The sequence below is a fragment of the Vombatus ursinus genome, unplaced genomic scaffold, assembly GCF_900497805.2.
Source record: "Vombatus ursinus unplaced genomic scaffold, bare-nosed wombat genome assembly UNPS02011916.1, whole genome shotgun sequence".
In the NCBI taxonomy this organism is placed as follows: domain Eukaryota; kingdom Metazoa; phylum Chordata; class Mammalia; order Diprotodontia; family Vombatidae; genus Vombatus; species Vombatus ursinus.
The window spans coordinates 651,170-787,410 of record NW_020951694.1 but is presented as its reverse complement, the minus strand read 5'-3'; the positions used below and the strand labels follow the sequence as shown (position 1 = coordinate 787,410).

Genomic DNA, 136,241 nt, shown 5'->3' with positions numbered 1-136,241 from the left:
TTTTTTGTGGTGGCCAAGAATTGGAAGTTGAGAGGATGCCCATCAATTGGGGAATGGCTGAACAAATTGTGGTATATGAATGTTATGGAATACTGTTGTTCCATCAGAAATGATGAGCAGACAGACTTCAGAAAAACCTGGAAAGATTTACATGAACTGATGCAGAGTGAGGTGAGCAGAACCAAGAGAACACTGTACACAGTAACAGCAACATAGTGCAGTAACTAACTTTGACAGACTTAGTTCTTCTCAGTAATGCAAGGATCTAAGACAATACCAACAGACTCAAGATGGAAAATGCTATCCATATCCGGAAAAAGAACTGTGGAGTCTGAATGCAGATCAAAGCACACTATTTGCTCTCTTTTGTTGTTGTTTTTGTTGTTGTTTCTTCTTTTTCATGGTTCCTCCCATTGGTTCTAATTCTTCTTTACAACATGACTAATGTGAAAATATGTAGGTATGGTCTATATCAGATTGCACACAGTCTTAGGGAGGGGGAAGGGGAAGAAGGGGGAGAAAATTTAGAACTCAAAATCTTATGGAGGGGGCAGCTAGGTGGCGCAGTGTATAGAGCACTGGCCCTGAAGTCAGGAGGACCTGAGTTCAAATCCGGCCTCAGACCAAACACTTGACACTTATTAGCTGTGTGACCTTGGGTAAGTCACTTAACCCCGATTGCCTCACTAAAAAAAAAAAAATCTTATGGAAGTGAATGTTGAAAACTGAAAAAAACAAAGCAAAACCAAAAACAATTTTAAGGTACCACATCATATCCATCAGATTCGCTAAGTTGACAAAAAGGGGAAATGACAAATCCTTGAGGGGTTTTGGGAAAACAAATACTTTAACACACTATTGGTAGAGTTGTGAGCTAACCCAGCCATTCTGGAAAGCAATTTGAAACTATGACCAAAAAGTTATTAAACTGCATATCTTTTGACCCAGCGATACTGCTACTAGGTCTATGCCCCAAAGAGAGAAGAAAGAGGTAAAGGACACATATGTATAAAAATATTTATGACAGTTCTTTTTGAGGTTGCAGATAATTGGAAACTGGGAAGATGCCCATTAGTTGGGGAATGGCTGAACAAGTCATGGTGTATGAATTTGATGGAAGATATGCTATAATAGGGGCGGGGAACTTGTGGCCTCAAGGCCACATGTGGCCCTCTAGGTCCTTAAGTGTGGCCCTTTAACTGAATCCAAACTTCACAGAACAAATCTCCTTAATAAAAGGATTTGTTCTGTAAAACTTGGACTCAGTCAAAAGGCCACACCCACGGACCTAGAAGGTCACATGTGACCTCGAGGCCATAGGTTCCCCACTCCTGTGCTATAAAAAATAATAAAGAAAATGATTTCAGAAACACCTGGGGAAACTTGCATGGATTGATATAAACTGAAGTGAGCAGAACCAAGAGAACAATTTATGCAACATCAACATTATTGTAAAGATGATCAAATGTAAAAGACTTAGAAACTCTGATCAACACCAGGATTCCCAAGGACTTGTGATAAAATATGCTAGCATCTACAGATAAGAGTAAATGGACTAAGAATGTAGATTGAAGTATATTTTCTTTCCATTTTTCTTTTGACATAGCTAATATGGGAATTTGTTTTGCAAGACTCTACATGTTTTAGAGGGTTTATTTTTCTTACCTTCTTAATGGGCAAGGGAGAGAGAGGAAGGAGGAAGAGAGTTTGGAATTGAAAATAAAATAAAATTGAATTTGAAAAAATCTTTGTTATAAGGGTAGGCTCACTATGTAGAGGAGAGAGAAATGATATAAATATTCAGAAATGATGTAAAAATAAAAGATATCAATAAAATAAAACAAAGGAAAAATAAAGTGTTCTTGTATACGGGTAGTGGCAAGATCCTTATAAAGCATCAGGAAGACAGCAAAACTGAAATATTATGTTGGCCAGACAATAACTGGACCACTTTTTTCCTGCAATATTTAGAAATAAAACATTTTCATAGTATTTTCATCTAATGTCCTTGGTCTAATCTAAATGAAAGACCATATTAGTCTTTTTGAAAATTATCAGTGCAAAACAGACAATGTTTTACTCTGAAGTTTTTTTATTTCATGCTTATCAAAGGCCTAAAAATTCTTGGACTCAATCAAGGCCAGGAAGGCATTTTCTCTGCAATAGATCGGGGTGGGGATCAGATTAAGAGTGAAACTTTATTTTAAATTTTATTTTATTTTAATTCAGTTAAGAAAATTATCTCTTAAGTTTGAGGTTATATTCCTTTGTTAGTCCCTTCCATAGCATCCCTGATCACAGATTAACTCAAGGGAGGTGACCCTTCTATTATTTCTCGAACCTGACCTTAGTTTTTCTGGAAGACATCATCTGCAAAGGTAAGGCCAACACTGATATTTCTATAGTTCTGTTAGGTGTATCAACAATCCCAAGACTGAACTTTGTACTTGTTCTAATCTTTCTGTAGAATTTTGTCTGTCTTTCCCAGTCACTATAAAATATAAGAAGATATTGACTGTGATAGAATTCCATCAAAAAATAGGAACCTCTGCCCTTTGGTGTTCTCCATAAGCAGCAATTCTTGGAGATAATAAATTGTTTCTGACAGACAGAGAATACTGAGTTTTTCCTCCACGCCTCAAATAAAGTTGGTTCTTTTGGTCTCTTTCATCTCCAGTATGGGATGACCATCTACTTTAAGAAAAGACACCTGTTCTTTAAGACTGTCTCAACAGGGAGCACTTTCCTAGACTGTGATTATATAGTGCTGCTCTGAGAGGGGACCCCAAGACTACCCTGGAGGCATCTGTTACAACATAGAATGGCCTGCTTGGGCAAGAGCCATGGTATTCCAGTGTGGAAACAAGCTCCTTTCTGCTCCTTCCTTCCCGATCCCTCCCAGTGGTAAGCCACTACCTTCTTTGGCAGATAGATGAATCATTCTGCCAACTGGGAATACCAAGGTGAATTTTGCAGGGCCTTGAGTCCCTTGAGCCCTGCCTCTATTATCTGTGTGATTTTGGGCAAGTCACTTAACTTGTCTGGGGCTCAGCTTCCTGACCAGAAGAGGAAGGGTGCTAGTCTAGACCAGGGGTGTCAAACTCAAACAGAAACAGGGGGGCCACTAAACCATACATAAAGATCTCTGCAGGCTGCATGTTGACATATATGTGTGTGTATGTGTATGTATATGTACATATATACATATATATGTATATGTGTCTATATAAATGTATGCATTATGCATATTTATTAACACATCAATACATTAAAACCAGATAGGAGCTACATTTTAACTGGGTGCAGGTTGCACACCAGAGTGCTGCGGACAACATGTTTGACCCCTCCTGTCTAGATGACCTCTAAGGTCCCACTTCAGCTCTAAAATCTGTGATCCTGTGATCTTCAGCCCTTCTGGTATGGAGAAATATGCCACATGCATGAACTAGGATTGATGCTAGTTCATATTTTGTGAACTTGCAACATGAACCACTAACCAGAAGTTTGAACCCTTTGTATGTTTGTTAGCTATGATCCTGAGGGTGCTGGTAAAAGACCAAGATTTCATTTAAGTGTTCATTTCCATTTCACTGATTTAACAAGCGTGTGCTAATATTTTGTAAATAAAGGGCTGGAACGTGGACAGGGCATCAGTCTGCCCAAGCAGTGTTCCACAACATTCCACATACCTGGAATCGGTACAGAGGGAGACCTTCCATACTTCCCCTGTGCTGTTCCAGATTCTATTTGTTTTTTTGGGGTTTTTTTTTAGTTTGTTTGTTATTTTTAGGCAATTGGGGTTAAGTGACTTGCCCAGGGTCACACAGCTAGTAAGTGTCAAGTGTTTGTTCTGAGGCCGGATTTGAACTCAGGTCCTCCTTGACTTCAGGGCTGGTGTTCTATCCACTGTGCCACCTAGCTGCCCCTCCAGATTCTATTTGTGTGTGTCTCTGTTCCATGAATTGTTACCAAGATGTTATTGATCAGTGGTGATGGTTGTTAATTTTGTTTTTTTCATTTTATCAAGTCCTAGTCAATGCTCTTCTACCATTCTCCTCCTTTCTTGGGCGTGCATAACATACACACACACACACACACACACACACACATCCCAAAACAAAACTACAAACACACAGCACAGGGTCATTAGACCTAGAAGGCACTTTCAAGGTCATTTGGCTCGGCCAGCCCTCTCTGTCATAGGCCTCATTCAGATTGATTTGGTAGCTTAGGTTAGATGATGATGATAAAAATAATAACTAATATTTGTACAGCACCAGTACACGCCAGGCACTTAGTACAGTGTTTGGCACATTTGTTGTTCATTCATTTAGTTATGTCCAACTCTTACTGACCCAGTGGACCTTAGCATGCCAGTGCTCTTCATGAGGTTTTCTTGGCAAAGGTAATAGCCATTTCCTTCTCAAGGCAAACAGAAGTTAAGTGACTTGCCAGGGTCAGACATCTAGTAAGTGTTTGAGGCTGGATTTGAACTCAGGTCTTCCTGACTCCAGGCCCAGAGCTCTATCCACTGAGCTACCTAGCTGCTTCCACTTGGCATGCAGTAGATGCTTAATAAATTGCCTCGCTAAAAGAGGGGGAAGAAAAAAATAAAACAACAAACCTAAAACAGAAAGACATTCAAAAAAAGAAAAAAACAGAGACAAGTAATATAATGGTCCCCTGAAGGAGTGATCAAATATCATGTCAAATCTTGGCAGTTCACAGTGGATCTCCTGATGTAAAGAGGGGTAAAGAAGAACCTATAATATAAAAGAGGATTAGGAATATCAACAGGGACATCAGGGCTGTAGGGGCGGAAAATGTCGCTTCTGGCATAGTCACTGATACTCATCATGGGTCAGGGTCATCTGTAATCAGCAACTAAAAGGTCTTTACCCTGTTGCATATTGTCTGTTCTAGTGCCAAGGTCAACACTGCTCAGTACCACCGCCCACTCAGTGTTCCCAGCTCCACTCCTCCCCCTTCATGGAGTCACAAGGGACGAGAAAAGAGGAAGAATACCGAGTCTTTGCTCCTTTAGAAACCTCTGCTAAGCTCTCTTCTTCTGTGAGGGCTGGGTCCCCGCCATGCTCACTACCAGAAAGCAAGGTACCTTCAAAAGCCATCTTAGCTATCCAAGCCTTCCTTAGGAAGGAGTTGTTCGGTGACCTTGGCAGCAATGTGGAGGAATGGGATAGGACACTGAAGCAACTTCTTTCCTCCTACTCAAAACATGGGAAGCTTGCCTGAAGGAAGATAAAACTGCCCCTGGGATCTGATTGGCCCTGTCTTCCATGATGCGGCTACCTGGTCCCAGCTTCGTGAAGTCTGGGCCCCTCAGACTTGGTGGGTGCCTAACACCACTTAGTAACCATAATCTGTTAACCTCGTGCTTAGATGGGCTTCTAAATGGAGAGGAGGGGAAGCTAAATGCTGCTGTATCCTTATTACACGTCCTTGAAGTGTTAGAACAAAGTAAACCAATGTGTTAAATGCTTAGTGACTTCTCATTGCACTGTTTCATCCTAACATTGAACTTGAATGAAGAGGGGGCTGGTTTTAGAGCTTTGCCTCCAACAAAGTATGCTCCCAGTTCCAGCTTACAGTAAGCAGAAGACTATTCTGAGCCCACTCCACTGGGACTCCCATTGTGCTGTCTGCCTGGAATCCATATAATTGCCCACCCTGCTGCTGTTGCTGGCTTCTGCCTCTGCCCATTCTGCTGCCTGGTGCCATTGCTATACCCAACCTCGCCCCTAATCAACTGGGATAAAGCAGGAAGGCTACCCAGGGCACTGCCGCTGCTGAGTTGGCACATGCCCCTTTGTACTGGGGCCTACACATGCCCTCCTGTATCAGAATGAGTGCTGTCTCCCTAAGCTAGGGCCTGAGCACTGCTGTGCACTGTGCCAGGCACTACTACTACTACTACTAGTTTTTAAGTTCTGACCTCTATTCCAGAGCCCAAGTGCTTTCCCCCTCTTGTACTGGGCACTGCTCCACTATGCCAGAGCCTGAACACTACCAGGGCCATTGCTATTGACCTCCTGTGGTAGTCACTTCCACTGCTGGGATTCTGTGTAAGTGATTGCTTTGCATGTGGCAGCTAGACCACATTCTATCCTCCCTCCCTCTCCCCTCTAGTGATGCCGCCTTATCCCAGGACCTGAATACTGTTACCTTGTACCTGGCTGAATACTGCTTCCCTCTGCTAGGTTCTCAGTAATGCCAAAGGTGCTGGCACTGCCCCTTATCACTTGATGCTGTCATGACTGCAGCCTGAGCTCTTCTCCCCATCTGCATCCTGCACTGAGCATTGCCACAGGTACAGCCACTGAAACTAGGGTTTGAACTCTGCTCCCTTATGCTATCTCCTTGTGGCAGGCTAGGTGCCTCTCCCTTCCCCCACCCCACCTAGGGCTACAGGCGAGGATGTCACTGCCCTTAGCTGGTCCACCATGTTAATGAAGTCAGGAATGGCTGGCCACACACAGGAATCCCTCTGACCACTCCAAGACAGAGATTCTGGCCAGACCGACCACCATCAGTGGTCTTTCCTTCTCATGCAGGAAATTCATCCTATTGCCAGTCAGTTCTGACTAAGGGACTCGGGAACTCTTGACATCTAAAAATCAGTAGGCTGCTGTGCCCAAGGCCAGGAATCTCCAATTCAGGATAGATGACCTATAACCATAGAAATGTACAAAGCAAAAAGGGGTGGCCAGTGTTACGGAAGAATAAAGAAACTGAGTCAGTTACATCCAGACAGAGATTTATTTAGCAATGCATGTAGTTGCAGAAACAAACTGGGACTAAGGCTTATGGTAGCCAAGGACATTGGTCACTGGTTTCTACAATGTTAATATACAATTTGGAGGGAGTGAAACACAGGAAAAACAGGATTATAAGGATTGAGACACCTGGTTTTTTATTTGTGGAGAGGATGGGTAGACACTGAGGTGAGAGGAAAAGGGGTAGTCTTGTTACATTCATTAAGTTGAGTAACCTTTGGGAAGGGAAGTGATCTTGTGACTTCTCCAAAATCAGGTGACTTACAAAGAGGTGGAGCTTAACTTCACAAAATGGTGGATAAAGGGTTGAGCTTGAAGACCTGGAGGGCCCTATGCGGCCTTGAGGCAGCAGGTTCCCGGCCTCTTCAATTTAGGCCTCATCCCCAGAGCAGCTCTAAAGACTATCCTCCTGATAGATATGCTTCTCTGGTTCCAAGTCACTTGCAGAGATTACTAGGTAATTCTGCTAAAATCTGCCAGTAACAAGACTTGATACAATTCAGTACAATCACCAAAATTTGCTTTTCCAGTGATTTGTTCACGTGGTAAAAACCAGCTCAAACCATATGGATCTAACCTTACTAACCACAGAGCTATTAAAGGAACCCATAATTCACCCGAAACTTCAAAGAATTTCAGTTTTTAAATACTTCCCGGTATTTCTATCTTAACTTAAACCCTGTACCTGATATGAAAACTGCCATCAACAGAAGGAAGAATCTTAAAAAAAAAAAATCCATGAGGGCCAGGAAAAATGAGCCCTTATCTCTTCAAATTATCAGACAGAGACTGTAGAGAGACAGAGAAAATAATTTCACTTTCCTTACAATTATCAATGCAATTTTATATATAAAATCCTTAATCCAGTTTTGAGAACTTATTTCTTTTTCTTTTCTATTTTATTTATTTATTTATTTATTTTAATGGTAATTTTTGTTTTTTTTTTGTTTTCAACATTTACTTCCACAAGATTTTGAGTTCCAAATTTTCACTCATCTCGCCCCTCCCCCCCACCCCACGATGGCATGCATTCTGAATACCTCTTCCCCTAGTCTGCCTTCCCTTCTGTCTTTTCCCCCCTTCTCTTATCTCCTTCCCCTTCAATTTTCCTATAGGGCAGGATGGATTTCTGTACCCCATTTCCTGTATTTTTTATTTCCCAGTTGCATGTGAAAGCATTTTTTTTTAAAATATGTGTTTTTAAAACTTTGGGTTCCAAATTTTCTCCCTTCCTCCCTCCCCACCCACTCTCATTGATAAGGCAAGCAATTAAACATAGGTTATATATGTGCAGTTATGCAAAACACTTCCATAGTAGACATGCTGTGAAAAACTAACTCTATTTCCCTTAATCCTATCTAGCCCCCCCATTTATTCTATTCTTTCTTTTGACCCTGTCCCTCCTCAGAAGTATTTGCTTCTGATTACTCCCTTTCCCAATCTGCCCTCCTCTCTATCATTCCCCAACTCTCTTGTCCCCTTCCCGCCCATTTTCCTGTAGGGTAAGACAGATTTCCACACCCAATTGAGTGTGTATGTTATTCCCTCCTTAAGTCAAATCCTATGAGAATAAGATTCACTCATTCCCTCTCACCTTCCCCCATTTCCCCTCCACTGTAAGAGCCTTTTCTTTTCTGTTTTTTTTTTTTTTGTGGGATAATTTATCCCATTCTACCTCTCCCTTTCTCCTTCTCCTAGTATATTCCTCTCTCATCCCTTAATTTTATTCTCCAGATATGACCCCTTCATTTTCAACTCACCCTGTGCCCTCTATCTATCTATCTATATCAAAGTATATGTACATATAATTTTTTCCCCTCCAACTACCCTAATACTGACAAAGGTCTCATGAGTTACAAATATCATCTTTCCATGCAGGAACGTAAACAATTCAACCTTAACAAGTCTCTTATGATTTTCTCTTTCCTATTTACCTCTTCATGTTCCACTCGAGTCTTGTATCTAAAAATCAAATTTTCTATTCAACTCTGATCTTTTCATCAAGAACACTTGAAAGTGCTCTATTTCACTGAATGACCATTTTTTCCCCTGCAGGATTATACTCAGTTTTGCTGGGTAGGTGATTCTTGGTTGTAATCCTATCTCCTTTGCTCTCTGGAATATTATATTCCATGCCCTCTGGTCCCTTAATGGAAAAGCTGCTAAATCTTGTGTTATCCTGATTGTGTTTCCACAATACTTGAATTGTTTCTTTCTGGCTGCTTGCAATATTTTCTCCTTGACCTGGGAACTCTGGCATTTGGCTACAATATTCCTAGGAGTTTTCCTTTGGGGATCTCTTTCAGGAGGAGATCAGTGGATTCTTTCAATTTCTATTTTGCCCTCTGGTTCTAAAATATCAGGACAGTTTTCCTTGATAATTTCTTGAAAGATGATGTCTAGGCTCTTTTTTTGATCATGGCTTTCAGAGAGTCCAATAATTTTTAAATTCTCTCTCCTGGATCTATTTTCCAGGTCAGTTGTTTTTCCAATGAGGTATTTCACATTGTTTTCTAATTTTTCATTCTTTTGGGTTTGATTTACAGTGTCTTGATTTCTCATAAAGTCACTAGTTTCCAATTGCTCTATTCTAATTTTTAAGGAAGTATTTTCTTCAGTAAGCTTTTGGACTTCCTTTTCCATTTGGCCAATTTTGCTTTTTAGGGTATTCTTCTCCTCATTGGCTTTTTGGGCCTCTTTTGCCATTTGGGTTAGGCTATTTTTTAAGGTGTTATTTTCTTCAGTATTTTTTTGGGTCTCCTTCAGCAAGCTGTTGACTTGTTTTTCATGATTTTCTTGCATCACTCAGTTTTTCCTCTACTTCTCTTACTTGCTTCTCAAAATCCCTTTTGAGCTCTTCCAAGGCCTGGGACTGATTCTTATTTTTCTTGGAGGCTTTGGATGTAGGAGCTTTGGCTTTGTTGTCTTCTTCTGGTTATATGTTTTGATCTTCTTTGTCACCAAAGTAAGATAATATAGTCTGACTCTTTTTCGCTGCTTACTCATGATCCCGGCCAATTGCTTGAGTTTTAAACTTTTTGTTAAGGTAAGAGTCTGCTTCCAATGTGAAGAGTGTACTGTCCCAAGCTTCAGGGGTTTGTACGGCTGTTTTCAGAGATACTTCTAGGGACCTGTAAATTTTCAGTTCTTCCAAGGTGGTATGATAAGGGGCGAGGTGTTTCCTCTCCACTGCCACAACAAGTTCTACCAAGCCAGCGCTTCTCTTCACCCCAGGACCGCCCCTCAGAACTGTGACCCAGATCCAAGCACTGGTAAAGAAAGAGATTCCTGCCTTGGCACTGGCAAAGAGATCCCTGCAATCCCCCTCTGATCAGCCACTCAATTCCCCCTCAGTCTGTGGGCCGGAATCTCAGGAAAAAGTTATGGCCAGGCCGTGCTCAAAACTTGTGACTGAGACCTAGCCCCTCTCTCACCACAGTCATAGACTTTTCCCACTAACCATCTAAGTTGTCTTTGGCGTTCCTGGGTTGAGAAGTCTGGAAACCGCCACAGCTGCCCATGATTCAGTCCTCTGAGGCCTGCTCCAGGGTCGCTGCGGCCTGTGCTCCCATGCCAAACTGTGCTCTTCTCCCCACCCGGAGTGATATACCTTTCCCATCAACCATCCAGTCTGTCTTTGGCTGGAAATTTGTTTCACTCTGTCTTTTTGTGGGTTCTGCTGCTTTAGAATTTGTTTAGAGTCATTTTTTTAGGTATTTGGAGGGCTTTGGGAGAGAGCCATCTTGGCTCTGCTCTTAATAGCCTCTTTGAGAACTTATTTCTAAAACATATTCAGGGCCTGTATATCCAATTAGAAACCAATTACATACATACATATACATACACATAAAATCAAAGATATCCCACTAAATATTTAAGTTTTCAAACATTTTTAATACATTCTTTCAACAGTTTAATTCATAATCTAACAGCATCCATATTAAAAGAGAAGTTACTTTTCTAATAGTGTTTCTAATACAATGGTTTCTCAAATTTCACAATATAAAACAATTTTTAGAAACACAATAATAACATACATAGTGTCATGTATTTAAAATAGGAAACTACTTATTACCAGTCAGGTGACATAAATTCAGTTGAATATATTTCCAAGTTATCTTATGTAGAATCACTCTATCACTTTTAGCATCTATATTGTTTGCATTCAAGACTAATGTAGAATACTTACGTTTACTAGCATTTATATAGTGCTTTTGGTTCCTTTAAAATCACCAGTAAGCCAAATCAATTCCTTTATGTTCTAACCAACCTCTGGATTCTTTAAGAGGGCCTCACTTTTCCCTGAAACATCTACTATTCCCTGCAGTTTTAACCCCAGGGTGGGGAAGGGGCTCCACATAGATTCCTTCTTGCTTAAACTTTCTCTTTTCCCTTCTTTATTAAAGTTCTTCATTCTGTCCTTCATCCTCCCCTCTCTTCCTGTCCCCTCTCCTCCCTCTCCCTTCCCTTTCCCTTTCTTCCTCTTCCTTTCCTATCCACATAGGTTATAATACCTTACCTGAGGGTGCTCTGCCCAAAGGAATGTAAATTTTGATCCCTGCAACCTCACAAGATATCTTGGGGTTTAAGAACTAGATTTCTTTCTTAAGGACCACACATTAAATCCAAATCACTCCAGCTCTCACAGATTGGCCAACAACAGGTCCCAGGCTAAGCCCCACCTGGTCATTGTTGGGCCAGGATGGCTCAGAGTAAACGCAAATAGCAACTGTTTCTGTTTTGGCCAAAAATCCTGAGGGTCTTCCCCTCCCAGAATAAAATTTTTTTTTTTAACTAAGTAAAAGAGGCCATTTTTGGCCTCATTTCTTACCTAGCCTTAATCACAAAATGGGTACTGCCTCAGTCATACTGAGACCTAGGAAAGACCTTAGCTTAAAAAGGCCAAGGTCCCCCACTGCATCCAGGGCTATCTCCAGTTGTCCTAATCTATATCTTGCCACTGGACCCAGATGGCTCTGGAGGAGAGAGTGAGGCTGGTGACTTTGCACAGCCCTCCCTCAAATCCAATTCACTTGCAAGTCATGGCATCACCTTCCTGATGTCATGGTCCTCTTCAAACAACAGCAAACAACAATAACAACAAATATCAATAACAGCAACAATCTTGTGACTTCTCCAAAATCAGGTGACTTACAAGCAGCTGAAACTTAGCTTTACAAAATGGTGGCTAAAGGCAAAATGGAATCACTAATCCTATTTTTTTAATGTAACACCAGAGACTCCTCTAAAACCAGCACATTTGGTCTACCTGCCATGAGCAAGCAGTCACTATTTCTGCCAGACTTGGGGAGAGTGCCTGGGCTCCACAGGAATCACTGGAAGTCCTAGACATAGTTACAGTTCACACTTTTGGATCAAGAATGGAAACTGCCTCTTCTTTTTCACTTTTTAGATTGATGAAGCACACAGTTTCCTCTTTTTTTCCCCCCTCCCAAACAAATCAACCATATCCCCAATTGCTGAACTCCTGTGTGATCTTGAATTGTCCTTTCAAGTGCCTCCTCCAATGCCTTTCACCAAAGTCCATGGAGGGCGTTTCCCAATTACCACTTAAATGAGATATAAAAATTTCCAAACAATTCCTTCCCTCCTTCCCTCCCTCCCCTCCCCTCTTCCTAAAGTGGTAAGCAATTTGATATAGGTTATACATGTTCAATCATGCAATACATATTACTATATTAGTCATGTAAAAGACACAGACCCAAAGAAAAAGAAAACATTAAAAAAATACAGAAAGTGAAAAAACAGTATGTTTTGATTTGCATTCAGACTCCATCAGTTCTTTCTCTGGAGGTGGATACCATTTTTCATCATGAGTCCTTTAGAATTATCTTGGATCATTGTACTGCTGAAAATAGCTAAGTTATTCACAATTGATCATCATACAGTATTGTTGTTGATGTTGTATACACTGTTCTCCTGGTTCTGCTCACTTCACTTTGCATCAGTTCATATAAGTTTTTCTGAAATCTGTCTGTTCATCATTTCTTATAGCACAGTAATATTCCATTACGATCATATAACATAACTTGTTCAGTCATTTTCCAATTGATGGGCATCCCCTCAATTTCCAATTCTTTGACACTACAAAAAGAGCTGCTACATATATTTGTACACATAGGTCTTCCCCACCCCCCACCCCTTTTTCTTTATCTCTTTGGGATACAGACCTAGTAGTGGTATTTTTGGATCAAAGGGAATACACAGTTTTATAGCCTTTTGGGCATAGTTCCAAACTGTTCTCCATAATGGCTGGATCAGTTTACAACTCTACCAATAGTGCATTAGTGCCCCAATTTTCCCATATCCCCTCCAATATTTATTATTTTCCTTTTTTGTCAGACTAGCCAATCTGATAGGAGTGAGGTGGTACCTCAGAGTTGTTTTAATTTGCATTTCTCTAATCAATAGTGATTTAGAGCATTTTTTTCATATGGCTATAGATAACTTTGATTTTTTCAGTAAAAACTGCCTTTTCATATCCTTTGACTCCATTGGTCAACTGGGAAATGATCTGTATTCTTATAAATTTGAATCAGTTTTCTGTATATCTGAGAAATGAGGCCTTTATCAGAAACACTTGCTATAAAAATTGTTTCCTAGCTTTTTACTTTCTTTGGTTACATTGGTTTTGTTTGTGCAGAACCTTTTTAATTTAATATAATAAAATTGTCCATTTTACAACTAGTAATACTCTCTCTATCTCTTATTTGGTCACAAACTCATTCCTTCTGCATAGATCTGACAGGCAAACTATTCCTTGCTCTCTTAATTTGCTTACAGTAATACCCTTTATGTTTAAATCATGTACTCATTTTCATCATATATATATAGTGTAAGATGTTGACCTTGTGAGAAAGGATTAGGAGTTAGGTTTCCTCAACAGAACGAGTGGATTCTGAGAAGGACTTCCAAGATCTTGTGGATAGTCCCCCAACCAATCAGAAAGTGCCCCAAACATTCTGCAAACAACTAGTTCCTTAAGAAAGAGCCCTGGAGGCTTAACCAGCTGCAACCCCTCGGGGTCATGGACGAGGCAAAGGCTTATCTCCACTGCCCTTGCTTAATAAGTTTATTGAATATTAACTGACACACCCTGAGGGTGGACATAGCTGCCATTTTTGAACATTGGACACATGAACTAACATGACAAGGAGGAACATGGAGGAATATGGGACGGGCAATTCAGGAAGAGTATAACTCAGATGATCTGGTCCAATCTCGGGCTCAAGTGGGTGGAGTATGGATTTTACTAACCATTTAGAAGTTGATTCTACCTCTGTACCAGCACACACATGCTGCTAAGGTGTGATATGCCCGCTTCTCTCGAGAAGCATAATAAAGGCTTTCCTTCACTCACTCCTGTACTAGATTTTTTTTTCAGATTTTTCTAACAATTTGGTGCATTGGCCAGGAATCTGTGACAATACTGGACCAGGAAAAGAAGGAACCCAAAGGTGAGCGCTCTCACTCCATTTGAGTAGTCTCTGTCTTCCCTCCAAGCCTGTGTCCAGATCGACCAAGGAAGGACTCTGGAGCCTCCAATTGGAAAGGAGTGGGTGAATGACTGCCTGCCCTTGTAAGTCCACGTATCCCACCCCTCTAACCAGGCCAACCCTAGTTTGGGTTTTCAGAGTGAGGTTTCAGGGGTTCTAGGCGATACCAGTCCAAAGGGACCATTGGAGTATAAGTCCTAGATCTTAGGAGAGGCCAGTTCAAAGGGGGAAAGAGCTCTAGAATGAAGGTACCTAAAGGAGGTGAAGGATCACCCCCAGAGATTCCCCAAAACAGTCCAGTTAGGAGGATGTTAGTCTACCTGGCATAAGGATAAGAAGAAAATGCTAGAACCCCTATTAGCAGGGGGAGTCAGACTATACTTCCTGCTGGAAGGTAAAAAACTTTTCCTAGTGAAGGGAAAAGGGGAGGAAAAACCTCGAGACCCATTCAAAGGGGACCCTGGGACAAAATGAGTTTCTTTTGACCGGTAAAGGTTAGAATTAGAATTGTGCGCACGTTGTCTGTCTGTCTGTCTGTAAGTGTTTTATGTCTGCCAGAAAAAAATTTGAGTAATTTCTAAGGTCTGTAATTAGAGAAACAACAGTGGCAAAGAACTCACATCTCAGGCTTTCAGTGGGAGATTGAGATTAGAATCAAAGAGCAGGGAGGTACTGATTTGTAGATTTGGAGCATGCTGCCCAAGATGGCGAGGGCAGAGAGAGGAAAGGGGCTGAGAAGAAATTGAATTCAGGTTTAATCAGATCCCAAAGCTAGAGTTTGTACTTTATGTTTAAATTAAATTTAGAGAACCTTCTTTGCACCCCTCCCACCAATGTATCTGATATCATGGCAATATGTTTAAAACTGCAAAAATAAGGGGCTTTTTTTTCCTGTCTTTAAGCATTAACATTATAAAAGATGTTTGTGAAGGGTATAGGGGAAATACAGCTCTCTTGATTTGTAAATCATTAAGGGTTAACTCTGCAATTTCTAGCAGGTAAAGAAATGCAGGACCAAAAGTTGGGTGAGTATAATTTTTTTTAAAATTTGGAATGTTAACAAAGTGGAGGTAGTCTGAATAATGGTTTTGAAAGATTAGAAAAGAAGAATAAAGGTTTGAGCAAAAATATGACAATATGATGGGTAAAAAATTGGTTTGGGAATAGATGGAAGTGGAGAGGTCTGAGGTAAGCCATGTGCTCCTAAGTTCCCCATCCTTGGGTGTTTGTTCTGGGTGACTTTGTCAGCTTCAAGGGGTTTTAAAAATGCAAGGAAGTTTGATTCTGCTTTGGGTAGAAAAATAGAAAATAAAAATTTTGTAGCTTGACTTAACAACCAATGGAATTATAAAAGGCCCACCACCTCTCAGGATAAACCTGTAGGAGGGCTTTATTAAATCTGGCCAGAAAACTGACTATGGTTAACATTGATTCAAATTGCTGAAGCTCGAGATTTCCAGGAGGGTGGTTTTTATCTGATAAGCCTCTAAAAGGGAGAGGGAACTTTTTCTTTGCTCCCTTAAGGAAATAGGAAAGAAAAGGGGAGAGAATTATTTAGAGCAGGAATTATCACCATGTGTCTTTTTAAGGGAATACATAAATTTTTGGAGAATATTTCCTTTTAAAGGGCCAAGAATATTGAATTTAAAACAAAAATGTTTTTAAATGTTTATCATTAGCAATAATAAATTCAAATCTGATTGAATTTAAGTTTACTGTTCTATAAAGGAAAAAATAATAATAATGGTTATTATGGGACCAAAAAAAATGGTACTGGACCACTATTAGATTGTAAAATGCTTAATACAATGGCATATGTTAGATGTGGTATTATTTAATGTAATTGTTAAAAGTACCAAGAGTAATAAGATCAATAATCTCTATATGTGATAATCTGGAAATGTAATTGATGTTATTTGAAGTTTATTGTTTGTGTTACAAAAGTTATTACCGTATTTCTAAATTGTATTGTATTTGTAAAAACTCTTAGATTGTAAAATTTGAGGGACCATTGTGAGGTGGAAATTGTGTTAAAGTAACTGTTAAACTGGCATGGGTCTTTTAGTGACAAAAATGAGATAATTGAAACTATTAAATATCTAGTGAGATATATTTGGTTATAAGCAAGTAATAATAATATTGATATTTACTATAATAGCAGATTTTCATTTAAATAAATAATTTTATAATGCATGCCCTGTCGTACAAACATTTTATTGTGAACAACTTGATATGCACTATTTTGGAATTAATGAAGTGTTCTCCTATATATCAGGGCCTTGATTAGAAATTACAAAAAAAAATTTTTTTTCAACCAAGGCCTTCTTTAGCTAAAGACTGGGTTTGTTGGGGGATGGGCCATATGAGCTGGACTTTTAAGGCAGGGACTAGAGGGTGTGGGGATCATCCAAGTGTCTCAATTGGGACTGTCAGTGAGATTAAATAGGATGAGGAATCTAGATGTGGCCTGAGGCTATCAGACCAGTAAGAGGCAACGAAGGGCTAGACTTCCATTAGGTGAGCAAAGAATTGAGAAATTGGGCATAGAAAATAAAGAAAAGGCAGTCTATTGGGGTGGGAGTGGGCTCAGGTGGAGGGGTTCAGAGGGGTCTGTTTCAAGTTTTTAAATAAACTGCTTATATATTTCTGAATTTTCTTATATGATGTAATCTGGTAAACAATTGTATCAGCTATGTTGTTGGAAGGGTAATTTCTTTGATAATCTGGAATGTTGTTAGATTAAGAATTGTGCCATCAAAGAAAGGGAAAAAGGAATGGGTTGGGCTGTTGGGGCATTCTATATGATCCCATTTTGTAACAATTCCTTTTTTTTTTTTTTTTTTTTTTTTTTGTGAAGCAATTGGGATTAAGTGATTTGCCCAGGGTCATACATCTAGTAAGGGTCAAGTGTTTGGTCTGAGGCCAGATTTGAACTCAGGTCTTCCTGAATCCACTGTGCCACCTGGCTGCCCCAACATTTCCTTTTAAGTTCTGTAATTTAAGAACTTCCAAGTTTTGTCTATATTTAAAGGGAAGTTTTAGCTGGGATTATTTGGCTCTCACTTGTGAAGTTTAAAATTGTTAACTAAGCTGTTTGGAGTTATTATTTAAATCAGGTACTGATAAAAGTTTTTTTTTGGGGTGTGTGAAAAGAAACTTGGTAATTATGCAAAAAAAAAAAAAAGAGAGAGAGATTTTGTAAAATCTCATAATTCTTATCAACCCTGTGCAGGAGTTTTGTATTATAGAACTCTTACTGAATAAGTGGCTCATTACAGACATCTTTTTGACTAGAGAATTCAGGTAACTAGGAATTTTATGGTAATTAGGAAATTGTAAGCTGTTTTTAAGAAAGGGAGACACTTTTATGAAGAAATATTTAGATGAAATCTTTGATATCCTTTTATTGATTTTTAAAAAATCTTTTAAAAAATTTATTTGTTTTTAGTTTTCAATATTCACTTCCACAAGATTTTGAGTTCCAAATTTTCTCCCCATCTTGTCCCTCCTCCAACCCCAAGACAGCTTGCATTCTGAATACCCTTTCTCCTAATCTGCCCTCCCTTCTATCTTCCCCACCTTCTCTTATCCCCTTCCTCTTCTATTTTCCTGTAGGGCAAGATAGATTTCTATACCCCATTGCCTGTATATTTTGTTTCCCAGTTGCATGTGAAAACAATTTTTTAACATTTGTTTTTAAAACTTTAGGTTCCAAATTTTCTCCCTTCCTCCCTCATTGAGAAGGCAAGCAACTCAATACAGGTTATACTTGTGTAGTCATGCAAAACACTTCCATAGTAGTAACGCTGTGGAAAACTAACTATATTTCCCATCATCCTATCCCTCCCTCCCCCCATTTATTCTATTCTCTCTTTTGACCCTGTCCCTCCTCAGAAGTGTTTGCTTCTGATTACCCCCTCCCCCAATCTGCGCTCCCCTCTATCATCCCCCTGCTCTCTTGTCCCTTTCCCTCCCTATTTTCCTGTAGGGTAAGATAGATTTCCATACCCGATTGAGTGTGCATGTTATTCCCTCCTTAAACCAGATCCTATGAGAATAAGATTCACTCATTCTCTCTCACCTTTCCCCACTTCCCCTCCACTGTAAAAGCCTTTTCTTGTCTGTTTCATGTGAGATAATTTACCCCATTCTACCTCTCCCTTTCTTTCTCCCAATATAATCCTCTCTCACCCCTTAATTTTATTCTTCAGATAGCATCTCTTCATCTTCAACTCACCCTGTGCCCTCTATCTATCTATCTATCTATCTATCTATATACATGCATATAATTTTTTCCCTCCAACTTCCCTGACTAATACTGACAAAGGTCTCATGAGTTACAAATATTATCTTTCCATGTAGGAATGTAAACAGTTCAACCTTAAAATGTCTCTTATGATTTCTCTTTCCTGTTTACCTCTTCATGCTTCTCTTGAGTCTTGTATTTGAAAGTCAAATTTTCTATTCAGCTCTGGTCTTTTCATCAAGAATGTTTGAAAGTCCCCTATTTCACTGAATGTCCATATTTTCTCCTGAAGGGTTATACTCAGTTTTGCTGTGTGGGTGATTCTTGGTTGTAATCCTATCTCCTTTGCCCTTCAGAATATTATATTCATGCCCTCTGGTCCCTTAATGGAGAAGCTGCTAAATCTTGTGTTATCCTGATTATGTTTCCACAATACTTGAATTGTTTCTTTCTGGCTGCTTGCAATATTTTCTCCTTGACCTGGGAACTCTGGCATTTGGCTACAATATTCCTAGGAGTTTTCCTTTGGGGATCTCTTTCAGGAGGAGATCTGTGAACAATTAATTCCAATACAATATAAACTATTTGGTAAAATAGGTAAAGAAGGAATCTTACCAAATTCTTTTTTATGATACAAATATGGTACTGATACCTAAGCCAGGAAGAGTCAAAACAGAGAAAGAAAATTATAGACCAATTTCTCTAATGAATATAGATGCAAAAATTTTAAACAAAATACTAGCAAATAGATTACAGCAACTTATCACATGAATAATACACTATGACCAGGTAGGATTTATACCAGGATTGCAGGGCTGGTTCAATATAAGGAAAACTATCAGCATAATCCATCATATCAACACCAAAACTAAGAGAAACCACATGATCATCTCAATAGATGCAGAAAAAGCTTTTGACAAAATACAGCACCCATTCCTATTAAAAACACTAGAGAGCACAGGTATAAATGGAGTCTTCCTTAAAATAATAAATAGCATCTATCTAAAACTTTCAGCAAGCATAATATGTAATGGGGACAAGCTAGAAGCATTTCCAATAAGATCAGGGGTGAAACAAGGATGTCCATTATCACCACTGTTATTCAACATCGTACTGGAAATGTTAGCTTTAGCAATAAGAGAAGAAAAAGACATGGAAGGCATTAGAATAGGCAAAGAAGAAACAATGCTATCATTCTTTGCAGATGACATGATGTTATACTTAGAGAATCCCAGAGAATCAAGTAAAAAACTATTTGAAATAATAAACAACTTTAGCAAAATTGCAGGCTATAAAATAATCCCACATAAATCATTGGCATTTCTATGTATTACCAACAAAGCGCAACAGCAAGAGATAGAAAGAGAAATTCCATTTAAACTTACTATAGACATTATAAAATATTTAGGAGTCTACCTCCCAAAACAAACCCAGGAACTCTATGAACACAGTTACAAAACATTTTTCACACAAATAAAATCAGATCTAAATAATTGGAAAAACATCAATTGCTCATGGGTAGGCCGAGCTAATATAATAAAAATGACAATTCTACCTAAGCTAATTTACTTATTCAGTGCCATACCAATCAAACTACCAAAAAATTATTTTGTAGAGTTAGAAAAAATAATAACAAGATTCATTTGGAAGAACAAAAGGTCCAGAATATCAAGAGAACTAATTGAATTTGTTTAGAGCCATTTTTTTATAGGTATTTGGAGGGCTTTGGGGAAGAGCTCAAGCAAGTCACTGCTTTTACTCCGCCATCTTGGCTCCTGCCCAAACACTAGATTATTATGGTCATTTATTGCTGAGTCTTGTGTACCTAATATATTTCACTGATCCACTCCTCTATTTCTTAGCCAGTACCGGATAGTTTTGATGATTATGACTTAATAATACAGTTTGAGATCTACTATAGCTAGGCTACCTTCCTTCATATTTGTTTTCATTAATTCTCTTGATGTACTTGACCTTTTGTTCTTCCAGATGAATTTTATTGTGATTTTTTTCTAACTCTACAAAATAATTTGTAGTAGTTTGATTGGTATGGCACTGAATAAGTAGGTCAATTTAAGTAGAATTGTCATTTTTATTTTTTTATTTTTTTTGCTTAGGCAGTTGGGGTTAAGTGACTTGCCCAGGGTCACACAGCTAGTAAGTGTCAAGTGTTTGGTCTGAGGCTGGATTTGAACTCAGGTCCTCCTGACTTCAGGGCCAGTGCTCTGTCCACTGCGCCACCTAGCTGCCCCTATAGAATTGTCACTTTTATTGATTGTATTGGCTCAGCCTACGCATGAGCAATTAATAGTTTTCCAGTTGTTTAGATCTGACTTTATTTGTGTAAAAAGTACTTAGTAATTATATTCATGTAGTTCCTGGGTTTGTCTTGGCAGGTAGGTAGACTCCTAAATATTTTGTATTGTCTACAGTTATTTTAAATGGAATTTCTCTTTCTATCTCTTGCTGATGGGCTTGTTAATAATATATAGAAATGTTGATGATTTGTGTGGTTTTATTTTATATCCTGAAACTTTGCTAAAGTTGCTAATTATTTCAACAGTTTTTTTTAGTTGATTCTCTAGGATACCATCATATTATCTGCAAAGAGTGATAGTTTTGTTTCTTCTTTGCCTATTCTAATTTCTTTGATTTCTTTTTCTTCTCTAATTGCTATAGCTAACATTTCTAGTACAATATTGAATGATAGTGGTGATAATGGGCATCCTTGTCAGCAGACTTTCTTGAGATTATTTCCCCATTTATAGTGTAAACCCAGAGCCTTAACTAGGGCAAGGCAACTGGAGCTTTTCTCTAGGATGATAGCCAAGTCCTAGGAGCACGTGCAACTTGTTTAGTCTGATGCAATTCTCCATGAAGACTTCTTAGGAGCATTCCCAGGAATTCAATGACGATTTATGATGCAATTATTGGGTACTGAGGACGGGCTTTTTGATTGGCTTCTGAGTCAGAACCGCATGCATCCAAAAGGTCCCACTGTATACAAAACCTGGCAGGGACAAGGCAAGGAGTACTCTGAATGGCTTCCTGCAGCATCTGCCTCCTAAATGAGCCCTGGTGAAGGTAAATGAGGTAAATCAACAGCCGTACCAGGAGCCTCTGAGGTGGAGTGAATTAGTCACTCAAAGTAAAATTCGCATCGGCCACCAGGTGGTGATATGAGCTCAAGTTCAAGAATCTTTCAGGCGATCTTACCAGGAAAACCTAACATAGATCTCTCTCTGTTCATGAACCTGGAAGTACTTTGTCCATGGATTTAAAGTTAGAAGAGACTACCTAGTCAATTATTTTTACTTTACAGATGAGGAAAATAAATTCTAGGAAAGTGAAGTAAATCGTTGAAAGACATACAGGTTGGAATCAACAGAAGTGAGATTTGAACTGCATTCCAGAGCAGGGCAACTCTAGCATTTCTTTTTGTTGTTGTTCAGTCATTTTTTCAGTCATATCCCACTATTTGTGACCCCGTTTGCAGTTTTCTTGGTGAAGATACTGGGGTAGTTTGCCATTTCCTTTCCCAGATCATTTTATGGATGAGCAAACTGAGGCAAGTTAAGTGACTTGCTCAAGGTCACACAGCGAGTGAGCATCTGAGGTCAGCTTTGAACTCAGGAAGATGAGTCTTCCTGATTCCAGGTCCAGCACTCTATCCACTGCACCACCTAGTTGCCCCAGCTTTTCTCTAGGATGCCAAAATTTAAAGGGTGTTGATAGCATGATACCTTCAATGCCTACCATCATCGCAGGGCTTGCCTGGGTTCTCCTCTATCTGGTTGAGCATTCAATATATCAAATCATTAGCATATAACCCTAATTACCACCACTAATCCAGGCCCTTATCACCTTACACCTGAATTATTGCCTGCTGGCTGATCTCCCAGACCCAGTCTTTCCCTTCCATTCAGTTATCAGAGTGATCTTCCTAAATCACAGTTCTGACTCTATCACCTGTCACCCTCTCTCCCATTCAATAAATTCCAGTGGTTCCCTATTACAAAATCCCCCATTCTATTAAACATTCTATTAAAGTTCTTCACAACCTGACCCCTTCTTCCTAACTTTCCAGTGTTATACCTTCCTCCCCTCCCAATACTCTTTAAGATTCAGTGACACTGGCCTACTTTGCCATTCATCCCACAGACTGTCCATTTACAGACTCTGGGCATTTTCACTGGCTGTGCCCCATGCCTAGAATGCCCTCCCTCCCTGTCTCTGCCTCCTTGCTCCCTTCAAGTTTCAGCTAAAATCTCAACTTTTTTTTTTTTTTTTGGCTAGGCAGTGGGGTTAAATGACTTGCCCAGGGTCACACAGCTAGTAAGTGTTATGTGTCTGAGACCAGATTTGAACTCAGGTCCTCCTGAATCCAGGGCCAGTGCTCTGTCCACTGCACCACCTAGCTGCTAACCCTAAAATCCCAACTTCTACAAGAAGCATTTTCAAGACCCACTTAACCCTTTCCTCTGAGATTACCTCCAAGTTAGCCTGTATATATTTGCTTGTTGTTTTTGCATGTTGTCTACTCCATTAGATTGGGATTTTGCCTTTCTTTGTATCTCCAGCACTTAGCAGGGTAAATGGCACGTCGTAGTACTTAATAAATACTTGTTGACCAGAATATGCGACAAAATGTTTTTCGTTAAGTCCATCTGGTCCTGACTTGTTGCCCTCATGTGCCCCTCCCCCTTTAGGAGCTACTTTATGGCTTATTGGTTGTTGACATTTTTGTTGTTATTTTTCTGGTTTAGATTATCTAGTTCTTGTTTGGTTAACCAGGGTATTTCATATTTTTGTGACTATTCACTCACTTCATTTGTTATCAGTTTGTTGGCATATAATTGGGCAAAAATAATTTCTAAAAATGTCCTTTATTTCCTCTTCATTTATTGTGAATTTTCCTTTTCCATTTTTTTATTTTGGCAATTTGATTTTCCTCTCTCTTTTGAAAAAAATCAAATCAGCTAATATTTTGTTTACTTTATTATTGTTGTTATTGTGATTTTAAAACAGCTCCTAGTTTTATTTAGGCAGCTAAGTGGCACAGTGGAGTCCTGGGCTTGGAGTCAAATAGACCTGAATTCAAATCCAGCCTCCAACATTTACTAGCTGTGTGACCCTGGGCAAGTCACTTAACCTCCATTTTTTTCTGTTTCCTCAACTATAAAATGAGGATAATAATAGCACCAACCACTCAGGGTTGCTATGAGGATAGAATGAGATAATATTTGTAAGGTGCTTAACACAATGTCCAGCACATAGTAGATGCTACATAAATGCTAGTTATTATTATTGTATATTATAATTTTATCAAAATTGACTCATACCCTCACTTGCCTATTAAGATTCTTATCTCATTCCTAACTTCTCATGAGGCAAAAGAAAACAGACACATTATAAATTAAAAGTACAATGATCACATATACTAGGAACTAAAACCATAGAAAATTAAAACTCCCCAGGAACTATGTGAACACAATTACAAAACACTTTTCACACAAATAAAGTCAGCTCTAAATAATTGGAAAAACATCAGTTGCTCATGGGTAGGCCGAGCTAATACAATAAAAATGACAATTCTGCCTAAGCTAATTTACGTATCCAGTGCCATACCAAACAAACTACCAAAAAATTACTTTATAGAGACAGAAAAAATAATAACAAGATTCATTTGGAATAACAAAAGGTCCAGAATATCAAGGGAATTAATGAAAAGAAATGCAGGGGAAGGTGGCCTAGCCATTCCAGACCTTAAGTTGTATTATAAAGCAGCAATCATCAAAACTACTTGGTACTGGTTAAGAAATAGAGTGGTGGATCAATGGAATAAGTTAGGTATGCAAGACATAGTAGTCAATGACTATAGTAATCTACTATTTGATAAACCCAAAGACCCCAGCTTCTGGGATAAGAACTCACTCTTTGACAAAAACTGCTGGGAAAACTGCAAAAGAATATGGCAGAAACTAGCTATAAGCCAAAATCTTACACCACATACTAAAGTAAAGTCAAAATGGGTTCATGATTTAGATATAAAGGCTGATACTATAAGCTAAATGAGAGAGCAAGGAATAGTTCACCTGTCAGATTTATGGAAAACAGAAGAATTTATGACCAAACAGGAGATAGAGAACATTATGAAATGCAAAATGGATACTTTTAATTATTTAATTATATCAAATTGAAAAGTTTTTGCACAAAGCCAATGCAACCAAGATTAGGAGGGAAGCAGAAAACTAGGAAAGAATTTTTACAACCAGTATCTCTAATAAGGGCCTCATTTCTAAAATATATAGAGAACTAAGTCACATTAAAAAGAATACAAGTCATTCCCCAATTGATAAATGGCCAAAGGATATAAACAGGCAGTTTTCAGATGAAGAAATTAAAGCCATCTATAGTCATGTGAAAAAATGCTCTAAATCACTATTGATTAGAGAAATGCAAATCAAAACAACTCTAAAGTACCACATCACACCTAACAGATTGGCCAACATGACAAAACAGGAAAATGATAAATGTTGGAGAAGATGTGAGAAAATTGGAACACTAATGCATTGTTTGGTAGAGTTGTGAAATGATCCAACCATTCTAGAGAGCAATTTGGAACTATACCCAAAGGACTATAAAACTGTGCCTACCTTTTGACCCAGTAATTGCACTTCTAGGGCTATATCCAAAAGCGATCATAAAAATGGGAAAATGACTCACATATACAAAAATATTTATAGTAGCTCTCTTTGTGGTGGCAAGAATTGGAAATTAAGGGGATGCCCATCAATTGGGGAATGGTTGAACAAATTGTGGCATATGAATGTAATGGAATACTATTGTACTATAAGAAATGATTAGCAGGCAGACTTCAGAAAAACCTGGAAAGACTTGTATGGACTGATGCTGACTGAAATGAACAGAACCAAGAGAGCATTGTACACAATAACAGCCAATATTGATAAACTTAACCCTTCCCAGGAATACAAGAATCTAAGACATCTCCAAAGGCCTTGTGATAGAAAATGCTATCCACATCCAGAGAAAGAACTATGGAGTTAGAATGCAGATCAAAGCATACTATTTGCTCTTTTTTTCTCTTCTGTTTTGTTTTGTTTCCTCTTTCTTGTGGTTCCTCCTATTGGTTCTAATTCTTCCTTACAACATGACTAATGTGAAAATGTTTATTAGGAATGTATATGTAGAGCCTATATCAGATTGCACACCATCTTGGGGAGGGAGGTGGGAAGGGAGGGGTAGAAAAATCTAAAACTCAAAAGCATATGTAAGTGATTGTTGAAAACTAAAAATAAATTAATAAAAAAAATACATTAAAAAATAAAAATAAAAAAAAGAAAATTTAAACTCCAAGAAGCTGGTGATCCCTCACTTCTAGTGATGTTAGAACTCTCAACAACTCAGTTCACAATTTAACTTTCTTAAACTCTCCCACAGGCTGTTCACAGAAAAAAGTAATCGGGCATTCCTCACTTCAATATCACAAATGGGGAAATAGCACAAACACATGTTTGAGGGTATTGCCTATCTTAATTACTGAAGAGGTAGCTATCATTTCCAGAATGATGGCCAGATGGACCCTGGAGTCCAAAAGTCTTCAGATGTCTCTGACTTCTCCTTATACTACCCCCATAGTCCAGGGTCCATTGAACAAATGTTACAAGCTCACTGTCTTCACTATCACTGTAGCCACAAAAAACTCCGCTTCTGCTTTACTTCTGGAAAGTTTTTCCTCCAGTCACCTATGGCCTGTCCAGAAGTTGGAAGGCTGTCAACTCTGACAGATGACCAAGAAACAGAGAGAAAGAGTGCTCCACTTAACAGGCAGATTTCTACTCAGTGTGGTGCAAGTATCTTCTCCTCAGGGAGACTCTCTGGTATGTCTATCAGGCATGGTATCCTGACATGTTTCTCTTCAGGCAATTCAGTCCTTTAGTTTTACTTAATTTAATTTTTTTTTTGTTCTTGACAAACATCATCAAATACAAGCTTTTCCATATACACAGAAGTGAACATTGTAGATGAAATCATGAGTATATCATTATATCATATATTAGTATAAAGCTTGCATCTTTTGATAAATATACTTAATGTGTTAATTTCAAAGCTAGTCTGCTTTTCTGTGTCACCTTCTGAGCCTCCCTCTGAATATTTTTCAAATACTGCAATGACTCACTTTTCTTTCTTCTCTCTCTGTCTCTGCCTCTCTCTGTCTCTCTTTGCCATTCCTATCACTAATCTCCCCACCCCTGATCCAACCTCAATTTAGAAAACAAACCTCTCTTGTAAGAAATCAGCATAATCAATCAAAAGAAACCCACACATTGACCATGTCTAAAAATGTGTATCTCTTCCAGTGTCCCATCTGCCAGGAGGTTCCATCACCAGTGTTCTGGAGTTGTGGCTGGTCATTGCATTCATCAGTCCTTAAGTCTTTCACAGTTGTTTTCTTTTACAATATTGTAGTTATTGTATAAATGATTTGCAAGTTTCTATGACTTCCATGCCTGCAAGGAAATGGTAGGAACATGAGAGGAAGAGGTCTAATATGAACAATGGTAACTATGAATTGGTCTAATGATTCAGGAAATCAATCAGGAATTATGTTAAGAAAATGAATAAAATATCCATATGTACTGATTCGGCAACTCCATTGTTGAGGTGTAGATGCTAGGGGTGCTGGGATCCTGAAATCACAACACATGAGTCCTGCCCAAAAGAATTCAACCCAAGTCTTCTTTCAACCAAAGACAAGGTTTATTAAAGATGAGCCAGATAGGCCAGACTCTTAACGAATCTGACCATTTGTGACACTGGTAAGGACGAGCTGGCATGAGGAAGTCTCAGACCCTAAATGGCAGCCAGGATGGATCTTATATACCGAAAGATGATGGGAGGGATCTGGGAGTGGTCAAGTAGTTTTGGGGTGACTAGGGGAGGGAGGCTAGGAGAAGGGGTGTCATCTTGATGGGAGCAGCCAGAACTGGAAGAGGAGTTTAGGGAGGATCTTGAAGCTGGTGTGACTGGGGTGGGTCCTGGGAGAATCCTGATTGGAGTGTCTGGGAGGTTGAATGGGGTCATAGACAATGGAGGGCTAGGCTTTTTTAGGGTAACCAAGAACTGGAAGATAGGGCCTAGAATAAGGAAGTGGTTGAATGGGATCTGGTTCAAGGTTGGGAATTCAACCCCAGCTATTAGACCCATAATAGACAATAATAGACAATAGAAGGCTAGGCTTAAATTAGGGTAACAAGGAACTGGGAGACAGGGCCTAGGCGATAAGGAAGAGCCAGTTGATAGGAATAATAATCAGGAGACTGCTAGACTTCCTTGACCAGGTTAAGTGAGTTCAAGGAAAGTTTAAGGGTTTTCTGGAGCCTATAGACAAATGGGACCCAAATTCTTTTTGGGGTGAGGGGTAAAGGTCTTGGCTTAGTCCCATTCCCCAACACCATTGCTAGGCATTTTGACCTAAGGGGGTCAAATATAAAAATATGGGTCCAATATGCCCCAAAATACATCTAGCAGTATCAGAGAATTGGAAGCAAAGCAGATGTCCATCTAAGGAAGAATGGCTAAACAAATTTTGGTACATGATGGAATATCATCGAACTGTAAGAAACAATGAATATGAAAAACACAGAAAGGTATGGAGCAGACTTATATGCACTGACTAAAAGTAAGGAAAATTATGCAAAATTACAACAATGTAGTTGTTTCTTTTTGTAAACAGAAAGGAAAGGGAACAAAAAAGAAACTGAATTCTGTGTAATTTAATGACCAGGTCTGTCCCCAAAGAGATATAAGAAAGTACCTCCTGCCCAAGCACCACTTAATGGTCATTTTTGGGGCCTAGATGGCTCAGAGTTAATGTAAATAGTAATTGTTTCTTTTTTGGCCAGCAACCCTGAGGGTCTTCCCCTCCCAGTTTGATTCTTTTTTTTTTTTTTTATTAAAGGGGCTATCTCTTGACTCACTTCTTAAATAGGCCTAATCACTGAAATTCAAAGTGAGAACTAGGAAAGATCTTAGCTTAAAAAGGCCAAGGTCTCCCATTACATCTTGGACCATCTCCAGATGTCCTGATCTATATCTAGCCACTGGACCCAATTGACTCTGGTGGAAAAAGTGAGGCTGGTGACTTTGCACAACCCTTCCTCACTCAAATCCAATTCAATTGCAAGGCTTGGGTCAAATTCATTTGGGCAGGACCTGCATGTCATGATTTTGGGGTCCCAGCACCCCGAAACCTCTAAACCTCAACAGTAGGTGCTATTATGATAGGACCATCTCTATTTTACAGTTAAGGAAATAGAGGTAGATAGAAGTTAAATTAGTTGCCCAGAGTCACACAGCTGATAAGTGTCTGAGGCCAGATTTGAACTCAAATCTTCTGACTCCCTGCTCAACACTCCTAACTGCCTCTAAATTTCATTTTGAGGCTAGTGAAAATAAAGAAATAAATAAAGATATAATTTCTAAGACTGTAGATCCACAGATTTCTAAATCAAGAAATAAGGCAGTAGATTATCACGTCCTTTCTAGTAGCAATGATAATGCTGCTTTAATTATAATTCCCCAAGTAAGAAGTAGGAAGGGAGGGGTGGGTTGGTGATACACATGCAGCAGCAGAACAGATAAAACCCCTGCCTTGGCTAGGTCCTGCTGAGATATCTGGGACAGCTGGATATGATGAAGCTCAGTCTGATGTCAGGTAGATATAGAGTAATGGTATTCAAGATGGGGTCTCAAGTCTCCCTTTCACTTTTAAAAATTGAGGCCCCCAAAGAGCTTTCATTTATGTGAGTTATATACACTATACACTCATGAGAGAATGAGTGGAAAATGCAAATGATATCTTATTACTATTATGAAAATGGTTTTGATTTCAGGGACCCCCTGAAAACATCTTGGAGACTTCAAAAGGAACAAATATTTATTAATCACCTACCATGTGCCAGGCATTGTGCTAAACTATTACTGAGGGTTTAAAGTTTGACTTAGTTTCCAAACAATAGCCAGGGCAATTCTTCCCTAGTCTGAACCCCAAAACTGAGTGAAATTAACTTCTCCAAAGTGGGGATGGAGAGTAGTGTCTCTAGAAGTCCAAAGGGTCAGATTTCTGTTGTTACTGTGCTGTGTTCACGTTGGTGATTACCCTCATTTCAGACGGATCCTTTGTCCAGTTCAGGTATTTTTCTCTCTCCCCCCCTGCCCCCATGCCTGGTATTATGGGTTTGAAGGGTAGCAAGGGTGGTAGCAGGGCCTGGAAAACAGTGGCTGGTCTCTGGAGGCACATAAGAACAGGAATTGCTCCCACTCCCAACATAAACATCCTTTGGTATATTTTTGATACTTTAGGATACTTTTTGTTGAGGTTAAAGATGGGAGAGCTGGTTTAGGTGTGAAAGAATTCACTTAGACCTTCTCTGTAGCCATTGGTGATGAGTTCAGGGTGGACCCCAATAATGTTGGGGTGCTACCTGAAATGATGAGGAATAGATGTGCAGGTCCTAGTGTCCGGAAAGAATTCACTCAGTCTCCAAGTTAAAGAAAGGCATTTATTGGGGTGATGCTCCCAAGCTGGCCAGCTCCCTGTGAGGCAGAGCCCCAGTGGCCTGTACTCCACATGGGAGGCAGAGCATAGGCTCTGCATAGGAGCTGAGCGACCTCTGCTTCCCATAGCTAGGTCAAACATATGACTTAAGTACAATTTTATGGAACAGGGGAAGGGGACAAGAGAATGGGAGGAGCTAGCATGGCTCCAAAATGCCTGGGGTATCAGGTAGTCCTGAGGTGATAAGCAAAGAGAACAGAAAAGGGGAGGGGAAGAGATGTTCTGGAATTGAGTGTGCTTTGTGAAAGGGAACAGATAAGTCCTTGGTGGGTGCTTCCATGCATAGTCTTCTTTGATCACTTTTCTGGCTGGTGACACCCTGCCTCTTATCTCAAGTCCTGCTTGTTCCATCTGCCTCAAGCATTCTTTTCTACCTCATCACTTTTGAAATTGAGGATAATTTGAGATCATTTGAGCCCCCCAAAGAGGGCCAAAACCTGGGCTAACCAGTCAGAAAAGGCACCCTGTTTGGCATAACAGACATGCCTTGTATGTCTGAGTGAAACTTGCTGGATTTAGCTGACTGGGAACATCCTTCTGACAAGGATCAGGCATCACCAGACATTCCCCTTGTTTTATTGTTCTATGACTCTCCCTTGTTAAAGACACTATTTTCAAAAATGATGTTTCTCTTATGGACACTGTTATGTTTTATGCCTCTTGGAACTATAATTTCAATTGACACTATGTCACCTCCCTTATCTCATTGCTTTATGGACCCTATCCTATTTATTGTAGTATGTAAAAAAGGAACATCAAGCATTAGAAAGAACTTTAAGAGCTCTCTCTGGATTCTTCAAGAGAAATTGCATTTTGTTAATGTAAAGAGGTGGCCAGAGTATATTTTGAGGGAATTGAGAGGATAAAGGATGCTAATGATCCAGAGCCTGCTGCAGAGATAACCTGAGGATCATGGGTCTCCTGGAAGAACACAACAGGACAAAAAACCTTAATGTCATAATGAAGGAAATAATAGAAAAGAACTACCCAGAACTTCAAAACACAGAAAATAAAATTCCAATTGAAAGAATCCATGAATCACCTCTAGAAAAAAAAAAACAAAACTCAAGGCTGCAAACTCCAAGAGACATAGTGGTTAAATTTTACTATTCAGTTCCAAAACTACAAGTTCTACAAGGCATCAGGAGAAAGACCTTCAAATACAAAGGAAAGGACGTTTGGATAAAGCAAGACTATTCCTCACACACTAGGAAAATGAGAAAAGAATGGAATAATGTGTTTCAAAGAGCTCAGGTGAAACAGAATTTAGGATGTAACCCAGGGTGATCTATCCTGCAAATCTGAGCTTAACCACACAGGACAAAAGATGAACGTTCAATAATAAAGAAGAGTTTGAAACATTTCTAGAAAGAAAACCTGAACTGAAAAGATTATTTGCTTCTCAAACATCCCAAACAACAGAAATGCAGAAGGATTGAATAAATACTGCAGTTAAGGACAGTAACAGCAAAAGAGTGACACAGATAGACCAGTAAGAGACTTCTAAGTGTACACAAGGAGACAGGGGTGAAGGCAGAAATCTGGTAAAGGCAACAGTGAAGAGACAGGCAGGGAGCATTATGGAAAGAACCTGGCAACACCCTGCCTACAGGTGAATGCTTCTTTTCTGGGACTACATTACAATAGAGAACAGGGAGATAGAGAGGACTGATGTCTTGGAGTCAAATCAAGGGTTGGCCAATAAGAAAAAGGTGACCTCTGTGGTATCAGAAAGAGAAACATGAGAGTGGGTGAGGAAGAGGGAACGAATGAAAAATGGGAGGAAAGGAAAGAGGCCTTACTTTGGAGGTGGAGGGACTTCTATTAATGAATAATCACTGGGTCAAAGCATTCATGAATGGTTCAGAGAGATGAGGACCTTGCCCTAGATGGGGGGGGCAGGTAGAACCCTGGGGGTAACTGGAATCTAGAGAAGTGGGAGAACATGGACAGATGGAGTAGATTTTCAGGCAAATATAGAAAAAAAAAGTCAACAAGAGAAGGCATAGAGATCAGTGGTGTGCTGCACAATCAGGGACCTGGTGGGGGAAGTGGCTCTACCACGTGGCAGTGTCCTGTCTGACACTTGCAATGGTTACTGTTCTGAGAGTGAGACACAATGGAAAGGGGGAATCCATGGGGTAAGCCCTACAAGGCAGTGATAGAAAGCACCTAGAGGGGAGAGCCTAAAATGGATAGATACCTTGGAAGCTTTGATTTCCTGACAAATACTGAGAAAAGAGAGAGACCAGATAATTATAGGGGTCATGCATCAGAGAATGAGGGTCTAGAGTAAACAAAAAGAGTAAATAATAGAGTGAGAAAAATCCTTTTTGGAAAGGGGCACAAAAATGAAATTTCAAAACTAAGAAACTGGATTAGATGAAGGGGAAGAGAGGAAAAGGGAATCTACTTTTCTAACTGAGAGGGAAAAAGAAGGAAAAGAAATATATAACCAAATAAAAACAAGAGAGAAAAATGAACTAAATGAACTAAAACCCTAAAGGGAAAAGTGTATCAAATGAGAAGAAGAGATCAGGGATGAGAAGAAGGGAACCAGTGGGAACAGGGCCTCCTTAAAAATAAATTAAAGTCGCTGGAGGAACATAATACTGTGTTTACAGCAGAAGAGGAAACTTGAAACTGAAAAGCTTCTGCACAGACAACATTAATGCATCTAGGATAAGAAGGGAAGTGGTCAAATGGGAAAAAAAATCTTTATATCAAATTTCTCTGATAAAGGTTTGGTATCCAAGGTATCTGAACAATTAAAAAAGATATATAAGACTAATAGCCATTCTCCAGCAGATAAATGGTCAAAGGATATGAACAAACAATTCTCAAAAGAAGAATTGTAGAGTATTTACAACTACATGGGAAAAAATGCTCCAAATCACTAATAATAAGTGAAATGCAAATCAAAACAACTTTGAGGTCTCACCTCTTACCCAGCAAATTGGTTAAAATGACAAAAGATAGCAACAATAAGTGTTGGAGGGGTTGTGCAAAGACAGGCACACCAATACATTGTTAGTGGAGCTTTGAAATGGTACAACCATTTTTTAGAAGAAATTTGGATTTATGAAAATAGTGACAAAAATGCCCATATCTTTTGAACCAGAGACTCAGTTGCTGAACTTATACCCCAAGGAAGCCACTGAGAAGAAAAAAAATTCCCATATACTACAAAATATTTATAGCAGCCCTTTTTGTGATAGCTAAGAATTGGAAACAAAGTAGTCATTTGGGGAATGAATAAACAAATTGTGGTACACTAATGTAAAGGAATATTACTGTGCATTAAGAAACTATGTGTGTACATGACATCATGGAAAGATTTACATAAACTGATGCAAAGTGAAGTAAGGGCCAAGAAAACAAGAGTCAAGAAAATAATATACACAATGACTACAATAATGCAAATGGAAAAACAATGCAACAAAAAATCAAAAGTAAATGTAACAAAATTATAAAGATCAATCAGTACTCAAATAAAGAGATAAGAGAAGATACTTCCACCTCTTTGTGGAGATGGTAAGTCCACAGGTGTTACATATTGCTCACATTTTGGAACTTTTCTTATGTATTGATCTGTGCTGATTTTTTTTTTCCTCTCTAAAAAATACTATTTGTCACATAGGATAGTTCTTTGAGAGGAGGAGGAAAAGGGATACATTGGATGGATACTATGGCGGTGTAAGAAACAGAACATAAAAATAAAAACTTATTTAAAAAAAAATACGCAAGAGAGCTAAAAGAAGTTCCAAAGGGAAACTACTGACTTAATATACCCTTTTTAAAAAAAAAACAAGCTGTACATAATAGATATTTGGTCATATATTTCTATTTATCTGTTCATTGTTTAAAGAAAGTTCATGTTTGTTGATTTTTGTCAAGTTCATAATAATAAGAATTTTTTTTTAAAGAAAGGACTGATAGTTTCTGATGGAGAAAAGGAGGTGGTTTCCTGGAACTGTACAAGACACTTTCCCTCTGGGCTAAATTTCTTTATGTATAAACTGGACAAGGAATTTGGGAGGCAGGTTCTACTAGGTGATGCCTTACATCTCTGAATCTATGGTCCTATGGGGGTGGAGAGGTTTCGAGGGAGAGGAAATTGGAGAGTGGAGAGAAGGCTTCCTGTAAGAAGAGTAATGTAATAATGCTTTCTGCTGCTTTGCTCTCCAAGTGCATTTCCAGAATTGGAACTTTGAATACAATCAGTACCTTTGCCTTACTCATCTATGCCCACTTCATCATTCACACAGAATGTTCTGAGTGGAATAACTCAATAAAGTTTATTAATTTGCTGTTGATGCCTGGGCTTCGCCTACTACTGAGCTGAGCAGTAGATACCTAAAGACCTGATTTTTAGTTTTGGCCCTTAGAATGATAAGGTGATATGTCAAGTTGGCCTCAGTTTCCTCCTGCTTTAAATAAAGGTGTTAAATTACATTACACTTACCCCTAAGATCATTCTTAGCTATGCCTAATGTCTTAGCAATCCATGTCTGCTCCTGGACCAAAAGTGCATTCTGGGCTTTGTAAACCACTCTACTCTTCATTGCTAAGACAAAAGCAGGCAAGTGGTTGTACGAGAAACTGGAAGGGACTTCCCTCTCATACGTACAAGAGAAGTAATTCAATCCCCGTGGGATTCGACTCCTAGACTTAACTGTTCTCCTGTGATTGGTTGGCAGCCCTGGTCCACCCCCATTCTATTCTGCTGTACCTTCTCCTTCCTTCTCTTTGCCCAGGTGTCTTGGTCCCTCAGGGTAACTTCTGTTTACAGAGAGAACACCTGTCTAAACTCAGTTCTGTTGCTATTCTCGCTTTTCAGGCTTCTGACCTCCCACAAGTAGAAGTGGGAAGAGGATCATCCTTGCCCTCGCCCTCTAAACAGACAGAACAGTGAGGGTAAGTGAGGTAAGAAGGAAGGCTATTGATTAAAAAATGGAGTGTTTGGGGAGGGCTCCCCTGGCACCTCGGCCCCCACATCTCTCCCCCCTCACTCCTCATCCCTGTTCCTACAAAAAGGAGCTTCATGTTCGGCTCCCAGGCTCCAGCAGTCCCTCTTCATCCACCCCAGGCTTCTCTAACTCCTTTTCCTTATGACCACAGGGGTGTTCTGTCCATGGGAAGACTAGAGGGAGGCAAGTCCTAATACTTGGTCTTTAAGGAGGAGCCAGGATTGGGTGGGGGGAGAAGGGGGGGTTCCTCATGATCCTTCCTGTTCTTCCACTGCTGTTGTTTTCTCATTTCCATACTTCTACTTCAACAGGTGAAGATGCCTCCCTTGCTGGCCAGGCCCCCTGACGGTGGCTGGGGCTGGGTGGTGGCAGGGTCTGCATTTGTGGTGAACGGGCTCTCCTATGGGCTACTCCGATCTTTGGGCCTTGCCCTCCCTGCCTTTGCAGAGTACTTTGACCGAAGTACCCAGGACACTGCGTGGGTCAGCGCCATAGCTCTGGCTGTGCAGCAGGCTGCCAGTGAGGAGGGCCCTAAACAAGCCGTGATGGGGGGAGGGGAAACAGATGATTTTAAGGCTTCAGTAAGGACCAAATCATAGTCCAGAAGATACAGCAGAGGGCGTAGCTAAGAAGAGGGCCAAAGAACTAATCCAGCTACTAGCCTAGAGGACAAAAGTGGGTGGAAGCATAGCAGAAAGGTGGGTCCCATAGGGTTTTGGGGGGGGAGGGGGATGGTTGGGTCAGGGCACCTTGCAAGCAGAAACCAAACTGAGGTGGGATGTCCTAGAACTGACTCCAACCCCCATCTCTCCCAGGCCCAGTGGGCAGTGCTCTGAGTACCCGTTGGGGGGCACGTCCCGTGGTGATGGTGGGAGGTATCATCACTTCCCTTGGCTTCATTCTCTCTGCCTTTGCCAGCAGCCTCCTGCACCTCTACCTTGGCCTTGGCCTACTTGCAGGTGAGGTGGGAGATGGAGGGAAGTGGGGTGCCTGCATTCCTTGAAAGAGTTGGACTTTGGGGGAGGAGGAGGTCAGGGTAGTATGCCTGGGTCCTCAGAGGCAATAAGGGTTAGGTCATTGACTTCAGCTGTTTTCTTTTCTGTAGGCTCTGGCTGGGCTCTGGTGTTTGCCCCTGCCCTGGGCACGGTCTCTCGATACTTCTCCAGGCGCAGGGTCCTGGCAGTGGGGCTAGCTCTAACTGGCAACGGGGTGGCCTCTTTGCTCCTGGCCCCAGTTTTGCAGCTCCTCCTTGATGCCTTTGGCTGGCGGGGTGCCCTGCTCCTGCTTGGGGCTACCACCCTCCATCTCACCCCTTGTGGAGCCCTGCTCCGGCCTTTGGCTCTCTCTGGAGATCCTACTACCCCACCTCACAGTCCCCTTAATGCTCTTGGTCTCACCCTGTTCACCCACCCTGCCTTTGCTGTGTTCGCACTGGGGACAACCCTGGTAGGGGCGGGTTATTTCATTCCCTATGTGCACCTTGCACCCCATGCCCTGGACCTTGGGCTTGGAGGATATGGGGCAGCTCTGGTGGTTGCTGGGGCAGCAGTGGGGGATGCAGGAACCCGACTGGTCTCTGGGTGGCTGGCAGACGGTGGCTGGATCCCTCTTCCACGGTTGTTGGCCATGACTGGGGCACTGACAGGGCTGGGGCTGGTGGCAGTGGGGTTGGTACAGGAACAAGAAGAAGAGTGGGGGGGAACCCTACTGGCAGCAGCAGGAGCCTACGGGATGAGTGCAGGTGCATTTGCTCCACTGGTGTTTGGTGTCCTGCCTGGTCTTGTAGGGCTTGGGAGCATCTTGCAGGCCACGGGGCTAGTGATGATGCTGATGAGCCTAGGGGGACTCCTGGGCCCACCACTTTCAGGTAAGGGAGCCAGACACACAGGATGATCCAGTTCCCCTTTCCTGCTCTGAGTCTCTACTTTCCCTAGGGGAGAGAAGTTTTTAATCTCCCCATGCCTCTTTTCTCCTGTTCCACAGGTTTCCTCCGGGATGTGACAGGTGACTTTAAAGCTTCTTTCCTTTTCTGTGGCTCCTTCATCCTTTCTGGCAGCTTCATCTACCTGATGCTCCCTGGGGCCCTGCCCCGCTGTCACTCTGCTCCTCCTCCCCCAACACCTCCTCCTGAGCAAGGAGAGCTCCTTCCTTCACCTGAAAGTACCCTGGCCTCCCCAAACGATCCTCATTCCATCCCAAACACTACTTGTTGATTCCTTTTTCTTTCCCTCTTCCCTCCAAATAAAATTACTGCCAAGCCCTTTTGTCTATGTTCAAACCCATTAAACAACCCAGAAAGTTGAGGAAATTATAAGTGAGAGGGATAAGAGGGATGGGAGATTGTATATTATTAGGATTCAGGGAACCCCCAAATTGGGGGAGCCAAGTATGGGGGACAAGGCAGATTCCCTTTATTCTCCCTAACAGGTAGGAGGTTGGCCTTGGGTGGTACCAAGGGAAGGTATCTTGGTTTTGAGCAAGGAAAATGATAATATATGTCCCCACCCAGATCTCTGAGCAGGACCCGAAACATCATGGTCTCTTCTCCCTGCTCCCTCCCCTTCAGCATCTTTCCCCACTAGGACCCTATGACATTTTACCAATTTACTCTTTCTTTTGGTCTGGGGGACCCAGTAATCTTGTTGGCAGCTCTCAGTCCTCCCTGTCAAGTCTTGATTCCCTCCTCAGAAAAAGAGGTGGCAAATACAAAAAAGGACCTATAGTACAGAAAGCAAAGTCTGACCTGACTTCGTCCATGACAGCCCAGCTCTGGAGACAGGCTAAACAGGCATCCTAAGTTCTCAGGCCATGACCTTATCCATCTACCACCAACAGTCCTCATCCCTCTCCTGTTCTCAGAGATATACTCATCTTGATTTTCCTTGGTTCGGAAGTTGAAAAAGGCTAGGACACCTTGGGCCAATTAAAAAAGCATCAGACAGGTCCTTGCCATGGGTCTTTGATCCATAGCTTGAGGCTGGTAGTGGAAGTAAAGGGAAGAAAAACAGTAGAGGGCCTTGAACTCATGTGGTCTTTACAGCCTTGGAGACAACAAGAGGGTAAAGGGGAAGGAGGGAAGAGTTACAACAAAGCCACAAAAGAAGGCTTAAGAAAACACAACATATTGGGTGAGACCTAACCATCATCTGCTCCTAAGCAGGCATAGAGAGGTAGATATAAATAGCTAAGGTTCTCAGGGGAGATGAAGGCGAGGAGTTGCTGGAACCTTGTCTAAGTTAAGGGTCTTGGGCCCCTGGGCTTCCTTCTCCACACTCAGCCTTTCTAGGGGAGACTCTGACTTCCAATGACTTTGTCACAGAATATTGTTCTGTAGCAGAAGGTCTGAAGCAGCTGAAGAAGCCAGGAAGGATAAAGAGCATCATGCTCCCACTGAGAAGGAAGGCTCCAGTCACCACAAAGGAAACTGTGTAGCTGCCTGTCAAATCTCGGAGGTAGCCTAGGACAGAAGAGAGGGAGAAAGGGAACAGGTGAGTTAGAATCCATTCTCAACAACAGGTTAATTGGCAACATTCCAGTCGCTACTTTTCGGGCTTATTCGGTAGACAATTTAAAACCCTGGGTTAGCACCATCGCAGCCATCCCCCTGCCTCTGCATAGAATAATGCAAAAGGAAAATCCTAGGATGACTCCTTATTCAGAACCCAAAGGGGGCTTGGAATGAAGCAAGACTAAAACAATCCCACAGTCATATCTACTAGCCAAATTCTTCCCGTTCACGTTGCCCCCATTAACTATTTTTTTTTCGGGGGAGGCAATGAATCAATTAAGTGATCTGCCCAAAGTCACACAGCTAGTGAATGTTATGTGTCTAAGGACGGATTTGAACCCAGGTCCTGCTGACTCCAGGGCCGGTGCTCTGCTGCACCACTTGGCTGCCCCATCTCTCCCCCTGCCCCCATTAACTATTAACAGAGTCCAGGCTCTAGATGAACCTAAAAGCATCTAACTTCTCTTCCAATCCTAGGACTTTGATCAAATCTCAAGTCAGAGCCCAGTGGGACAAAAGCCAGAGAGGGAAAGTAGTTCAGGAGCACTTTAACCCTAACAGCTTGGGTAATCCCTTCAAAAAGCACAAGAGCTATCCCACTACCCTTTTTCTTCATTAGCCTACACTCTTTCCAGAAATTTAGCCATTCCCCAACTCCCTCTTTCCTCAGTGACCCTAGTATTGCCACCCCCCCCGCCCTCTTACCTGACAATGGTGCCCCCAACAGTCCCCCAATGCTCTCTACCATTTGTAACAGCCCTAGGCCGAAGTATACCCTTCCAACTCCAACAAGTTCAGGCAGAACTGAGAAAGCCACAGGGGTCAGGGCACCTGAAGAGAAGCCATAGGCTAGAGCCAGCACTGTGAGGACCAAGGATTGCTGTGCCACAGGGAGCAGGGCCAATGTCATCCCTGTCAGAAAAGACCATAGTGCCAGCAGCCGGGCCACAGGCCCTGGGCATACATCCCCCAGCCACCCTGAGAACACACGCCCTGCCAGGTCTGCCACAGCCACCAAAGACAGAAGAAAGGCAGCAGGCAGTGGATCCCATCCCAAGTCCTGGGTATGTGCCACAAGGTGGACATAGGGAACAAAGTAGCCAGCATTGATCAGGGTGAGGGCAACACAATAACATAGAAAGGGGCGGTGGTGGAACAGGGAGAGCAACTGAGCCATTGGGCTTCCAACAACAGGATCTTCTGCCAGTCTGAGAGGGCGAAGGAGCGCCCCACAGGCCACGAGGTGTAAGGAGAGAGCAGCTACTAACAGAAGGGCACCTCGCCATGCATAATAGGTGATAAGCCACTGGAAGAATGGGGCAAACACAAAGGAAGAGAGGCCTACGCCAGTCAATGCTAATCCTGTGGCCAGTGAACGACGTTTGGAGAAGTATCTGGAGAGGCAGGCCACGGTAGGGGTGAAGGACAGGGCCCAGCCGGTGCCTACCAGGAAAGAAAAAAAAATAAAAAGAGTCAAGGGCGTAGCTGACTTAGGCATATATACCCCTTTATGTTCTGTTCTCTCTGGGTCAAGGCATTCCAGACCCTTGATTCCTGATTCTCCTACTCCCCTTGGGGACTGAGGAGCCTTCCAGTTAGGTCCTGCAACCCTCCTTAGCTATCTTTTCCCAAGGGGTACAGAAGAGGAGAACATGGGATCCCAGAACCCAACAGAAGACCCAGGCAATCCTCCCTTGCCCAGCTTCCCCAGCCCCTATCACAAATAGTCACCAGATACGAGGCCGATGCTAAGGTAGAGGTGCATCAAGGAGGTCGCAAATGAAGCCAACATCATACCCAAAGCAGCCAAGATGCCCCCTGTGATCACCACAGGTCGAGGGCCAAACTGTGTACTCAGGGCACTGCCCACAGGGCCTGCAGATGTGGAGGGAGGGGAGCTGCAGGCAGGTTTTCTGGAGATGAGCCAGGGGTCTCAAACTCTCGCTCTGCCTCCCCTCAGAGAAGCAGGCATCCAGCCCCTTTCCCTCGGCATTGCCCCAGTCCTCCGTACTCCCAAACTGCTGCACGGCGATCCCAATGGAGGTGATCCAAGAGACCCGCGCCGCCGGCTCTTTGAACACTTCTACGAACTCCAAGAAGAAGACGCCGAAAGATCGCAGCACCCCAAACACCAGCGCGGACTGGAAAAAGGCTGAAAGGACCACAATCCACCCCCAGCCCCCATCGGGGGGCTCGACTCGGCTGGCCATCCCAAGAACAACAAGGAGGTGGCGCGGAAGGTGGACGCACAGCTCAGAAGGCTGTGATGCAAACGCGCACGAGCCGATGGTGCAAGCGCCCCACGCGGTTTACAGGGTAGGGGGGGGGCAGGGAACAGGGGTAAAAGGGAAAGCGGAAAAGGGGAAAGGGAAGGCAGCTCCAGCAATTCGTCCCCCACCCCCCAATAATGCGTTCTAGGCAGGTGCACACCTGAGGCAGTGGCCCTGCACTACTTACACTTTGCACTCCTCAACCCCCACCCCGCCACCACCACCACAACAGAGCGGGAATCCACTATAGTTGAGCAGGGAGCTGACCCAACCAGCTCCTAAAAAGGAAGTCTGGTTCCGCATAGTTGAGTTGTCTAGTCCCTAAGGAGGGTGAGGTCTAGGGACAAAGCACGCCCCTTTTCTTCCGTAACATCTGTAGCTTTTCTTTTACACCAATCAACAAGGGTCGGGTGATCTGTGGAAAGCCGCTGGGCGAGTGAATTGAGAAGGCCTGGGAAATCCTAGCATTCCCAGGTACAAACTAAAAGCTAGCACCCGACTGGAAAATCACTAGACCAGTGACTTCCAAGGATAGATACGAAGGTTCTTCATGTAACTGAAGGTAGCGGTACCCTAGTATGGTGTGCTAGTAAATATTTAACAATCGTCTCGGGTGGTGGTGGTGAATGAAGGCAGGACACTAAAATTTAATCTGCCTTATTAACATTTTTTCCATCATTTTCCTAAGTCTAGACAATAATGAAATAATAATCCAGGTCCTAATTTGTAACGTCTGCCAACTTCGGAGATGTAAATGCTCAAGTTGAAAATTTAACCATGGGATCTTAGGCTCAGTTAGGAACTGGCTCCAGCATGGTACAATCAATATCCAATCGAATCTAAAAGGCCTCAGGCTTCGATATTAATAATTATGCATTCCCAGTGCTTTTACCAAAATGGTTGAGATTATGGATGATGAGAAACTTGGGAAGAAGGGATGAATGAATCAACTCATATCAGTATGAACTGATATGGAATGAAGTAAGCAGAACCCTAGAACAATTTATACCACAACAACAATATTCTAAATATTGTCCAAAATAAGACATATTTTTGGATGTGTCAAATGTGCAGAAATTTGTGTTGCTTGACTATGCATATTTGTTACAAGGGTTTTACATTATTTTATTTTACATTAGAGAGGGAGAGAGGAGAAAGAAAAAATAGATTTTTGTTCATTAAAAGTATTTTTTAAAGTTACTTTCACATACTTAATCCCAATGAATCTCCACAACAATCCCTTGAACTAGACACTGCAAAGAGCTACCCCTATTTCAGAGGAGAAAACTGAGCCTCAGAAAGGTTGAATTGAAGTCATTACAGGTTTGTTGTGCCCAGTGTTTGCAAGGCAAATAGGGATTGTAGATTGTGCTTATTAATTTGTAAGGATGGGAAAGTAATATAATTTGGTAAATTGCTGATTTTTCTCAATCTTTTTTTAAAGCAATAGCTAACATTGATATTTTGAGGGATTTGGGGAGCACTGCCCTAGATATCTTGAGAAGTAATCTATCCCTCAACACCTTCAAAAATGTGCCCTCCAACAGGGAGGTGTGTACTTGGTCTATTCTAGATGCTTTTCCCATCTTTATTTTCTTTAGTGCCATTTTTACTTCCTAAGGTAGCACATTGGGGACTGTGATACTACAGTTCAAATGTGATATTTCCACTCTTATTGATAATACTGTTTATAATAGAAATCTTGAGAGATTGTTCCTTTTTTGTTGTTGTTGGCTTTCCTCCTTTTAGCTTCATCTTTAAATGCTCTTGGATAATCTGACTTATTTATATCCCTTACTAAGCTTTCTATAAAATTCTATAGAATTTCCATAAAATCTAAGAGTGGGAATACCAACATAAAGAGTTATTATGGTGGGAAGCTTAAGACACAAACCCAGAAGAGGAGAATGATTCCAAAACATCTACAAGCAAAGCTTCAGAGAAATACACACCTTGGGCACAAATTTTAATTCCTGAAAGAGATGAGTTGTTTTTTTTTTGAGTTAAAAATATTTTTATTAATGAAATGAGAACACTTGTGAAAAAAATTGGAAAAGATGAGAGCTATGGAACAAAGAACTGGAAAGGGAATTAATAGTTTGACACATAGGGTGCCTTATCTTTATGGGGAGGGAGGCACATGTAAAACCTTACCCAAGCCACAGACTCCTTTAAAATTAGAATTGACCAAATAAAAGCCAATGATTCCATGAGACAACAAGAAAAAAAGTAAAAGACTGAAAAAATAGAATAAAATGTAAAGTATCATAACAAAACAACTGAGCTGGAAAACAGATCAAGGAGAAAAACAATTAAAAATCATTAAACTATCTGAATGCCACAACCAAAAAAAAAAAAAAAAAAAGAGCCTAAACAGCACATTTCAAGAAATCTTAAAAGAAAAAAGAAAACTGCCCAGATATCTTGGAACCAGGGGGGAAAGTAAAAATAAAAGAAATCTACTGGTCACCTCCTAAAGAATGAAAATTCTCAGGAACATCATAGCCAAAAGCCAGAGCTTCCAGGTCAAACAAAAAATATTTTGAGTAGACCAAAACAAAGATTTTAAACACCAAGGACCCACAGCCAGGCTCATACATAATTTAACAACCACCATTGTAAAGGAGCAAAGTACTTGGAATACAACATTCTAGAAGGCAAAGGATATAGGCTTACAGCCAAGAATAACTTTCCCAGCAAAACTAAGTATAATACTACAGGGGAAAAAGTGAACCTTTAATGAAATGGAATATTTCCACGTGTTCTTGATGAAAAGATCAGAGATGGATAGAAACTTTGTAGTTCAAACACAGGAATTAAGAGAAACATAAAAAGGTAAACATCAATGAACAATGAATGACAAGAGATTAAACAAGGATAAAACTGCCTACATTCAAATATGTGTCCCCTCTATCATCATCAGGGGTCAAATTAGATCAGGCCTGGGAACGGTTCTGTTATGTCTTAATGACCTTAAGAAAAGAATGGAAAGAAGGGGGAAGAGGAATGCACTAGGGGGTAAAGAGAAAGAAAGGTTAGGGGAAATTATCTCATCTAATCAAAGTACGTAGAGATTTATCTATACAAACATGGAGGAAGGGGTGAGGAGACCAGCTAACAATTGAACCTCACCCTCATCTGATCCCCCCTCCTGGATAGTGGCAAAGAGGCTGTTAGCTTAATAAAACTATGAGCTATGCGGTGTAGGGCTACCCAAGACAGATGGATGATGGTGGAGAGTTCTGACAAAAGGTGATCCACTGAAGAAGAAAATGGCAAACCACTCCAATATCTTTGCCAAGAAAAACTCATGGACAGTACTAAAATGATAAAAGAGATAACATCAGAAGATGAGCCCCTCAGAAGAAAGAAAGAAAGAAAGAAAGAAAGAAAGAAAGAAAGAAAGAAAGAAAGAAAGAAAGAAAGAAAGAAAGAAAGAAAGAAAGAAAGAGAAAAGAAAAAGAAAAGAAGCTGGGTGGAAGCTTAACATAAAAAAAAACTAAGATCTTGGCAATTGGTTCCATCCTAGCAAATAGAGGGAGAAGAAATGGAAGCAGTGTCAGATTTTATATTCTTGGGCTCAAAGCTCACTACAGACAGCAACTACAGCTATGAAATAAAAAAACAAAACAAAAAAAAATACTTGCTCCTTGGAAGGAAAGTTATGGCAAATTTGGAGAGCATACTAAAAAACAAAGATATCACATTGCTGACAAAGGTCCATATAGTGAAAGAAATGGTTTTTCCAGTAGCAATGTATGGTTGTGAAAGCTGAGCACTGCAGAATTTATGCTTTTGAATTGAGGTGCTGGAGAAGACTTTTGAGAGTCCCTTAGACAGCAAGGAGATCAAAGCAGTCAATGCTTAAAAGAAATTAATTCAGACTATTCATTGGAAAGTCAAATACTGAAGCTGAAACTTAAATACTTTGGCCACATAATGAAAAGACAGGACTCATTGGAAAAAACCCTGATGTTGGGAAAGATTGAAGGTAAGAGGAAAAAGGGACAGCAGAGGATTAGATGGATAGATAGTATTATGGAAACAATGGACATGAATTTGGACAGACTTTGAGAGATAATTGAAGGACCTGGACATGACTGAAAGACTGAACAACAACTCATCTGATCTATCTAAAGGAAGGAAAAAATATACATACATGCACACACACAGAGCTGAGTACAGAAGTATAATTCAATCAATGGGGAAATAGGTAGGAAAAGGGACAAGGTGGGGAGGGAGAACTAGAGGAACAAACTAAGAATATACAAAAATATTTATGGCTTTTTTGAGGTGGCAAAGAATTGGATACTGAGGAGGTGCCCATCAGTTGAATAATGGATGAACAAAGTATGGTATATCAACGTGAAGGAATACTATAAAAAACAATGGAGCTGGTTTCAGAGAAACATGAGAAGATTTGTATTAACTGATGCAGAATCAAATGAATATAACCAGGAGAACAATTTATACAGTGACAGCAATATGGTAAAGGCAAACAATTTTGAAAGAATTAGGAACATTTATCAATATAATGAGCAACCACGAGTCCAGAGGACTAATTATGAAAGATGCCACCTACGTCCTGATAGAGAGGTGAAGGACTTAAAGTACAGAATGAGACAAATATTTTTTGTACATGGCCAATGTGGAAATTTGTTTTAATTGACATATTCATAACTAGTTTTATTTTTCTTTATTTTTCTTTTTTCTTTGATAATTAGTTTTTTAAAATTTATTTTTAGTTGGCAACATTCACTTCCATAAGATTTTGAGTTTTGAATTTTCTCCCTCACCCTCTCCCCCCCCCAAGATGGTGTGCAATTTGATATAGGCTCTATATAATGCATTCATATTAAACATATTTTCACATTAGTCATGATGTAAAGAAGAATTAAAACCAATGGGAGGAATAACGAGAAAGAAACAAAACAAAACAAAACAACAAAAGAAAAGGAGAGCAAATAGTACACTTCCATCTGCATTCAGACTCCAAAATTCTTTCTCTGGATGTGGATAGCATTTTCCATCATGAGTCATTTGGAGCTGTCTTAGAGAGCTGAGCTAAGTCTGAGAAGTGCCAAGTCTATAAAAATCAGTCATTGCACAATGTGGTTGTTTCTGTATACAATGTTCTCCTGGTTCTACTCATTTCACTCTGCATCAGTTCATGTAAGTCTTACCAGGTTTTTTTGAAGTCTGCCTGCTCATCATTTCTGATGGAACAATAGTATTCCATCTCATTCATATACCACAACTTGTTCAGCCATTCCCCAATTGATGGGCATCCCCTCAACTTCCAATTCTTGGCCACCACAAAAAGAGTTGCTATAAATATTTTTGTATGTGTGGGTCCTTTTCCCATTTTTATGATCTCTTTGGGATACAGACCCAGAAGTGGTATTGTTGGGTCAAAGGGTATGTGCAATTTTATAGCCCTTCAGGCATAGTTCCAAATTACTCTCCAAAATGGTTTCACAACTCCACCAACAATGCATTAGTGTTCCAATTTTCCCACATCCTCTCCAACATTTATCTTAGTCCTGTTTTGTCATGTTAGCCAATGTGTGTGGTGTTTGTGACCCCCAAAATAATCAAATCAGAGATTTTTCTTAAGAAATGCAAAAAGGAGTTTTATTGCTTTCTCATGAGAAAGGACACACCTAGCATTGGCTCAAGATGGCTCCAGCCAGGGTTCCAGGAAGTGTAACTCAAAGCCAGTTTATGTGGACCCTAAGGTGGAACCCCCACCCTCCCCCACCCTCCTCTTCCCATTGGCTGGTCTTTGGAGCTCACAGTCTAAGCGCAGAAACTTTTCCCCAGCAACAGGGTTTGCAAAAAGATGCAAACAAGAAACTGTTGGTTCAGCAGGAAAGTAAGAAAAAAGTAAGAAAAAAGGAACTGGAAAACCTGGACAAACAAGATACTTTTAAGGACATCCCCTGATGTACTCCCTTAACTTGTGTAATCAATAACCTAATCTCCCCCTGTCCTGTTTTCTTATCAATTCTGTGGGAACCAAACTGTTAGCATTCCTCACAGCCAGTCTGATAGTTGATGTGGTACCTCAGAGTCATTTTGATTTGCATTTCTCTGATCAATAGTGATTTAGAATGTTTTTTTTATATGACTATATATAACCTTATTTTCTTCCTCTGAAAACTGCCTGTTCGTATCCTTTGACCATTTATCAGTTGGGGAATGACTTGTATTCTCATAAATTTGACTCAGTTCTCTATATATTTTAGAAATGAGGCCTTTATCAGAGATACTGGTTGTAAAAATTCTTTCTCAATTTTCTGCTTCCCTCCTAATCTTGGATGCATTGGCTTTCTTTAGTTTTCAATTGGGGTTGGGGATGGGAAGGTAAGAAGGCAGATTTTTGCTGATTAAAAAAATAGACATAAAAATATCTATTTAGATATAAAAAAAGCACAAAAAAAAATCTAAAGAGGAAGAACTTGAGATGCAAAATAAACATTCCACACCTTAGAAAGCTTGAACAGGAAATTGCACGTATAGAAAGAACTTGCTCCTTAGCACAGACTACTTTGTGTCCCTAGCCAGTCATCTACTAGAAGGACCGAAAAGAAACCTGGGAAATGTAACTGACTCAACCGGCAAAAGCCAAGGCAGAGCACCTTACTAAGAAAACTGGCTTTAGACAAGGAAGGATTATGTAACAGAGAGCCTAGAGTCCAGATCTCTGAGGTTCTGAAGGAGTCTAAAGTCTGGCTCCTGCCACCCAGCTGAACCAGCATCTGAAGATGGTCAAAGACTGAGGCTTCTCATTAAGTCAAGGGAATCCAGTGAATCTGTCTAGCAGAGATGCCATACTCTGAGAAAATTACCCGGATTACTTGCTCAATTACCTGCTCAGACCAGTCAGGAGGCAGCAGCTGCCCAGTGACCACATGACCCGCTTGACCCAGTCTGGCGGGAAACCAGTGGCTGAACAATCTGCTTCGTGGAGGCTGACACCAGTGACCTCAGCTTAGCAGCTGAGCAACCTGCTTGACCCATAGCAGCGGAGTAGTAATAGTTACCTCTCTGGGACCTAACCTGCAGTGGTTTGGGGGAGGTGGTTTCCAGGCTATTTTTATCCTTTTCCTTGTAGTGACTGATTTACGTCAGCTAAACTTCCTGCTGAGAGGCCGGATAGCGTATTGAAGAGAGAACTGGCTTTGGAATCGGGAAGACCTCGGTTTACATCCCACCTCAGACACCTATGGGCTCTGTGATCCTGTATGAGTCACCTAATCTTTCAGTACCCTCAGGCAACTCTATAACACTATAAATTACAGAGAAGGTGCTCATCTGCATTGATAGAGGAATCTCTTCCTTTTAAAAAAAAAATCAATTTTATTTTATTTTCAGCTCCAAGTTGAGAAAGCAAGAAAAGCAAAACCATTACATATGTGTAAAGTCAAGCAAAATAATTGCCTGCATTAGTCTTCTCATATCCAGGGGTGTGTGTGTGTGTGTGTGTGTATGTGTGTATGTGTGTGCACACACACATACACACACACACTTAGAGAAGTCATGGACTCAGAGTTCAGATTGAGGCATATATATGTATATATATACACATGTAAATATCATATATATATATATATATACACACACACATAAGGGGAGAGGCTTGACATAAGAAATAAATATTCTACAACTTAGAAAGGGGCCTAAAGTTTGTGTGTGCATGTATATGTGTATATATGTATATACTATACACTAATATACAGATGTAATATAGATGTGTTGTATATGTATACATATAATGTATGTGTATACATACATTTATGTGTATATCTCCATAAATATATATACATACATACACATATATCTGTGTGTGTGTGTATGTATACCTCAATCTGAACTCTGAGCCCATGACCTCTCTGTATTGAGTTATGTTTCATCATGAGTCCTCTGGAATTGTGATTGGTCATTGTTTTGATAAGAGTTCCTAAGTCTTTCAAAGTTGTTTGTCTTTACAGTATTGTTGTCATAGTATAAATTGTTCCTCTGGTTCTGCTTTGTATCACTTTGTATCAGCTCATACAAATCTTCTCAGTTTCTCTGAAATCAGCCCATTCATCATTTCTTATGGTACAACAGTGTTTCATGACATGTGTTTCCCTAACTTGTTCATCTGTTTGCCAATTGATGGGCACCCTTTCAGATTGCAATTCTTTGCCCTGAAAAGAGCTGCTATAAATATTTTTGTACATATGGATCCTTTTCAGATAGAGGAAGTATCTTACCAGGAGCTCCCCACACTGCTGAAATCCCAATTATGACTTAAAACAGAACAAAAACCCTTCTTGAGACCTGAATAAAATTGCCTTGCCTACAGAGATGTTCTCATGGAGACTTGGTAGGCAACATATGTTACCCACCTAGAGTTCCCCATATTTCCAGGTCTTTTGATTTTGAAGGAAAACTTCTGCTAAGAAAGCATATAGTGGCTTGAAGGAAGGAGTACAGCCTCAGCACTCCATTCTGGGTGAGACCCAAAAGGGGGAAGCAGAGTAATGGTAGGTTGGCATTTCAGGGTGGGCATTGTGGCCAGCAGATATGGCGATAGGTTGTATCCAGGAGCAGAGGTATGAAATGCTGCCCAAGGACAGCATATGACCCACAACTCTCCCAAGTGGTGGGAACCAGATTAAAATGTAATTGGGAAATACTTAACATCAATAAAAATATAAAAAATATATTATTATGTGGTCTTCTAAGTCAATATAGGGATAATAAATAATAAATAAATAAATAATGAGTAAGCCCACAAGGCTCTTACTACGGAATTATTATTATTATTATGGTTTAGTGGCCCATTTCTATTTGAGTTTGATGCCACTGCCCTAGAGCACCACCTGGAGCACTACTTCTGCTCTCTTTTCCAACCCAAAAGGAAAAATTAAATCTTAGCTGCAATTTGTATGCCAGCCCATGTCTTCTGTAACATGGGTTGGATAGAGCAAAGTCAGATATTCTCTGCCTTTTTCCAGTGCACTGAATGGAAACTTGGGGGAGAGGTTCTTCCTGCCATATATATAGGATCTTGCCACTGTGCGATGATAAAAAGTCCTTTAATTGGCTCCTGAGCTTCAACAGGAGAAGTGATGACTTAGGGGCTTGCAAAGGGAGATGATTAAGTTCCTCAATTGACTGCTAAACCAGAACTCAATGGATATTTAAAACAAGAAACCCCACCCCACCCCATCCACCCACCCACTCCCACACACCTTACTCTTCCTTTTGACTTCAAAGCATGAAGATGGCTTTGAACTGCCTCATGAGGGCAAGTTGGGGCATGAGTAGCATATCTATCTCATTCTCCACACTGGCTTCTATTCAGTTGGAGCACAACTGTCTTACCTAGTGTAAGCTTAGAGCTCCCTGCGTGGAAAAGTGGGCCTACAAGTAGCAAGGGCTGTCTGTGTGTGGCTAGAAGGGAGTCAGACTAGATATCTCTAACTTCTCCCCCTACTCTTCTCTAAAGGAAACTTTAATTCTTGCCAGGAAGGGAAGCAGGAAGTCGGAGGCCAGAGGCTACTCTGCTCTCCTCAGAGAAGGTATATCAGATTAGAACTGCATCTGTCTCCTCCCTTAAATATTGTGAGTCTAGGGGTTGATTGAGTTCAGTCTAACTTCTAATCATTTCATCATTTTTGGGAGGGAGAAGGGCTCCAAGCTCCATAGCCAAGGCTTGACCCCTTTCTTACCCAATACCAGTTCCACAATGTAGATACATACTGAATAGTCAAGAAACACATTTATCCAAATCATAGCAAAACAGAAATCAGAGAAGATATATGTAGAAGAATAAAAACCAAGCAATATAGAGCGAAGGAACTCTTCCATTGGGATCAAGATAACTCAGCTCCACCAAGAGAGAGCGTCCTGGATCTCACCCAAGGGGAGACTTCCCCAAATCTCCAGTATAACAAGCTGAGGACAGAGACTTGATGGAGACTTCTGGCTCCTCTCATGTCTTTCAAGGGTCTTTTCCTTCAGCAACCTGAAGTGGAGTTGTCCTCTTTGAATTTCTCTCTGGAAGCCAGGAGTGGGGGGACTCCTTGAGAAATGAAGCTCTCTCACCTTTCACCAACTCTACCCTACCTCTCACAACAGGGTAGGGCATTCATCTACACCAATAAGGAGAGAGTCCCATACCCAATGGCCTCTGGGATAGGAGTTACATTGGGAAAACCTAAGCTCAAATTTGGGCTGCCTCTTTTGTATTTCCTTATTTGACTAAGTATACTCGATGGGGTACAACCCAAGCCGAGACTTTTGCCCCTTACCCCAAAAAGAATTTGGGTCTCATTTGTCTTTGGTTCCTAGGGCTTGGGCTCTCCTTGAACTCTCCCACTTGGTCAAGGAAGTCTGTAGTGTTCACCTGAGGCTATAATCCTATCAACTGGCCTTTCACTATCACCTAATCTATGCCCAATCTCCCAATCTCCCAATTCTCTGTTACCCTTAGTGTAGCTCAGCCCTCCATTGACTATTACCTCCCTAAGGCCCCCTGCTACTTCCCACCCTTGATCCTATCTAAACCCATTCTCAACCTCCCAATCACTCCCATCAAGATCCTTCTTAGATCCCTCCTCCAATCACCCCAAACCACTTGGCCACTCCTATATCTCTCCCACAGTCTTTCTGTATATAAGGTCCATCTTGTCTCCATTAAGATGCTGAGATTCTCAAAGTCTATCCAATGCACAGATTCCTTGAGAGTCTAGCCAATGGCTGAGACTTGCTAATACCTGCTTGTCAATATAAGTATCACAAATGTTTAGATTCCCTAAGAGTCTGGCCAATATGGCAGATCTTTAATTAACCTTGTCTTTGGCTGAAAGAAGGCTTGGGTCGAATTCATTCTGGCAGGACCCTGGCGTGTCGTGATTTTGGGGTCCCAGCACTCCTAAACCTCTAAACCTCAACATACTGAGATGGAAATGTTCAGTTGATCTTGTGAATTTTGAAAGGTCTGGGAGCAACGGCTTTTTAGGGTCCTTGGAATAGTAGTAGCAGAAAGTTAACAAAGAGACAAGACCAGAAGGAGAGTTCATCCAGCTGGGAACAGACAGACACACTGAGGACAGACGGATGTGAAGGGATAGGATAGTCATCTGAAGGAGCAAACAGCTTCAATAAACATGACCCCTTGAACTGAAGAATATCAGTTATGGATAGACTCAAGAAAGCAATTCATGGACACAATTGAAAGGGGGCGGTGTTGATGGGGCAGACAGAGAGATGATAGGTGGGAATCAGTATGATATCCAACCTACAGGTCTTGCTGGAAAATGTGTTAAATCCCCATTAAGATCAGAGGGATAAGGGAAGTAAGGCTGAGAACTATGAACTTGCTGTGCTAGTAAAAGAGCCTCAGGTTTACCTTATTACTATTCCTTATTTGACAATAGGATAGAAAAGCGGGTGGGCCTTCATTACAGAAACTTGAGGTGATGCAAGAGAAATTTAAACAACAACCTCATAAATTACTGGAAAATGGTTGATGAAGGCATCGTCCAATGGGGCCTAGTTGAAACTCTTCTGAGTTCCATTGGCTAGGGGACCTCATGATATATGTAGAACTTTTGCAAAGCCAGTTAAATAAGAAACTCCAGATAGAAATAATGTTTTGTCCCATTTGCAGGTGGCTAAAAGATGGAGTTGTGCACATATAGCTTTATAAAAATGAGTTCCTGTGGCAGTCAGTTCACTATAATGGTAGGGGTAGACTTAGTAAATCAATCAAATAATCCCCCACTCCATTAAAAGTGTCAAGAAGCTAAGCTCTGATACATTTATTTGGGAGAAGACATATTAATTGCTCACTAGATGTGAACATGACCTGGAGACCTGCTGACAGGAAGTGTGTTTAGATTGGCTGAGAGATTTAGTCATCCAAATTTAGCAAACTGTGAACCAGGAAAGTGAATATTACAGCTAATCCCTTGAGAAGGAATCCTTGGGCAAAGCCCTGGCTTCAGACTTGCTCTCCTGTTTCCTCCTTTCCCCATGTCTGTCTATCTGTTTGTCTATCTGTCTATCTGTTTGTCTATCTCTCTCTTTCTCTCTCCCTTCCCCCACCTCCCCCATTGACTAGAGGAGGACCTTATGAACTTTGGAGGACCAGAGGATTTTGGATTTCCCTTCTTCCCAATGGCATCCTAGCAATATCCCCAGAATAGCTGAAGGCAACGCCTATATCAGGAACCAAGGACAGACTGAATTCAAGACTCTTTACAGAGTTCAGGAGAAAAGCTATATAAGCATGCCTTGGAGATATTGCGGGTTTGGTTCCAGACCACCACAATAAAGCAAATATACCAATAAAGCAATAAAGCAAAAAAAAAAAAAGTAAGGCAATAAAGCAAGTCACATGAATTTTTTGGTTTCCCAGTGCATATAAAAGTTACTTTGCAATATACTATATTCTGTTAAGCATGCTAAAAAAATGTAGACACCTTAATTAAAAAATATTTTATCAATTAAAAAAATGCTAACCATTATCTGAGCCTTTATCTTTTTGCTGGTAAAGGGTCTTGCCTTGATGTTGATGTCTGCTGAGTGATCATGTGTTGGTTTCTGAAGGTTGGGGTAGCTTTTCCATAAAACAAGACAACAATGAAGTTTTCTGAATCAATGAACTCTTCCTTTTCCTTGAACACTTAAAAGCCATTACAGAGTTATTAACTGGCCTAATTCCAATATTGTTGAGTGTCAGGGAATAGGGAGTCTATAACAACCAATAACCATGATAAGAAGAACATCTGTCAGGGTTCTTGAGAAAACCCTCCTAACTCCTAGGGTTTAACCCTAGAGCCCTAGGTGAAACTGGTCTATATATTTCGACATTCTCTCAGGGGACCATTATATTGCTGGTTGTCTCTTGTGCTGTCCGTGTTTATTATTCTGTTACCTCCAATACTGCCAGACACAGGCTTATTGCCTCCCCAAAGTTAGAACTGTCCAGTAATATAGCCCTAAAGTCACCATGGCAAATGCAGAGGCAGAAAAGCTGCACCCAACTGTGTTTATTGTTATTCAGTCATGTCCAACCCTTTGTGACCCCCTATGGGGTTTTCTTGGCAAACATTCTGGAGTAGTTTGCCATTTCCTTCTCCAGTGGATTAAGGCAGAGGTTAAGTGACTTGCCCAGGGTCACACAGCTAGTGAGTGTCTCAGGCCGCATTTGAACTCAGGTCTTCCTGACTCCAGGCCCAGTGTTCTATCCAGTGATCTATCTAACTGTCTCAATTATATCTTTGCAAAATATCCTTTCCATATACGACTATGGAGATTGCCTTTTTTTAACTGCTAGATGTTCTACAAATATCTTATTCCATTCCAGGCTTGAACCTCAACCTTTGGACTGGCCCATATCAGGTCTGGCTCAGAATGTCTAGCATTCCTCACCAGGATTAGATTAGAATGGCCTTGTGACTTACCAAAGAGAATGGAAATGTGGACGGAGAGGAGTTTACATTCTCATAGGGAAGACAACCTGTACATTTAAAAGGATAACAACAAGTTGCTGCTCCATGAGCTTCCTATTCCAAGAAGAGGCTCCAGCTTTGTGCTTAAATGATGAGAATAATCCAGGGTTAGGGTTTATCAATGTGAATGGTGACAGGTCAAGTGAGAAAAGGACTCAAGAACAGAGGATGTTGTTGTTTAATTGTTTTTAGTCTTGTTCAACTCTTCACGATTCCATTTGGGGTTTTCTTGGCAAAGATACTGGAGTGGTTTGCCATTTCCTTCTCTGAAGAACAGAGTATAGTGTAGAGTAATTGGGATATATGCCTAGTAGTGGGAACTCTTGGCCCATCACTTTCATTTCTGAAATTTTCCCTCTCCTTTTCCCTTACCTAAAAGAGTCATCCCTTATTATAAAGAATAAAAAATAAAATAAGATGAAAAGGCATTTCAGAAAAACTAAAACAACAACTCATGGGAAGTACATTTCTTTAGCTCTTCTCCCAGGCCAAGTTGGGTAATTATTATACATCTTTCTTTTTGTTGTTGTTCTTTCTATGTATATTTTGCAGGCACTTCCTATATCCTTTTCTAGTTCTGCTTACTTCACTTTGTATCATTTCAAATAAGTCTTCCCATACTTCTCTTTACTTTTCATATTCATCATTTCTTATGGTACAGCAATATCCCATTACATTTATGCATAGCATTCCCCCTGGGGTACTCTCTCAACTGTCACTCACTGACCCTGGAGTAGAAGTGTCAAACTCACACAAAAAGACTAGATTAAAATGTAATTAGGAAATGTTTTAATAAAGTAAATAAAAATATGACAAAACTTGGTGATATTAATTTATTATTTTTTAAGTCAATATGTAGCAGGAAGAATCTGTTTCTCTTTGAGTCTGACACCATTGACCTAAAAGGTGGTTATGACTATCAGGTTCTAGAAGGTACACTATGAGTACTTATTCCTAATACAATGTAGCTCACAAGTGCCCACTGCTATGTATCCCATTAACATTCAGCTAATAGACACAATCAACTTTCAGCAAAGGCATTTGCTAGGATGGCAGAGTGAAAACAATAGCTATAAAACATTTCCCCCACAAACTCACAAATATACACATGTTCACAGTGACTGTTTCTCTTTTTCATCTAGCATTTATATCCCCACCAGTTTGTATAGCGCCTGGCACATAATAGCTACTTAATAAATGTTTATCGACTGACTGAACTCACAACTCCTGGCACTGCAGGATCTTGCAATTCTTTTTCTTTCTGTAGAGGTCTCATGAAGCCCCTTCTCTTTGGATGGGTTGCTTAGCTAGATTTCTAGGAACCCTGTCTGCAATTCAGCTGCAATGGTTACCTCTCTCAAGTCAATAGAAAACTCTCTTCTTTGTTGTCAGGGCTCCCAGGAGTTCTATGAACTCGAGTGACTCTCTGTACCCACATCTAGAATGATGCATGATGTTAAAGGAATAACCTCTTCTTGAAAATGGAAATTAGAAGTCAAATATCCTTTTTATTTCAAAGTAAAGTATTAACATTTTCATAATTTTCATTTAAATCTTATTAGAGCTAATAGTGTATTTATATTCCAATATACTGTTTAATATAGTGCTGAACACATGATAAACACATGGTCAATGGATGAGTTATTTCTTTATTCTTTAATAAGTTGAATAAACTATGGTATAGTTTCCCTGTTTGTCTTGGTTCATTTTTACTGTTTGCTTTGTCTGAGATCATGATTTTGATTCCTGGTTTTGTTTTGTTTTTTTAATTAGAGTGAAGCATAATAACTTTGTTCCAGCCACTTAAAAAATAAAGTTCCATAAACCAATAGAGAAAAAAAAGTAGGGAGTGGGGGAAAATATTTCAAAATACAGTCAGAAAGGGAGGTTGAAACCACAGAGTAGAGGGTCTCAAACGAAGGACTGAGGAGTTTGTATTTTATTCTAGAGGAAAATTCTGGAAGGTGTTTGAGCAGGGTGGTGACATGGACAAACCTGTGCCTTAGAGGTTTATTTTTTCAGCTGTGTTAAAGATAGACCAGTGTGAGGAGAGACTAGAAACCGGAAAGCTAATTAAGAAACTATTACAATATTCCATGAGAGAATTGGGAAGGACATGAACTTGGGTGGTGACTGAAAATGGAATGGAGACAAATTTAGAGATGTGGTGGGGGCAAAATGGACAGAGTTGGCAGCTGACTGGATGTCGGGAATGAGGGTTAAGAGAAGTCTTAACCCTGAGGTTTCTATAGGGTGACTGGGAGGCTGGTAGTGCCATTAGTAGAAATAGGGAAGTATGGAGGGACAGATTTAGGTAAACTCGTTTCCATTCACTAGGAAGTGTCCAGAAGTCTTTTTTTTTTTTTTTTTTTTTTTTTGTGAGGGGGCATGGTAGTGGAGGGGGAAGGGAGGGAACTATGAATGTTTCCTGAAAGGAAACAAGAGGTAGCAGGTCCCTCCCAAAGAATCAGGACAAAGACAGTTTTGATTCCTAAAGTTCACTTTCTGAGGGGAAGAGAGAAAGGCAGAGCTGTGGATTTGGGGGATAGAACCTCCAAATCCTATCTATGGCCCAGGATGCCTGGACCTATCACTTCTGTTCTAAGAACCAGGAAATCAGCAAAGGTAATAAAAACAATTGAGAAGGGCGGTGGTGACTGCACTCACAGGGCCACATCCCCCATCCCCAAGTACCCTGCCTTTTCCCTTTTTTTGACTCTTTCCTGTCTTCTCAGGAGTGAGAACCTTTCCCTCTGCTGCAGGGCAAGGGTCCTTTCATTAATTCTCTGTCTTTGAGTCTGTGATTCGTCATAGGTTGGAGAGAAAGATGGGCAATGAACCCAGATGTTGGACCCACAGATCCTCTTTCCTCAGGATCCTTAACAATTGAGTTCTAGATAATATTGGCTTACCTTCCCTCACAGCTCTTGTTCCCCTCCCCACCCAGACCCCTACTCTGCTTTAATCCCTCTTTAATTCCTTTTTCATCCCTCACCACTTTTGTTCTGCCATTGACTCCCCCATTTGGATTCTGAGCTCCTCAATGGCAAGGACAACGTATTCTTGGGATCTCCCCACCAGTGTTCAGCACAGGACTGTCCAAACTGAAAGATGTTCAAAATGAGGTTGAGGAGAGAAAGGTATAATGATCAGGACTTCATATCAGTTCTGATGGGAAAAGGGAAAGGATGTGTGCAGTACTTTTTGAGAATTCAAGAGACAGGGGAGGGTGGTCAACAAGGGCTTTATTTCATACTAATTTCCACCACCCTAGAGTCAGTCAATAAACAGTTATAAAGCATCTACTATGTGTTAAGTGCTGGGGATTCATAGAAAGGAAAAGGACAGTTCCTGCTTTCAAGGAAGTTCCTCCTCACAATCTAATAAGGATGATTACATGCAAACTATGTACAAACAAGATAGATACAGAATAAACTGGAAATAATCATTCCAGCCAAGTTTCCCTATTTGCCATCTGGTCCACACATCCTGAGATTTCCTGCTAGCATGCCTTTGTTCATTCAGTTCCCTATGCCTTGGAATTACCTCACCCACTTCCTCCAATTTTTTAATTTATTCTTTCAAGTTCAACTCAAAAGCCACCTCTTCCATGAGGCCTTCCCTGATTTCCCCAAGGAGAAATGACCTTTTCTCCCTTGGAACTCGAATAGCACTTATGACCTCTTTTATGCACTTGTAATTATTTTTGTATTTTAGCTCCCTTGTATCAAGGGTTCTTAGCCTGGAGTCCATGAATGTGGGGACCCTGGGCCCCAAAGCCATGGGAATAGCAATGCTTCCATTTCACTGTCCTCAGACATCATCCTGGGAAGCAAACCCTGTGGAGATGCCTCCTGGCAGGTGCTACAGCTACTGAAGCTCCAGAAAAAAAAAAAGTTCTTGGCACCAAAGTTTTTGGTACTGTCAAATGTTTCAACTTCAGAAACAGGTATCATTTTATTAGTGGAAATGACATTAAAGAAGAGGCATTAACATATACACCTAAGAACCATGGGACTTTTCCATCTAACTGCTGAAATCTTCCATATGTGTTGTTTTCCCCATTAGAAATGTGACTTCCCTGAGCAGGGGCTGTCTTACTTTTTTACTTGTATCTTTTGTGCTTTGTGTAGAGGACTTAATAAATGCTTTATTAAAAAAAAAGCCTTATCATTTATTATTCTGAGGAATCCAGGCTCCAACAGACTGCCAAAGGGGTTCATTTCAGAAAGAAAGTTAAGGTTCTCTGCCCTGTGTATATTCCTTTTAGTCTATGTGATCCATGAGGAGGGGCAGGGACCCTTCCTTATCTGTGCCCAGCACAGCACACTACAGGTAGACTCACAGAATCTCAGAGTTAGAAGGGAATTTAGAGACCATCTAGGTCAGCCCATACCAGAAAATGAATCCCTAGCCTCTGTGGGAAGACTTCCAGAAAATCCATGACTTCCTGAGGTTGTCCATTCTACTTGGGGATAGTTTTAATTAGAAAGGTTTATTTTGACATCAATCCTCTCTGTAATTTCCAGTCATCACTCCTAGTTCTGACTTCTGGAGCCAAACAGAATATCTGTATCCCCTCTTCTAAGCGATGGCAAATAAGTTAGCTGAGTTTGAGTGGAAGAACTCTCTTCTCCAAGTTGATCATCTCCAGTTCCTTCTTACATAGCATGAACTTATGGTCCTTCACCATCCTGGTTGCCCTCCTCTGGATATTCTCTATATGACCAACCCCCTTTCTAATGTGGTGCCCAAAACTGAACACAGTATTCCAGATGTTATCTGACCAAATGGAGTTCAACAGGGTTACCATCTCCCTACTCCTGGACACTGTGCCTCTCCCAAGAATGCATTAACTTCCTTAAGTGTTATCAAACTGTTCTCATATTAGGCCTGCAATTGACACAGCAGGCTCTTAATACATCAAACCGATTATTTGAATTGACCTATGCAATATACTTCGCTTTCCCTTTCAACACACATAAACATATATCCTGAAGTGACAACGTTGAGAAGGGATGCCTGGGTACTGGAGAAGAATAAGAATTTAAGAGGTGGGAAATAAGGGAAAGAAGACCCACAAATCAGGATGTTTAATAATATTCCAGGAAAGAGGTACTGCTACCCCTTGACAGAGGTAGCTTTTTGGTTTCCTCCTCTCCACCTCAACTCATACAGGAAGTTACCTCACATGGGACAGGATGCAGGTGGCTCCGGAGCTTTATGATATCACAAGCAATGAGCCGGAAGGGGCTACTGTTGTTAGTCCGGAGAGCGTAAGCTAAAATTCACCTAAGCACAGGCTCCCCACCCCAGATCTGATCAAGAAACCAACAAACACCAAATGACATCGATGTTTCTTTATTCCAAGGCTCAAACAATATGCCAGCTTAGATCTCCATTCATTGATGCATCTTCCATTCACTTTCCCTACTCCTTCATTCTCCCTCTAAATATCACTTCTGGTCTCTTGTCTCTCTCCTCTTTCTATTTTCACTTGGGTATAGAGGAAGAAGGGCCAGTGAACTTAAGCCCTAAACCCCACCACATTCAGTTGCCCAATTACAGTGGGTGTATCTCTCCCACACCACCACAAATAACCTATAGGGGAATATCAGTCTATCCATGGCACAGCTTTGCTGTAAGATGTGTAACTGTAATAGGCCTTCTCTACCTTGAAAGGAATTGATTTTATTCCAAACCCTTTTTTTCAACTAGCAGATCAAAGTACAGGTCTCATTTGGCCCCAGCTTCTGAAACCAACATCAGTTGTAAATGTCTTCTCTAATTCTGGGCCCAGATACACAGAAGTCTACTTTTCTGTCCAACAGTCACAGGCTGTCCTTGACAGACTGTCCTTTTGGAAGCCCTTAACCTCAACTCAGCAATTACAATCAGTCCCTTAAATGGTCAATCATAAGAAAAATCTTAAATTCCAAGAAGCCCAGAGTATCTCTCTCCTCTCCCCGCATCTTTTATTTATAGCCTCAGGTTCTGATGCCTTTTGTGGTTCATGACCAAAAGGAAAAAAAAAAATGACATTCCAGAACAGTTTCTAAGTTTAAAAGAAAAGCCCAACAACAACAAGAATGTTACACAGCACCCAAGACTTCTTGAGCAAAAGGAGAGTTTTCTAGTTACAGTAGGAGACCAATGAGGCAACATCCAGAATCAAGGCAAAATAAATGGTCATTCACTTCTCTGACAGAGAAAACACTAAGGCAAAGAGGTCATAGACCCAAACAGACTCTTAGGTGTTACCTCAAACACCCTTGAGTCCTTGTCATTCCAGAAGACAATAGAGAGAACTGGAAAATGTCACAGTTGGAGTTCCAGCAGCCCCGCAGATAAGCGGGCTGAACTCTAGGTAGCAAGGAATTCTAGATTCCTTTCTAGAGCCAACGTGAAGGTTTCCAGTTTTTGTACAACCAGAGCTAATTTTTAAAAAGTCAGGTTAGGTTCCAGACCCAACTCTACAGTGATAAGAAAAAACTTATAATTTTTTTATTCAAAATCACCATGAAGGATCCAGCCCCCCTCTTCTAGGTGATTAAGTATGGGTCAATGAGATTTCTGGAGGTTACCAGCCCCCATTTTGGAGTAATACAGGGCCCCAAAACTTCTTAAAGAGCCACAGTGAAGGGTTTATTTTCTCTACGTCTAGATTACCCAAAGGGTCAGACTGTTCTACAAGAACAGAGTGAAGCCTTCATCCAAGACCCATTACTTTCCAGAATGACTTGGTTTGGCTTCATTACCCCCACAGGGTTCCTAAACTACTCTAGAATAGAGGTTTCTACCTCTTGTAAAATAGTTTTTTTTTTTAAGTTTCTTTAAGTATAATGACTGCAATAAGAATTTATATGAAATATTCAAGCTTTGGTACAGAGGGGGTCCCCAGGCTTGACTCTGCCAGCAGAGCTGTGACCTCACCTTACTGTGGATCACTACTAGCCCCATAATTCCCTAATGGGGATAGGGGAGAAATGAGGAAATGGGGAATTCCCTGATGGAAAAGCCTCAACCTCACCCAGTAACTCCAATAAATTATATTTACAGAAGAACTGAAATTAGGTGCTAGGTGTTGAGTTCTGCTCCCTGTCAGACAACTTAACAATTCTTAGGAAACTAGGCAAAAAATCAGAAAGGGAAGAGATTTTGACCAGCAAAATGGAAACAGATCTAGTTGATCTACTACCCCTGCTCTCCCCAGGGTGAAAAGCTAGACTAATATCAGCTCTGGAACCAGAAAAGGGTAAGAGTAAGCTGGGCTGTGGCCTGACCCTCAACAAGGGGCCCTCAGAACATGGTAATGGACTTTGGTGTTGGTGGCAGCACCGTGTTTCTGTCGAAGATGCAGGCGCAGCTGACTCTTGTGGCGGAAATGCAGGTTACAGGCCTCACACTGATTGATGGGTGAGAACATAGAGTCAGAATGGGAACATGCCACAATCTCATGCAAATGTTGTCACAGCTTGTAGTCAAACCTGCCATTTTCCCTTTTAAACTCTACAATAAATGAATTTTACTTGGAGTGCTGATCCCAGACCATCAGTTCCACTCCCTAATTAATTCCTGAATGACAAGGTGTTTTCTTAAACATTTGTTTTAAGGCAATTGCGGTTAAGTGACTTGCCCAGGGTCACACAGCTAGTAAGTGTCAAGTGTTTGGTCTGAGGTCGGATTTGAACTCAGGTCCTCCTGACTTAAGGGCCGGTGCTCTATCCACTTCGCCACCTAGCTGCCCCCACAAGTTATTTTCTATTCAGCCTCCCTACACCCCCCTCAAGTGGACCAAAAGAGTGGGTGGTCTAGCTCCACATCTTGATTCCCACATCCCACCTAACAACCATTATCTATTGCTCCCACACCTCACTTCCAAAAGTCTCCAACCTACAAGTCCCCTACTCTGCTCCCAACTCATCCATCACCCCCATAAATTCATCTAGCACTAGAGAGCAGATTTCCTCCGAGAGAGTTTGGCTGTACCCCAACCCCTAATACCCACGTGATACGGTTTCTCCCCAGTATGGATGCGCACGTGGCTCTTCAGCGTCTGCAGATGGCGAAAGCGAGTTCCACAGGTAGAGCAAGGATAGGGCTTCTCCCCAGTGTGAATCAGCACGTGTGCACGGAGGTGTGCCACCTGCGGGCGCAAGAGTGGATAGCACTGGGGCTCTGTCATAATTCCAACTCACTTCCCACCTTCCACCCTCTCCCAACCTCTTCTTCATTCGGACCCTCCACATATTGAACCAAGCGTTCGTCGATTTGGGGCCTTTGAGTGAGCCTACTCAGAGCGAGCCCGCTAAGTGCAGTCTGCCCATCCCAGGATTGAAACCCTGGATCATTTTAGCATTCTTACTTTAGATCTCTCCCAACCTTCCTCTCCGCCACCCCGGTACCTGCACGAAGCGAGAGCCACAAGTCTCGCATTTGTAAGGCTTCTCTCCGGAATGGATGCGGCTATGTGTTTTGAGATTGGCAGGTCGGTTAAAACGCGCCCCGCAGATAGCGCAGTGGTAAGGCTTCTCGCCTGAGAAGAGGAGGAAAGAGGAAATCGGGGCTCCATGTTAAACTTCAGCGGGATGGGCCGTGGCTCTCCCTCCCACTCCCTAGATCTCTCTTCCCTCCTTTTGCTCTGTGTACCTGTGTGCACTGTGCGGTGACTGGCTAGGTTGCCTTTGTAGCGGAAAGCACATCGGCAGAGCTGGCACTTGTAGGGTTTGTCTTCGTTTCCCGGACTGAGGGGGGCCAGTGCCCGCGACCCCACCTCTGCCGGGCAGCCAGTCCCTCCGTCACAGTCCTGGCAGCTGAAAAAATTATTTCCTGGGAAGGGAATGGTAAGAGTAACGGTTTTTAGGATACTCTGTCTTTTCTTACTCCTTCCCCGGTTGGAAGGAAGTTGGTGGTTGATTTCTGTTCCTGAGCCTCGCCCTCTCGGTCCCTGGCTCAGTCCCTGGCTGATCTCACTCCTCTCTGTGACAGCCGGTAGAAAACGCCTAACCTTCGTCCTGTGATTGTCTCGAAGCATAGAAACTTGATGTTCTGAATTCTGTTGGGGTCCCAGAGCAAGGAGGAGGGCTCTCACCTGGTCGGGGACAGGACACTTCAGAAGACGATCCGAGGTTTCTTTGACTGGGGTGCGTGAGCAGCAAGGGGGGATCAAGCGCCGGGGAGAGCCTGGTGGGGAGGGGCGAGCAAAAGTTCTGAGGAAAAAAAAACTGCACCTCTCATTCCTTTAGGAGAAGCTGTGCTTGATCTAGGGCTGGTCTAGACTAGAAGTATGCTTGCAGCTCCCTTCTAGTATTTGGGGGTGTGCTCCCCTGGGTTAGTGATTGGATTTCTTCATCCTACCTTCGTACTAAAGCCATACCCCAAAATGTTCAGTAGACACCTCCTCCCCAAGCCTCGTAGGACCATGCCCCTCCGAATACCACTTGGTCCCACCTCTCCCTGACTGAGGCCACTCCCCTTAGATGTCACCTTCCACACCTCCCCCAACCTTCAGAGTTCCCAAGGCCCCCCCCGAACCTGCTCCCAGTTCCCAAACAGGAACCCTCCTCCCCGCTGCTACTAGAAGCCTCCTCGCCATTGACGGGCTTTGCTGAGGCAGCTGGTTCGGCAGCAGCGTCAGCCTTCCCAGCTGGGGTCCCTGCTTGGGCCATCCTGGAGTTGAGAATGATGAACTTGTATTTCTTCCAGTTGCAAGCTCCAGGGTCAAGACTAGGTGGGCTGTCTGGACTGGGAGGGCCATGGAAACAGCTGCGAGACTCTGTTGGGGGGTCCGGGTGCCCCTCAAATCGGCGAGGGCTACCCTCTGGAGGGGCTGCTGGCATAAGAGGTGCCTGTGATTCTGCATCAAGTGGTTGCAGGGAGATGCCTATGGGCTCATAGCTGTAAAATGATTAGGATTATACGACTTAGGAGGTGGCCGTAAAGATCCTCTGGTTCAATTCCTTCAATTTACAGATAAGATTAAGTGATATTTCTAAGACAGAGTTAAGTGATATTTCTAAAACAAGGTCTATGTTACTGCCCTGCTGAATGATCTCCAGTGGCTTCTCTATCATCCCGAAGGTCACATACAAGCTCTTCTGTTTGGCATTTAAAGTCTTTCACAATCCGGCTCCAACCTACCTTTACAGCGTTATTATACATCACTTCCCCTTCCCATTCTCTACTCTCCAGCTAAACCAGCCTTGTTCATGCACAACATTCCCTCTCTTGTCTTTGTGCTGTACATCATGCCCGGAGTACAGGCAGTACACAGCTCTTAGTACACTTCCTCCTTTCCTTACCTCTGAGAATCTCTAGTTTCCTTCAAGTTCAGATCAAGTACCTCTTTCAACAGGATGCTTTTCCTGATACTACCTACCCCCAATTACTCTAAATTTTCTGTATGTACATATTTTCTCCTGGCACTTAGAAATGCATAATAAATACTTGTTGGTTGATTGCCCTAAGTTACTCTAAGAAGTGGGAGAGACAGACTAACCAATTTTGACCAAACTTTAAATCCAACCCTCCCAGTCAGTCCACTTGAATGGACAGCTTACTTTTTGATTAAGAAGAAACTAATTTGGGGGCAGCTAGGTGGCACAGTGGACAGAGCACCGGCCCTGAATTCAGGAGGACCCTAGTTCAAATCTGGCCTCAGACACTTAACACTTAACTAGCTGTGTGACCCTGGGCAAGTCACTTAACCCCATTGCCTAGCCAGAAAAAAAGAAAAAAGAAAGAAACTAATTTAGATTCTTTCATGGCAAACAAGAACTACTAGACTCCTGCTATCAGGCCAATGGGGATTTTTACAGAAAAGAAAACTGTGGCTTGGAGAGGTACACTGATTTGTTTCCAAGGGGTTGGAACCTCCAGCTTTTTCCAGACCTCTACACTTCTTAAATATTCCCCAGGCTGAGATTGCTCCCTGTTCCTCAACTCCTCTGATGACCTCCGTTGCAAGAGTCCAGTCTTACTGGACTGCCATCTCTCCTGTTCCCTCCGAGCCCCGCCTCACCTTGCCTGGATGAATCGGTGACAAGCCTCTACCACGTGGTCCATCTGCAGATAGGTGGCTGCCGCCAGGACCGCTGGGGCCGTGGCCGGTGAAAGGAGTAGGCGTGAAGTGTACATAAAATCCAAAAGAGGGGCAAAGCCACCAGCTTCAGGGCCCCCAGGTAAGGATAGTAGGTCCACTCCCACCCCTGCCCGGCCACGGAAAATCGAATAGAAGAAGCCACTGCAGGCCAAAGAAAGCGGAGGTGAATCATATTTCTCCCTTGGGCCAAAACAACCTCGAAATCGAGATTGCCCGTATTTGTCTCGAAGACAGTTCGGTTCCCAGACTGGGCCAAAACAAAAACTACCCTCTGCTACATATACCCTGAAATCCAGACATTGAACTCTGCGTTTAAGTAATATTTGCTCCTCCCAAGTAAGCCTAACTTTTCTACTGGCCCCATTCCCCAATCCAGCAAAGCTTTCTCCAGCTCCTCACACCTTGTCTAATTTGCCCTTCCCCCACTTCCCCTCTTTTAGGACTTCTCCCACTCAGGTCCCGCCCCTGATCAAAGACCACATTTCTCCCCACCTTCCCACAAAGTCGCCCCTTCGAACCTGCAGGCGATCAAGACCGCCTTGTGAGCCCGGAGGGCCCGACCTCCCACTAGCAACGTGACATCTGTGAGGATCCCACGCAGGCGTAACTCGTTCAGGTTCCAGAGTACGTCTGATGCATGGCGTGTGAATTCTCGGACGTATCCCAGACTCCCCACTTCGGTCGCGGCTGAGCTCATGGCGAAGGTGGCCTTCGAGTGAATGAAAAGTGGGAATAAAAGACCTAGGATGTCTGTTCCTTCCTCATGATTTTGAATAGCCATACTCCTAACCTGGGTACTCCTTGTTCCCCTGGGATGGCCTCCCTCCCCAACCTCTTCTCAAGATAGAGGATTCCTTAACGCTAACCTCTGCTCCCCCATTCCCTGCAGACTTCATATAGCTTAAGTGCTGAAGTCCAGGGTCCTCCTCCTCCATCTCTCGTGTATCAAAGTTCGGCTCTTCCCAAGTCCTGGTTCATCCTCCATCAGAACCCCAATTCTCTATCCCATGCAGGGGAAAAGAATTCAAAAACCCCGCTTTTGCAAGACTCTAGATTCAGCCAATTACTTATGATACTCTACACTTACGGGAGATAGCGAAGGAGTGTGGGTTAATGACATTCTAAAAGCTTAGACTTGGGATTCGCTCTAAACTAGGCATCTTGTTCCTTCCTTTTTCTCCACCTACCTTACTGTATTTCCCAGGATCCTGCTCTTTGCCCAAATCCATCCAGAAACCCAGGCCTCTCAAATTCCTAGCCTATCTTCTTTCCCCACCCCCCACCCCATCCCTGAATTCTGCTAGTCTCACTCCCTCCTAGACATTACGCTGAATTCCCGGGGATCCCTGTTTTTCTAGCCCAACTTGCCCCCACTGAAGGTTCCTGGAGTGCAGATTCCCCTCTGGCTCTCACCCCTGTCCGGCAGGGGCTTCGGTTTCTTCTCTTGCTGGGATGGGGCGGGGTATCACTCCCAGTCCTGGCTCCTTTATCCCGGCGGGGTGTTGGGGGGGGGGGAACTGGGGGGGGGGGGGGGGGGAAGTATTTGGGTTGGTATCCTTCCTGCCTGCCTAGATGGTGGAGACTGGGGGTGGGACCTTGGAAACGGGGGTAGTGGCATGTGAAAAGTGTGATCCTGCTGGGCCCAAGAGGAGTGACGTTAAAGGTTAATATGTACCGGGATTTAGGGTTAGAGAGGTCTGAGGTTCGAAGTGCCTCTTTGAAAGACGGAAAAGAACAGTTAAGATTTCGAGGAGAACTGGGGCGGGGTGGCCTTTGGGGACCTATTAGGAGCTTGCAAACAGAGGGAGGGAAGTAGGGTATAGCCAGCTAACAGTGTCCTCCTGGCAGGGAGAAGAAAATTCCGACTGGAGCCAAACATCCCATCCTGGGAGGTGGAAAAAGGGTTGTTGAGAACAGGAGAAGGTTATGTTGATGCAGTCTAAGAGTGCCTAGCAGGAAGGTTGGCCTCAACTCTAAACCCTTCGTGGCTGCCACGTAGCTACAGAAAATGTTCATGGCCGGGCCTCCCGGGGGAACCAGGGAAAGAGAGTCGGGGAGGGGAACCCTGATAGGGAGAGGGAGTGAAGGGAGGGGCGGATGTGATTTTTAGTGTATTTCCTGCCATTGTACTGGGACAGGACGGACCGTCCAGCTGCTTCCCCTAGAGGGGGTGGGGAAACCCCCCACGCCGGGTGGAAGTCTGGAGAGAAACGGAGGGAACGCTGGGCATCTCTCCGACTCGAAGTTCTTGACTTTTCCCCTCCTGCCAGGCTCCACTCTCTTCAAGGATAATGACAATAGTTTATATTTATATATCAATTTAATCGCAAAGCTCATAAAGAGCTTTATATACATTATCTTATTTGATACTAACAACAACTCTGTGAGTTAAGCTATTAGCTGTTATTAGCTATAAATAGCTATTATTCTTAATCTTATACAGGTGAGACAACTTAAGCTCAGAGAGGTTAACAGACTTGCCCATGGTCACATGTTGAGGCAGGACTTGAAGGAAGGTCTCTCTTGACTTCGAATCTAGTACTGGACCGATGCCCATCTAAACGAGGGCTCTCCCACGTCCCAACCCTCGCTCCTTCTCCGGGACCCGGGATCCTAGCTTGCTAAGATCAAGGTAGAGCTGTTTGTCTTTGGTCCAGTGAGGAGTCTCTGCCCCGTAGTGCATGATTTCATCCACAAGGTGGCAGCATTGCGCCGTCCCAGACACGTCCAGGAGGTGACTGGACCTTAAAGGGAGTCTTAGAGCCCTTGGCAAGGATTAAACCTGGAAAGCAACCTGGACCAGTCTTTTTCTCAGTCCCCAGCTGTACCCCATCCTCCTACCACTTCACCAGCAGAGATGGGGATTGGAACTTGAAGAAGGGGGGAGGGGAGAGATTGCGTCTCTTGATTATCCCCAATTTATCCCATCAATATCTTGTTTGTACATAGCATAGTATCCCCCATAAGGCTTCCTGCTTCTTGAGAATTAGGACTATTCTCTACCTCCTTTGTATCACCAGGGCTTAAGCCCCAGTCAGCACTTAGTAGAGGCTTAATAAATTTGAGAGCTTGGGTTTCTTTCTTGACTTGGCAAGCTTGGGGATACGTTGGCTGGAGGAGGAAGGTAGACCCAACAGGCTGGACGAGATGTTCGGAAAGATGTTTCTAGGTTTCGGGATATGTGTAGGATTCTCTTAGTAATTAGTCATACTAATTATCTATTATTCAGTCCCTTAGAGATCTTAAGTAAGCATCATTAATTTATAGTTTATGGCCTGATTTGAAAGTGGAGACTGGAAAATTGGAAAGACACAGTAAAGGATCCCAGAGTGGGTCAGGGGGTCAGGGAGAAAGAAAAGAACATAGGAAGGAGGTGTGTGGATGAAGGGGTGGGTGGGGAGTAGGTTCTTTCCAAGTCCCCTTTCTACTCTTGGTGGGGAAGAGTCACTGTCTGTCCTCTAGTTCTGTGGGGAAACAAAACGGGGGCTCTGGCATCATTTGGAAGTTAACTATGATTGATTGGGAGCAGAAACAGGTTTTGAGAAGCCCCTTGGGTTTGAGAGAGATTTGGAACTTGCCAAGGAGGAACACAAGCCCAGGCTAGAGGCTTACTCTCTGATTTAGGGCAAGGAGGCATGTTTGGAGGCTGTTAACAAGTATTTTAGAATGTTGGTGGGTTCCAGGAACGGAAGCTTAAGGCCTGGGAATTGGGAATCTGCAGAGAATTTAAGATGAGAGAGGCAATTTGGGTGCGAAGCAGTTAACTGGGTTCATATTTACATAGTTTGAGGGAGGATTTGGGGAAAGTATCAGAATCCAGCTATCAGTTTTTAGGGTTTAATTTTGGCAGTACTTTATGGGGGGGGAGAGAGGTTCCAGGGACTGAGAGTATGGGTTTAAGGGCTCTTGTCATATTTTGATGTGGTGATTTAGGGCCATTTTTCAGTTAATTATGGGATACATGTGTCTGAGGGACTCAAATTATTGCTAGACCCTCCTAACAAAGAGCCACTGTAGCTGTGGGGTTCAGAAGCCAAAGATGGTTTCTAGGGCAGTATAGTATGGGTGGGGATTTGAAATTTGATGCCTGAACAAGAACTACCAACCCCCCACCTCCACCCCGCCCCCCCACACCCCATACCAGGTTGGTAATCCGTTGGGATTACCAGAAGCACACAGGAAATTGGAGGGAGTTAGATTGAAGGATAGGTTCCCAAAGAGAACAAGATCGGGGGGGGGGGGGGGGAAGCTAAGGGACCCAAGCATTCTTTCTGTCTCTCCTTCCCCCGTACCCCAATCCCCCAAAAAACCTTATACTAAAAACAAAACAAAACAAAAAACCCAAAAACAACAACAACAAAAAAAAAAAAAACCTGGCTGTACAACTGCAATGGCAGATTCCAGTCCTCCAAGCTTCTTTAAACCACCACAGGGACCCAGCCGGGGGGGAGGGGAGGGGGAAACCGGGCTTCTCAGCTTCCCAGGGGGTAGGGGAAATGAACTGGGTCCCTTGTCCCCCAGGTCCTTGGGAAGGACCCTTGACCAGGAACCCAGGTGTCAGGCATCTCAGCCTTGGAGGGGGAGGGGGGCGGGCTGGGGCACCCGGGAGGAGGAGGGAGAGAGTGACTTCCAAAATTGGCATCAGGACAGAGCAGGGCGGGCGGGAGGCAAGCAAAAGGAAGAATTTTCCTGGAGAAACGGGGGTACCTGAGTGTCCCAGATTTGGGGAGCTGATCAAGGGTGGTCCCCCCTCGACCCTCAATTTTTTTTGGATTTTTTGGGGAGCCCTGGACCCCTCTAGGGTGGGTGAGGAATGTAGTGTTGGTGTAATCTGACTTGGGCATTTCTGTTGCCTCTCCCACCCAAGTTGGAGACGGATGGATTGGGAGGGGGGAGGGTGTCCCCAATTCTAACTTGGAGTGGGGAAACCCCACTCCTAAACCCTCTTAGGGGGGGTTCCTCCCATCTTAAGGCACTCCCCATTCCTTAAGTCAGCCAGGAGAAAGAGAAGGCCGAAGATACGACTTGGGGTGTCTCCTCTCTCCTGGGCCCCTAACTTGGGGAATATGCTTCCAAATCGGCTCCCTTCAGAAATGAGGGGGGACCAGGAACCAGGGGGGAATAGCTGAGGTAAGTGGAGAGGGGGCAGGGAGGTATCCCCTGTTTGGGGGCAAAATGGGGGAAGTTGGGGGGAATGGGTGGATTTGGGGTATGGACTTTGAAGATAGGGTGACAGGTTTGAGGTTACTTCTTGAACCCCAAAATTCATAGCACACATCACCGAAAAGCTGAAAGTGGAGACCGAAGGATTTTTACACCTCCTGGCCTCTTCCATTGGCCTCCATCTCTAATTTTTAAGTAATTCTCCTGATGATTAAAAATTAGGATTTTTTAAGGGGTTCTTAGGTTTGAGGGGTAATATAGGTGAAATCAAGAGCTCTTAGAGTGTTGAGAGTGGAGAGGTTTAGGAGAGGGTGCCTGGATTCCTCCAAAACCTGAAAAACTGTTTACACCATCTTTGTTCTTTTTGGTTTCTGGGATTTTTTTTTTTAGTAAATTAAGAAGGGGGTTGGTGTTTTTTTTTTTTTAATATATATCTGCAAAGTACTTTTTATTTTTCTGAAGAATGGTTTTTGTTCTTGGCTTTGGGTTTATGTATGTAACAGATCCACATATAGATTAAAAAAAAGATTGCATCCCCATTACCTCTAGTGTCCTAGACAAGATGGGAGGACGTGGGAGGACAGAGGACGTGTCAGGAGGAAGGGCCTGGAGGCTGGGGAGGAGCATGGGTGAGGAAAAGGGGGAATGTTTGTATGTTCAACGTGGCTTCCCCTTGGGGATTTAAGTGTGGTTGATGGGACCAATATGAGGGTGAGTATGTAGAAAAGGACATATGGGTCCCTAACAAGACCCATAATGGAGCTGAGGAGCAGGGATAGAGGTAGGTGGGAATGCCAAAAGTAGCTTCTCTCTAGGCCTTTGCCTACTTGGACCCCCACCCCTCCAAACTCCTGCCCTTCCCTCCGCTCCCTCAACATTTTGTGCCAAGCCAGGGTCCCAAGTAGTTTTCTGACCTCAAATCCCCAACTGAGGCCCAGCCCCATCCATATCTAGAACTGGCTTTCACTACCTGTCAGCCTTTCTCTGGCTGTCTTTGGCTGTCTTTGTATTTATTTTTCTACCTTTGGAGGACTGCGTGTAGATATCTTTGTGTGTGTGTAGGGGCTGAGTAAGGTGGGGTTGTCCGTTCCCCAGCCCCCATTCCAATTGGCCACTGCCTCATATATACCACCTGATTCTACCTAACCAAGTCTTGGGCTGGCTTCTCTAGGAAGGGAAGATGGTCCCATCTATTCTTTGTCAGATTCTCTCTGAGAATCTCGTCCACCTATCTGTATACCTCCCTCCCTCCCACTGCCACTGCATCTCCTAAACTCTTTTCAACAAGCCCGGTTCCCGTTTTTCCACTGACCAGCCTTATGTTTTTAGTTTTTCCCTGCATCGACTTGTCTACTACCCTTTTGTTTCTCCACAGCGCCCTACCCCAAATCCCGTCCTGCCTCCGCCCCAGCAGCACACTGTGGTTTGTTCAGTGTTGTGGTCAAGTCCAAACCACACTGTGGTGTTAGAGCGAGGGTAGGGAAGGCATCGAAATCACCACAGCCTGGACCCTGGAGCAGGATACCTTGGACACGCTGGAGACCCTAGGGGATGTATGACAAACAGAATGGAGAGACCCCATAAAAACATAGGGGTTCTTTACCAGGGAAAATCCTAGGGGTCACTTTTAGGGAGACTTTGAACACACAGAGTACCCCGACACGAATTATGGGACAAATCCTAAGCATTCAGGGAAAAGTCCTACTCCAACTAATGAAGTCTTCTGTCCGCAACTCTGTTCTCCACTCCTACTCCTACCACCACCTTGGGCCCCTCTGGCTTTAGCAGCACAGAAATATTGGCACCTGAGGGAAAGCCATGCCAGTATTGAGAGTGCTGCTCCAGACAGGGTGGCTAGAGCAGCTGTGGGGAGAAGACCCTTTCCTCTCTGAATGCTGAAGGAATACCCTTTGTTCTCTGATGAAATAGAGACAAAGCCACCAAATTAAGCGTGAAGTTTTTATTTGATTTTGTAAAAAAATGTCCATTGTGGGCAGAGGGCATGAGTTCACACACAGTCTACAGGGCAGATATTTATTTTCCTCCAGCTTTCCTTTTTCCAGATTTCCACTCAGGTCCACAAAAAAAGGGTCATGGGTCAGAAAAGGGAAGGTCATCGGGAGAGCAAAGGAGGATCAGCAGAGGTCATGAGAAGTCCAGAGTCTAGTTTCAGGCTGTCTGGAACAAGAAATGAAATGAGGAGAGAGAGAAAGAGAGAGCCCTAAACCCACCCTCCAAGGAAATGCCTACCTGTCACAAAATGTACAGAACATCTGATGCAACCCCTTCATTTTAGAGAAGAGAAAGGAAGTGACTTGACCACAAAGCCCCTACTCAAGCAGTCAAGTGACTCCAATCCACTCCTTTTTTATTATACCATATTTCCCCACCCCCACAAAGTTCCCTCTCCCCAGGGTATAAGAACCTTCTCCCCCAAATCCCAACCCTACACTAGTGTGGGAAGGGGAAGGACTCCTACCCTGGTCGAAGTTGAGTTTCTTGGCTGGGGGTGCCTCCCCTAACCCCTCAATGTCCACTACGTCACTGTTGGCATCTGAGTCATTCAGGGCGCTCAGCGTCACATCTGAGAGGGAGGCATCAACTCGGTCCCCCCCGCAATTTCCCCAGACCTTCCCGACCCCAGCTCCCCCTCCTCCCAGCTCCTCCTCTCACTCTTCCCCCACAGGCTGAGGGAGGAGACTGCTCCCTTTTGGTCTCATTTCCAAGTTTACTTGTTTGGCCTCTGAGCTTAGCTTTTTCCTTAGCACTCCCCTACAAAAACCACTCCATGGCCCTCACCAGCCTTCTGCTTCTTCGGGGGAGGACCCCCAGTTTCAGGAACACTAGACCCAGTGGGCGGGGGTACAGGTAGGGCAGGAACCAGGACACTAGATGCTCCCTTCTTGGGCCCCTTCTTGGGTGATTCAGTTGGAAGAGGGAGACCAGAGTCTTCATATACCTTTCGTTTCACTGTAGACTTTATTTGAGCACTAAGGAGGAGACACAGAGGATAAGGGAAAAGGGGGAAGGGTGTCAAAGGGATATCATGAAAAAGAGGGTACATGGGGAATGAGATATTAGGAAACTCAGGGGAATCTAATCTGTGGTCTAGGAAACTCTAGCTCAGAAATTCCTAATCTTCTAATAAGAAGGGATTACTTTTGACTTTTCCAAGTGTTTGGACTGCTTAGGGGGAAAGGGTTAGGAAATTTAGAAGTAAAATGTCTGAACAAAGTAAGGGAGGGGGTTTCATGCTTCTCTGTTTGGGATGCCAGGAAACTCCAGAGTGGGAATCATTTGACTGGAGTGGATTGGGAGGAGGGAGGGGAGGGCAGGCAGGAGGGTATGGACACTGGCTTATAAAGATCCACCATAAATACCCATCTGCTAAGTGGGAATCCGACCCTAGGTGGGAAATAAGCCCAAATACCCAACACAAAGAATCCCCTAAGTGTTCCTATAAGCAACTGGCTAGGAGGGTTCCTATAATAAGCACACTTTTTGTAAGCACCCTAGGAGATCCTAAGCAAACTACTTTCAGAAGTAACCTAGGAGACCCTACCAAAATATTTTAACAATCCCTACTTCAACTGTAGTAATCCTCATATTGTTTATATCCAGTTCCCAGGGGCATCCTACCAAAATGACCAGAGACAGCAGGAAAGGTAGTACAAGGGGAGAAAGAAAGGGTGGGAGGATAAGCTGTCCACCCCCCCCACCCCCCCATTCCCTGTCTAACCACCCTCCCTCACACAGTCCGGTCCTTGATGACACAGCTGATGCGATTAAGATCGTCCCCAAATCGTTTCACCGCAGCCCTCAGCATCTCTATCTCGGTGTCTGTCCACTTGGCACTGTCAGGAGGGGAGAGGGGGATGGGGAAGTGGAGTAGGGGAAGGAGGGGTGAAGTCACCTTACACACCACATGCTCTGGATTCTTAGTTCCAAAACCACTGAGCCCCTTTCCTCCTTTCACAAACCCTTAGTGTCTCTGGGCATCTCACAGAAACAATTTTAACTACCCTGAATAAACCCCCTGATCTACCCCCCTTAACCCTAGGTATGAAAAAACTACTTAAATATGATCTGGCCCCTAACATACAAAGAGCCTGCCTGGAATACTTAAGTAATACTTTGATATTGTACAGGATGGTAAAGCTTACAAAGCAGTTATACAAATTTCACTTGACTCTTCTAACAGCCCACAGACTTGTGCCTTTACCAATGAAGGAACAGGCACAGAAACTTTAAACAACATGCTCAAGGTCACATAGGCGGTGGTCTACAGAGACCATACACTTTGTAAGCCAAGAGCTAACCCCATAGTGAAGGACAAGGGCACTAATTTGAGAACCAGGGGTCAGTGAATTGTGGCGGTGGAGAGCGTCTGTCCCTTCCCTCGCCTAGGGCAACGTGTGCCTGATCCTCCCTCCTCCCCGGGCTGGGGGCAGTGGGATCCAGCTCCGCTCTTCTCCTCCCAGTTCAAACCTACCCGGCAGGGGAGGAGTCCGATACTGGATGCAGCTGCATAGTCAGTTCACCAAGCTTTGTGAAGGCAGCACCAGCAGCGGAGAAGATCTCCCCAACCTGGAGGATGGCAGGTGATGGATCCAACCACTAGAGGACTATGGGGTACAATGCCCAGGACACAGGCTCACCCCGTAAGGGGCACTTTACTGGGGCATGGTTCTACCTTGGGAGGAGTGTAATACTAGAAAATTCACTCCCACTCTAGGGGAAGCATTAAATAAGGGTGTCCATTCTCCCCACCAGGTGAGAGATGAACCTGGAGTTCTCCATTCTCCCCCCTGCTTGAAAAGTGAAATAACCAGGGACGCGCAACCTCCCTTTCCATTCCAGAGAAAGCACTATCCAGAGGGTCCCCAATTCTCCCTTCCCCTGGGATGGGGGGAGAATCCGGGGTCTATCCTTTCCTTGGAATAGGTGGGAGAGAGCTAGGCTGGGGGGTGGGTAGGAAAGGAGCCCTTCTCTTGGGAAGAAGCTACACCCGAGATTCCTTTCTCCAAGTCCGGTGAGAGGCGTTATCCTCGGGGCGGGGGGCGGGGGTCCTCCTGGCCTCCCTCTCCCGGGCTACCCTGGCTCTCTGGGTCTCGGGATGGGGGAGGAGCGCGCACCTTGGTGGAAGCTGACGTCATGGCCCTGGACGCCAGCTCCCGGGGACGCAGCTGCAGCAGCTGCCGCGCGAGCAAAGAACGGGCGCAGCCCAGCCAACGAACGGCCGCGCAAGTCCCGCCCCTCTGTTCAGCGAGCTGCTTCTCACCGGCCCCTGGAGTCCGCCGCGCTCGCGCTCCGCCCCCGCACCATCAGTCGGAGGGAACGCTCAGTCCACGGGGCACGAAGGGAAGGCGGCGGGCACAGGAGTTCGTCCCTACTACCGGGGTTGGTAGGCGGAGCTCACTCAGCTTCCGGCGAGGCGCCGGGACACTTCCGCTTCTGGCTAGTGACCCTCCGGGTTTGCTTTCTTTCCACGCCCCACCTTCCTAGACACCCCCCCCCCCAAGCGCCGGGGGTTTCCTGCCCTCCCTCCCACTCTACAGGCGCCCCCGGCGTTAGAGAAGGAAGGGGCTACAAGCACAAACTCACACCGAGGCCGCAGAGAACACCTTCGCTTTATTGTTACTAGCAGAGACAGCCCAGGGGCTAGAAAGGAGAAGGCAGAGCCACCCCCACAAAACAGGGGTAAAACAACCGAGCAAAATGGGTAACTGAAGCTTTTCTCTTCCCCACTTCCCGACCCATTCTCCAGAGAGCAGCCAGCAACACCCTCAGCGCCTACGGTGAAAGAAATGGAGGGACCCCAAGAAGGAAGGGGAAGGTTGAGAGAAGGGAATTTAAATAAGAGGCATGGGGTGGGTTAGGGGGACCCCCAGATCCTTGGGAGTGGAATGGAGTGTCCTAACGGACCATGTATTCCTTGCGCTTGTTGAGCCGGACTTGGCAGAATGAGAAGCCTCCAAGGAGGAGATAAAGACCAGCAGCAATGAAGCAGTTGTAGCTCACTTGTTCATAAAGTTCATAGATTTTCTGAGGACCACTCCTGAAAGATGAAAGTAAGGGTGAAGACAGCTGCTTGGCCTCCCAAGTCCTCACTGTCCCCAGAGTACTTGAAGTCCAGCCCTCTCTGTTCTCTGCCAACTCTCCAAGCTCTGGGGGGGCCTAAGTCTCCAGCCTCCGGCCCTGGGAAATCCCTCCCATTCCCTACAACTCACTCAGTAAAATCACTCTCAGTTAAAGGTACATCCTCAATTAGCACAGCAGAATGGACATTGAAGAAAATTCCAAGAAGGACCTGGGGAAAGAATATGTGGATACGGTGTGGGTGAAACCAGAAATCTAGGTTCCCCGGTCACTCCACTCGAATCAACCTTGACCTGCCCTTCCACCCTCTCGTTGCCATAATAACACCAAGCTCTCAGATCTGGCTGTACCTAGGGATGTGTTCAGATTAAACCAGAATCAGCCGCCTAATTGGGGATGTCATTCGAGTGAAACTGAGACCACCTTCCCTCCACCCACCCCCACCCCAACTCAAAAAGGACAGGCCCCATCTAGAGTTCCAGCAACAGATGCCACCCACGTCGCCCTTCTCTCTCTCCAAGGGGGCGTCACTGTCACGGGATAGACTTCCTCCTTTGCCTTTCTACCCCATTCCGGAGGCCAGGGACGAATTGGGGGAAACCGTACCCCAGATTTCTCCTTCATCAGATTCAGAATCTCCCTTTCCTTAATCAGCTCTTGTTCCTCAAGCTCCCCAGCCCTTTCACTCTTCCTAACCTCGACTTCATCTCGTTAGACTGAGCTCCTTGAGAGCAGAGTCTGTGGTTTGCTGTTCTTGATATCCCCAGCGCTTAGCAGTTGGCAGGCATGTAGATGCTTAATACTGTTGTCTGACTTCACCCCTTCCTCCTCTAGTTCCCCAAATTCTCATCCCCCTCCCCCTTCCTTCTCCCCCGAGTCAGCTCCCCCGATTCCTCGAAAACGCTCTCAGGTCCCACCCCAAAAGGGTTTCAATCATTCACTGCCTCGATGCCACAGAATTCCGCGCGCCCGGTCCTAGAGATTCTCCCAATTCCGTCGCGCCCTCCCTCCGCCTCCTCACCAACATGATCACCCCCCCAGGCGCTAAGGACGATGCCGCAGGCGGCCAGCTTGGGCCCACAACACAAGAGGGAAGCCATGGCGATCCCAGGCCGGGACGGACAGTGCAGGAGCTGGAGCGTAGCGCAGGTCCCAGGAAACCGAATCCTGGACCGAGGTACCTAAGCGAAGCCGGAATGGAGGTGGGAGCTCCCCAGGGGAGAGGGCGGAGCGCGAGCCGGGAGGGACCGGAGCAGGGGCAAGGGGCGGGACCAGAGGGCGGAGAGGGGGGTAGTAAGCAGACTTAGAGCGCCGGAGACCGGCTATTCCTAGAGATTGGGAGGGCAGGGAGAAACATCGTAAAGTAAGAATGCTGAGGATGAGATCTGCAGCACTTCAGCTCCTACAAAGTCCTAATTTACTGGGTCCGGGGGAAAATACGAATCTGTCCCTCCTCTCTCCCCCCCATGAATATGGTACGGTCCGAGGGAGGACGAAACAAGAAGTGGGGCTCCTCACGTGATTGAACAACTTCAAAGTCACGTGATTCCGAAGGTGCGCCTGCCGACCTCTCCAGTCTAGCGAACAGTGAGTGCTTCCGTGGATTCGAGGCGCCTTTTTTGGATATTGGCCTAATTTCGTTTTATCACTTAATGAGAAAATGCAGGGGAAGGCCTTGCCCAAGTGTCGTGGAGGGGGATGTAGTCTGGCGGTGCATCTTATGAGGGGAGCGGAATGAGACCCATTTCCACCTTTGGCTTTGGAAGTGATGTAGCATAAGGCCTGGTTGTCCTATGGGGATGATAACATATATGTTTTCAGGTATGCCAAGTAGGCCTTCTGAAATTTCAGTGCGAGGGCGGGGGGTGGGGGGTGGGGGGGAGTGGTGGTGGTATAGGAAGAACCAGGGATTGAGATATCCAGAGGGAAAGATCCTTTGTTCCTTCTTTTTCGTTAACTGCGACTAGGAAGAGCATCTTCACACCATTTCTCAAAATTAAGCCCCAAGCCCCTAGAGTCATTGTACTTCTGAGATCCAAACAAGAAGCTAGGAGCTATAAGAAAAGCAATTGAAGTCAAAGAGAGAAAGCCATACACTCTGTGCTTTAAAGCTATGAGAGCCATATAATCCAACCCCCTTTTTTGCGGGAAAGGAAATTTAGGCCCAGGGAGGTTGTGTTTTGTCCATTGTAACAGATGTCAGATTCGTAATGTAATTTAATGTCAGGTTCAGAATTTGAATCCAGGTCTCTAAATTGAATATTCTTTCCTCTACCCTACACTTTCCTTCGTACAAAACCATCATGTACTCATACCTGGAATACTATATTCAATTCTGGCTCATAAACTTACAGAAAAGTAGAACAGACTTGAAACTGGTACAGAGAAAGACAAATGTAGTTGTAGTGGAAAGAGGGCTGGACAGGTAATCAGTAGACCAGGTTCTGTTGATCCTTTACTGTGTGATTTTGGATAATTTGATCCACCTTTATGAGTCTCAGTTTTCTCATCTGTCAATGATGATAATACTATTTATACTTCCTATCATACAGGGTAGTTACGAAGAAAACACCTTATAAGCCTTGAAGCATTATAAGTTATTAAAGGATTAGGTTGGAAGAGCTTCTGTGTGAGCAAACTAAAAAGTTTAGTGGTTGTCATTGGAGAGTCAGCATGGGGCAGTGGAAAAAGCAAGGTTGATTTGGAACCCAGGTCTTGGGTTCAAGTCACCTCTGATACTAACTGGGTGATGTAGGACAGGGTAAGTTATTTAGCCTCTGAGTCTGTGTACCCATGTGTAAAATAGGGATAATAATATCTGTTTTGTTTGCCTCAGGCTTTTGAAGATCACAAGATAATGCACATAGGATGTTATGAATGATTTTAAAATGTTTTAGAAGTAAGCTGTTACTCATTCTGGAAAGAAGACAGGATCTGACTGAAGTCTGTGAATTATGGTATACTAGAACTACAAGGTTTCCCCCTAAAGCTTGAAAGAGACAAATTTATAACAAAAAGAAGGGCATAAAATCAATTATCCTTAGTGGTGGTACAGAAGGATAATGGAAACAGCTTCAAAAGAGGTTTAGTTATATTCATGGATGGCAGACTTTAAAGGCTGTTTAGAGAACTACTCTAATATTTTGAACCAGGGAAGATGACTATGTCCTAGAATATCAACTGGATGATACAGTGAAAGTTAGTACTAGTTTGTGGCCTTATGCCAGCATTGCAATTATTTTGTTCCCTAAGCAACATAGGTTGAGAAGACATAGTATTTAGATGTGTCTCTTTATTCATTGCAGATTGTGGCAAAGGATGAGAGATGTGTAAGGACACAGAAGCAGTGAGGTGGTATAGCTGGGGGGATTCTCAGTGCTGGGAAAAGGGGACTGGAAACTTCGTATGTGGTTACACTGGGAGCTTTCCCATTCTTGGGAAAATCTCTTGGGCAGAATGATATGGGAGGGCTGCCTGCCCCAGGAGGAGAGTCAAAGGGAAGATCATTTCTTCCACCCCCCATCCCCCAGAGGCAATCGGGGTTAAGTGACTTGCCCAGAGTCACACAGCTAGCGAGTATCATGTGTCTGAGGCCAGATTTGAATTTAGGTCCTCCTGACTCCAGGGCTGGTGCTCTATTTACTGCACCACCTAGCTGCCCCGGGAAGATCGTTTCTTTCCAGGAACACCCATAACAAAGAATGAGAAGCATGTGTGGAAAGTGGGAGAGGAGTGTTGCCAAGGAGCTGAATGTGAACTAATGACCCATGACCCTTGGAGTGTGATATTAAGCATGCTTTATACCAGAAGAAGAAAGACCCCTCCTCAGTAAGGGGTTGAGAAAGTGAGGTAGGTCAGATGTGGGGATAGAGCCTCAAGTTTGTGACTTTTGTACCTTATTTTTGTAAAAGGGGGGCTTTTCCAACCCAATCAGAGTGGTGGTCAGCCAGATGTTGGGCTTAGATGGTAATACTGTTCTCTATCCTGCTTGGCTGAAGGTAGTAATAGGGCAGGTCCAGGCCTTTGTTACGAGCCACAATCTCCCTTTCTAGAGTATTTAAATCTTCCTGGAAACGGTTCAGCACAGCCTTGTGCCCAGGTCCTGCGAAGTATTCCTCCTTGTGATGACCCAGGGGTACCTGAGACAGAGAAGAAGGTCATCTCACAGTCACAAGCTTCAGGTCTGTAGACCCTTCGCTGCCAATTCTGTACCCTTACCCCTGGGCCCTGTTCCCTCTGTTGGCCCTGGCTCTTACCATGTCTGGCTGGAACCGACCCAGGTGCCATGCAATAGTCATCTGGAGACAGGCCTGATGGACATTGGGTAGTGTGGCCATCACCATCTCTAATGTTACATCCTTTGTGGTTGGGGGTGGCTTTCTCATAGTGCATGGAGCATTAGGGACCCAGGCATACCAATCTAGCTGTGGTTGAGAGAGAGTGTGAAGTCACTCAGAGACTGAGGAATCTGAGCCTATAGTTCAGTTCCCTTCCTCCAAACCCTTCCCCCGATAAAGAAATGTATTTGGCCCACACACACTCAGGAATTCAGATGTGCAAATTACTTTACCTGTCCTTGATTAATGCCTGAGTGTTGGGCTGTGCATGTGAAGATGCACATGGTAACAAAGTGGCAAAGCTCAGCACGGGACTGGAAAGAGACAGGAAACCCTGGAAAAAAGAAGAGTTTGTAGAAGAAACAGAAGACCCAGGGAGAAATAAGGGCTGGTATCCCCATGGGGTGGCCAAGGTCCTGGGATGTGTGGACTTAGGAAAATTTTGGCTCTTAGAAGTTGTGTGATCAAAAGTCTTATTTCTCTCTTCACTTTTAGAGGGATTTAGAGGTGTAGTTCACTTCCTCCACTAACAAGTCTTTGTGTTCTGACAAAAAATGTCCTTACATTGTAAGTTTAGATACAAGTTTATATTTGCACATGGACCGTATGTAGTAGTCTAGCAGCAGATAGGGGTAGGAGAAAAAGATACTATCTTGCAGAATGCAGAGGATTAGAGGTAAGGAAGGAGGAACTTAGTCTTTGATGGAAGAAATGTGTCAATTTAATCCTTGAGTAGAGGTGATGGAGATCCTAAGATCTATCTACTGGCAACAGAACTTTGCTGCTATGTGATGCCATCTGCCTTATGTGGTTATCGATGCCTTGTGTTTGTGGGCTGGGGTTGGTTGTAAATACCTGTGATAAGGAGTCAGGATATAGGGAAATGTAAGGGGACTGGGGTCTGAAATCATCTTAAGTGGTCCCTAGGTTTGCAAAGTTTCATAAAGGTAGTGGAGCTCAGAGAGGGTTTTAGAAAGGTCTCTAGGAAGGGTTTAGAAGAAAGAGAGATGATTTTTCGGTATGGGAGATGTCAAATCTTACCTCGTTCCTGGGCCCCACACAGCCCAATCTCAGTGATCTCTTGGCACCAAGCCTGTAGCTCAGGGTCACTCTGTACAACCTTGTCTTCCGAATAATAGAGATGGACTATTCCTTGCACGTATCTGCTCCCCAAGAGAGAAGGAAGGAGGTCAGGGAAAAGCAGTGAAGGGGAACCATTGGGGCTTCACTGAGAATCTTAGTATTAGAATTAGAAAGAAATTCAAGCAACATCTTTTTCACCCTAAACGGATGGAAAATTCTTTCTATATCATATCATCACCAACAAGTTGCGATTCTGCCTTCATTTGAAGATCACCAATGAGGGAAAATCTGCTGCCTCTTGAGATATCTCATTACCTTTTAGGTAGCTCTGTATGTTAGGTAGCTTCTCTTTACACCTAAGAAAGTAGGGCTTCCTTCTGTACCACTTTCCTCATTTGCTCCTAATGCTGCCGCTTGAGGCACAGAACAAATCTAGTGTCTCTTCACGTGCTGGTCCTTTAAGTGATTGAAAGCTAATCCATTCCCCTCAAGTCTTCTTCCTTCTCTTCCCTCTTTGGACAGTTGGGACTTTTGTCTTTCTGCAGTCCTGCAGCATCTCTCCCCTGACCATTCTCCAGACCTTTCATACATCACTAACATTAGTTTAGCAGTGAGATTGATTTGGACTATTTTGAACTTTTCCAAAGGAGTTGGGTCTTCTACTCTCTTTTTACCTGTCGTTGGTTTTTTTTCTTTTTCACCATTTTTCTTCTCTTCTTTCCAATCCAAAGATTGTTCTTCTTGGCCAGGAAAACAGTTTTGTACTTTTGCTTTCACTCCATCATCATGCCATCTATCAGAGCAGTAGCCCTGTCTCTCCTTTTTTGCCCAAACATAACTTAGAAAGCCTTTTGTTGTCCTTAACATTCATTATGAGTCATGTCATTCTGTTCTTGACACTGTTTTTATAGGATTGTTCTACACTTTTGTGTTCATCTCCAATTAAGGCGAAGTTGGCAAAAGAGGTGTTAGTCTCTTTAAATGATTCTCTTTTTTCCTCATTGGCATTGTTTCTGTTTCCTTCCTCAGATGTTCATTTTTGAGAGCTTCCCTTCCTTCCTAGGCTAGCTTTGATTATAGAGTTTTAGGTCATGGGATCTTATTCTGTACTTTCTCTGAAGCTTTTGAAATTTGCTCTTCCAATCAGCCAGGTTTGCAGCCTAGGTGCTATCCTTGGACTCTGCTCTCTCTTCCGAACCCCATGTATCCAGGAAGCTGCCAAATCCTGTCATATCTGCTTCCATAACATCTCTTGCATAATTCTTTTTCTCACACAGCCAACACTCTTTATCACTCTATCTGCCTTTATCGCCTCTTGCCAGGACTATTGCCACAGCCTCTTAATTGGTTTGTTTGCCTCAAGTGTCTCCTCTCTCCAGTCCATCCTGTACACAGCTCTAAACACTATTCTCTTGCTTCACGAAGTAAACTCAAGCCACTCCTTTTTGATTCAAATATTATTTCTTCTTTATCTCATATTTTTTATTTATACTTTTGTATCTTTTACAGTTTACATACTTGTTAGTACAGCATCATACAGTACTAATATACACATAAATAAGTATAGATATAGCTCTATTGGAGGTGCATGCTAAAATTTTTTTTTTTACTGAAATGGTTGCACGGTCACAAGAATTAGGAAGACCAGTGGCCTAAGATATAAAAGTCCAGCCCATGACTAATCAATCCTCTTTAGGTTTGGTGTACTTCTGAGTGCCCTGTGAGGAAAGATCTTCTGACCATGTGCACCATGGTACCTAATATGGAGGTGAGGGGAGCTTTGGAACTAGGTTTGCTTTGCAAATCATATCTGTGCTCTAATTGAGTGAACTTCCTTTTGTCAAGAGGTAAATGGAGTATGAGTGTCTCATCTCAAGCCCCAAACCTGAAGTACCATAGTGTCCTAACTGAAGCTGGAGATTAACACATAACATTTTTTTATTTTTTGCCCCCTGTTATCCTTTTCCATTTGAATAAGGTATAACTTTCCATGGCAGTGTTCTTGTCATGAATCATACTTACTAAAGCTCATTGGTGCCAGTTTGCATCTTGCTTATTATTCAACCTTTGTGCATTTGTTTCATGTGTTTGAGGGATTTATGTTTGTTGTTTTAGGATTCTCTCTTCTGTGAATTATTGTGCATCTCTATTGGTATTCTTCCTCCTATGTTGTAGCTGCTTCTCTCTCTGTCTCTCTCCCTCTTTCTCTCTCCCTCCCCTCTCTCCTTCTCCTCCCATCTTTCTCTATGTCTTTCTCTTTCAATTTAGATGGAAGGTTTACCTAGACAACTTTATTTTAATTTGAAGTTTTTTTTCCATAGGCCCTGACTATTTCTCATCATTGTGTGATTAAGGACAAGTAAATATTTCTCAATTTCCTCACCTGTAATAAAATGTACATACCATTCACCATTTGTAATTATAGTGCCTGCACTACCTACTTCACAAGTAGTTGCGGAGAAAGTGATTTGAAACTATAATATGCCATGTAAATGTGAACTATGATTTTTCCTCCAAAATCAGAGATGATGCAAACAGCTCCAACCCCTTCAATGACTTTCTTTTTCTCATGTCCTGGCTACCATCTCATGATTCTTTCATATATCCTTTCAGGCTTGGCCATCTTGTTTAGCTAGTCTAGATTGTTTAATTCCCAGTCCTCACCTGCCCCTTCACTATTGGAATCCCTTGGACCGTGTTTCCCCTTTCACAATCCATCCCTCCTCACCGGGAGATAATGTCCCAGAGCCGCAGGGCATCATGAGCATAGAGAGCTGACGGAATCCCCAGAAGCCCTCGGTCAGCCAGGTCATAAGGAGGGCAGAGGGATCTATAGGTCAGACAAGCTGTTGCCCTTCGGAGGACATCCAGGTGACCTCCTCCACCAGTGTTCACCACCTGTGTTGGTTGAATGGAAAGTTAGGATGGGATGGAAGTGGAGAGCCAAATTTAAAAATTAGAAAGGAGGATGGGAGGAATTTAGGAGGTCAGGTCATTTTTTACTTTTCCCTCATTCTCATATCCATTCAATTGTCAGACCATTAAGGTACACTTTAGTAATGTCCCTTGTTACTTCTGGCCTGCACTGTTGAAATAACCTTCTAACAGCTCTCCTGGCCTCCAGACTCTTCTTTTCTAGGTCATCTTCCAGTACTGCCAGAATACTCGAGATAATACACAGATTTAATGTTGTCATTGCTTTGCCCCCAATCTTAAGTGGCTCCCTATGATTGCAGAATAAAATAACAAATTCTTCAGCCTAGCATTTAAGGCCCTCCCTAATCTGGCTCCATCCTACCTTTCTCACTTTATTTCACATTACTTTCTCTTCATACACTGTATGTATGTTCGAGCTAAACTGGCACAGTGTTCCCATGTGTGGAATACAATCCTCCCAACATCCAACTATTGAAATCTTTCTTTTCCTTTGAGGTCCAGCTCAGGTGCTACCTTCCTTGACATACCCAGGTGGATATGATCTCCTTCATTGAATCTTACATTGTTTGACCCTTTGTCTGTACTTAAATCATCTTCTAATTTGTAATTATTTGTGTATATTTCTTCTCTTCTACCATTTTGTAAGCTCATGGAGGATAGATTATGTCTGGTTTTATCTGTATAGTCATAGTGCCTTGTGCATACTAGGTGCTTAATAAATGTTTAATTGGATTAAAAATAAGATAGAAACAGGTCATTGATTTGAGATTGTGGGAGGGGGAAATCTTCATGGGTTCCTAAAGATTAAAAAAGAGAGGACCTGGGGGGGGGAGCATATTCTTCCCTGACTCCCCCACATTTTTCTAACTCCTGAATCCTACCCCTTCATACCTGATCAAAAATTCCCCCATCAGAGATGAGCTTGGTTCGGGCACGAGTGTTAATCTCTAGTGTGTAGCGGAGGTGAGGTATCAGGAGCTGTTGGAAAAGGACAGGTGGAAATAAGAAAGGGGAAAGCTTCTGTCCGACAGGACAACAGACCCTGAGCCAGAATGGTGCTGCAATCAAGGAGCATTGTAAAGTGTGTGAACAGATTACATGGTTGGTATGGAATGAGATCAGATCCAGGGACAAAAAGATAAAAATGATGACCTTGAGATTCTTTCACGGACAAGAAACTTGGATGAGAAGGAAGAGTAGGACATTTGAGGTTGGTTGTTTTATAGGAACAAAAGAAGAAAAACATCAGTAAAGATATGAAAGTGAGACTGAGCATATCATATTTTGGGAAGACCAAAGTGATTGGAGGAAAGGGTTTGTATGTGGGGCCAAATTATAGGATACTATGATGGGGAGTAGGAGTCATTCATTGTAGTGTCTTGAACAAGAGAGTCACCTGATATGTATTTTTGAGGAAATTTAGGATTCCAAGTTCATTTGCATACTCCCTTCTGATCAGCTCAAAGTCTTTAATCTCATTTTCTCCACATCTTCTTGGAAGTTTTTTTTTTTTTTTACGTCTTTGAGTAATTGTTTACTATCTATATCCATAATCCTTTTCTTTGTTACCTTCCATTAATGGCTCTTCTTTTTCCTTACCCCAATCTAAGGTTCTGTCATCCTCTCCAGGTCCTATTTTCATGGCTTTGTCAATCACTCAAGTGTTACATAAATCTATATTTTCAGCCTGGACCTTTCACTGGGTCTCCACTGCTATTTGGTACCATTTCTAGGTACCAAATGTCTCTCTATTCTTGAATGTCACACAGTGAGTTCCAAGTTAACTTGTTTAAAGCCATGAACATCATATGTCCCCCAAATTTTGTCTCTGTTCACACCAACTCTTCAGTTTCTGTCATTCACTCAAGCTCAAAATCTCAGTCATCCCTGACTGTTTACTCTCCCTTGTTCTCCATCTGTAATCACCCAGCCCTGTTGAACTTTCCTTTGTAATGTCCCAAATCCTCTCCTCCCTTTTCACTGTCACCCGATTCCTGTACTATTCCTGACCACCTAATTGTGGTCATTGTCTCCATTCTCTCTCCACGCCACACTATGCAGATTAATCTTCTTTTTTTGTTCGTTTTTTTTTTAAGGCAGTTGGGGTTAAGTGACTTGCCCAGGGTCACACAGCTAGTAAGTGTCAAGTGTTTGGTCTGAGGCCGGATTTGAACTCAGGTCCTCCTAACTTCAGGGCCAGTGCTGTATCCACTGCACCACCTAGCTGCCTCCAGATTAATCTTCTTAAAATATTAATTTCATCCAGGATTAAGTCCAAAGTTCTCCACAAATCTGGTCCCCAAATACATTAAGAGCCCCTCACTTCTGCCCTGCACAAATTCTCCAATTCAGGTAGCCTGGTCCACAAATTTTTCCCCACCTATGCCATGTTTGTTCCTGTCTCTATTAGAAGTGAAAAAAGAAAAGAAAAGCAAGTGAAAGAGATGGAGGAAGACAAAAGAAAAAAGTGGAGGGGTGGGGAGCCAAGGGACAGAGGAGAAGGAATGTGATAGGGAATGAGAGGGAGAGTGTGCAGAAGCTGTTAAAAAGAAAGAGCAAGAAGGGGCGAAGCCAAGATGGCAGAGGGAAAGCAGTGACTTGCTTGAGTTCTCCCCCAACCCCCTCCAAATACCTATAAAAAATGGCTCTAAACAAATTCTAAAGCAGCAGAACCCACAGAAAGACAGAGTGAAACAAATTTCCAGCCAAAGACAGCCTGGATGGTTGATCGGAAAGGTATATCGCACTGGGCAGGGAGAGGAGCACAGTGAGATGTGGGTGTGAAGGCCACATCGAGACTTGTCAACCCACGAATGCCAAAGACAACTTAGAAGGTCAGTGGGAAAAGTCTGTGACCGAGGTGAGCGAGGAGCTAGGTCTCAGCCGCAATTCTCAAGCATGGCTTGGGGCCATGGCTATTTCTTGAGCTTCTGGCCCACCGACTGAGGGGGAATCGAGTGGCTGATCAGAGGCGGATTGCAGGGATCTCTTTGCCAGTGCTGAGGCAGGAATCTCTTGCTTTCCCAGTGCTTGGATCTGGGTCACAGTTCTGAGGGGTGGACCTGGGGCGAGGAGGAACGCTGGTGTGGTGAAGCTTGTTGTGGCAGTGGAGAGAAAACACCGCGCCCCTTATCATAGCACCTTGGAAGAACTGAAAATTTTCGGGTCCTTAGAAGTATCTCTGAAAACAGCTGTACAAACCCCCAAGCTTGGGACAGTACATTCTCCACATTGGAAGCAGACTTCTACCTTAACAAAGAGTTTAAAACTCAAGTAATTGGCCGGGATCATGAGTAAGCAGTGCAAAAAGAATCAGACTGTATTATCTTACTTTGGTGACAAAGAAGATCAAAACATACAACCAGAAGAAGACAATGAAGCCAAAGCTCCTACATCCAAAGCCTCCAAGAAGAATATTAATCAGTCCCAGGCCTTGGAAGAGCTCAAAAGGGATTTTGAGAAGTAAGAGAAGTAGAGGGAAAACTGAGAGTGATGCAAGAAATCATGAAAAACAAGTCAACAGCTTGCTAAAGACCCAAAAAAATACTGAAGAAAATAACACCTTAAAAAATAGCCTAACCCAAATGGCAAAAGAGGTCCAAAAAACCAATGAGGAGAAGAATGCCCTAAAAAGCAAAATTGGCCAATTGGAAAAGGAAGTCCAAAAGCTTACTGAGGAAAATACTTCCTTAAAAATTAGAATAGAGCAATTGGAAGCTAGTGACTTTATGAGAAATCAAGACACTGTAAAACATACCCAAAAGAATGAAAAAGAAAGAGCAAGCACCTAATTCATTACACATTGTGTTACAGGTTTATATTCCTCATGAAGGCAGAGGCCACATACTTTCTTAATCCTTCAAAGATTTTATCAATGCCAGGCACACAATAAGTGCTTAGTACACACTGAGTATCTGCATTACTACAGTCTAAAACCTTAAAAAATAAGAAGTAGAAAGAACTTGAGACATCATTAGTTCCATTTCATTTCACAGAGGAGGAAGTTAAGGCCCAGAGAAGGAAAATGACTTGTTCTTTTAGCTGTACTAAAGCTACCTCCCAGGATTCTTTGCTGTCAATGAAACACATAATGCTTAATTGGTGTAAAGAAACTGTTCCTGAATGTTACCCTCTAATTGGATTTGGCAGTCTTTTCCCTTAGGTTCACAGGGGTAGGATGTGAAGGGTAGCTGTAAGATAAGGTGAGTACCTTGAAGATGGGGTGCATCCCTGGGAGGCACCTCATGGTGGCTACAGCAAACACCTCAGCCACCAAATGGGTCTTCAGCAGATGTGCTTGCAGCTCATGCAGCTGGAAGTCAGAATTTCTGACCCAGGCCTTGGCCAGGAGCCAAGTGAGGGAGGGATCTGAGGGCAGGAAGAGTGGTGGGTCTGGAGAGCCAGAGCAGGGAGGCTGGAGCTGGAGGACAGAAGGATCAATACAATCATAGACCTAGAATTGGAAGGGGCCTCAGAGGCCCAGGGAAGGCTGAATGACATGAGCAACATCAGCCAGGCAGTAAATGTGAACCCAGGGCCTCTGTTCTGGTCACTGCTCTTTTTACTGAACTGCATGGGCAGGTCATTAGATCCCTGGGTCTTTGAAAGGAAGAAGGGCTGGTGAGGCAGAGCAGAGAGTCGGAGGTCTTTGTCCCAGGAAATGAGTTGGTGGGGAGGCAATGGGGTGGAGGAAGGATGAATAAGGGAGCTGGGTAGAAGGATGCCTGGGTTCCCTCACCTGGATGGCCATGGGCAGCAGCTTCCCATCAGGCTCCATCTTTAACATGACCAGGGGGGCAGCCAGATGTTGCCTCTCTCCCTGGATCACATTGGCCTGGACTCCAGCCAGCAGGGAAAAGTCAGCTTCAAACAGACAACCCTCCTGGGGGATATGTTAGTCTGAGGTCAAGGTTCAAAGCTTAATGTGGAACAACAATTTTAATACCAGGGACAGTCAGAGGATCAGCATAAAGGACTGAAAGAGAAGTCCAGATTCTTAACTAGACCTAGACCCACAGAATATGAAACCTGGAAGGCACCTTGGAGGTCATCTAATTCAGCCCCCTCATTTTACAGTGGAGGAAACTGAGGCCCAGAGAAGTAAAATGACTTGCCCAGGGTCACACAGCTACTAAAGCAAAGCAGGGGTTAGGAACCAAGCCTTCAGACTCCAGAGCCCTTTCCATTTACATTATATTGAAACAGATTGAAGGCCTCTTTGTTTGGATGGTCATGACCCTCTTTCTTCTAATTTCCCATACCCAGTCTAAACTCCCAAACTGTTTGTTCTCTCTCTCTGGAACAATCCTGTCCCTCCTCAAACAAGCCTTCTACCATCTCCCCTCTTCTTTTTCCACTTCCAAACTAGTTTTCTTCTTCCCCTAAATTTCTTTTCCCTGCTCTCAATCTTCCTCTCAACCCTTCCAAATTCCCAAGCCTTCCCCTCCCAACTGCTCCAGGAAATTTTCTCATTTTCTCTCTTGACTCCCTTCCGTCTCCTTCTCTCTGTGTACTAAGATCCATATGGAGAGTCTTCATTTGTTAATCTGTTCCTGTCTCCATCTATTTCCTCTTTTTCTGTCTTTTTTACCTTATTATACTCCACGTTTGCCAGAACAACAGTAAGTTCATTTTGCTCTCATGGCCCTCTTTCTTGTATTTTACATATCCAAAGAAACCCAAAATGAGGTTCTGCATGAAGGATGAATTACTGCCATTGGCTCTTCTAGTTGTACTTTTGTAATGGATCATTGTTTTCCCAGGATTTAATTACGGTTTCTCCATTCTTAAAAAGCAAATTATCCTTATGTAATTTTACCCTATTCCTTTCCCTAAACCTTGAACAATATGTTGTATGTATTGAGAAACTGACCTAATTTGATCCCTAGGAGCCTTTTTAATTCCATATTGTCAGAAAGATGGCCAGGAAGAAGAAAGGATTGGAGAAGAGAGGAGAAAAAGAGGAGAGGGTTACCTGGAGCTTTCTTTCCAGCTGGACCTGAAGACCCTCTAATTCTGGGGGGATCACGAGTCGAGTGGGGAGTGAGGTGGACCTTCTCAGCAGTGTGGGGTTGACACCATTGAGGAACTGGTAGCCAAAAAAATCATCCTCCTTCCAGGACTGGTGCACCCTCTCTGGGAGCAGAGGGCAGAGATCATAGCACCCCAAAGGGCCTCTGTGCTCTGACTCTCCTCAGGGTCCCAAGCATTGAGCCCCCCACCCTCACACTTCCAGGATACCCTTGGGAAAGGGGCCTAAAGTGAGTCATCTTTAGGGCCATTTCTGGATAAGATGATCAGTGGAAAGACAGCAGTGATAGGTAAGTTGGGTATTATTGATATGGGGGAGGGGGAGACACAATGTCATGGATGAGTCATTGGAGAAAATGGGGCTGGTTTGGAAGGTTATGGGGCTGTTACTGACTGGCCAGGGCACTCTTGCTGCCCCAGAAGATTTGGTCAAAATCTTCCAAGCTCTTCCAGGAGTTCAGGAGGGTGTACAGACGTTTAAGGGCAATATCCATCATTCTAGGATAAAGAGTAAGGAAATTAAGTTGGGAATTAGATGTTGGAATTCCTCCCCCGCAGAAACCCCATATCTGCCATTGTGCCTTGGAACTCCCACCCCAGTCCCTAGTTTTGCCTCTGGTCTCATTCCTACCCTGCAGCCAGTGTCCCCTCAAAGTCAATCTTCTTCCCCTCATGGAATCTCACATCCAGAGGCAGGTCTTTCTCTGATGCTGCAGCCACTGACAAAGGTAGCCCTTCCTTCCAGGTGGCCCAGCTGGAGGTCCATGGAATCAGAAGGTCAGTGAAGGGTTAAAAATCAAGGATCAGTGGAGGTTAGAGGCTACTAAAGGGTCAAGGGACACAGGGTAAATAAGGTAGGGCCCAGGAGTCAGAGTTTAAGTTACTGAGGGGTCGGGGTCAGGGATATCACCGATAGAGTGTCCTTCTCTCCTCCAGCTCTTCTTCTCCATGTTTCTGAAATAGGCCCTGGACTTCATTTCTCATCATCCAAGCTGGGGAGGCATGGGAACAAGGGCTCACTTACCTGCTCCATCTCCATGTATGTGCTTCCAAGCTGCTCCCTACCCCTGGACTCCAGCTCACCAATTTCCTGAGTCATATCCCCATTTTCTCTTCCTCTCTGCCTCTGCGTCAAGCCCATCCCCTTCCCTCTTCTTAACTGCTACCCAGTCTTCTGTGTCCTCACCTCAAGTCTCCTGTCCCCATCTTACCCCTTCCCTTGTTCTAGATGGTGTGTTTTCTGTCCCTACCAACCCTCACCTATTCCCATACCTCTTGTTCTCCAAAATCACATTCTTCACATTTTCTACTCAGAAACCTTTAAACTGTTTTTGTTATTAACTTCCTAGAATGACACACTGTACATTCTCTTCCTCATGTCCCCAGCCTCACCCAGGTAAAGCTACTGCTTTATGTCCAGTCTTAAACTTATAATTGTCATATAAACTTTTCCTCCAGCTTCTTCTACTTCTGACCTCCTTTCCCCTAGCTGTAGTTTGCCTTCCTTGTGCCTTCCCTTCCTTATGTCCTCTGCCTTCCTTCTGATCCTTTCCTCAACAACTCCCTTTTATTCCTTAACTTTAACTTCAACTGTACCCCACCTTTGTCAAGTCGAATTATTTTAATGAGCCTCAGTTTTCTTTACAATGAGGACAATAATTTGGACAACCTCTAAGCTCCCTACCAGCCTTAAGTCCTCTGCCCCAGAATCCACCCTTCTCACCAGTGGCCTCAGGCAGGCAGATAATGCCATCCCCTTGTACCCAGCGGTAGCAGGGGAACATTATCTCCTTCTCCTCCGTGCTCTCCTGAAATACCCAAACAGTTATGTGGTTGCAGAACCAGGCATCCTTCAGCAGAAGGTGGGTTTTACGAAGCTTCACAAACAGGAGGGGACCCAGGTCTTCTGAGACATCAACTTCAAAATCCTCCATCTGGGGTGTGGGTGGAGGGGAGGGGAGGAGAATCATGAGATAGTGAACTGTAATCATAGCTCACAAAGTCATGTATTTTTATAGATTTTAAAAATGAGGTACCCGAAGCTTCAGGGGTTAAGAGACTTGCCAATAATGTCATAAATATGGTAAGATTTGAACCTAAGTCTATCGACCTCAAGATACTCTGCCTCTGTATTGAAAAGAAGTTTCGCAGGTCTCTTCTCTGGGGGTCACTGTTAGATAAGAATGTGAGGAATGAGCTTACCAAATTCATGCACACTGTTACTGTTGGAGATAATCAGGTCCAGATTGCCCCTTACAACATATACGAGCTTGGACCTCAGTCTCATTTTTAAAGTGAAGGAGTTGTATTATCACAGTGTAAATTCATAGTAGGTACTTACTATTTGGTCAATTCAATTAAATCTCTAAGGTTCTTTTCATTTCTTATATTCTATGTACCTATTACATACCATTATGGATGCTATAGGATTATACTTGGGTTGAGTAGTTGAGATCAATACAATTAAATAAAACTTTTAAAATGTTTCTTTAAGTGACATAAGTTTATGAAAAGTGGTTAGTCTGGGGAAAGCACAAGTTCAGTGGGGGAGGCAGGGATTGGGAAGCCTGTGAAGGATGTATTGGAGCTGAGCCTTGATGGATGAGTAGGATTTCAAGAGGTAAAAAGGACAGGAAAGTTAGACTGGAGACCATCTAAGATCTTTCTCATCTTCTGTGAGTTACACACCTCATACACATCTTATAAACAATAAATTCCACAACATTTAAAAGTGATAGCCCCCAGAGAACAGCTTTTCAGAATGGTCAGGGGACAGGCAGTGAGATCAGTCATCAAAGAGATCGACATTGGGGATATATGAATGTAATGGAATACATGTGCTGTAAAAAATGATGGAGATTCAGAGAAACTTGGGAAGACTTGTATGGACTGATGCAGAGTAAAGTGAGTAGAACCAGAACATCATACAGTAGCAACATTGTAAAGAGAAATAACTTTGAAAGACTTAAAAACTCTGACCATCATTTCAGAGGACTCATGTTTGTTGGACTCAGGATGCAGATTAAGATCTGTGTTTTGGACATGGCCAGTTTAGGAATTGGTTTGCTTGACTATGCATATTTTTCTTTCTTTTCATTGGGGTGGGGAGGGAAATGGGAGGGAGAAAAATTGTTTTTTCTTTACTAAATAATTTTTAAAATTCTAAGAGAAGAACAAACAGCAAGGGGGCAATAGGAACATGTCATATTTCCATAATGTTTTTCAGAACTTCTATAACAAGCCTGCCTGGTATGTAGCCAGTCACCCTCATTTTAGAGAGGGAAACTGATGCCTAGAAAAATGAAGTGATTTGACCACCCAGGAACAAACTAGATTCTTGGTAGGTAGAGTTGGAGCATCTTAACCCAGATCCTCTGGCTCTCCAAGTCCGACATTGTTTCTGTAGGTCCCTTCCCTGTTCCTTTTGACTCCAAGGTAAATGGCCTCTCCTGGGCATCCCAGAAGGCCATACATACTTCATGATTATACGCTTTCAAAGTTTTTTCCTGTTCAAGTTCATTGGTCAGGAACAGGAGAGGTGTCCCTTATGCTCCAACTTCGTTGTTTTCTGGTCCTCGAATCTAGGATCAGCATGGCAGTAAGCTAAAAATTCCCAGCCCAGAACCCTTTCCTGATCTTTTCTCAGCTGTCCGGGTCCATGGCACTCAGACTATCCAGTTCCCAGACCTTCTCTTCACATCCTCACCACCTCACTGACCTGTCCCCGAGATAGCCGCAGCCTCAGCCCAAGTTCCGCCTCTGCCCGCAGCCCGACAAGCCACAGCCGCACTTGGTTGTTGGACCCCGAAAAGGCGAAGCTCCCAGTGGCCACGCGTACCCGGTAGCGACCCATTTTGTCTGGAGACTGTGGCTGTTGAGAGGAGTAACGGGAAGGTCGCTCAGAGCCCTGCCCACTGCTATCCAGTGAGTCTCCTCAGCGCAGTCCGGCCTTTTAATGAAGAAGCCCTTCCCACACTTGCCCGTGTACCTACACAGTCCCCACCCTTCTCCGACTCTTTGAGCTTCCACTTTCCCCACCCAGGGGGACGGGCCTGAACCTGCCATGGAAAATGGGCAGGGAGGGGGCAATGTCTGGAGTTTTTTTTTTTGAGGTGATTAGAACTGCCTGGATGGGAAATAAAAGGGCTTGGTTATCAGGAACAGGAAACTTGCCCTTTTTGTTTTGGGGGGATGTGGGGTGCTGATAGACAATCCAACGGATGCCAGAAAGAAAATAGACTCAGTTTCTTCTTATAAAAACCAGCGCTAATTTCCCAAATCCCAAGCCGCTTTAGTCTGACTGAGTGACTTCTCTAAGTTTTGGTTATGTTTGGTATTTTTGTTTTTTAAGATGATTTTCAGGGTAGGACATGATGATTTCTGTGTCCCTTTCCAGCTAATAACCTTGTGTTTTACAACATAATTCTCAGTTTCTAGAATTTTATTTTCCCAAAGGCTTTCCTCACAATCCTCCCGTAAGTCGTAGTATCCCCATTTTACAGAAGAGGCAACTGAGGCCCAGAGAGCCTAAATAACTTATCTAAAATCACACAGCTATTAAGTGGCTATTAGGATTGGTAGTCCTGACTGAAATCTAGTATTTATTTCAGCGCATCAAAAGCTTTATCTTTCCCTTGCCTCCAACATGAAGGCTTTTTAAAAGAGGGCAACGAGAAGGCTTAGAGAATGGACTAGAGCTCTAGAACTTAAAGTTTAGTGAGCTTGGGACATTGTGGTTGGAAAGGGTGGGGCGGGCTCAGATGGTGACTGTTCTCCACTCGGCTTGGCTGCTGCAGGTATTCATAGGCCAGGGTTTACTGAATATTCTTCTCTATGATCTCTTTTTTCCAGGGAGTCCAAATCTTCCCTGAAATGGCTCGGCATAGCGAACATCCCAGAGCTTGAAAAGCATTCTTTGTGCAGTTCTAGGGGAACCTGAGCTAGATGGAAAGAGCATAGCAGCCCAAAAGACTAGCAAGAAGTTCCCTAACAGCATCTTAGATTTAGAAGGAACTTTAAGCTTCCTTCTGGTGTAGTTCCCTTCCCCTATCGCACTGGTCCAGCCAGTCTCTCCTCTTTTTGTGGAGTAAACTCAGACTCAGAGAGAGGGCGTGTCCAAGATCAGGAAAGTACCATCAGAGTTGAGCCCAGATCTCATTCCAAACTAAACACTGGAATTACAAAAAGGCAAAAGATACTTAAAAAGTATACTTAAAAAGATACTTTAAAAGTATGCTTAAAAAGATACTTAAAAAGATACCACAAGCTCATAATCTAATGGGGGAAACAACTAGCAAATAAATATGTACATGCGAACTATATACAGGATAAATAGGATATAATGAACAGAATGAAAGCACTAAGATTAAGAGTGACTAGGAAGGACTTCCTTTAGAAGATAGCATTTTAGTTGGTTCTTAAAGGAATCCAGGAGATTAAGAGGGAGAGCATTCCAGGCCTAGGGAACAGCCAGAGAAAATGCCTGGAGCTTAGAGATAAGGAGTATCATATCTTGTCCCTGGAACAACAAGGATGCCAGTGTTACTCTATCAAGAAGTATGTGGTAGAGAATATGGTATAAGAAGACTGGAAATATGGGAGAGAAGGGACCTAAGTTAAGCAAAGTTTTATTGCCAAACAGGATTTTGTATTTGATCCTGGAGGTAATAACCACTGGAGTTTATAAAGTGTAGATGGGAGAGTGGGGGGGTGGGGTGACATGGCTGAATCTGAGTTTAAGTAAAATCACTTTGACTGCTAGAGGACTGAGTGGAGTAGGAAGACTTTTGTACTATGCTTTTCATCTGAGGTTTAGATCTAGCCACTGGTCTTCAACTTTTTTTTTTTTTTTTTTTTTGGCTAGGCAATGGGATTAAGTGACTTGCCCAGGGTCACACAGCTAGTAAGTGTTATGTGTTTGAGGTCGGATTTGAACTCAGGTCTTCCTGAATTCAGGGCTGGTGCTCTATCCACTGCGCTACCTAGCTGCCCCGGTCTTCAACTTTAATTGCTCATCCCCTCACCATAGTTAAACTTGACCCAGTATCTGAAGGTATGCCTGGTGAGTGGGTAGAGTGGTTGTCACCATTTCCAGTGTCACATCCTTTATGCTAGGTGGGGGCATATGCATGGGGCATTGCCATTGCCAGGGGCATCCAGCTGGAAGGAGGAAACAAAAAGAGTCTCTAGAGTCTCTCAGAACCAAACACATGGTCTCTCAGTTTTCTTTCTGGCACCACTAACCTTCCACCTCAATCCATGAGCAGGTCCCTTTCCCAGTCTGACTTAATGACACTATACATGTAAGGATGCACAAGGTCATAAAGCAGCAGAGCTCCATTCCTGGAAAGAAGGGATAGGAGATATAGAGACAGTTAAGAGCAGACTGGATGGGGTTGTGGCAGGCACACAGAGACAGCAACCTGTTGAAATCTTGGGAGTTCTTTGGGTTCGGAGGAAGCTTTGGAGAAATGATGGGGGGGTGCAGTTTAGGGAAATATTTGAAAGTGTCTTGGGTTCTTTTTAAAAATTTTATTTTTATGGAATAAAACAAGCATTTCTATTACATAGTATAATAAAAATGATGATTGCACATGAAACTGCAAATCTGTTAGGTACAATTTGCTATTCCTTTTAAATATATAATAAAGTTATCATGTAAATTTCTTTTTTTCTCCTTTTTTTCTTCCCTCTTCCCCATCCCTCTCTAGGGATGGCTACCATTAAACACAAATAGGTGTTTATGTATGTATGTGTATGTATATATATATGTATTGTCAACCATAATTGAGTTTGTTCTAAGGAAGACAAACAAAATTAGGCTGCATGTGCCTGTTTATTTCTCTCCAAGCTTGTGGAACATACATATAAAGATATGCATGGGAACCCATTGTAGAAAATGAGCCCAAGGACAGAGAGACAAAGGGGATCTTATATCTTCAGAGTAATTCTCTCTCACCCCTCTGTCCCTTCCTTCCTGGCTCAGGATGCCTATGTCAGCCAAAATTATAGTCTCCATATATGTTAGCCATAATATGATATTTCTTAATTGGATAGATTGTAAATACAATAAGGTAGGAGAATGTCAAAGTGTTCACAGAAATTATAGATCCATCATGTCTGTGTTTATTTTATCATTAACATGACTATATATAGATAGCATAATATAGCATAACACGTATCCATAAAATACCAAGATAAGAAAAAGTCCCATTATTCATGATAATGTCTGGTTCAAGGCATCCTGCTCTGGACAATCATAAACAGAAGAATGCTCCTGGTCAGCTTCATCTGGTCTTGTAATTGCTGACACAGGAAGGGGCATTTTGGGTTCACTCAGAGAACAAAGCAAAGCATGTCTGTTATGCTAGAGCACACAAAGCATTATGGTAGGTTAATCTCAGAGTGGACCAAAATGTCTTTCTCTTGATTGGCCAATCCAGATGTTAGGCCTCTCTCAGGTGATGGGGGTTCAAAATGGTTTGAAGAGGGGTTCACAGTATATATGTGTGTGTGTGTGTGTGTGTGTGTGTGTGTGTGTATGTAAAATTATTCTATACACCTGTCAGTTCTTTCTCTTGGTGCAGATAGCTTCTTTCTTCATATGTCCATTATTTTTAATTTGTGTATTTGTAATAGTCAGAATGACTTACTCAAAACAATATTGCTGTTACTGTATAGTGTTCTCTTGGTTCTGCTCACTTTGCTTTTCACCATTTTGTGCAAGTCTTTCTATGCCTTTCTAAGATCATTGAGCTCATCATTTCTTATAGCACAGTAGTATTCCATCACAACCATACACCACAACTTGTTCAGCCATCTCACCAATTGTTGGGAATCCCTGCAATTTTCAGTTCTTTGCCACCACAAAGAGAGCTGCTATAAACGTCCTATTTGCATTCAAAGTTTTAATTACTACTTGTGAAATTTTCCTCCATCTTATTTTTACTCACTATTTTCATTCTCAGCCTATCCCTATTACCTTATCTTCTCCCCCCACCCTCCCACTCCCCATCCTACCTACCCCTTCAAGAACCCCCCCTCCCAATCCCAATCTATACACCCCTCCAAAAGCTCCTCCTCGACCCTATCCCCCGGTTTTCTCACCTCTTTACATATTCAGAAGACTTCTACACCCTTCCACTTGTACACTTTGTTTCCTTTCCAACTCAGATGAGAGTAAGATTCCAGTATTACCAGCCCTCCACCCCCAGCTGCTTCCTCTGTTAGTTCTTCATTTCACACCCTATTTTTTTATAATTGCTCCCTTTTACCTTTTCCTGCCCAGTTTTGTTTTTTAGAATCACCCCGTCATGCAGAACTCAGCCCCAAACTTTCTTTCAAACTACCTTAGCAATAATGACAGCTTTGAGAATACTTATGACATTTTCACATATAGAATAATAGTCTTTAATATTTTCCTTATATTTCTTCTGGATCTTTTATATTGAAATTTCCATTGAGTTTTGGTCTTTTTGTTGCAAATATCTGAAAGTCTTTCAGTTTGTCAATATTCATTTTTTTTTCATTCAGGATTATACTCAACTTTAATGGATAAGTTATTCTTGGGTGCAACCCCAGTTCTTTTGCTCTTTGAAATATGTTTGAAGACCTATAGTCTCTTAGAGTAGAGGCTGCTAGGTCTTGTGAGATCTTGGCTGTATTTCTACAGTATTTAAATGTTTTGTTGTTGTTGCTTGCAGTATTTTTTCCTTAACCTGGGAGTTTTGAAACTTGGCTATGATATTCCTGTAAGTTTTACTCCTAGATTTCTTTCAGATAGTGAACAGTAGATTTTTTCTATTTCTACTTTACTCTTTTATTCTAGAATTCCAGGGTAATTTTCCTTAATAGTTTTCTTGTAATATTGTATCCAGATTCTTTTTTAGATCATAACTTTCAGGTAGTCTGACTGTTGAGGTTAGAGTTGGGAAAGCTGGTTCAGGTGTGAAATAATTCACTTAGACCTTCTCTGTAACCAGTGGGTTACAAAGCAGCAGGCTAGCCCTGGAAGGAGGACTAGCAACTTACAGAGGGACAGGGACGTGTTTTATCTTGCAAGATAAGGGGCAATTGTCATGACACAGGATGAGGAAGATGGACGACAGGATAGGGGACCCAGGATAAGAAAGACTGGGGAACCTTTTATGATTCAGAATGAGGGAGGCAAGAAAGTTTTATGGTCCAGGATTGGGGGGAGGGAGTTTTATGGTATCTCAAGATAAGGGGAGGAGACTCCAGGAGGTACTCAAACTCCGAGGGGCCTCACAAGGTACTAGAAAAACAACCCTTAATTTTTTTTTTAAGCTTTTAGGGCATTGTTTGTGTCCGTGTCATTTCCCCATTCAATCACTAGGCAGGAGAAATCTTTCGTGAAAAGAGGTGAAGGTCATTGTCTTCGGTAGCTGCTTCCTACTGAACGGGCTCGAAGAGTCCATTTCAAGAATAGGTTGAGGAGAAGTGGTCATCGTGGGGGTGGGGAATTCGGTGTCAGCTGAGTCCAAGGTAGAGAGAAGCAAACCACTTGGAGACACCAAGGATAGCGGTTGATATCCTAAGAGTTGAAAGTGGAGTTTCTGCAGGCAAGAAGACACAAAGCGATGCAGGAGGTTAAACAAGCACAGACCAAATATAAGAGTGAGTAAAATGATTAGTAACAGAGTCAGAATGGGGGAAAAAAGGGAGAGGAACCATGACCTCCAGGAGGAGGTAGGGGGAGATATTAGGCTAGAGTGGATGTCTTGCATCCAAGAGGCTTCCTGTAAGTATGCTTTCAGTTCGAAGTTCTATCTTACAGGAATTATTACCGTACATGTGAGAGGTGTTGCCCAAAGCACAAACACTTCCTGAGGTGGCAAGAAGATAATCAAGAGCAACCCAGTTGTCTAGAACCATTTTGGCTAAGGGGTCAATTGATTTTTTTTTTTTTTTTTTTGGTGAGGCAGTTGGGGTTAAGGGACTTGCCCAGGGTTACACGGCTAGTGAGTGTTGTGTCTGAGGCCAGATTTGAACTCAGGTTCTCCCGATTCCAAGGCTGGAGCTCTAGCTGCCTCTCAAGTGATTCTTGAAGCTCAGATAAGCCATTGGCTGTGTCACTTACCAGAAGTGAAACAGTGGCTGGTAGGTTTGGAAATAGGTGAGTGATTACTATGGCACAGAGGTCTTTAGAGGAACACTCAAAGGATAAATTCCATGCAAGGTTTTCAGGGAATTGGGGGGAGAGCTATGGGTAGTAAGCTAGTTGACACACCCAGCAATCATGTACTCTGCCCTGCCCCACAGAGTGCCCTATTTGAATTAAAGCATTTGACTCCCAGTCCCTGGGAAGCAGGCCTGACCCTAGGCACAAGGTGGGAATCAGAAATAGGTAATAGGAGAAGTGGTTCAAGGTGGGGCCCAGAACACAGCATAGCTAGAAAGCACACAGGCAAGTCCCCACGGTGAGGGGCTTCAATGCATAGTCTTCTTTGATCACTTTTCTGACTGATCACACCCTGCATCTTATCCCTTATCTCACATCCTGCATCCTGCTTGCTCCACCTGCCTTAAGCACTCCTGTCTGCCTATTCACCCAAATGCTTTTGGGAGAGGAACAAAGGAACTGCCCCTGCTTGAGTTGGGGTGGGGAGAGGAATAAAATGAGGCTAAAGCAGTGTCCAGGGGATGAGGAGAGTGTGGAACAGGTATCCTTGTTGCATGACCATCTGCAGATGGACAGTCAATAGTCTAGGAGACATAAATCTGACAAACAAGTTTCAATATGCAGGGCCCAAATAGAAGGAACATTAAAAATGATGTCAAAAAAGAGGAAAACAAAGAAAGAAATCAAGAGCTCCATAATGCTGTTATTTACTTTTGACATACAGGAATATCTGATCTTGTTATTTCCTCCAAAGTTTCCACTCTGATTCCAGTTATTTTAAGAGGATCAGATGCCATTGAGGATCCAACTTTATACATGTAAATATAAATAACAACACTTTTGCAGGCAGAAAGCTTTCTACCCTTGAGTTCAATAGTTATACAATGAATTTACTTATAAGAGATTGACTTTAGTTATCATAAAATACTTCAGAGGACCCATAAGTAATTAATTACAAAACAGTGCATATCACTAAGTTGTTTACAATAAAACATGTTTGTACCACAGGAGACACAGTATAAACAGGTATTATTTCTACAGTAGTAGTAAACTTTAAATGAAATCAACTTTTTCCATTAATGCAAAAATATTCCATAAGTTACCTCCCTCTAAGAAAATTGCACTGAAATTCTTTTCCCCAAACTCTGATTTTCAGTAGTTAATAGAATAACAGCTAGGTCCCTCAATCAGTTGTATACCCAATTATTCTTATGTCATTTTGAAATTTAAGGACCTTTTTCCGTATAGACATATATCTAGCAACAGGCAGATGTCTAGGCCAAATACCCACTTATTAAGTTGCTTAACAAATAAGGAATATAATCTTATGCTGAATAGCTAGGATCTTAAACATATACTTTATTATAGTAGCTTAGATGTATCCCAGCCTTAGTCTGTGGGATAATAATTCAATATTGTGTTTGTACCTTTGTTTCACAAACTTTTTTCCCCCTTTGTTTAATTATTCCCATATCATTCGGAAAGAATGTTCTATTCCAGGGATTTAATCTTTCACATGACTATTCAGGAGTACTAATTTATCCAACTATTTGGGATATGGGATGACTACACATTCGGATTGAAAACAGCAAGATTTCACATACTTGTATTGCACTCACATTTTTTACCGATCACTTGCTTTGAATACAGAAATTTGCCATAAAAAGGAAAAGCAAGGACATTACAGTTTTCCAACCATGTAGTATCAATTCCACCTCATAGCCAGACTCAGGAATAGTCAGGTGGGAAACATTCCTTTTCAAAGGAATACAATGGGGGAAACTGAGGCAGGAGGATCCCATTCTAGGCTGAGGCTAAGACTGTCCTCTTAGCTTTTCCAGAGGCAGACCTCCACCTGTAACAATCACATTCTCTCCGAGTAGCTTGTGGCATTTTTCTCAGATGGTGGATTATTGACTATTGATGATGGATGGATTTTTATGATCCATCAGATAACTCAAAATTCAATTTGTTGTAGTCCCAAGAGCTTTTACCTCAGATGGCAAGTTTCACTAATCGAAAATTTACCAGGACTCACATCTCAAATTTAAACTTGTCCTTGTGCAAAAGCCAGTCACTAGAGATCATTTCTATATACTTGCAAATTCTCAGCAAGCCAAGTTCCTCCTTTAGGAACTCCATAATCCAAATAAGCTCCTTAGAGCTAAGTAATCAATTACCAGCTTTAGGTTTTAACTGTAACACAAAACAATAAACTTCAGATGACAACAATTGTGTTTCCAGATCACATGAAAATTATTGATAGGAAGATAGACTGGCTTAGCAACTGCAGGCGATGACTGACTGGCTTCTTTACTTTGACCCATCCCCCTTCACACTCTCCCCATGGGCCAGCAGTATGCTGGAAGACACTTCCAGGCTTCTTCCCTCCTTCCCTTCGCCAGGTGGGGGGGAGGGGGGATGAAGGGTGAAACTCTCTTTTCCTAATCTGATCTGGGAGGAGAAGGGTTAACAGAAAAAACCCTGGGCTGTTTGGAATCCCCTCGATGAGATGCCCTTTTGACTCGGGGGAGGGAGGAAGGGAGTGACAAGATTGTAAGGAGGTTGTTTCACCACTCCTTAATGATTAATCTCAAAACTTCCAGAATCTGCTAAGATGTTTTAGCTGTCCTTTTTTCACTTCTGTGGTTCACCCTTAAAAACTTTGAGTGGGCCATTGAACCTTTCAGACCTACATTCATCAGACCAGTGCCCTTTCTTATGGTACCTGAAGCACAAATCATTGACTCTGTTTCTCTAAAAGCACCCATTTAAGGCTGATCCAAGGACACAACAAACCTAGGAATGAAACTTGAAAAGTTCACCGTAGATTTGGACATAATTGTTATCAGTATTAAATTATTGCACAAATTAGTTTGCAAATGGAAATTTAGTAGGCTTTCTAAAAATCACACAAAAAGATTTTGCAAAACATTTCTTTGTAAAAAAAAAACATTTCCCTTTCTTTAAAAAAAAGCTTACAATTTATCCTGATGTCAAAAGGATAACTAAACTTTCATGAAATAAATTAGCTGGAAACCTTAAAGATTGGAATATATTAAAACTAAGTTGTGAAAAATGTCTTGTTAAGTATCACAAATCCTCAAAGTGCCATAAAACCAAAGTTATCAGTAATCACAAATTACTAAGTACCGAAAGGTGTTTATCTTGGGAAGTTCAGTTTTTTCCTAAGGCTAAGTTCTAAGGTAAGTTCTATGAGAACCTACCCAATTAAATTAACCTTATCACAATAACAAAGTTTACCAGGCCTTTAAAATTTTACTCAGGAATTCCACTATAGAAGACTTCGCACAGGGTTGATAAGAATTTATGATGAGATAGTTCCAAAAATCCTTGTCTTAGTTAACAACCTCATAATCTGACAGTACAATTCTTATCTAACAACATCTAGATTATAAGAGAAATTGCTTTTCTAACAACACGATGCAATTGCTATACAAATTACACAATATAAGAAAATTTAGAAATATAACCATACTACAAGCAATTATCATATATTTAAAACTTGAAACAACCAATTAATTACCCATCAGGTGACCTTAACTTAGTTGGATGAGCAAATCAGATCTGGATTCATAATCACTAGTGGTAACATTTTAATTTCTAAGGCCCAATACTCTTAGCACTTTAAAGGAAAAGATTATTATCCATAAGACATATGGTGACAATTCCCAGCTCCAAATAACCTTTTATTTCCTTGAGCTGGAGTTCCTTTTATATTTGAGACTTATCAGATTCCTAAGCATTCTAGCTCTCCATTCCCATCCTCCTGGGAATTTCGAGCTGCATGTACTAGAAAATGAGACCTCGAAACTGGTGTGCAGGGACCCCTAAAGAAAACCAGGTACAGTGGCCCACAGGGCATGAAGACTCTGAAACTGGAGCACGGGGAACCCCAAAGAAAACCAGGTGAAAAGGTCCACCTACCCGCCTCCCCAACGTTCCAGGGGGAGGGGAAGGAACAACACAAAGTAAACCAGGGTGCAGGGGGAAAAAGCCTGCTCAAGCAGAGCAAGGTGCCTTTTCTTTAAGTTTTGGAGACCAAATTTCTTACTAAGCTTGTCTTGTTTAGAAATCCCTTTCACAAATTACTTTTCTAGATTACGTTGAGGTCAGGCTGTGTTACAGTGGAGCACTTGGCACTTTTCCTTAAGATCTCCTTCCCTGAATTTCCCATCCTAACAGTCTCCTAGTTATACGGCGGTCACCAGTCCAGTCAGTGGAGCTTCAGATGCTGCTGGCAGTGTTTGGGCACTGCAGGGGTCTCTCAGCCAGAGAGACGAGGAGCATAAAGATCTGGGGAGGAGAACAACAACAAAACAAAACAAAAAAAAAAAGATTGCTTACCTATTATCCCAGTGGCTAAGAGAAGATAAGCAGAGTCCAATTAATATTTGGACTCCTGGATTTTGGCCCCATTTTACATTGAAGTTTAGAGTTGGGAAAGCTGGTTCAAGTGTGAAAGAATTCACTTAGACCTTCTCTGTAACCATTGGGAGCTTTATTGACGAAAAAGCAGCAGGCTAGCCCTGAAAAGAGCACTAGCAACTTACAGAGGGAAAGGGGCCTGTTTTATCTTACAAGATAAGGGGGAACTGTCATGAGGCAGGATGAGGAAGATGGATGACCGGATAGGGGACCCAGGATAAGGAAGACAGGGGAACCTTTATGATTCAGGATAAGGGAGGCAAGGAAGTTTTATGGTCCAGGATAGGGTGGGGGATATCTCAGGATAAAGGGAAGAGACTCTAGGAGGTACTCAAGCTCAGGAGGGGCCTCACAAGGTACTGGAAAAACAACCCTTAATTTTTTATTTTATTTTATTTTTAGCTTTTAGGGCACTGTTTGTATCCACATCAGGACAATTTTTATATTGTCTCTCCTTCATCAGTTTTCCAGATCAGTTGTTTTTCTAATGAGATATTTCAGATTCTCTTCTATTTTTTCTAGTTTTACTATTTCTTAGTGTCTTATATAAGGTCATTTGCTTCCCCTTGCCCAATTCTAGTTTTCAAGGAGTTATTCTTTTCCTTAAGATTTATCTTTTTCCAATTGGTTAACTTTATTTTATGAAAGATTCTTCTTTAGGAAGGGAGAAGAGAAAGGGTATAGATCTTTTTTTTGTTATTATTCAAGGTTCATTTTTTGGAAACTTTAATATTTTATTTTTTCCAATTAGATATAAAAGCATTTTTAACATTCATTTTAAAAAATTTTGAGTTCCAAATGCTCTCTCTCCTCCTGTCCCTCATCGAGAAGGTAAGCAGTTTGAGGTTCTTTCAACCAACATTAATTGAGCTCTTCTGTGCTATGTACTTAATGCATTAGCTACTAGTGAATGGATACTGCAGTATTTTAAATCTTTGTCATTTCATCCGTGTGGGTAGACCCTTCGCCATTGTAGCTCGCAGGTCACAGCTCAAGGAACTACTTTATAAACTCAAGCTCCCCAGACCTTCCCTTCGTCCTAATCTCGACTTCTCCCTATTAGACTGAGCTTCTTGAAATTAGGCTCTGTCTTTTGCTTTTCTTTGTATTCCCAGCTCTTATTAGTGTCAGGCACAATGTAGGCGCTTAATAAATGCTTGCTGCTTAACCCCACTACATCTCCTAGTTCTCCAGATTCTCAGCCCCCTCCACCATTCCTTTCTCCAGACCGCCTAACCGGCTGCCCAGATTCCCAGTAAACTTTCTCTGGTCCCACCCCAAAAAAGTTCCAATCACCGATTCCCTCCAAGCCCCCATTGGTCTCCTACCTTTCCAGGCCGGGCCCACAACAGAGCAGAGGTAGGGCAGATAGTGCTGGAGTTGGGAAAAGTGCCCCAGACCGAATACGTGATGGGCATGAGTGAGGGCGGGGCTTGAGCCAGGATGGGCGGGGCTAGAACGGAAGGCGGGGCGGGGCTTTGGGGCGGGCTCGAGGAGGGAGGGGGGATAGCGAGTAGGGAGGCGGAGCGCCAGCCGAGAGGGCGGGGGAGCGGACAAGGGGGCAGGGTGGGGGGAGAAGAAGGTCCTCCCCTGGGGAGGGGCGGCCCCGACACTCGGAGGAGCTGATGCCGGGAGTACCCCTCCAGCTGGGGAGGGAGGGGCTTAAAGCATCAGAGACCGGCTATTCTCAGAGAAGGGAGAAACGACGGGATGCCGAGGACGACATTCGCAGGACTTCAGCTCCCGCAGGGTGTGGGGGCAAACATGAATCTCTCTCTCCTTTTTCCCCACGAATAAGGTACGGTCCACGGGAGGACGAAATAAGGGGGGGGATCTTCACGTGACTGACCGTCTTCAGAGTCATGTGACTGCCAGCCTTTCGCGTCTAGCCAACCGAGAGGATCTCTGGATTCCCACTTCGAGGCGCCTTTTTTGGATGTCGACCGAGCTTCCCTCATCCCTTAATTGGGGGAATTCGGGAGAAGGCCTGCCGGACCGTCATGGACTGGTAAGTGGTCTGGCCGTGCATCTTAGGCGAGGAGGGGGATGAGACCCGTTTCCACCTTTGGCTTGGGATGGGATGGGATGGGATGTAAGACCGGTTGTCCAATGGGGGTGATAGCATATATGTTTCCAGGTCTGCCAAGTGGGCCTTCTGAAATTTCAGGGGAAGGGGGAAGAGGGAGGTGTAAGAGGAACCAGGGACTGAGACTTCCAGAGGGAAAGATCCCTTCATTAACAATTAGGAACTAGGAAGAGCATCTTCAGACCATTTCTCAAAGTTAAGCCCCAAGCCCTGCAGAGTGCTTCTGTGACCCAAGCAAGAGTCAAGGAGTCATCAGCAAAGCAGTTGAAACCAAAGAGAGAAAGCCATATGCTCCATGCTTTAAACTTTAAAGTATGAGTTTCCCAAATTTATTTAGCCTACTGCCCCTTTAAAAGAAATCACTCAGTTCTCCCCCCCAAAAAACTACTTTCTTTAACCCTTTAATGTTCAATTTGCGTCATTTCAAAAAAAATGTAATTTTTTTAAAAATGATGCATCTTAAATTTAATAATTTATCGTAAATTTGTCTTTTTTCTGCATTGAAATTTTGATGGTACAGTATCACATCATGTAACCATATAGTATCATATTGTAAAAAAATCATTACATGCACATATTCCTTCGAATGCATGCTGAACTTCCTAACAATGCACTACAGCTGGCCTGCCAACACTTGTTTATTAAGACCTGTCGTTGGACTTCACCAGTGATCAGTTATAGCTTGCATTTTGTGTGTTTATTTGGTAAATAATGTAATCACTATGACTTTAACTCTATTACACAACAGATAAAACGTGTACAAATGGTTTTTCAAAATTTTACCTTCTCTTCTTTCCTTATGCTTCCACTCCCCCTTTGTTTTTAATTGAACACCTCCCAATTGCACTGGAGACTTCTACCACCTCCCTGGGATGGTTTCAGCACCCACCAGGGGGCTGTATTGCCCACTTTGGGAACCTAAAGCTATGAGACCACCTAATCCAACCCGCTTATTTTGCCATAAAGGAAATTTAAGGCCAGAGAGGTTGTGGTTTATCCATTGTAACAGTTGATGTCAGAGTCAGAATTTGAACCCAGGTCTCTAAATTGAATGTCCTTTCCACTCCCTAAGACTTCCCTTTGTACAAAAACAAAACAAAACAAAAAAAATCACATACCCACACCTGGGTTCAATTCCAACTCATGGACATATGTAGTAGAACATACTTGGAACTGGTACAGAGAAAGCCAAATGTAGCTGTAGTGGAAACAGGGCTGGACAAGTAATCAGTAGACCTGGTTCCATTGATTCTTACAGTGTGATTGGATAATTTGATTCACCTTTATGAGTCTTAGTTTCCTCATCTGTCGATGATAATACTATTTATACTTCCTACCATACAAGGTTGTTAAGGAAAAAAAAACCTTATTATCCTTGAAGCATTATAAATTATTAAAGGTTTGGGTTGGAAGAGCTTTTGTGTGAGCAGACTAAAAGGTTTAGTGTTTGTCATTGGAGAGTCAGCATGGGGCAGTGGAAAAAGCAAGGTTGATTTGGAACCCAAGTCTCACCTCTGGTACTAGCTAGGTGATATAGGATAAGTCACGTAGCCTCTGAGTACCCATGTGTAAAATAGGGGTAATAATAACTTTTATTTATCTGAGGGTTGTGAGGATCACAAGATAATATTCATTCTGGAAAGATTCTGGAAAATTATGCCAATACAGGGCACCCTCATGAAGCTTGGAAGAAGCAAATTTGCAACAAAAAGAAGGGCATAAAGCCTTCTGTACCTGGTGGTACAGAATGATGCAGCTTCAAAAGACGTTTAGATATATTCATGGATTATGGACCTTTAAAGGCTAGTTGGAGAGCTACTTTAACTTTGAGCCAGGAAAGGCGACTGTGTTTGCATATTACCTTTCTTTTATCATTTAAAGCTGAAACACTATTATATTCAAACACCTTCTTTTACCAGAGAGGAAACTTGGGCCCAGAAAAGGTGTAATTTGTCCACTGTAACATAGGTGGTGTCTGAGGACAAGATTTGAACCTAGTGCTCTAAATTAAATAATCTTTCCATATCCACTATGCTTTCTGTCCTACAAAAGCATCACGTGCTTATACCTGGAATTCTGTATTCAATTCATGCTCATGAACTTATGGGAAAGTAGGACAGATTTGGACATGGTACAGGGAAAGCCAAATGTAGCTGTGGCGGGAAGATGTCTGGACAGGTCATCAGAGTTACATTCCTAACTCTTACCCCTTACTTTGTGACTTTGGGTTATTTGCTTTACTTCTAGGAGCTTCACTTTCCTCATCTGTCAATGACTATAATGTTTATACCATCTCACAAAGTTGTTTTGAAAAAAACACTGTAAAAAAAATTTAAAAACAAAAAAAAATTTAAAAAAAGAAAACACTGTATAAGTCTTAAAGTTTTATACAAATGTGAAAATTATTGGGTTGAGTTAAAGGAGTTTGGGTTAAAGTAAGCGGACTAAAAGTTTATAGTTGTTCATTGGAGAGTGAGGATGATTCATTGGGAGAAGCAAGCTGTACTTGGATTTCAGAGTCCTGGATTCAAAACTTGCCTCTGATTCTCATTAGGTGTCTGACTGCAAATAAGTTACTTAGCTTCTAAGACAGTTTATAACATATGTAAAATAAGGATAATAATGCGTATATTATCTATCTCAGAGTTACAAGGATCACATTTAAAAAGTACATAAACTGCTCTGCAAATTTTTAAAGTAATATTAAAATCGAATTGTTACTTAATTCTGGAAAGATGCAGACAAGATCTGACTAAAGTGTGTCAATTAAGCTGCAGCAGAACTACAGGGTACCCCCATGAAGCTTGAAAGACACAAATTTGGAACAAGATGAAGGGCATTTTATATATACATATACATATGCATATATGTGGTGACTTTGTAGGGCTAGTTACCCATAGTGTGATACAGAATGATGATGGAAACAGAGTGATGGTAGATAAAAGAAGTTTAGGCATATTCATAGATGATAGACCTGAATGGCTATTTGTTTTTTGTTTTTTTTTTGTTTTTTATGTTTTTTTAAAAAAATTATTTTTTCTCTATCACCAGAATCTTAACCTACATTCCTCCCATCTTCTCCCAGAGAGCCACCTCAGAAAACAAATTAAAACAAATTTTTAAGAGGGTGAAAGTGGAAGAGAAAAAGTCAGCAAAAATGAACCCACACACAAACTCCCATCTCTGCAAAGTGGTGAGATAAGAGTCTTTTCTGATCTCTCCTTTGGGGATGTTTTTCTGTTTAATTCTGCCACATTAACTATTGTCTTGAGGTTATTTAAAAAAAAATTTTTTTTTTTTGTGAGGCGACTTTGGCTAAGTGACTTTCCCAGGGTCACACAGCTAGTAAATGTCAAGTGTCTGAGGCCATATTTGAACTCAGGTCCTCCTGACTCCAAGGCAGAAGCTCTATCCACTGTGCCACCTAGCTGCCCCTGGAGGTTATTCTTAACTTGAATTTTTAGTGGTCTTAAAAGCTGTCTCAAGAAGGGAGAGAGTAGGAAGGTATAGATCAACTGACTTTCATAGTGTAAAGACTTCCCTTGTATCCATCTAGCCACTTGAGAAAAAGAAAAACAGGAGAGAAAAGTGGGAGAGGATCTGAGGACAGCCCCAGAGGTAAGTGATGGTTTCAGCATCACCCCCCCTTGTAGCATCTCTGATGGCCACTGGCAGGCTCTAGAGTCTGAGTGCACGTTAGCTGCCTTGGGTTTCCTGCTGGCATTGGGAAATGGCACTCCCTCAACTCAACCTACAAAGGTAAAGCTTAAAAAAGGAACTGCAGCTGGGTTGTATCTCTGGCTCCTCCCATCTGGCACATTGGTGTCTGGGAGCCAGGTGGAAGCCTGGGATACAAAAGGTCATCTTTAAAATCTTCCGGTTGTCCTGGGACAACTGAGGGGGGCGCTAATAGTTCTTCATCAGAACTCCTTTCACTGTCGCTGCTCTCTGGGTCACTAGAAGCAGACATGGTGCCACCATCATTCAATGTGGAGCCTGAGGGTGGGGCTTGCTGGTCTGTCTGCTGACTTGCTTCACTCTCTTTGTGCGCTTCTTCCTCTTCCTCTTCCTCTTCCAGTTCTACAGCATTTGTGTTGCTCTGTTCTAACTCAGTTTGTACGTTGTGAAGGTGGGAGCCACCAGTGTGCATTCCTTGTTCTTGGAGTTTGACATAGCCATTGCTGTTGATATCATTGGCATGACCATCATGGCTGTGATGGTCACTGTGATCACTGCTGCTGTCATGCTTCTCAGTGCAGACATCAGAATCATCACCACCACTGTCATCACTGCTCTTGTCTTTGTCAGTCTGGTTGGCAAGAGGGAAGTCAGGACACATAAGGGCATCTTCCAAGTATTCAAAATTTCCTGTGACACAGTGGGGTGGCAAAGGAAGCACAATGAATTCATCAGAACTCTGTTCACTTCCACTGTTCTCTGGGTCACTTGTAACTGTCATGGTGGCCCCTATGGTCAACAAGGATCCTGAGGGTGAGGCTTCATTTTCTTCAGGTTGATTTCTTGATTCCTTCTCTTTCTGTAATTCTCCTTCCTTCTCTCCCATTGCCACAACTTCACTTCTTTCTACGGTTTGTCTTTGGGAGTTCTGAAACATTTCTGCTTAGAAAGTGGAGGTTAGCGCTGTATGTTGCCTTTCCCTAGAAGTTGGACTCTGATGTCCTTGCTGGAGGCTTCTCAGGGGGGAGCAGAGCTCCAATTGTAGTCTCTGCTCTGAGCAGGAATCCCTGAATGGCTATTTGGAAAGTTACTTTAACCTTTTGAACCAGAGAAGATGATTATGGTTTCTCATACCACCTTTCTTAATGACATGAAAAATAGTACTCATTTCTGGCCTTATGTGCTAGCATTGTGGTTATTTTGTTCCCTGAGCAACATGGGATGCCTCATTGGAGAGACTTTCGCCAAATAATGAAAAGTGAAATGGGCAGAACTAAGAGAACATTGTATGTAGTAATAGTAGTATCCTTTTGAGAACAACTTTAAACAACCAAGTCAAATCATTCTGACTATTAAAATACCCGAATTAATCTCAAAGATCCTATGAAGGAAGATGCTGTTTGAATCCAGAAAGGAATAGTACTGTAGTGTAGAAAATGTGAGCTGGTTAATTTAGAAAAACATGGAAAGACTTGGACATAAAAAAGCAGATACTATCCACATTCAGAGAAACAGATGATGGGAGGAAATAAGCATAGTATGGCCTCACATATGAGTGTATATGTGTATATATGTTTGTTTATAGATATCTATATATCTGTGCTTAATTGTAGCCTTCTTTAAGGTGGGGAGAGGGGAAGGAGGGGAAAAAAATTAAAAAGTACTCAGCAGAGAACAAAAGAAAACCAATAAGGAAGCAAAGAAAAGCTGGGCAGCTTTGAAAACAATGTATAGTATTTATTTTATAGGTTTTCTTGAAATGGCAATTTATTGTTTTATATTGAATCCTCTTATGGTCTGCAGTGACATGGCAATTTTTTCTCTTGTTTTGTATTTAAGTGTAAAATTGAAAAAAATTTACAAAAGGTTTGTGAACAAACAAGAAAGAGTGGATCACAGGAGGTAAAATATGTGATTTTGATTATATAAAATTTAAAATTTTTTTGTACAAACAAAACCAATGTACCTAAAATTAGAAGGAAAGCAAAAAATTAGGGGGGAGAGGTCTTTGTAGTAAGTTTCTCTGATAAACATCTCATTTCTGAGTCAAATTTACGAGAACTATTCCCCAGTTGATAAATGGTCAAAAGATATGAAGAGGCAGTTTTCAGAGGAAGGAATGGAAGTTTATCAATAGCCATATAAAAAGATGCTCCAAATCACTAATAATTAGAGAAATGCTGATTAAAACAACTCTGAAACAGCTACCTCACCCCCATCAGATTGGTTAAGATTATCAAAAAGGAAAATGACAAATGCTGAAGATACACTAATAGATACACTAATGCATTCTGGGTAATGATATAAACTATTCCATCCATTCTGGCAGCAATTCAAAACTATGCCCAAATGCTATTAAACTGTACATACCTTTTGACCTAGTAATATATCTAATAAGTCTATACCGAAATAGGAAATATCAGCTCTTTTTGTGATGACAAAGAATTGGAAACTGAGTGCCCATGAATGGGGGAATGCCTGAACAAGATATGGATTATGAATTCAATAGAATAATATTGTACTATAAGAAATCATGAAGGTTTCAGAAAAACCTGGGAAGACATATGAAGTGATTCAAAGAGAAATGAGTAGGATCAGAAGAATAATTTAGACAGTAACAGAAATGTTAACAATCAATTCTGAAGCAGTTCTCAACATAATTACCAACCTCAATTCCTACAAACTCACAGTGAAACATCTTTTCTACCTCCAGATAGAGAAATAGTGGATTCAGGATTCAGAGTACAGATTGAGGCAAATTTTCTTCTCTTTTTTACTTAAAAATTTTTTTCAACATGGCTAATGCAGAAAGTTGTTTTGCATGATTTTACATATTTATAATTGGTTTTGTTTTTCTTCTCTATGGGTGGAGAAGGAAAAAGCAGAGGAAAAGAATTTGAAACTGAAAAAAAAATTGAATTAATGAAAGAAAAGAAACCCAAACTTAATATTCATCTCTAATTGGAGTTGGCTTCTGGAAACCTTAGAGGCAATTCCTTCCCTAGGTTCACAGGGGTGGGATGTGAAGGGTAGCTGTAGGACAAGGTGAGTACTTGAAGATGGGGTGCATCCCTGGGAGGCACCTCATGGTGGCTACAGCAAACACCTCAGCCACCAAATGGGTCTTCAGCAGATGTGCTTGCAGCTCATGCAGCTGGAAGTCAGAATTTCTGACCCAGGCCTTGGCCAGGAGCCAAGTGAGGGAGGAATCTGAGGGCAGGAAGAGTGGTGGGTCTGGAGAGCCAGAGCAGGGAGGCTGGAGCTGGAGGACAGAAGGATCAATACAATCATAGACCTAGAATTGGAAGGGGCCTCAGAGGCCCAGGGAAGGCTGAATGACATGAGCAACATCAGCCAGGCAGTAAATGTGAACCCAGGGCCTCTGTTCTGGTCACTGCTCTTTTTACTGAACTGCATGGGCAGGTCATTAGATCCCTGGGTCTTTGAAAGGAAGAAGGGCTGGTGAGGCAGAGCAGAGAGTCGGAGGTCTTTGTCCCAGGAAATGAGTTGGTGGGGAGGCAATGGGGTGGAGGAAGGATGAATAAGGGAGCTGGGTAGAAGGATGCCTGGGTTCCCTCACCTGGATGGCCATGGGCAGCAGCTTCCCATCAGGCTCCATCTTTAACATGACCGGGGGGCAGCCAGATGTTGCCTCTCTCCCTGGATCACATTGGCCTGGACTCCAGCCAGCAGGGAAAAGTCAGCTTCAAACAGACAGCCCTCCTGGGGGATATGTTAGTCTGAGGTCAAGGTTCAAAGCTTAATGTGGAACAACAATTTTAATACCAGGGACAGTCAGAGGATCAGCATAAAGGACTGAAAGAGAAGTCCAGATTCTTAACTAGACCCAGACCCACAGAATATGAAACCTGGAAGGCACCTTGGAGGTCATCTAGTTCAGCCCCTCATTTTACAGTGGAGGAAACTGAGGCCCAGAGAAGTAAAATGACTTGCCCAGGGTCATACAGCTACTAAAGTAAAGCAGGGGTTAGAAACCGAGTCTTCAGATTCCAGAGCCCTTTCCATTTACATTATATTGAAGCAGATTGAAGGCCCCTTTGTTTGGATGGTCATGACCCTCTTTCTTCTAATTTCCCATACCCAATCTAAACTCCCAAACTGTTTGACCTCTATCTGTCCCTCCCCTAACAAACCTTCTACCATTTCCCTTCTTTTCTCACTTCTTCCCCCAAATTTTTTTTCCCTGCTCTTAGGCTTTCAACCCTTCCAAACTCCTTTCCTCTAGGAAACTCCTTAAATCATTTTCTTTCTTGACTCCTTTCTCTCTCTTTCCCTGTGTACAGTGATCCAGTACTAAGATCTGTATGGAGAGTCTTCATCTCTTGGTTAATCTGCCCCTGTCTCCATCTGTTTCCTCTTTTTCTGTCTTGTTTACCTGATTATATTCCATGTTTGCCAGAAAAAGGATAGGCTCATTTTGCTTTTATGCCCATCTTCCTTCTGTTTTACACAAGATCCCTCTCCCCCCCCCCCCCCCCCCCCCCCCCCCTGGGTGTTGAATTACTGCCGTGGACTGTTCCAGTCAACACTCTCTTCCACTCTCTTGATTGATCAATGTTTTTCCAGGATCTAGTTAGGGTTCCTCCATTCTTCAAATCAAGTTATTCTTATGTAATTTTACCCTATTCCTTTCCCTAAACCTTGAACAATATGTTGTATGTATTGAGAAACTGACCTAATTTGATCCCTAGGAGCCTTTTTAATTCCATATTGTCAGAAAGATGGCCAGGAAGAAGAAAGGATTGGAGAAGAGAGGAGAAGAAGAGGAGAGGGTTACCTGGAGCTTTTTTTCCAGCTGGACCTGAAGACCCTCTAATTCTGGGGGGATCACGAGTCGAGTGGGGAGTGAGGTGGACCTTCTCAGCAGTGTGGGGTTGACACCATTGAGGAACTGGTAGCCAAAAAAATCATCCTCCTTCCAGGACTGGTGCACCCTCTCTGGGAGCAGAGGGCAGAGATCATAGCACCCCAAAGGGCCTCTGTGCTCTGACTCTCCTCAGGGTCCCAAGCATTGAGCCCCCCACCCTCACACTTCCAGGACACCCTTGGGAAAGGGGCCTAAAGTGAGTCATCTTTAGGGCCATTTCTGGATAAGATGATCAGTGGAAAGACAGCAATGATATAAGCTGGGTATTATTGATATGGGGGGGGAGACACAATGTCATGGATGAGTCATTGGAGAAAATGGGGCTGGTTTGGAAGATTATGGGGCTGTTACTGACTGGCCAGGGCACTCTTGCTGCCCCAGAAGATTTGGTCAAAATCTTCCAAGCTCTTCCAGGAGTTCAGGAGGGTGTACAGACGTTTAAGGGCAATATCCATCATTCTAGGATAAAGAGTAAGGAAATTAAGTTGGGAATTAGATGTTGGAATTCCTCCCTCCCAAAACCCCATATCTGCCATTGTGCCTTGGAACTCCCACCCCGGTCCCTAGTTTTGCCTCTGGTCTCATTCCTACCCTGCAGCCAGTGTCCCCTCAAAGTCAGCCTCATGGAATCTCACATCCAGAGGCAGGTCTTTCTCTGATGCTGCAGCCACTGACAAAGGTAGCCCTTCCTTCCAGGTGGCCCAGCTGGAGGTCCATGGAATCAGAAGGTCAGTGAAGGGTTAAAAATCAAGGATCAGTGGAGGTTAGAGGCCACTAAAGGGTCAAGGGACACAGGGTAAATAAGGTAGGGCCCAAGAGTCAGAGTTTAAGTTACTGAGGGGTCGGGGTCAGGGATATCACCGATAGAGTGTCCTTCTCTCCTCCAGCTCTTCTTCTCCATGTTTCTGAAATAGGCCCTGGACTTCATTTCTCATCATCCAAGCTGGGGAGGCATGGGAACAAGGACTCACTTACCTGCTCCATCTCCATGTATGTGCTTCCAAGCTGCTCCCTACCCCTGGACTCCAGCTCAACAATTTCCTGAGTGATATCCCCATTTTCTCTTCCTCTCTGCCTCTGTGTCAAGTCTGTCCTCCATCCCTTTTCTTTTTTTTCCTCTTGTTTTTTTTAGGCAGTTGGGGTTAAGTGAGTTGCCCAGGGTCACACAGCTAGTATGTGTCAAGTGTTTGGTCTGAGGCCGGATTTGAACTCAAGTCCTCCTGACTCCAGGGCTGGTGCTCTATTCACTATGCCACCTAGCTGCCCCAAAAGATATGTATCTTGAGGAAAGGACATGTCCAAGGTGGAAGGCAGGGACTGGGAAACTTCATGAAGGATGTGGTATTGGAGCTGAGCCTTGATGGATGAGGAGGATTTCAACAGGTAAAGGAATGTGGGAGTTAGTTAGATGGCTTCCAGGATCCTTCCTAGAGACAGGCTTCTGTCAGTTACACATCTCAGGATAATTATGAATTCCAGATCATTGATAAGTGATAGGCAGCAAAGAACAACTTTTCAAAATGGGGCAAAGAAAAGGCACTGAGGCCAGTCACCACAGTGAAAGACCAGAGAATGTATGAGTTAATGGGATACTATTTTACTATAAGAAATAAGGAAGGGAAGGGTTTCAGAGAACCCTAGGAAAACCTACATGAACCGATATGGAATGAAATGAGCAGAACCAGGAAAGCAATTTATACAATAAGAGTGTACAGACAAACAACTTTGAAAGACTTCAGAATTCTGATCAGCCCAATCAATGAGTGACCAACCCGGATTTCAGAGGATTCATGATGAAGCGTGCTACCCACTCCCAGATAGAGATCTGTTGGATTCAGGATTTAAACATGGTCAGTTTGGGGATTTGTTTTGCTTGAGTGCATTTGTTAAAAAGATTTTTTTTTTCTTTTGCTATAAGGGTAGAAAATTGGGTGGGAGAGAGGGAGAGAAGATAGATTTTATGAAGCCAGAAAAACCTTGAATTCGTTAAAAAAAAAAAAATGAGAGGAAGGGGGTAGGGGCCCATAGGGGTAGCAATAGGAACGTGTCACATTTCTAAAATGCTTTTCTCCAACTTCCTCTAAAACCATCATGTCTGGGAGATAGGCCAATTATCCTCATTTTACAGAGTGGCGAACTGATTCCCAGAAAGTTAAAGTGATTTGACCCCCCAGTAACAAACTAACTCCTTAGTGGCCAAGTCAGGGGATCTGAACCCTGATCCTTTGGCTCCAAGTCTAGCATTCTTTCTACACATTCCCTCCCCAACCCCTCTGCCTTTTTGGGTCCTAGGTAAATGGCCTCTGCTGGGCATCCCAGGAGGCCATCGTACATGACTATGCCCTCTCAAGGTTTCTTCCTGCCCAAGTCCATTGGCCAGGAATGGGGAGAGTTCCAGGTGTCCCTTGTGCTCCAACTTCTTTGTTCTCCTGTCCTCTAGTCTGGGATCAGCATGGTAGTGCACTAAAAATCCCCAGCCCAGAGCCCTTTCCTGATCATCCCTCAGCTATTCTGGTTGGTGGCACCTAGACTACCCAATTCTTGGACCTTCCCTTCACATCCTCACCCCTCACTGACTTGTCCCTGAGCTGGCCACAGCCACAGCCCCAATTCCACCTCAGCATGCAGCCCAACCAGCCACAGCTGGCACCTGGATCCTGAGAAGGCAAAGCTCCCAGTGACTACCCCCACCTGATAGTGACCCATCACTTTTGGAGAAAATGGCTGCTTTGAGAAGAGTAATGAGACAGTTGCCCAGAGCCCTGCGCACTGTTGTCCAGTGAGTCTTCTTAGGGCAGACTCAAGCCTTTTAGTGGGGGAACTGGAAATTGAGGGGCTACCCATCAATTGGGGAATAGCTAAACAAGCTGTGGTCTGTGATTGTGATGGAATACTACTGTGCTATAAGAAATGATGAGCAAGTTGATTTTAGAAAAAATATGGAAAGACTTGCATGAAATAATGAAGAGTGAAATGAGCAGAACTAAGAACGTTGTATACATTAACAGCAATATTGTTCAAAGAATAACTGTGAACAACTAAGTTATTCTGAATATTATAAATACTCAAATCAGCTACAAAGGATCGTGAAGTAAGATGCTGTCCACAGAGATAAATAGGTGTGTGTGTGTGTGTGTGTGTGTGTGTGAGAGAGAGAGAGAGAGAGAGAGAGAGAGAACTGGTGGCCTTTTCTAATGCGGAGTGGGGAGGAAGGGAGGAAAAACAAAAATAAACATAAAACTACGACAAATTTCCTGACTCCCGCGCAGCTTTAGTCTAAGTGATTCCTTTCAGCTTTAGTTTTCTTTAAAATGAAGATTTTCATGGTAGGCATGATTTCTAATCCTCTTTCTAGCTCAGACTGATATGTTCTATGACATAACCCACCTTATTCTAGAGTTTTAAGATTTACCTAGTGCTTTCTTCACAACCCTCCTGTAAGGTGTGATGTCCCCATGTCACAAAAGAGACAACTGAGACTCAGAGAACCTAAATGACTCGTCTAAAATCACACAGCTAGTAAGTGGTCTAGTGATCAGTTCAGTGCAGCAAAAGCTTTATTTATCTTTCCCTCTCCTCCAGCCTGAGGGCTTTAAGGAGAAGGCTCAGAAATGGGCTAGAGAATGCTTAGAGAGAGCTAGGAGCTAAGTGAAGGTGTCAGAGGAATGCTGGTGAGCTTGAAAAGGCTGGCTGGAAGGAGCGGCAGGGCTCAGATGGTGACACTGTTCTCCACTCGGCTGGGCTGCAGGTATTCATAGGGTAGTTCCAGCTTAGCATTCCTCTCTGTGATCTCCTTGTCCAGGATGGCCAAATCTTCCCTAAAACGGTTCAGCACAGCCCAGGGCTCGGATCCTGAGAAGTACTCTTCTTTGTGCTGTCCCAGGGGAACCTGAGCCGAAAAGAAGAAGAAAAAAACAACTTATCAGTCCAAAGACCAGCAAATAGATCCTCAAGTATCCCTAATGGAGCCATAGATTTAGAACTGGAAGGAACCTTAAGGCTTTTTCTTGTCCAGTCCCCTACTTAATCCCCCCATTTTACAGAAGAAACTCAGATTCAGAGGGTCCAAGGTCATAAAGATTGTGTCAGAGCTGAGATTCAAGCCCAGATCTTCTCCAAATCCAGTGGGGCTTTTTTGTACTACAACAGCTCAAGTTGAGGCCCAGCTACTGCCCCCCAGCCTTAACCCCATCCCCTCACCATGTCTGGCTGAGTTCGACCAAGTTGCCATGTTAAAGACATCTGGAGGGATGCCTGGTGGACATTGGGCACAGTGGCCATCACCATCTCCAGCGTCACATCCTTTCCACTGGGTGGGGGCATACGCATAGTGCATGGGGCATTAGGAACCCAGGCATACCAATCCAGCTGGAAGGAGGAAACACAGGGCAGAATCTAGAGTCACTCAGAGGACCAGGCAGATGGTGTCTCAGTTTCCTGTCCAACATACTACCTCCCACCTCAATCCACAAACAAATCTAGGCTTCATCCCTTTCCCAGCCTGGCTTTACAGTACAGTATGTGTACCTGTCCCTGGTGGACAGAAGAGTGCTGGCCGGTACAAGTGAAGATGCACATGGCCACAAAGAAACAGAGATCATCCTTGGAATGGAAGGAGGTGGGGAAACCTAGAAGGAATGAAAAGAAGAAAAGGAGAGTGGGTGGGATTGTGGCAGGCCCAAAGAGATAGCAACCTGTTGACATCTTGGGAATATTTGGGGGTTCTTTAGGTTTAGAGAGGATTGGAAATCATTGATGGGTAGGGGTGCACTTTAGGGAAACATCTGGAAGTGTTTTAGCAGGTCCTCCTCTGGGGAGGGTACAGATTCAGTCTTTTGGTAATTATTATTCATTCAACAAACAATTCAGTGGATAGAGCACCAGCCCTGAAGTCAGGAGGACCTGAGTTCAAATCCAGCCTCAGACCAAACACTTGACACTTACTAGCTGTATGACCTTGGGCAAGGCACAAGCCCAATTGCCTCACTAAAAAGAATTTAAAAAACAAAACAAAGAATTAACCAAAAATTAAGCTCCTCTTCTGTGCATTTAATGCACTTAATGCATTAGGTACTAAGGGCTAGACTACAATATTAAATCTTTGTTATTTCATCTGTGTGAATAGACCCTTCATCATTGTAGCTCATAGCTCCTTAGCAGATGGTTTTCAAGAGTTGTTCTGGCCAAAAACTTCATTGCTCGGCAGCCAAACTGGTTAATTAGGCTGTCCCTCCTATGACAGTTATATGTCTATCACCCTGTAAGCCTACCTCAACAGGTAGGACCTGTCAGAACTTGTGCTTTGCTAGCAGAGTATTCTAGAACCTGGGCTGAAAACGATGAGCTATCTGAGGAATGATTTAAAGGAGCTGACAGATACAAAGCCACTAAGCAAGTGTCCCTGCCCTCAAAGGGCTCACAAACAAAGAAAAAAATTGGGCCTGACCTTGTGATTTCATTGGTATGTATATGGAACACCTAGTGAGGAAAACTTCCTTTACAATGCAGGTCCTCTGCTCTGCTAGTTATAGTTGTCTGGAGCAGTGAGAAGTTAAATGACTTGCCCAGGGTCATACATCCAGTGGATGCTTTAGATAAGACTGGAACCCAAGTCTTCCTGGTTCTTAGGCCCACTATTCCAACCACTATACTGCAGCTGCCTCCTAGGAGAGAAGATTAAATAGGTAAAAGCACAAATCTCCTGGAACGCCTTACCTGGCCCTCCTTCCTAGAGCATCTTGACTGGCCATCATTTAAGAAGGACATTGATAAACTGGAGAGTGTAAGAACAAAGCAACTGGGATGGTGAAAGGCCTTGAGTCCATTTTGTGTGAAACTCAGATAAAGAAAGATCTCTCATGTAGAGGAGCTTTGCTTTGTTTGGCCCCAGGAAGCAGAATGGAGGATGATGGGTACAAAATTGCCAAGAGGAGGCATGATATCAAAGGGGAAAAAACCTTTCCTAACAATTAGAGCTAACCAGAAGTTGAATGAGCAGCACATGACCAATTGTTGGATAGAATAGAGTGGGGATCTCTGTTGGATAAAGGCTGCACTAGATTTCTGCCTAAGTCCCTTCCAACTCTCAAATTCTATAATTTCTTTGCCCTCATCACCCTCCCTTGTACCATTCTTATTTGTGCATATTTCATATCCTTCCTTATAGACTGTGAGCTCCTTATGGGCAAGACTGTTTAGATTTTCATCTTTTCTATTCTATGTCCTAGACCCAGTGTTTAATGTTTGTTGAAGTGAACTGAGGACATATAATCACCTTGCCAACAAAGGCCCATATACTCAAATCTATGATTTTTCCAGTAGCAATGTATGGCTGTGAGAAATGGACTAGAAAGAAAGCTGAGTCCCACAGAATCGATGCTTTTGAATTGTGGTGCTGGAGAAGGCTTTTGAGACAGGCCCTTGGACAGCAAGGAGATCAAATCAATCAATACTTAAAGAAATTAATTTAGGCTGTTCACTGGAAGATCAGCTACTGAAGCTGAAGCTTAAATACTCAGGCCACATGATGAGAAGATGAGACTCATTACAAAAGATCCTGATGTTGGGAAAGGCTGAAGGCAAAAGGAAAAGGGGACAGCAGAAGGTAAGATGGGACAGATGGTGTCATGGAAACAATGAACACGAACTTGGACAGATTTTGAGAGATAATGGAGGATAGAAGGGCCTGATGTGCTATGGTCTATGGTATCATGAAGACTCAGACAAAACTGAAGGACTAAACAACAACAAACATAAATATAATTCAAATTAGAATGTAAATGCATAAGAGGACTTCAAAATCCCATGCAGTCAGATGTTGGAGAGAGCATTTTCCCATACTAGTAGAGTGGTGCATCTCGGGATATATCTGGCTGAAGAAATATGAGGTAGATAGTTGGGAATTGATAGGGTGACAAGGTCTCTGAGGGGCAGAGGTGGGGGAGGTAAATCATAGGGAGGAGGTAGGTCCATGTAGAGTCTCAGGGGAAGGATATGTGTCTTACCCCGGTCCTGGGCTCCATGAAGCCCAACCTCAGTGATCTCTTTGCACCAAGCCTGTATCTCAGGATCATTTTCCACAGCCTCATCCCCTGCATAGTAGAGATGGACTATCCCCTCCACATACCTGCCCACCAAGGGAAAATACAGCCAGGTTAATTGTGGATGGAGGACTAGGGGAGCTCCAATTCCTAACCTTTCTTCCAATTCATCCCTCCTTGGCTTCTCAGAGATGCAGATCTTTGACCAGAAAGGTTTACCTTTTGATGATGTCCCAGAGCCGGAGGGCATCATGAGCATAGTGACAGGATGGCACCCCGAGTAGCCTTCGATCAGCCAGGTCATTGGGTGGACAGAGGGATCTATAGGTCAGACTCTTCCCTGCTTTCTGGAGTACAGTGACATGTCCTCCACCACCAGTGCTCACTATTTGAGGAAAGGGTGGGGATGAGCCTGAGGCCAGGAGTGATACATCGAGAGGAGATTATTGATTAAGCTCTGGTTTGGGGGTTCTTTAACTATCAGAAAGTCACAGAAAATCCTTTGAAAAGGATTCAGATTCAAACAAGAAGGAATCTTAAGATCAGCAGAAAGGAAAGAAACCTGGAGTGGGTATTGACTAAAACAGAGTCAATGAGATTAGGGGGAACATCTCTCAATTCACTGGATACTGGAGTTCAGAAGAACATCAGCCTCTTTGGAATTTTCCCACTGGGTCCCCAAAGTATAGACTGAGTCCTCGATATTACTTCAACATAGATTTCCCTGAACTCACACCTCAGGATTTAATGCAAACACTCTAGTTTGCAAAGAAAGAATGGAGGAGAAAAAACTTGTTTTCCTCACACACACCTTGTCCTCTGTACCCCCTCTTACCTGGTCAAATAATTCCCCATTCCTCCTCATACCTGATCAAATACTCCCCCATTAGAGACAAGCCCTGTCCAGGCTCTGATGTTGATCTCCATAGTGTAACGAAGATGAGGGATCAGGATCTATTTATGCAAAAAGGGTACATGTTAACAGAGAAGAGAGGGGGATATTTAGGTCCCAGAGGGGAAACCCAGGCAGATAGAACTATAGTTTTTCTGAAAAGGGGTACTCCCTTTCAGAGGATTGATTTATGATAAGATGGACAAAATCTCTCAAGGGGCCTTTAGGGCCAAAGAATCTAGGTTTATTTACATGGTCCCTTTTGATTGTTTTCAAAAAATCTTTTTTATTCTTAATTGCCCAGGCTTCCAAGCTCATTTAAAATATGTCCATTTCATTTTTGCATGTATCACTAGAATCAGGTTCGGAGACAAACCCACCTAATTCCACCTTCTGTTGTTTGCTTATCTCCCCCCTCCCCCCACCATCCCTCTTTTCCTTTGTACAACCCCCACTGGAAATTATATGATCAAAAAAATTAGAAGCTTTTAGAGCTGTAAGGGATGGCAGGAGACATCTAGTCCAACCTTCTCAAACATTAGCTTCCTTCTCTGTACCTCAGTTTCCTCACTTCTCCTTCCTCACTTCCAAGTGAAGAAAAAGGAAGATGAGTTAGGCTTCCCAGAGAAGGAAACCTGTGTCTATTTTCTGCCATTTCCATGTTTCCTTCTAATTGCATGAAGTGTGTCTAAAAACATTTATTGTTCATTTATTTATACAAGATGCAGCATTACATTGTGGATAGAGATCCCATCTAGAGATGGGGACAAGCCCTGCCTTTGATCAGTCCTGGTTGTATGACTAGGTGAGTCATAGCCCCTCTGTGGCCCAGGAAACCCTGGGTAAGTTTACAAGTGGGACAGCTAGTGTTGATCTGCACCTTGCCTTCTCCAGAACTTCCTAACAGCAGTGGTCTCCAAATTTTTTTTGACCTTGCACGTGTGGGTAAGACATTTTTGAGCCAGCGCCCCCTGGTTTCTATAGTGCTCAGCTTAAGTACCACCTTCTGCACAAAGCCTTTCCTGATCCCCCCCTCCCCGCAGCTGCTAGTGCCCTCTCCCAAGTTATTTTGTACTTTATTGTATAAACCTATATATGTACATGTTGTCTCTTCCTCTTTCTCTCTCCCCCTTGGCCGTAAGCTCCGCAAGGGCAAGGATTTCACTTCTGTCTTTATATTCCTAGTGCAGAACACAATGCCTGGAACACAGCAGGTAATTAACAAGTATTTGTTGATTGATTGTTACCCCTGACCAGCCCACTGGGTCCTGCAGCCTGGCCATTGCTGCCTCCTCTGCCACTATCCTCTCTGAAGGCCTCTCCACCTTCATCTGTTTCCATCACCACCACTACCCCCCAGCCCTTGCAGGTGAGGTAGAGAGGAAGAAGAGAACCAGTAGCCCTAACAGATAGGCATCCTTTTGCAGATATTGTCACCCTTGTCAGTTGGGTCTAGGGTCTGGTAGGGTTGCTGCCACTCACTACCCCTCAATCAGCCTCAGTCTTTCTCTGATGCCAATGCTACAGCCTTTGGAGGGAGGTGGTAGGAGAGAGGGAGCAGAGGCCACCCAGATAGAGTGTCATCTGCCAGAAACCTGCTGTGGAGGACCTGGGAGACTTTTCTTTCCAAACCCTCAACAGTCATCTTATATACACCATGTGCTGTGTGGGCCTTCACTTTGGAAATGACCACCCTGTACTAATGAAATAAGTATTGTTCAGAACAAAGCAGAATGAAACAAAACAACAAAAACCACAAGGTTCAGATAAATATCTCCAACCTTTTGTTTGCATACTGATTAAATGAACCTCCTTATGAACTGAGAAGATGCCTACTAATGCATATCAAATGCTTGCCCTCTCCACCTAAATTTGTGAAACTGGGCAGTATCCCCTGAATGTTGCATTAAGGTGAGATACCTTGAAGATGGGATGCAGCGTTGGGAGGCATCTCATAGTGGCCACAGAGATTGCCTCGGCCATCAGATGTCCTCTCAGCAGATGGTACTGTAGTTGGTGAAGCTGGAAATCTGAGCTCCTTACCCAGGCTTTGGCAAGGAGCCATGCCATAGGTGGATCAGAGGGTAGGAACACTGGTGGTGTTGGTGAGCTCAAGGAGGGTTCCTGGATCTAGAATAGAAGGAATATCCTAGGTGCCTGGGTCTCTGAAGTGATGGGGGTGGAGGAAAAGAGGGGATGAATGACCATTGTGTGTGTAGGTGGCTGTGAAAATGGGCCAGGTGTTTGAGGTCATCATGGGATCTAACTTCATTGGAGCCTTTATCTCTATTCAGCAGTCATTTTATTTAGCTCTTGTGGATTGGCTAAGACATTCCCCATGCTGGCTGTTGCATATTTTTCCCACTCTCTTCAAGCCTCCCATCTTCTTCCTGATTTACTCCCCCAGTTTAGGGTGAAAATCAAGGCCAGTCCATTGTGAGTTCCTCATTTATCTGAAAATCTCTTTGTATTTTTGCCCATCCTTTCCTCCTTCCTTCCTTTCCTAGAGGAAGAAGAATTTCTCCTCCAGATCTAACTAAACCCTTCCCATGTGACCTTGATCCCATCCCTCTCTGCCTCTTTAAAGGCATTTGGTGGTGCCCGAAGACAGGATGGTTTAGCCAACAGAGTTGGCCTCAAAGCTAGGAAGGCTGAATTAGTTGAATTCTGCCTAGAGGTACACACTGACCCTGAGCAAGTCATCTAACTTAATTTAATCTTTCTAACCTTCTAACTGTAAGTTTCAGAGAAGGTACTCATTTATATTGGTAGAAGGAATTTCTTTGCCTGAGACATCCCTGTATTAGTGAAATCACAGATCTGGTCCTTATCTCTATTTTCTCTTTTTCCACTGACTTCTTCCCCTCTGCTTATAAGCAGACTTGATACAGTGGAAATGGAAAGAGAGCTGGCTTTGAAATCAGAGACCCTGAGTTCAAATCCAGCCTGTGTCACTCAGTTTCCTCATCTGCAAAATGAAGGCATTGGATTAGATGATCTAAAAGGACCTTTCCAGCTCTGAATTTATGATCCCGGATCTGAGGTTGAAAAGACCTTCCCTACACTCTACCGATCTATGCAAGTAAAGGTTTATTGGAAATGGTACTGAAGGGTAGGATGGGAGAGTTGCTTGATGTCTCTGTGAAGGGATGTCTGGGCCTTCTTACTTGGATGGCCATGGGCAGCAGTTTCCCATCGGGCTCCAACTTCAACATGACCAGGGGAGCTGCCAAGTACTGCTGGCAGCAGAGGATTACATTGCCCTGAATCCCATCCAGGAGAGAGAAGTCAGCTTCAAACAGTGAGCCTTCCTGTTGGTGATAGAGAAGGGAGGGGGGCAAGGTGGTGGTTGAGAGTGAGCCCTGGAATCTTCTACTTTGGCTTCACAGGAGCCCTGTCTGCTCAGCTCTTCCTCCTCAGAACCCAGCTTCTCATTTCAAACATAAACCCGCTTCCACCTTCCATTATCAAGGCCCTAGTTTGCCCTCTGCATTTGGTCTCCTGAGTAGGGAGCTTGTCTCCTCCATCAAATAATGGGCTCATTTTCTTCCTCTGGGTCCTGGACCAATTACAAGGACTTTATGGCCACTGTGGCCACCAAATGCAGATTTTCACAGGCTCCATAGTTCTCCCTGCCATCATTTCTACAGGCTCGATGTATCTCCATTTCTGGTTCCTCTGCTCTATTTTTCAGAATTATAGGATCTCAGCATCAGAAGGGACCCAAAAGGCTGTCAGAAACTTATACCTGACCCTTTACAATCTCCCCCAAAGTGGTCATTTACATAGCCTTCATTTCAGGTTAGAGGAAAAACCACCATGAATGGTAACGCATTTCACATTGGGATATCTCTGTTTGGTAGGATTTTTTCTCCCTTACACTGGGCTTAAATCTAACTCTCTGCCACTTCATCCTTTGCTCCTTGTTTTGCCCTTTGGTGACGAATGGAACAACTCTAATACCTCTTCCAGATTTCCATATTCATATATCTGAAGACACCAAACATGTCTGTCTCCCCCAGACTAAACATCCCTAGTTTGGGGTCCAATCCTTAGATGGCGTGATCTTCAGACCCTTCATCAAATTGGTTGCCTAACTCTATCCCTTCCAGTTTAGCAGTTTCCTCCCTAAAATATAGTACTCAGAATTCAACAGAATAGTTTAGGTGAATAGCCTGAACACGGAACCCTTATGTTACATGTTCTGGATACAGCCTAAGAGTGAATTAGCTTTTTTTGGTTGCTGTCATGACAGGATCATGTTATTTATTCCTCCTAGCTTTGGTCACCAGTCATTGAGCATGTATTGCATACCTATTATGTGTCAGGCACTTTGCTAGGCACTAAAGATATAAAAACAATACTGAAATAATTCCTGTCTTCAAGGAACTTATGTGCCACTGAAACAACATATAAATTTAAAAGTACATTTTTATATGTGTGTTAGTATTATTATATGTCTCTCTCTCTCTCTTTCTTTCTCACAGACACACACACACACACACACACATGTATTTGGTGGCAGGGGAGTACTAACAATTGCAGGGATCAGAAAAGGCTTCATGGAGAAGGTCTTGTTTGACCTTGAAGCCTTGAAGGAAAATGGTGATTTTAAGAGGCAGAAGTAAAGAGGGTATGCCTCCTAGTCATTGGACATCTCTGCAAAGTCATGAAGACAGGAAATGGACTATCCCATGCAGATTAGAGAAGCATGCTATCAGTGCCTTCAACTAAGTCACTGATGAAGCTGTTGAATAGCACTGGGTCAAACACAGTCCTTGGGGACACCCCACTAGAGACAACTTCACTCCTAGAGTTAACACTGACCCAATGAATAACTATTCTTGCATTTCCAAACCCACCTACCTGACCTGTACTATTTTCTAGCTCCCTCTCTTTTTATCTTGTCTATAAGGATAACATGAAAGACTCCATCCACTGTCACCTTCAACTCATCTACTTCATAGAGTTTAAAAGTTTTACTAACTGGGATCCCAGAAGCACAGGCTTTTCCTTTTTATTTCATAGCAGTAGAAGAGAAAGTTAATATTACAGACTGTCTATAATAAAAGTGTGATAAAAGAAGGTAAGTACTTGGAGATGTCTTTCTAGCTCTGCTTGAAGTTTCTCTGAGCCGAGAGGCAGCTTCAGTCAGATTGGGAGTTCGGTGGATTGTCTCAGGATCATGGGGTTAACACCATTCAGGAACTGGTACCCAAAAAATGCATCATCCTTCCAGGAATCCCGAACCTTCTCTGTGGAATTAAGTTGGAGAGATGACTTGGAGCCCCTCACAACCCAGCTCTTCACCTCAGCCTCTAGCCTTCCTTTTTTTGGGGGTGGAGAGCATGAATTTGTAATCAAAAGATCCTAGCTATGCCACTTACTGGTGTTGTGACCTTGAGCAAGTAAGTCAGGTCCCCTCTTTGGGCCCCTCTTTCCTTCTCTATAAAAAGAGGTGGTTCCCCTAAATTAGCTCTAAGGTGTCCATCAGCTTTAAATTCCTTTATGATTTGTGTAGCTCTGTGTAAGAGTCAACTCAAAATAGTTTGAATGAGCTTTGTGTCAAATATATGTTTAAATCTGAGCCCTTGGAGATTAAGTACAAATAACGTCAGTTCTTTGGGTAAGAGTGTTTTCAGTCAGGACGGCATAATAAAAAGAACACTGGATTTGGAGTCAGGAGGCTTTGAGTTGAGTCCCGTCACTGTCACTTTTTGACTGTGAGCTTGTCATATCACATCTCTGGGCCACCACTTACAGATGATAAGTAATTGTCTGTACAATAAAAATAGTAAGACTTGCCCTGTCCTGCCCACTTTGCAAAGTTATTTTAAGGATCGATTGAAATAATTCATTTAAAAATGCTTGGCAAATTGAAACGATGATGATGATGTGGAATTCATAAGGAGGAAGTGGTAGGTGTCACTGACCTGCCAGCCTACTCTGACCAGGCCAGAAAATTTGGTTGAAATCTTCCAGGCTCTTCCAGGAACTCAGGATGTTTAAGGTGTCCTTGATGGCAAGGTCTTTAAGCCTGGGGTGTGGTAGGGGGAGAAGAGGATGAGGGAAGGGTCAAGGAAGGATAGCACCTCCTCTTCCTGAGAATGAGGGTATCTAGAACCCAGCTTTCTCCCAACCAGGCTTGTATCACCAACCTGGACACCTATGGGGTCAATCTCACCCCTTGGCCAGGGAGCACTCAAAGTCAATTCTCTTGTCTTCATGAAATCTCTGATCCAAAGGAAGATCAGACAGAGTAGCCCCAGAGACTGTCCGGATTACATTATCCTTCCAGGAGTGCCAGCTGTGGTGGTTGATGTGGGGATATGGATTTAAGGGTTAAGGTTTGGAAAAGGGGCTAATTGGGTGGTTAGGATCTAATGGGTTAGGACTGAGGTTTGTTTAGGAATAGCAGTGATTAGTCAGGAGTGAGAGGTCAGAGTAGGGAAGGATCTGAGCTCATTGTCTAAGGGGACAGGATCAAGCCTAAATGTAAATGGATTGGGGGCGCGGTTGGGGGGTGGGGAATTTGAGAAGGGAGCTCAGAATTGAAAAGAGGAGGGAAAAGGTCTTTGATGGGAGGATGAAGTTCCAAAGACCGCAGCTGAAGAGGCTGCCCTTTCTCAGCTGTACTGCTTCCTTCTCTTTTTAGCTCCTCCTCTCTGTAGGTCTTGAAGAATCCCTGGCGGAAACACTGTGCTCGGCACCGGGGATACAAAGAGCATTAAGAGACTCAGACCCTGCTTCGAGAAATTTTGGGGACATTTTACAATATAGAGTGTGATAGAAGCAAAGGAAAGATGCAGAGAAAACTCCATAGGAGTCTAACGTGGCAAAATACGTGTCTTTCATCTTATCACTAGTTGCTTTAATCGGTAGAGAAGGGTCTGAGCCACGTCTTGGAAAAGAATTTCCACAGGCAAAAGATAAGAGCCGGTGTTGGGGGCAGTTTTGCATTAACGCCTGCGAGCAGGAAAGGCAGGCCTAGATTGGGGGACTTGATATAATGTACGTGAAAGGGAGTAAGGCGGAAAGCAGAAGCAGGCTGGAGAGGTCGGCTGGTCGGTGTCCATCCCGCCGCTCCCTCACCAGTGCCTTCGGGGAGGCAGACGATGCCTTCACCCAGCACCCAGCGGTAGCATGGGAACGTGGCCTCCACTCCGTTATCCCCGGGACCTTGCACGGTGATTCGGTTGCAAAACCAGTTGTCTTACGTGAGGAGGCGACGTTTGCGCACCTTCACGAACAGGAGGGGACCCAGGATCTTCGAGACTTCTACATTAAATTCCTCTACCTGAGGTGGGGAAGGCAGGGAAGGGTCAGAACGAAGCTCGACAGACCGAAGTTGCGTCCCAGGGAAGGAGTCTCATGCCCCCCACCGGTTACTCTTGTCTCTCTGTTTCTAGCGAAGTAATGAGGGGATTGGGTGGGTGGGTTTTGGGTGAGATTTGAGAGGGAAGGAGGAGAAATTCAATTCAGGAAGCATGTAGTAAGCTGTGGTAGGCTCTGGGGGTACAAAAACCAAAAAGATAGGGAGGGAGCTGGTCTGTTTTCTCCGAAGAAAACTGGGAAAGAGCCGGGACGCCAAGGACTCCGGTGGCATCTTCGAGGGTCAATGAAGGAACTTTAAAACAAAATAGGACTGCTATGGCCTCGGGAAAAGCGGTACCCCAAATCAACGCGCGGCGGGCGCGTTTATATGTGTAGGTGAATCAAAAGGAGAAAGCTTGGGTCCCAGGAGGGGTCCAGGGAATGGGAGAAAACCTAACATCTCTCCTCGATCCCTTCTTTCCTAGTCACTGAATAAGTGCAGTATAACAGATCTCTCTCATCTCTCAGGCTTCCTCTTCCCTGCTCCGTACTACCCTACTCCGAATTTCAAATGCCATCATACCACAAGTCTGGGGTCACCCCAGGCGCTCCCTGATTCAGCTGCTAACTAGTGAAATCTCTGGAAGACGGGAAGGGTGGCAGAGCGCAGCATCCAGAGTTAACACCCAACACTCCTCCGCATCCGCCCCAGGAGGGAGGACAGAGCCCAGTTAAGCCTCAAATGGGGAAGAGGTAGGTAGAGATGAAAAGAGGAAGGGAGGGTTATGATGGAGAGAAAGGTGGAGAGGTAGAGATGATGGAAGATGTAGATAGATATGTAAAGACCAGGATAGAAATTATATGAGTAGAGAAGATGGAGACAGGAATGACAGAATGAGAAAATTATGTAGCAATAGGAGTGGTGAATAAGAGAGGCGGGATCCTTGAACATCAGGGTGCAGGGGCAATTGGCTGCCCCTCTACTGTCAGGGAAAGACGTGTGGCTGGAGAAGGGAGCGAAAGGGTGATACAGTGTTTCGACGCTGTGTAGATAGTTTGGTTTGGGAGAGAAAGGGAAACCGTTTCTCAGAGGGTAATATTTGAAAAGAAGAGAACAGGACGAGCCAAGGACACCTAGAAATTCTACTAAACCCAAGACCCTAGAGGCTCTGGGTTCCAAATTCTTGTCCTTCTGGGATTCAGGCATTCCCGGTATTTGTAATCTGATTTGGAAACCACCTCCTCCCACACTCCTGCGTCCCAAGACTGCTCGCGTCTCCCCAGATCTCATTGACCTTTCCCCGAGAGGGTCGCAACCGCAGCTCCAGCGCCTCCTCCCCGTGCTCTCCGACTAGCCACAGCTGAACCTGATTGTTGGACCCCGCGAAGACAGAGCTCCCAGTTTCCACACCAACACGATAGCGGCCCATAGCGTCAGGAGAGGTGAGTCACTGCGGTGAAGGAGGGAGAAAAGCAGTTATTTAATAGGTTGAGACCCGGCTGGGCGGAGCCCAGAAGACTCTGCTGGACAAATGAGGGACCCTCAACCCCAGAGTTCTCTCTCCAAAAAAGTGTTGGCAGCTAAACCTCAGGGAACGAGGCTCAGAGTCAAGCACCCAGTGACACATCCCCATCTACACTGTTCCAACCTGGGTCTTACTCCCTCCATCACAATCTCTAACCCTTCAATCCTTTACCACCGCGGGGAGAGAGAGAAGAGGAAAACAAAGTGAAGCGAGGGATGGGGAGGTTGAAGGATTCTAGAGAGGAAAAGGGAAAAAAAGGGGGAAAGGGGAGAATAAAGAGGGAGGGAAAGAAAATCGGGGAATGATGGGCAGAGGGAGAAGACAGATGGACTAGAAAGAGATGAAGAGGAAGGAAAGATGAGTAGAGGAAGGAAAAAAGCAAAGGCTAGGGAAGGACAGGAGAGACACGAGGGAGAGATGGTTAGAGAAGATAGGGAGAGATAAAGGGAGACAAAAGGAGAGAGGGAGAAGGAGAAGTGAGGGGGAACAGAGGAGAGGGAGAAAGGATTCTATAGAATCACAGATCTAGAGGGGGAAGAGACCCCAGAGGCCATCGAGGGCATTACTAAAGTCCCAAGGGCCAGAGATGTTAAGGAAAGGAATAAACATTTATTTAGCAGCTACTATAAGCCAAGAACTAGGGATACAAAAAGAAGCAATGGGGGGTTGGGAGGAGATTGAGAAAAAGGGAGGGAAGAAGTTGGGTAAAGACAGGAGGGAAAGCTATATATCTATTATGATATCTATCTCAACCAAAAATCAGTATACACAATCTGACAAGAACATTCCTTTTTCAAGTCTTGTTAAAAGTATAATTTATTTTTCAAAATTGATCTGTTTGGGGGAAATCTGGGACACATGGTCATCTTTTTTTTTTTCCCAGTTCATCAAATTTTGGTAATCCTTTATGATATCATTTATATTTGAACTTTTCTATTCCCCACAGCTAGCTCTTGAGTCCACACCCTCTTCTACTCACGCCAAGTTTGCTGATATAATTGTCTTCCTTCCAGTCTCTCTTTCTTCTAATTTCTGGGACATCAGTCTTTCTAAAACATTGTTTTTCTGTTTACCAGGTGGAAACTATTCTTTTGTTTTAAAGTCTCTTTATAATTTCATGCCACCCTTGTTTCCCAGTCTTCTCCCTACCGCACCTAAACACTCACACACACACATACACACACACACACACACACACACACACACACACACACAAAATCAACAACAATCCTGTTTCAGTAAGATAAGTTCTAGGATTGTTGTCCTGAATGAAGAGTTAAATAATTGATGATCAGAACACAAACTGCCATACTGCTCAATCACTAAAACGATTTGGCATTGAATTAGAAGGAAGGCAGGAAACTGGGGGAAAAAATTACAGCAAGTTTCTCTGATAAAGGCTTCATTTCTCAAATATGTAGAGAACTGAGTCAAATTTATAAGAATACAAGTCATTCCCCAATTGATAAAGTCAAAGGGTAAGAGCAGGCAATTATTAAAAGAAGAAATTAAAGCTTCCTATAGTTATCTGAAAACATATTCTAAATATTTATTAGAAAAGTACATATTAAAACAACTCTGAGATACCATCTCACACCTATCAGATTGGCTAATATAACAGAAAAGGAAAATGATAGATGTTGGAAGGGATGTAGGAAAATTGGGACATTAATGAATGTACTGTTGGTGCAGTTATAAATTGATCCAACCATTCTGGAGAGCAATTTGGAACTATGCTATCAAACTGTGCATACCTTTTGACCCAGCAATACCACTACTAGGTCTTGTATCCCAAAGATTTAAAAGAAAAAGAAAAAAGACCTATATGTACAAAAATATTTATAGCATCTCTTTTTGTCGTGGCAAAGAATTTAGGGGATGCCTATTAGTTGGGGAATGGCTGAACAAGTTGTGGTATATGATCATGATGGAATACTATTGTGTTAAGAAATGACAAGCAGGATGCTTTCAGAAAAACCTGAAAAGACGTACATCAACTGATGCAAAGTAAAGAGAGCAGACCCAGGAGAAGAGACAATAATGTATGATGATCAACTGTGAATGATTTAGCTGTTCTCAGCAATACAATAGTCCAAGACAGTTCTGAAGGATTTAAAAATGCTATCCATCTTCAAAGAAAGAGCTGATAGAGTCTTTTTGGTTTGTGTTTTCTTTTGTAACATAGCTGATATAGAAATATGTTTTGCATGACTGTACATGTATAACCTATATAAAATTATGGGACTTCTCAATGGAAGGGGGGGAGGGAAAATTTGGAGCTCAAAATTTTAAAAAATGAATGTTAAGTTTTTACATGTAATTGAGGAAAATTTAAATATAATCTCATTTAAAAAAAAAACTACTTGGCACTGGTTAAAAAATAGAAAAGCAGATCACATTAGCTAAGCATACCCAAAAGCAATCTACTATAGTAGTTTAGAGTTTAGGTAAACCTAAACTTGAAAACACAAACTACTAAGATAAGAATTCTGTATTTGACAAGAACTTATGAAAAAACTGGAAAAGTTTGGCAGAAATTAGATTTAGACCAAATCTTACAACATATACCTCAACTCCATATTAAAAAAAAAATTAGAGGAGAGTTACCTTGCACAGCTATTGCTAGGAGAGAATTTTTTTTTAATTAAAATTTTTTTTTTTATTTTTAACACATGTTTTTAAAACTTTGGGTTACAAATTTTCTCCCTTCTTCCCTCCTCACCCACCCACATTGAAAAGGCAAGCATCTTGATACAGGTTATAGATGTGTAGTCATGCAAAACACTTCCCTAGTAGTCCTGTTGTGAAAAACTAAGTATATTTCCCTTCAACCTATCCTACTCCCCATTTATTCTATTCTCTCTTTTGACCCTGTCCCTCCTCAGAAGTGTTTGTTTTTGATTATCCCCTCTCCTATTCTGCCCTCCCCTCTATCAACCCCCTGCTCTCTTCCTTATTACCTGTAGGGTAAGATAGATTTCCATAACCCCATTGTGCATGTTATTTCCTCCTTAAGC

The 136,241-nt window shown here is 43.0% G+C and overlaps 8 protein-coding genes and 1 long non-coding RNA gene across 27 annotated transcripts; 2 read left to right on the top strand and 7 right to left on the bottom strand.

Moving 5' to 3' along the window:
• Window positions 1–34,838: 34,838 nt before the first annotated feature.
• On the top strand, window positions 34,839–37,428 carry SLC16A11 (solute carrier family 16 member 11). 3 transcript variants are annotated; one of them, XM_027857210.1, is made up of 5 exons: window positions 34,839–35,115; window positions 35,480–35,687; window positions 35,984–36,127; window positions 36,274–37,035; window positions 37,152–37,428. In XM_027857210.1, the coding sequence occupies exons 2-5, from the start codon at window positions 35,486–35,488 to the stop codon at window positions 37,379–37,381; spliced, it is 1,338 nt and encodes a 445-aa protein (XP_027713011.1). In that variant the 5' UTR covers window positions 34,839–35,115; window positions 35,480–35,485; the 3' UTR covers window positions 37,382–37,428. The 3 variants fall into 3 exon arrangements, with proteins under 3 accessions (XP_027713011.1, XP_027713010.1, XP_027713012.1); XM_027857209.1 differs by having other exon boundaries at window positions 34,839–35,124; XM_027857211.1 differs by lacking the exon at window positions 34,839–35,115 and having other exon boundaries at window positions 35,561–35,650.
• Window positions 37,429–38,185: 757 nt separating this feature from the next.
• Window positions 38,186–41,934, bottom strand: SLC16A13 (solute carrier family 16 member 13). Of its 3 annotated transcripts, none has more exons than XM_027857213.1 (4): window positions 40,688–41,934; window positions 40,474–40,551; window positions 39,382–40,119; window positions 38,186–38,625 (listed from the first exon to the last, which is right to left on the bottom strand). In XM_027857213.1, the coding sequence occupies exons 1-4, from the start codon at window positions 40,884–40,886 to the stop codon at window positions 38,405–38,407; spliced, it is 1,236 nt and encodes a 411-aa protein (XP_027713014.1). In that variant the 5' UTR covers window positions 40,887–41,934; the 3' UTR covers window positions 38,186–38,404. The 3 variants fall into 3 exon arrangements, with proteins under 3 accessions (XP_027713014.1, XP_027713015.1, XP_027713013.1); XM_027857214.1 differs by having other exon boundaries at window positions 39,508–40,119; window positions 40,408–40,551; window positions 40,688–41,932; XM_027857212.1 differs by having other exon boundaries at window positions 40,408–40,551; window positions 40,688–41,927.
• Window positions 41,935–59,805: 17,871 nt separating this feature from the next.
• On the bottom strand, window positions 59,806–67,052 carry BCL6B (BCL6B, transcription repressor). 4 transcript variants are annotated; one of them, XM_027857226.1, is made up of 9 exons: window positions 66,975–67,052; window positions 66,080–66,270; window positions 65,481–65,702; window positions 63,995–64,357; window positions 63,552–63,643; window positions 63,110–63,289; window positions 62,866–62,996; window positions 62,469–62,606; window positions 59,806–61,865 (listed from the first exon to the last, which is right to left on the bottom strand). In XM_027857226.1, exons 2-9 carry the CDS (start codon window positions 66,256–66,258, stop codon window positions 61,746–61,748), a joined length of 1,425 nt encoding a protein of 474 aa, XP_027713027.1. In that variant the 5' UTR covers window positions 66,259–66,270; window positions 66,975–67,052; the 3' UTR covers window positions 59,806–61,745. The 4 variants fall into 4 exon arrangements, with proteins under 4 accessions (XP_027713027.1, XP_027713028.1, XP_027713026.1 ...); XM_027857227.1 differs by having other exon boundaries at window positions 66,930–67,005; XM_027857225.1 differs by lacking the exon at window positions 66,975–67,052 and adding an exon at window positions 66,749–66,966.
• A 5,617-nt stretch (window positions 67,053–72,669) lies between these two features.
• CUNH17orf49 (chromosome unknown C17orf49 homolog) lies at window positions 72,670–76,127 on the bottom strand. 4 transcript variants are annotated; one of them, XM_027857234.1, is made up of 6 exons: window positions 75,860–76,122; window positions 75,217–75,311; window positions 74,477–74,578; window positions 73,524–73,714; window positions 73,204–73,308; window positions 72,670–72,902 (listed from the first exon to the last, which is right to left on the bottom strand). In XM_027857234.1, exons 1-6 carry the CDS (start codon window positions 75,878–75,880, stop codon window positions 72,838–72,840), a joined length of 579 nt encoding a protein of 192 aa, XP_027713035.1. In that variant the 5' UTR covers window positions 75,881–76,122; the 3' UTR covers window positions 72,670–72,837. The 4 variants fall into 4 exon arrangements, with proteins under 4 accessions (XP_027713035.1, XP_027713036.1, XP_027713038.1 ...); XM_027857235.1 differs by having other exon boundaries at window positions 72,670–72,898; window positions 75,860–76,119; XM_027857237.1 differs by lacking the exon at window positions 73,204–73,308 and having other exon boundaries at window positions 75,860–76,127.
• Window positions 76,128–76,335: 208 nt separating this feature from the next.
• Window positions 76,336–78,056, bottom strand: RNASEK (ribonuclease K). Its single transcript, XM_027857238.1, is given in 4 exon segments — window positions 76,336–76,782; window positions 76,955–77,034; window positions 77,845–77,859; window positions 77,861–78,056. Coding segments are annotated over 4 exon segments (300 nt in total). The 5' UTR covers window positions 77,924–78,056; the 3' UTR covers window positions 76,336–76,640.
• Window positions 78,057–78,560: 504 nt separating this feature from the next.
• LOC114039329 (arachidonate 12-lipoxygenase, 12S-type-like) lies at window positions 78,561–107,226 on the bottom strand. 9 transcript variants are annotated; one of them, XM_027857027.1, is made up of 18 exons: window positions 107,129–107,210; window positions 105,465–105,668; window positions 99,317–100,785; window positions 97,234–97,552; window positions 94,929–95,081; window positions 92,934–93,144; window positions 92,121–92,202; window positions 91,842–91,964; window positions 91,605–91,708; window positions 91,155–91,315; window positions 89,919–90,062; window positions 89,391–89,600; window positions 86,072–86,158; window positions 84,972–85,141; window positions 82,202–82,323; window positions 81,394–81,494; window positions 81,080–81,247; window positions 80,669–80,962 (listed from the first exon to the last, which is right to left on the bottom strand). In XM_027857027.1, the coding sequence occupies exons 4-18, from the start codon at window positions 97,234–97,236 to the stop codon at window positions 80,783–80,785; spliced, it is 2,019 nt and encodes a 672-aa protein (XP_027712828.1). In that variant the 5' UTR covers window positions 97,237–97,552; window positions 99,317–100,785; window positions 105,465–105,668; window positions 107,129–107,210; the 3' UTR covers window positions 80,669–80,782. The 9 variants fall into 9 exon arrangements, 8 of the variants coding, with proteins under 8 accessions (XP_027712828.1, XP_027712827.1, XP_027712829.1 ...); XM_027857026.1 differs by lacking the exon at window positions 105,465–105,668 and having other exon boundaries at window positions 107,129–107,214; XM_027857028.1 differs by lacking the exon at window positions 105,465–105,668 and having other exon boundaries at window positions 99,484–100,785; window positions 107,129–107,214.
• On the top strand, window positions 80,583–95,016 carry LOC114039330. The gene is made up of 3 exons (XR_003568662.1): window positions 80,583–80,672; window positions 80,876–81,004; window positions 94,857–95,016. It is a non-coding gene; the product is annotated as an uncharacterized LOC114039330 (long non-coding RNA).
• A 7,345-nt stretch (window positions 107,227–114,571) lies between the features above and the next one.
• Window positions 114,572–117,548, bottom strand: LOC114039355 (arachidonate 12-lipoxygenase, 12S-type-like). Its single transcript, XM_027857062.1, is given in 7 exon segments — window positions 114,572–114,826; window positions 115,145–115,197; window positions 115,200–115,287; window positions 116,363–116,523; window positions 116,808–116,911; window positions 117,044–117,157; window positions 117,314–117,548. Coding segments are annotated over 7 exon segments (852 nt in total). The 5' UTR covers window positions 117,391–117,548.
• A 2,448-nt stretch (window positions 117,549–119,996) lies between these two features.
• Window positions 119,997–133,149, bottom strand: ALOX15 (arachidonate 15-lipoxygenase). The gene is given in 14 exon segments (XM_027857061.1): window positions 119,997–120,341; window positions 120,653–120,820; window positions 120,980–121,080; window positions 123,457–123,578; window positions 123,712–123,877; window positions 124,300–124,303; window positions 124,360–124,446; window positions 126,305–126,514; window positions 127,552–127,695; window positions 129,479–129,639; window positions 130,318–130,421; window positions 130,569–130,723; window positions 131,268–131,681; window positions 132,994–133,149. Coding segments are annotated over 14 exon segments (2,151 nt in total). The 5' UTR covers window positions 133,129–133,149; the 3' UTR covers window positions 119,997–120,161.
• Window positions 133,150–136,241: the final 3,092 nt, after the last annotated feature.

Coding starts and splice junctions, on each gene's coding strand:
- CUNH17orf49 (XM_027857234.1), bottom strand. CDS start 75,880: ATGACGTCAGCTTCCACCAAG. Junction 73,309..73,523: donor CCCGAAGAAGCAGAAGGCTG/GTGAGGGCCATG, acceptor CCTCCCTCTCAG/ATGTGACGCTGAGCGCCCTG. Junction 72,903..73,203: donor GAAACTCAACTTCGACCAGG/GTAGGAGTCCTT, acceptor TTCTTGTTCCAG/ACAGCCTGAAACTAGACTCT.
- LOC114039329 (XM_027857025.1), bottom strand. CDS start 107,218: ATGCCCATCACGTATTCGGTCTGGGGCACTTTTCCCAACTCCAGCACT. Junction 91,316..91,604: donor CAGCAAGAGTGCCCTGGCCA/GTCAGTAACAGC, acceptor CTCTGCTCCCAG/AGAGGGTGCACCAGTCCTGG. Junction 85,142..86,071: donor ATGGGGGAATTTTTGATCAG/GTATGAAGGGGT, acceptor CAACCAACACAG/GTGGTGAACACTGGTGGAGG.
- SLC16A13 (XM_027857212.1), bottom strand. CDS start 40,886: ATGGCCAGCCGAGTCGAGCCCCCCGATGGGGGCTGGGGGTGGATTGTG. Junction 40,552..40,687: donor CGCCGTGCAGCAGTTTGGGA/GTACGGAGGACT, acceptor CCACATCTGCAG/GCCCTGTGGGCAGTGCCCTG. Junction 40,120..40,407: donor TAGCATCGGCCTCGTATCTG/GTGACTATTTGT, acceptor CTTTCCTGGTAG/GCACCGGCTGGGCCCTGTCC.
- BCL6B (XM_027857224.1), bottom strand. CDS start 66,342: ATGGCTATTCAAAATCATGAGGAAGGAACAGACATCCTAGGTCTTTTA. Junction 63,290..63,551: donor AGTGTCCTGTCCCCGACCAG/GTGAGAGCCCTC, acceptor TTCCCTTCCCAG/GAAATAATTTTTTCAGCTGC. Junction 62,997..63,109: donor TCACCGCACAGTGCACACAG/GTACACAGAGCA, acceptor TCCTCTTCTCAG/GCGAGAAGCCTTACCACTGC.
- SLC16A11 (XM_027857210.1), top strand. CDS start 35,486: ATGCCTCCCTTGCTGGCCAGGCCCCCTGACGGTGGCTGGGGCTGGGTG. Junction 36,128..36,273: donor TGGCCTTGGCCTACTTGCAG/GTGAGGTGGGAG, acceptor TCTTTTCTGTAG/GCTCTGGCTGGGCTCTGGTG. Junction 37,036..37,151: donor CCTGGGCCCACCACTTTCAG/GTAAGGGAGCCA, acceptor CCTGTTCCACAG/GTTTCCTCCGGGATGTGACA.